The sequence below is a fragment of the Myotis daubentonii genome, chromosome 13 (assembly GCF_963259705.1).
Source record: "Myotis daubentonii chromosome 13, mMyoDau2.1, whole genome shotgun sequence".
Taxonomy (NCBI): domain Eukaryota; kingdom Metazoa; phylum Chordata; class Mammalia; order Chiroptera; family Vespertilionidae; genus Myotis; species Myotis daubentonii.
This window is the reverse complement of record NC_081852.1, coordinates 14,639,569-14,775,362: the sequence shown is the minus strand read 5'-3', so window position 1 is coordinate 14,775,362 and position 135,794 is coordinate 14,639,569. Positions and strand designations below refer to the sequence as shown.

At 52.9% G+C, this 135,794-nt stretch overlaps 2 protein-coding genes across 5 annotated transcripts; one reads left to right on the top strand and one right to left on the bottom strand.

The window, feature by feature from the left end:
• The first annotated feature begins 21,447 nt into the window (after window positions 1–21,447).
• PPIF (peptidylprolyl isomerase F) lies at window positions 21,448–28,320 on the top strand. The gene is made up of 6 exons (XM_059662228.1): window positions 21,448–21,745; window positions 23,094–23,124; window positions 23,621–23,709; window positions 25,287–25,383; window positions 26,100–26,175; window positions 27,325–28,320. The coding sequence occupies exons 1-6, from the start codon at window positions 21,554–21,556 to the stop codon at window positions 27,458–27,460; spliced, it is 621 nt and encodes a 206-aa protein (XP_059518211.1). The 5' UTR covers window positions 21,448–21,553; the 3' UTR covers window positions 27,461–28,320.
• A 4,993-nt stretch (window positions 28,321–33,313) lies between these two features.
• ZCCHC24 (zinc finger CCHC-type containing 24) lies at window positions 33,314–103,498 on the bottom strand. Of its 4 annotated transcripts, XM_059662224.1 has the most exons (5): window positions 103,056–103,495; window positions 91,622–91,822; window positions 53,801–53,965; window positions 51,093–51,133; window positions 43,433–47,314 (listed from the first exon to the last, which is right to left on the bottom strand). In XM_059662224.1, exons 1-5 carry the CDS (start codon window positions 103,296–103,298, stop codon window positions 47,047–47,049), a joined length of 918 nt encoding a protein of 305 aa, XP_059518207.1. In that variant the 5' UTR covers window positions 103,299–103,495; the 3' UTR covers window positions 43,433–47,046. The 4 variants fall into 4 exon arrangements, with proteins under 4 accessions (XP_059518209.1, XP_059518207.1, XP_059518208.1 ...); XM_059662226.1 differs by lacking the exons at window positions 43,433–47,314; window positions 51,093–51,133 and adding an exon at window positions 33,314–34,721 and having other exon boundaries at window positions 103,056–103,494; XM_059662225.1 differs by lacking the exon at window positions 51,093–51,133 and having other exon boundaries at window positions 47,065–47,314; window positions 103,056–103,493.
• Window positions 103,499–135,794: the final 32,296 nt, after the last annotated feature.

Here is a 135,794-nt window from a genome sequence, read left to right as displayed (position 1 = left end):
CGTGAGAGGATGATGGAAGGATTGTGGAAAGATGGAGAAAGTGGTGGGAGGTGTCTGCTGGCAGCTTTTCAGAGGCCTGGGGAGGGTCCCCCCAGGCAGGCAATCCCATCAGTCCCCAGGGGCCTGATATCAGGCAACCAAAGAGAAACAGGCTGGAGAGGCCGAGAACACAGGTCACAGGGAGGTCTCAGATGCCCCACACCACCTCCCAAATGCCCAGCCCTGCCCCTGCTGCTGCCAGAACAGACCAGAAGGAACACATACAACCAGGAGCCAAGTGTCTGTGGGGCCCTGGAGATATAACTGCAAACGGAGCTTTGAGCAACTGTCACCACCTGAGCATTAATCATACCTTCAAGTTGATCCAGGAAGCTGCTTGCAGGTGCCTCTGCAGCTTCCCTGGCAAACTGCACACCTGGGAGAGGAAGCCCCGGGGGGGACTGCACGCTCAGGTTTGTGCTCACCTGAGCCAGGCTGAGGGTGAGGAAGGAGGCTCAGGAGACACTGCTGCTCCCTGTCACCCCTGCCAGGAGCTGCCCCAGCCTGGGTGACCCACAGCACCAGCCCCTGGGCCATGGTCCCTCCCAGTTCTGGAATCACTTCCTCGTGTGGGGACACCAATTCTGAGCCTTCAGAGCTAGCCAGGCCATAAGGAACCTGGCCAGAGCAGAGAGAGAGAGAAGCCAGCTGAGTGACCTCATGTCTCTCAGGGTCTCAGTTTCCCCATCTGGGAAGTGGGCAGCCTTCCGTCTCATCTCCTCTTCACAGCTTCTCACCTCTGAAGGGAAGGTGAGCAGGCAGATGAGCCCAGGGCTGTGGAGGGTTCTACAGGCTGTGGAGGGATGTGGAGGTGGAGTAGGCATCATCCTTGATCCCATGCCCAGGAGGGCTAGTCCTAGGTCTGCACCCCATGGAGCCCCAACCTCATGGGGGAAGCACACTCACCATAAATTTGTAAAAGTTTAAAGGGGTTAGTATTGGAGCAGAGAATAGAGAGCCTGGCAGGGCCAGGCAGGGACATGGGCTTTACTCTCATTACGTGCTCAGTTAGATTTGTTCACACAGTCACAGAGGTGCCACAGCGGCCATGCTGGGTGTGGGGTTTGTTTTTGTTGTTTTTGCTGCTGTATCTTCAGTTACTGGAATAGAGCCTTGTGTAATAAACGCCCAATAAAGATTTGAACGAAGGAGGAAGGAAGGACGAAGGGAAGGAGGGTGGAAAGAAGGAAGGGAGGGAGGGAGGGGAGATGGGAGGGACGGAGGGAGGGAGGAAAGAAAGAAGGGAGGGAAGCAGGGTAACAGACGGCTGTCAAGTAAACCAGACCACAAAGAATGAGTCAGAATGTGGTAGAACAACAATTGGGAAGAGACACAGTACGTGCGCACACTCAGAGGCACGCCAGAAGACAGCACATCTGGAAAGGGCAGAATTTCCGCTGTGCCTGCAGAAGAGGGAGATGACGTGGATGAATCTGGGTCTGGGAATCTGGGTCTTTACCCTGAGGACTTCGAGGAGCTATGGGGCATCACTGGCTAATTAAACATGCGGGGTGGGGGGAGGGGCAGGCGTGTTAAACAGCTTTATGGAGATGCAACTCACAGGCCATGCAGTTCACCCTCTTAGTGTATTCACAGAGTTGTGAGTCACCACAATCAATTTTAGAACATGTGATTACCTCAAAAAGAAATCCAATGACCATTAACTATCACTTAACCTGCCCAGCCCGTCAGCCCTAGGTAGGCACTAATATACTTTCTGTCCCTATAAATTTGTCTATGCTGGACATTTTATAGAAATGGAATTATACAATACGTGGTCATTTGTTACTGGCCTCTTTTACTTAGCACACTGTGGTTAAGGTTCATCTCTGTTGTACCATGTCTTGATACTTATTTTTTTTTTTTTTTGTTGACGAATAATATCCCCTTGTATGGTTTTACTGCATTTTGTTTATCCATTCATCAGTTGATGGGCATTAGTTATTTAGATGTGTGTGTTCTTAATCCTCACCTGAGGATATGTTTTTATTGATTTCTAGAAAGAAACAGAGAGAGAGAGAGATATCTATCAGTTGCCTCCCGTATGCCCCCTGACCACGCATCAAACCCAAAACCTAGGTATGTGCCCTGACCAGGAGTCAAACCCACAACCTTTTGGTGTAAGGGATGACACTCTAACCAACTGAGCCACCCAACCAAGACTAGATGTGTTTTTTAAAAAGGTCCTTTCATGGCTAAAATAAACAAAACTGACAATATCAAATGTTGGCATGGATGTGGAGCAACCGGAACTCTCACACATTCCTGGTGGGAGTTTGTAATGGTACAACCACTTTGGGAAAGTTTGGCAATTTCTTAAAAATCTAACATATATCTATTACATATGCTAGCAAGACAGATAAAATTTGTGTAAAATATATTCACACAAACACTGGTGGTATGTTCTGTAATAGTAAACACTGGAAACAGCCTACCTGTCCATCAGGAGGAGAATAAACAAATTGAGTTAAGTTCATAACATGGAATCTTAATTGATAAATCACAAAATATGGATGAGAGTGAAAAACATGTTGGTGGAAGAAACCAGACATAATATATTATTGCTGTGAAATCCCATTTTGTGTAATTAAGACCCTACAGAACTCATGTAGGGATAGAAGACAGAACAGAGATGATTTTTGTGCAGAGTGGGTGACTGGAAGGGGCTACAAGGGAACTTTTCTGGGTCATGGGAATATTCTGGACCTTCACAGGGATGTACATTTGTCAAAACTCTTCAGACTCTACTCTTAAGATCTGTGCATTTTACTGAGTATAAATTATACTTGGAAGTCGGAGGGGGAACGGCGCCTGGAAGCACTGAGGAAGTTGGACTGAGGGGCCTCCTGCAATCTAGGCGAGGGGCTGTGGCCTGAACCAAGGGCAGGGGCCACAGAATGGGGAGGGAGTTTGGGTGAGAGGGATGCTCAGGAGGTGGCAGGCCAGGATGGAGAGGGCACTCCTCATTGGCAGGAATGGGGCAGTGGGGAGAAGGAGGAGGCAAGTGTGGTGCATGGGCTCCTTTCTCAGCACCTGTCATGGGTTAGCTCTCAGCCTGCTTCTGCTCCATCCTGTGAGCTTCCTGCCAAGGCTGTTCCACTTCCGGTTGTGGGAGTGCCCTGTCCTGACTGAAGGCTTCGCCAGCTGTCACCTGTGTCAGCTTCTTGTGATGTTCCCTGATTCCTGGAAGAAGGAGCACAGATGACCAGCTCTGTGAGGTAAGCAGGGCATAGCCCTCAGGCTTTCCAGATGTGCTTGCTGCACTGTGAGGAGGAGGGTGTGGCAAGCCACCTCAGCTCACGGGGCTGGGGGGCGGGGGGTGGTTGGGGCGTCCAGAGAACCAGCAGAACCTCCCATAAGAAGCACCTGGGAAGTGTAGCCCAACCTCCCAAGTCACAGAGGAAGGACAGGAGGGTAGCGAAGGCCCTTTTCCTTTCACCTCCTCCCATGCACCTCTGATTTTAGCTGGGTGGGCAGCTGCTGATACAGCGGCCAAGACAGAGCCTTTTCTCCTGGATACCAGTGGGCAGGGAGCTCATGAGGAGTGTCCCTGCCCCTCAAAGAACAGCTCAGTAGGGCCAGGAGGCACTGATAAGCCAGCTCCCTCTGTGTGCCTCCACAGGTGAGGTATGCAGTGGCCTGGGGCAGAGCTGGCAGGAAAGTCACAGTTGTATGTCACGTGTTGACATCCACCCCACTCTGTGACTTCTCTCAGGAGCATTCTCTCCTCTGACCCAGCCCCTCACCTCAGCACGGACTCAGCCTCTTCTCAAACAATTCCTCTTAGATGTTTTGTCCCAAGAACTGTGCCTCTTCGAGAGTGTTGGGGAGAAAAAATATTCCTCTAGCCTTCAAGGTTCTTCTTGGCTGGTCTAGCGATCTAATTGACATGGGACAGATTAATAGCATGTATCTCCTGTGTACATGGGAAAGACCCAGGAAACCTAAGTAATCGCCAAAATGGCAGAAGCCATCCTTGTAAATACCACCTTCAGCTAAAGACAAAAGATGTGTGCCGGGGGTGGCGAGCAGTTACAGGAAGTTACAAGGCTAGGATGTTAGGCAGACTTCAGTCCATGCCTTCTCCGTTGCTAGAAGGCAGGCCCGGGTGCAGTGAGGGAAACACCTTACAGGCGGAGATGTCCCTTACAAAGTAAATGTCCTTTACAAAGGCTAACGTCTGCTTGTTTTCAGCGCTTCTCCCATTTACGCTGTTTCTTAAAATTACTGAGCCTAAAATAACCAATGTCCCAAAGGGGCGTACTTTGGGGTGACAAACTCTGCCCCTCGTCAAGAGCCATGGCAGTGCTTCCCTTGGGCTCCTCCCTTGACCCCACTTCCATGCTGGGGTAAAGGAATTCTTCCAGAATAAACTAAACTTCGGTGTAGTTTTTAAGTGCTTTCTTGAGGTATACCATCTACACTAATAAAAGCATGATATGCTAATTAGACCAGTCATCCTTCCGGATGACCTTCCGGACAAAGCTGGGGCTGCAGCTGCGGGATCCAGGCAGCCGCTGCGGCTGCGATGGAGGGATAGAGGCAGCCGCTGCGGCTGCGATGGGGGGATCGAGGCAGCCGCCACGGCCGCGAAGGCCTACTCTTGCACGAATGTCGTGCATCGGGCCTCTAGTAAACATATAATGACCATACACATCTTCAAGGCAGAGGCTAATGAATTTTACCCATGTCCACTACTCAGATCAACATACAGAGTATTTCTAGAACTCCGGAAGGCTCCTTGTGTCCCCTTCTTACCAACCCCACCCCCAGATATAATCACTAGTCTGACTTCTCTCATCATAGATTAGTTTTATCTCCTCTTGCACTTCCTATAGATGGAACCATGCAGCACACGCCCTGACTTTGTTTGGTATAATGTCTGTGAGATTCACCCAAGTTGTGCCAGCAGTTTGTTCTTTCTTCATGGCTGAATGATATTCCATTGTGTGGATGTACCACAGTGTCTGTGTCTATTTCACTGTTATGGGCACTGGGTCGCCTTCAGTTTGGGGTTCTATGGACAGCCATATAATGTATTGATGCAGACAGACATGTTCATTTCTCTGGGTCACAAGTAAGCATATTTTTATCTCTACTGGGTAACTGATAAACAGGCTTGAAAGTACTTGTACCAATTTACACTCCTACTCACAACATATGAAAGCTACAGCTACTCCGCGTCCTCACCAGCCATGCTATTGGCTGTGTAACGGTATCTCACTGGGGCTTTACTTGGCCTTCCCAGGGTGACTGAGGATGCCGGGTGTCTTTTCATATGCCATGGGTCTTTGGATACCTGCCCCCTTTTTGTGAAATGCCTGTTCAAGTCGTTTGACCACGGATTACCGAGCTGTTTGCCTTTCTGTGTTACTTAGAGGTGTTCTTTACATGTACTGGGTATGAACTTTTGTCAGATGTGTGTACTGTGATATCTTCTCGTTTGTAGCTTCTTCTTTATTTCATAATGGTGTCTTTTGATGAACAGAAGCTACTATGTTTGTGAAGTCTAAGTTATCCATTTTTTCTGTTATATTTAGTGCCTTGTGCATGCTTTGTAAGAAATGTTTGAGAAGCAAGGTTTTGTGTGGGTAAGCGACATGCCGACTTCCACTCTGGCCGTTTTCCAGTGCAGAGTTCCGCCAGTACCTGCCAGTCCTGTCTGCGAGGCCAGCTGTTCATCAGACTGCTCACCCACCTACCCATCCACCCACCCACTCACCCCATTCATCCTCTGCCACCACAATCATTCATCCATCTACCCATGGCTCTACCAGTATCTATTGCCCTCACCATGAGCTGAGTGAGGACAGGGAGTAAGAAACTGAGATGGTGGCAAAATTCCTGAAACAAACATGACCCCCAAGGAGCTTAGGACTGGCGGGAAAAATACAACATACACAAAATCCTCAACAGATTTCTATCTATCCTCACACTGTCCTAAAACCTGCAGCTTTCATTCATTACTCTCTGAAACTTCCATTCATCTGTCCTGGTGCTGTGACACTCCCAGGTCGTCTCGTTGCCACAAGTCTGAGTTGCAAATAGCAAAGGTGATCCTCACCTCCCTCATTTTAGGTACTTGGCCTTTATTGATGAAGCCTGAGATGGTGAGCAGCCCTGGCCCAACATTGGCTTAAATTCTGCTTATAACCAGCCTGTGCTCAGAGAAGTATTTTCCAATGGAGGGGGAGGGGGAGGGAGGAAGGGGGCCCCCAGGGCTGATTGCCATCAGTAACGTCTGAAGGCTAGGCCTGTGGGGCCAGCAGATGGCCCAATCTTGAAACAGAGAGGTAGGCAGTGGGCCTGAGCAGGAGTTTCAACAGTCCGGTAACTAGAGCTGGGGGTGGGGGTGGGGACACAAGCTGCCGCGCGGAAGGGTGGTCTCCTTCCAGGCTAAAGGGGGGGATGCTAGCTCTCTGTTGCTGGTTTGGGGTCAAGCTGGGATCTAAGACTTGAGGTGAGGCCTGGGGCTAGCAGAAGGGAAGGTCCGAGCCTGCACCCCTTCGGAGGGCCCTCATCTAGCCTCCAGCCACTGACTTGGCAAACAAACCTCAGCTCCCAGGCTGAGCCTCTGCCTGTCCCTCCCCTGACCTCTTCCCGGGGACACTGGCTCAGAACCAACACAGGCCATTGGAGAGCCCATTGGCTGGGCCCACCTCCTTTCTGTGATCTGACCGCTGAGCCCCGGGCGGGCCTGGCTGCCACCTGCCTGCACAGCGCCTGCCCTCCCGAGGACACTGGCCCTTTGTTGGAAGACGGCTTGTGGGGACAGCCCCGAGGAGGGGCTCCCCTGAGCAGGCCAGGCTGGCGCCAGGCGGGACCAGAGGCCTCTGCAAACAAGGCCTCCTACTCAGAGGCCTCCAGGGTAGGGGCGGGCTGGACAGTGAGCAGCAGTCCCACCGCAGCGCCCGCTCCCCACCTCCCTGCCCGAGTTTCGCCCCTCACACGGTGACCCTGCCTGCTCTGGACCAGGGCACCACATCTCCTCCTGCCGGGGTGGCTGGACCTGCCTCTCTGATCCCTCCACAGGCAGAGACAGCCCCGGGGCCGCCCCTCTGCTGGTTCTTCTCCCAGAGCTTAGGGGTGACAGAGACCCCTGACCCGAAGCCAGCCCCTTAGGGCCCCGTGGCTGTGCCGACTGAGAGGCGGGTCTGGGCTGAGAACATTCCCACCCCTTCTGTGGCAGACACAGTATAAGTGCTCTACCTGCAGCATCTCGTGAGAGCCCAGCATAGCCTTCAGAGCGGGGAGGACAAGTGCAACGTAAAGTGGCCCCCAAGGCCGCCCAGGTAGTCAGCAGGCCCAGGTGTGAGTCCAACTATTGACTCAGAGCCCGTGTCCCCGTGTGGCGGGTGCAGTGGTGGAGGGTGACAGGTGGGAGGTGGAGGCCTTGATGGTCAACTCAGGAATCTGCTCCTCATCCCATAGGAGGCGGGAATTGTCAGTGGATGTCACAGGGGAGGGGTGCGCATTTTAGAATGATCATCCAGGTGCAGTTTGGGCAGAGGGACCAGAGAGGAGCAGGCTTGATAATCCAGGTGGCAGCATGGGGGCACCCCGGGCTCTTCGTTCAGGAAAGAATCTGTGTTTGGGGGGGAGTGAGCTGGAGGCCACCTCCTCTGACAGCCCCTGTGACTGTGTGCAGTGGGGATGGGGAGGCCTGGCCATATCAGCCCAGAGGGGCTGCTGGTTGGGCGCTCCCGCTGAGGGGGCCCAGGCCGGGGCAGATCTGTGTGGAAGTCTGGACTGTCCCTGTCCTGCTTCCCTCCTGTCTCTCACAGGCACACCTTCCCCAGGAAACCCTGGTCTCAGCCTCTGCTTCCCGAGCACCCTGGGACCGCAGCAGCGGTGGGAGGGAGGGCAGGGGTGGGCAGGGCGGAACTGCATCGCAGTGCTTCTGCTTACCGAGGCACAACCAGGGACTCCATCAGCCTGTGGGAGCCCCGGTTTCCTCATCCGAACATGGAGTTAATTATCTCGGGAGCTCACAATCTCTCTCTTGTTACGGGGATTCAATGGTTGAATGAAGGTGAAGCCCTCAGCACTGTGCTTAGGTTAGGTAATGCGCACAGCTATTAGGATCTTTGCATTTGATCTGCTTGGAGTGAGTAATTTGCTTTACTGTAAGCTCTGAAATTAGGGCCCAGGTTAATCTCGCTCTCCAGCAAATCTAGCGCGAAGCCTGACACAGAGTGGGTGGTCCACAGAGGTGTGTTAGCGAATGTGTGAATAGGAGCCAGTTAGATGAGACAGGTCAAGGATGGGAAAAATCAAAGGTGACACCCAGTTTGCAACTGGGGTGCCTGGGCGGACGATGGTGCTGGTATTTGACATCTGGGAGGAGGAGGAGGGGAGGGGCGAGAGAGGTGACCGTCCTCACTGGACCATGGTCTGAAAATCCTATAGACCCACCAGGGGGGAGCCCAATGAGGGCTCCTGTCAGCCCCTCAGGTGTCCACCACGTCCCCCCACAGGCATTCGGGTGACCTCTAGCTGCATAACTAACCACCCAAAGCTAGTGGTGTGCAACAATAGCTAGCACTTATTAGCATCATCACTGTGATTCTCAGGGCGGCCTCAGCTAGACGGTTCTTACTCGAGGTTCTGAGGTGGTTGCATGTGGGGCCGGAGTGAGTCCTCTCAGAGGCTTCCTCACGCACCGGCCTGGCAGTCAGGACCTCGCAGGGCTGTTAGCTGAAGCGCTTCCCTGTGGCCTCTCCATGTGGCCTGGGCTTCCTCACAACATGGCAGCTGGGCATCGCCAGCAAGAGTCAGGGGAACCTGCCAAAACCGGTTTGGCTCAGTGGATGGAGCGTCGGCCTGCGGACTGAAAGGTCCCAGGTTCGATTCCGGTCAGGGGCATGTACCTGGGTTGCGGGCACATCCCCAGTGGGAGATGTGCAGGAGGCAGCTGATCGATGTTTCTCTCTCATCGATGCTTCTAACTCTCTATCTCTCTCCCTTCTTCTCTGTAAAAAATCAATAAAATATATTTAAAAAAAAAAAAAGAGTCAGGGGAACCTGACTGATGTGTCACCTCTTGCACCAAAAGGTGGCCGGTTTGATTCCTGGTCAGGGCACATGCCTGGGTTGGGGGCTTACTCCCCAGTGGGGAGCGTGCAGAAAGCAGCTGAGAGATGTTTCTCCCTCTCCCTTCCCTTCCCTCTCTCTAAAATTAATAAAAGCATATTTTTAAAAAAGAGTCAGTGGAAGCCATGTTGCCTTTGTGGCCTAGCTGGGGAAGACACGTCTTCCTTCTGCCGCATGCACTTGGTTAGAAGTGAGTCGCTGAGGCCAGCCCAGATTCAAAAGGAGAGGAGTGAGACTCCGCCTCTTGATGTCTGGAATGACCATGTTTTAAAAACCACCACAGCCCGAATCACTGGCAGCTCAACCCATAGACTCCAGGATGAGTCTTGTTTCTAAGGAGGGCATTTTGGAAGCTCAAGTGACACTTGGCCTGGCCAAAGAGCTTAGCATCTGTGTCAGGTAGCTGAGTCGCAATAGTGGCTGCTTAATAAAGAAGAGTGAATGCAAGACTAAAGGGGAGAAGGAGGGAGAGTGACCCAGGGCTTACACAGCCGGAGACCCAGCCTGCTGACCTTGCACTCAGCTCTCACATCCAGACCATGCCAGACATGAGAGCTGAGTTGGGGACTAGGACCAGCTTGGACCAGTAAGAAACCTGTCATCAGAGAAGGACAACTCTGGATTCATTCAGGCACCTGTAAAGTCCCCCAGCCTTCGTGTGTCCTAACTCCGTGACCTAACTGTGCTGGGCCATTTTGGCTGCTCGGCTGGAGACTGGCCTCACTTTCCCTGGAATTTGGCCCTGGCCCCAGGCTTGGGATCCTGGACGCCCATCACCTGCCACTGGAGACTCCAACATGTCTTCTACCAGACCCTACCACAGGTCGGGCAGGACCTCCACCCCTGCAGGCCTTCTCAGAGGCCAGGGGATGGTTTAGATCAGTGATGGCGAACCTTTTGAGCTCGGCGTGTCAGCATTTTGAAAAACCCTAACTTAACTCTGGTGCCGTGTCACATATAGAAATTTTTGATATTTGCAACCATAGTAAAACAAAGACTTATATTTTTGATATTTATTTTATATATTTAAATGCCATTTAACAAAGAAAAATCAACCAAAAAAATGAGTTCGCGTGTCACCTCTGACACGCGTGTCATAGGTTCGCCATCACTGGTTTAGACTCTCACATATCTGCCCATCCAGGGATGTTCAGCCTCTCTGGATTTCCTCCATCGCAGCTCCATCCGAAGGCTGGTCCCTGACAACCCCTCATGTGCCTGGGAGAGTTGGGAGTTCCAAGTTTAAGAAGTTGAAAAGTTGAGAAATTGAGAGGAAGAGTTCAGAAGTCCTGCGAATGGGTGAGAGCACAGACAGAGAAGAGACAGGGCAAAAGCTAGAAGAGCCCTTGGAAATCCACACCAAAGGGTAGAGGACTGAGAAGACAGTGAGAAGGGGTGGTTGGAGCGGTCCGTAATAAGCTTGGGCAGCCCAGCATACAAGGGAGCAGCTCCGGAGAGGCTGTTTGGAAGTGGGCCAGTGGCTGCAAGGATGGCGTGAGGAGCATGTCAAGGAGAAAAGTGTGGGTGGGGAGGGTGAAAGCCAGAGGGCAGTGAGCTCAGGGATGATGAGTGGAGGTGAGGATGTGGAGGAGGTGTGTGCTAATAATGCAATTGCCATCTTAGAACCCTGCAGCCTGGAAACCTTCAACTTTCAAAGGCAAAGCCCCCAGAAAGTTTCACCAGTTGGTGAGATCATAGCCCAGAACTCTCTGTTGATCCCTCTAAGTCTGATGCCCCGGGTTCTCCAGGCAGAGAGAGGTGCGAGGGCTCCAAGCCCTGGGAGGCCCCTTCATGTGCCCCTCATCACTCGGTGGGGCCCTGGATGCTCTGTGAGCTTCGAGACTAGAAGTCTTTGATTTGTGCGGGTGAGCACCCACATGTGCCATGCACAACAGGGGCAGAGAAGCAAAGGAGACATGGAACCTATTCCTGAGGCACTCACCCAATAACAGTCCTGGAAACAGGATGTTGATAACTACTCTGCATTGAGTGTGTAGTGTGCCAAGCAAAGTGCCTTCAGATGACATCTCGTAACAGCTCCTGAGGTTGGAAGCAACGTCTACATGCATGCCACATCTGGGTCTACGTGTATAAAACGAGTCTATGAACTGGGTCCCCAACTGGAATCCACATGTGACTTGACCACTTCTAGGGCTGTCTGGTGAACTGGCAGCCCTGGCCTACCGAAGGGCTCCTTGCAGGAGACTGGGGAACCTCTTGGTTGCAGACTGGGACCAGCTTGGCCCAGTAAGAATCCTGTCATCAGAGAGAAGGACATCTCTGGATTCATTCTGGCACCTGTAGAGTCCCCTAGTCCTGCCTCTACCCGGCTCATGGCTGAGTTTTGGGAGCCAGCAAGCACAAGGGAATGAGAGGAAACAGCTATTTCACTAAAACCTTTATAAGACATTGACACACAAGTTACCCTGCCGTAGGGCTGTTATGGGTTGAATTGTATCCCCTCAGAATTCGTCCGTTGACATCAACTCCCAGTCCCTCAGAAGGTGGCTTTATTTTGAAATATGGTCATTGACATTGTAATTCGTTGAAATGAGGTCATTGGGGTGGACCTTAGTCCAATATGACTGGTGTCCTTATAAAGGGGGAATTTGGACACAGAGGCAGACAGCACAGAGGGAAGACAGCGCAGAGACTCAGAGAGAAGCCCGCCAGGTATTAGCGCCCAGATCGGCTCCTTCCCTCACGGCCTCAGGAGGAAGCGACCCTACGACACCCGGGCTCTTCTGGCCTCGGAGCTGTGGGACACATTTCTGTTGTCAAAGCCCCTCAGTGTGTGGCACTTATGGCAGCTCCAGCCAATGCATGCAGGACCCCAAACGAGTGAGAGGGAGGTCTTTCTGCCTGTCAATGGGCCACCTGTCAGAGCAGGACAGCCCTCCGCAGGAGTAGACGGGCTTGGGGGTCATTGAGACCTCCCGGGGGGCTGGGGCAGGAGAGCTCTTATTTTAATTGGAATAAAAGACAAACAATGATAGGCAATATCGACGGGAAGGTAGGCACTGTTGATCAGAGAGGGATTTGTCCTAATGGACAAGGGAGAGGTGTCAATGTTGGGAAGTAGAGGTTAAGAGAGTGAAGCCAGTAGGATATTACATAGGTCTATAGCAGAAACATCAGCAAAGGGAAAAGACTGCAGAACAGCAGGCCGTTTGCCTCCAGGCAACACAGGTGGAGAGCCCAGGCTCAGGCGAGGCCTAAAGCAGCACTGAGTCCTGGCAAAGGCTCAGCCCCACTCCTAGGCACCTGGCAGTGGGAGCCTCTCCTCAGGGTAAGGATGCCAGTCGGTTCTGGTAAACAGAGGAGGAGAGGGGGCATCTCAAGGGCTCCCTGGGGCTGTGCTTGAGCTCTTGGGTCCTGCCCACCAGACCCCTTTCCTGTTGACTCGGGGCAGGAACTGTGCAGATAAATTCAGTGTTTATGTATTGCTGACCTGTCCTGGTGGTGCCATCCCTGCAGGGCTGGGAGCCAATGGCAGGTTCTCTAGGGCAAGGAAGCCCAGCCAGGGGGACCGTGCAGACTTTAGTCAGCAGACCTGGGTTCAAATCCAGCTGAGCCACCTGGTGTCATGGAGCCCTGGGCAAGTCACAGGTTCCCCTGAGCTCCAGAGCTGTTGTCCGTCACATGGGGTCCCCAGCCTCTGCCTCAGAGTTGTCACAGGACTAGCAGGGATTGCAGATCTAAGTCACCACACATGTGTCAGGCGAGCGGGAAACATGGAGGGGGTGTGTCTGGCCTAATCCGCCTAAAGAGGCCCAGCTCGGAGCCCATCAGCTCCTGCAGGAAGACACAGCCAAGGGGGAACTGGGAAGAATTCAGTCTCCACTCCGCACGGGAGTGACCCTGCGCAAGTCGCTTACCCTCTCTGGGCCTCCCTTCCCTCATCTGTAAGGCAGGGTCCTCCTGAGGGCCTGGGCCATGTACACAAAGTGCTTAGTGCAGGGCTGGCACGGAGTCATAACCTGAGATGCTGTCCCCCCCAGAGGCCAGCGAGCTGCCACGGCCACCCCAGCTCAGGCTCCCTGGCTGAGCACTTCCTCCCGCTCCTTCTCTCTCTCTCTCTCTCTCTCTCTCTCTCTCTCTCTCTCTCGGGCTCCCTGCATTCACCTTCGGAGGAACAAGACAGGCGTCCCTGTGTCTCAGGGCCGGTTTTCCCTGACTGCCCGGGAGGCCTTTGCCACGAGCGCTGGTGACACCGCCAGTTGGGGGGCGGGTAGGGGAGGCTGCGTGTGCAGCAGTGTGCAGAGGTGGCCTTTGAAGGGCCTGGCTGAGGGCAGGGTGTGCATGTCGTAGGTATCTAGTGCTTCGGAGCAAGTGACCCCAACACTGAGGGGCTTTAAACGACAAAAATTTATCACCTCACAGTTCCCGGGGCCCAGGTGTCAAGTGTGGCTTAGCTGGTGCCTCTGGCTCAAAGTCTCTCTGCCCTGGCCGGTGTTGCTCGCTGGTTAGAGTGTCGGCCCATACACCAAAGGGTTAGGGGTTTGATTCCTGATCAAGGGCATGTACTTGGGTTGCAGGTTTGATCCCTAGCCGAGGTCAGGGCATAGGCAGGAGGCAACCAATCGATGTGTCTCTCTCACATAGATGTTTCTCTCTCTCTCTCTCTCTCTCTCTCTCTCTCTCTCTCTCTCTCTCTCTTCTACCTTCCCTCCCTTCTATTCTCTAAAAATAGAAAAAACATGCTTGGGTGAGGATTAACAACAACAAAAAAAGAAGTTGCAGTCGAGCTGTGGCCCGGGCAGCTGTGGCCCAAGGCTCCTGTGGACCTGCAGGCCCCACTTCCAAGCTCGTGCACATGCCGTGGGCATGCTGCAGAAGAGCCACATCCAAACCGCTCACAGGGCAGTGGCTGGACTTGGTGCCTCACCACGGGGCCTCCATTGGCTGCCTGGAGTCACTGTATGGCAGCCAGTGAGGAGAGAGAGAGAGAGAGAGAGAGAGAGAGAGAGAGAGAGAGGCCCAAGGCAGGGCCAGTCTCTGTAGCCTGCTCTTGGCAGTGGCACCATCACTTTTGCAGCAGTCTGTTCATGAGGAGGGATTAGGACAGGGTGGAGGACCTACATCATCAGTCCAGCCCATACCCAAGGCGAGGGACTGCACCAGGCCATGCCCATCAGGGCAGCATCGGGGGCATCTTGGAGACCGCCTGTCTCAAAGCGGGGAGTAGGAAAATGGTGCCATCATAACTTTGTTTATAGAGTGGAAAGAGCCCAAACCCAGTGTCCCCAGCTCTAATGCTGATGTCATGTGTAACCCGGGACTGCTGGTCACCTACCTGGTTAGAGCCCCAGCCTCTTCCTCTGTCAGAGGCGATAACAGGAGGGGGTGAGTCCTGCCCTGCTTTGCCCTGCTGCTGCCTCACCCAGGGGCCCACTCTGGGAGTTTCCCCAGACCTTCCCTTTTGGGGGCTCTGGTCACTGTGCCCGCCACCACCCCAGGCCTTGAGGGAAATCCCTCCTGCCTGCCTCTCTCTGCCTCCCCCTGTGCTCTATTCAGAGCATGCTCTGGCCCAGCCCCATGTGGTTCCTGGAAGCCAGCAGAGAGAGGCAGATGCATTCACATTGACTTTGTGAAGGCTGGGGTGCCATGGGGGACTCCCCAGAGAGTGCAGCGATCCAATGGCCTGTTAGCATCCTCTGGCTGGATTTCTGCATTCTCACCAAGAACCCCTCTTCTGGGATCCTTGTCAACTGCCCATGACAGATATTCTCCTGGACCCCCACACCCCTCAAATGGAACCAAGAGAGATGAAGTCCAAGGCTCCTCCCACCTAAGGCACACAGTCCCAGTGACTGACACTGGCAATGACATTAACGAAAACCCCATCCTGTGCCCACCCCCAACCCCTCGTGGAAGGATCTCCAGGACACCAGAACGTCACAGCCCATGACAACCGCAACATCTGCTCCTGCTGAGCACACGGGCACTTGGGAGAGGCTTGCTCAGCCACACCGATCATCACGCAGCACTGTAACTGCCCTTCCCTGCCTTTGTCCTTCTGTATCCCCAGGGCGAAGCTCAGCCTGGCGCACAGTAGGTGCTCTGAAAACATGTCTGCTGAGTGAATCTTGCAAGAGTGGAGAGGAATGTGACCTTAGTACCAGTACTTCTGGTCAAGTGACCGTGGGCAAGGCCCCGTCCCTCAGCGTTCTGGGATGCTGTGCACAGAGCAGATCACAGCTTGCAAACTACTGGCCCAGAGGCCCCACCCAAGTTGTAGATATGTTGTTTCTGGTTCATTCCGTGTTTAATTTCATGTAAAATTAGTTCCCAACATTTAAACATTGGCTCTGTGAGGTCTAAAGACTGGTGTTACAGGACCCATGGGTGATGAAAGCCCTGGATTGACACCCTGGCTAAGAAGTCACTTGGGCGGAGTAATGGAGAAACTGCTGTTTCCGAGGATGACACAGAGGCTATGCATAGCCTCAGAGCCAGGTGAGTGCTGATACCTGCCTGTCCACCTGTGCCACAGTCCCACTTTTCAGTTGATGGCTCAGCCCACGGACTGTGCCTCTTCCTGATGCCACTGAAGACAGTCAGGAAGAGATGACCACACCGCTGAGCCCTGGGGGAGGGAAGCTTCCCTCTTTGGAAGAAGGTAAGGATGATGCTTGGTTTTCTAAAGACGGTGGAAGGAGTGACATGCGTGAAGGAAGCTGGTACTTGGTCCAGGTCCTGGGGATGGTGGGGACGGTGGGGGGGCGGGGGGCGCATTGCACCATCAGTGGATCACCAGTTCGAGCTATCCAACAACTTCAGACTGTGCTGGGCTGCATATCTGGTGCTTCGGCCAGGCGGGGAGCGCTGTGCCCTCTGTTCCTAAAACACATAGATAGGAATGTGCTGGCGCTTCAGCCAGGCGGGGCGCGCTGTGCCCTCTGTTCCTAAAACATAGATAGGAAGGTAGTCACTGTACTGATGCTGTACTGTGTCGGGAACAAATTGTGTAAACAAGGCTTTGTAACTAACTTTGTGGTTTTTGCTAATAAAAACGCTGTAACTCCTGTAGTCGGCACTGCAGTTCAGCCTCTGCTTCGGTAGGGTGCTGTAACTATAGTCGCTGGCCAGCTTAATAAAGGCTCCTAAATCTTGATCTGAGTCCCTGGTGGTCGTTTCCATGGGTCGCCCCATTACAAGACCTCAGCCTGGCCTCCAGGGCCCCTGTGTTTCCCCCCACCTCACCTCTTTCAAAGCCTTTCAGCTCATGGTCAATGTCACAGCTTTTGCTTGAAAGTGCCCTGATCTGGATGCAAGGATGGTACAATATCTGCAAATCAATAAATGTGATACATCACATAAACAAATTGAAAGAAAAAAACCACATGGTCATATCAATTGATGCAGAAAAAGCATTTGACAAAATTCAACACCCATTTTTGATAAAAACTCTCAGCAAGGTGGGAGTAGAAGGATCATACCTCAATATAATAAAAGCCATATATGACAGGCCCACAGCCAACATCATACTCAATGGACAAAAACTAACACCATTTCCCCTAAGAACAGGAACAAGACAGGGATGCCCCCTCTCACCACTCCTGTTCAACATAGTACTGGAAGTGTTAGCCATTGCAATTCGGCAAGAAGAAGAAATAAAAGGCATCCAAATTGGAAAAGAGGAAGTAAAACTGTCCTTATTTGCAGACGACATGATATTATACATACAAAACCCTAGAGACTCCATCAAAAAGCTACTAGACTTAATACATGAATTTGGTAATGTAGCAGGATACAAAATTAACCCCAAGAAATCTGAGGCATTTCTATGCACCAATAGTGAACTTTCAGAAAGAGAGATTATAAAAACAATCCCGTTTACCATCGCACCAAAAAAATTAAGCTACCTAGGAATAAACTTAACTAAAGAGGTAAAAGACCTCTACTCAGAAAACTACAGGACGTTGAAAAAAGATATAGAGGAAGACATAAACAGATGGAAGAACATACCGTGTTCATGGATTGATAGAATCAACATCATTAAAATGTCCATACTACCCAAAGCAATCTATAAATTCAATGCACTTCCTATTAAAATACCAATGGCATACTTCAGAGATCTAGAACGAACCCTCCAAAAATTCATCTGGAATAAAAAAAGACCCCGAATAGCTGCAGCAATCCTGAAAAAGAACAAAGTAGGTGGGATCTCAATACCAGATATCAAGTTGTATTACAAAGCCACTGTTCTCAAAACTGCCTGGTACTGGAACAAGAATAGGCATATAGATCAATGGAATAGAATAGAGAGCCCAGAAATTGGCCCGAACCAATATGCTCAATTAATATTTGACAAAGGAGGCAAGAACATACAATGGAGCCAAGATAGTCTCTTCAATAAATGGTGTTGGGAAAATTGGATGGATATATGCAAGAAAATGAAACTAGACCACCAACTTACACCATACACAAAAATAAACTCAAAATGGATAAAGGACTTAAATGTACGACAGGAAACCATAAAAAATTCTAGAAGAATCCAAAGGCAACAAAATCTCAGACATATGCCGAAGCAATTTCTTCATTGATACAGCTCCTAGGGCACTTGAAACTAAAGAGAAAATGAACAAATGGGACTACATCAAAATAAAAAGCTTCTGCACAGCAAAAGAAACCATCAACAAAACAACGAGAAAACCCACTGTGTGGGAAAACATATTTGCCAATGACATATCTGATAAGGGCCTAATCTCCAAAATTTATAGGGAACTCATACAACTTAACAAAAGGAAGATAAACGATCCAATCAAAAAATGGGCAAAGGACCTAAATAGACACCTTTCAAAAGAGGACATTCAGAAAGCCAAGAGACATATGAAAACATGCTCAAAGTCACTAATCATCCGAGAGATGCAAATCAAAACAACAATGAGGTACCATCTCACACCTGTCAGACTGGCTATCATCAACAAATCAACAAACGACAAGTGCTGGAGAGGATGTGGAGAAAAGGAATACTTGTGCACTGCTGGTGGGAATGCAGACTGGTGCAGCCACTATGGAAGACAGTATGGAGTTTCCTTAAAAAACTGAAAATGGAACTCCCATTTGACCTTGTGATTCCACTTCTAGGAATATATCCCAAGAAACCAGAAACACCAATCAGAAAGGATATATGCACCCCTATGTTCATAGCAGCACAATTCACCATAGCTAAGATCTGGAAACAGCCTAAGTGCCCATCAGTAGATGAATGGATTAGAAAACTGTGGTACATCTACACGATGGAATACTATGCTGCTCTAAAAAGGAAGGAACTCTTACCATTTGCAACGGCATGGATGGAACTGGAGAGCATTATGCTAAGTGAAATAAGCCAGTCAATAAAGGAAAAATACCACATGATCTCACTCATTCATGGACAATAGAGACCATTATAAACTTTTGAACAATAATAGATACAGAGGCAGAGCTGCCTCAAACAGATTGTCAAACTGCAGCAGGAAGGCCGGGGAGGGTTGGGGGGCAGGAGGTAGGGGGGTAAGAGATCAACTAAAGGACTTGTATGCATGCATATAAGCATAACCAATGGACATAAGACACTGGGTGATAGGGGAGGCTAGGGGACTGTCTAGGGTGGGGGGATAAAATGGACACATATGTAATACCCTTTGTAATACTTTAAGCAATAAATAAAAAAAAAAAGAAAGTGCCCTGATCTCCCCCAGCTCTGGGCTGGTTTTGGCTCATTCCCCCTCCTCTCCACATCTTTGTGTCTCTGCACCTCAAATGTGATCCCCCAAGCAGATACCTCCCCAGTTCCTGTCTTCCACAATCCCCTGGCTAACTCCTCAGTTTCTGTCTTGCTGTGTTGCCTATTCAAGGCTTGTCTCCCTTGCCTTTCTCACCCTGTCCCAATAACCAGCTCCTCAATGACAAGTGAGAAGGCCTTCACATACCTGACCTTGGAGTCAGACAGATTCCAAGTGAATGAGGGCAGCTCTTGCCGAGTAGGGCTGCTCATGCTTCAGTGGGTGAGGATAAACTGAGGCCCTCCAGGAGCAGGCTTGAGGGACAAGCGGTACCATGAGGGCTGGGTGACCTGAGGGCCTGAAACTGATGAGTGGGGTGATTCCTCTCTTTCTCTTTCAAATTGACAGTGTGCACTGATACAGGGTAACCTGGGAGATGGGCCAGGGGGCCCAGGTGGGGCAGGGAGTCAGTGGGCTCCCCCTTCAGGTCACAATTGTGAGAAAGGGGGAGGCATTTCCCAGGGAAGAGTGAGGCCCCGTCCTGAGCTGACCTGGAGAGCCGCTGGGGCTCTGAGTGACCGAGTCCTCCTAGACCAGGAATACCGACAAGGGGACTGTGAACCTCCACGAAAGGCCCAAACTAGCATTCTCACGAGGCTAGGACACTCCGCTCTGACCTCCTGACGTAGCTCGGGTCAGCATTTTGCGGCCCACCCCCTTCCCAGGAGTTGGTTCAGTCTGGCAGGAAAGCCCAGAGCTGGTCCCAGCTCAAGTCCACCTGGCTCCAAGTCCGGCTGCCACCCTCTTCTCTGGCCCCTCAGACCTCTGAGCCCCTGCCACGGAGACCCATTGCTGTCTGAGCCCCAAACCCTAAGCAAAGACTGTCTAGACCAGCTGTGGGCAAACTACGGCCTGCGGGCCGGATCCGGCCCATTTGAAATGAATAAAACTAAAAAAAAAAAAAAAAAGACCGTACCATTTTATGTAATGATGTTTACTTTGAATTTGTATTAGTTCACACAAACACTCCACCCATGCTTTTGTTCCGGCCCTCCGGTCCAGTTTAAGAACCCATTGTGGCCCTCGAGTCAAAAAGTTTGCCCACCCCTGATTTAGACTCTGCCAATCGCTGGTGGCTTAGTACTTAACAGGTGACAGACTCCTCTCTCTCTGGTCATTTTATCCTCCGAACAGATCGGGAAAAGGCGGAGTAAGGATTATCCTCACACCCTTATTCTTACTCTTCAGAGAGGAACCTGAGGCCCAGAGAGGTCTGGGAGGACAGGCACAGGCTGGTGGCGGGGACTCCAGGGTTCTCCCACCCCTGGACTCTGCTTTCCTCTCCCTGGGCCTCAGTTGCCCATCTGGAGGGCACAGATGCTCTCCCAGGACCCCTGCCTGTTAACCCCTTGCTGTGGGCCTCCCATGCCTTGCGGGCCTCTGTGGAGTGCCCCTCAGCATGTGGGGTCAATCCCGCACCCGCAGGTCCTCCCACTCAGTTCCCCTTCTCTTCCTGTCTTGCTTTTTCCCTCTCTCTGCACTCCCTATGCAGTGACCCCTGTGCAGGCCGCGGGAGGTCTGTTTTGGGGCGAGTGGGGGTGGGAGGGGAGCCAGTAGCCTGGCGGAGGGGCAGAGGATAAGGAGGCAATGTACAAAGACCCTGCGACCTCAGACCCAGATGAAAAGTTATGAACTTGGGTGCTGCTGGGAGACAGAGGGGGATGGGAGGGCCTCAGGATGCGCAGAAAACGTATGTGTGGTTCATTTATTCCTCCAGTCCATTCACGTGTACGGCGGAGTCAGACCCAGTCCTGGCGCAGGGCTGGGCCTGTGGGAGCAGACAGGCCCAGGCAATTTCCAGTTCTGCAGGAAGATCTGACCTCCAGGAGCATCTGCGGGCAGGACAAGCCTCTGGTCACCGTGGGAGCTGTCTCCTCCTGCCACTCCTCACTCCAATCGGCCTCTCACTCCACCTTTCTTTTACTGGCTCTCAGTGCCACTATGTCCCTTGGTCTATGCTTGCAGGGCCTATGGGGGTGGAGGGGAGGGCGAGAAGGGGTAGCCCTGTAATCCAGTGGTCGGCAACAGAGCCAAATATCAACAGTACAATGATTGAAATTTCTTTTGAGAGCCAAATTTTTTAAACTTAAACTATATAGGTAGGTACATTGTTATTAACTTAATTAGTGTACTCCTAAGGCTTAGGAAGAGCCACACTCAAGGGGCCAAAGAGCCGCATGTGGCTCGCGAGCCGCAGTTTGCCGACCACGGCCCTATGCAAATCAAATGTAGGCATTCGTTACAGTCAAATAAAAACATATAGATGCTCATATTTTGGAGCTAACCACGTTTTAACATTTGTTCCCTTTTTGAAGTTAATCTATTGGGACCCTCACATAATGGAATTGGTCCCCTTTTTGCAACGTCGTACCTGTTCTCAGGTCTCTGGCCCTGGTGAAGTTCACAGGGCATCAGGCTCTGCCACCTCACCAGTCGGCTGCGTTACCCACCGAGGCCGGCAGGGGTCGCCCGCGGACAGGCCCGGAGGGGGCGTGGCGGGGGCGGGGCCACGAGCCTGTCGGGCCAATAAAGGCGGCGCGCGGCGGCGTGGACTTCACTCGTCCGGGTGCGCGTGACCTTCGCGGCCGTTTCCTCCGCTTGCACCGGGGATCTCCCGTCCCGACCCGACCCCACCGACCCCCGTCGCTATGCTGGCGCTGCGCTGCGGCTCCCGCCTGCTCGGCCTGCGCCCTGTCGCGCGCTCCTCGCCGCTGCGCCTCCCCGCGGCCCGCACCTGTAGCGGCGGCGGCGCCCGCGACCCCTCCGCTGCCGCCGGGAACCCGCTCGTGTACCTGGACGTGGGCGCCGACGGGCAGCCGCTCGGCCGAGTGGTGCTGGAGGTGAGCCACGGTCGGACCGCGCCGCACTGAGGTGGGGGGCGTCCTCGGGAGAGCCCTGGGCCCCGGGCCGGCGCTGTGCCCGGCGCTTCTGGGTGCCCTTGCCTCCCACTCCCGGGCTCCGGCCTCAGTTTCCCCATCTCTAGGAAGGGGCGTCGGACGGATCTCCGCTCTCCCCTCGGAACTTCGGAGAAGTGGAGGCGGGGGAAGGGTATGTGTGGGCGGGAGAGCTCAAGGTCAGGTCGTGGATGGTCAGGGCCCGGCCCACTAGCCCGCCCGGGTGAGGGGAGGGGTTCCCAGGCCGCTCGGTGTCGGAACTGAGACCAGAACCGCGAGGTGGGTACCAGGGGGTCCGGATCCTGATGGCGCGGTGGGCCGGCCTGGGCGCGCACGTGGCGGCCTTTGCTCCCGGCGAGCGGGGTCCGGCCCCGCCCCCGCCCCCACCCGGCCCGCCTTCGGGCTCCCGGCCTTCGGGCACCCCTGTGATCGGGCTTCTTGGACATGGGGCTCCCCTTCTTCGGGCTCCCCCTGCCAGGCTCTGGGGAAGAAGGGAGGTGGTTAGGACACCGCCCCCCCGCGGAGTGCGGGGCTGGGCAGGCGGCAGGCTCCTGCCACCAGGCGGACCCCCGGATGCCCAGTGGGCTGTGTGCCCGGAGCCCAGTTCCAACCCCAGCCACCCTTCCAGTCAGTTCCTGCTCCTGACTCTTTGGGCCGTTTTTTTTAAAAAACGAAAGCAAGAAGCAAAGAGTCCTGAAGGTAACGGCGGGAAGGCAGCAGAAGCTCCGTGTGACCTTCAAGTGTGGCCCAATTTTGAGCAAAGGGGGCTCAGTTAGGCCTCAGCTTCTCTGCTGGAACATGGAGATCGGCATTCCTGCTCCATGTATTTTCATGGTTTGGCGCCAGGGTGGTGTTTGAAGCTGGGAGACAGGGACCAGCGTGGCCGGGGCTCCGGCCTCTCCTATTCCCACCCCTCTTGCCTCTCTGAGCCTCGGTTTCCCATCTGTGCTTTGGGAAGCGTGGACTGGCTCCCCCCCGGGCCCTGAGGCTGGTGCTTTGGGCCCAGCTGTATGGGTCTCTCTTCCCCGGGGAAGCAAGCCAGGGCGGCCCTGTGATCTCTCCTGACACCTTAGGAAACCGAGGCAGCCTCCTCCCAGCCTTGGATTCAGGAAGCAGCTGGCAAAAATGATAGTTGCTTAGGCTGCCTCCTACACAGCGGGAGTAACAGGAATGGAATGGCCCAGGGTGATTTCTCCATCTCCCGGCCTCTGTGGAGGTTGGGTGGTGAGGAGGTTCCTTCCTTCACCGGCCTCCGGACTAACCATCTTCTCTCATCCCTCCTCTCTCCCTGCAGCTGAAGGCAGATGTTGTCCCAAAGACAGCAGGTAAGAGAGGGGCAAGGCCAGGTGGGTGGGCTGGCAGGAGGGGTCTGGGCAAGCAGACCCAGGATCACATGGGAGTTCCTTGTGTGGCTCAGCCACTGCGCACCCTGGGGCAACCTGCGGTCCCTCTTGGGGCTCAGTGTTGGCCCTGCCCACCTGTCTGGTAGCAGCCTCAGTATCATTAGAGGCCACATGTAAATTTCCCTGGGACAGCTTCCTCCCTCATGGTGTCCAGTGTGACCGGCTGGTGGCTCACGGCCTTGAACTCCCTACCCCGCTGGCCTGGTGCTGGAACAGCGAGGATTGTTTGCTCTGCCACTGAGGTCAGAGAAGGAGATGACATGTCCCAGGTCACAGCCAGAGCAGACTTGGGGCGTGCTAGGGTCTTCCAGGCCCTGCTCGCCTGAGGGGCTCGAGGGGATGCTGGGTGGAAGGAAGTACCACCCTTGGAGCTGCGTTGAGGGCTGGCCTGCTGACCTGCCTCTCCCTTGCACCCTAGAGAACTTCCGGGCCCTGTGTACCGGGGAGAAGGGCTTTGGCTACAAAGGCTCCACGTTTCACAGAGTGATTCCGTCCTTCATGTGCCAGGTACTGTGGCCTCGCTGCTCAGGGGCCTCTGTAAGGGGACAGTGGGGGCCACTTCACAGCAGTGTTCTGAGGGGTGATGGGTGAGCATGTGCCTGGTGCTTGGAAAGTTCCCAAAGGAGGGCACTGTAATTACTCTCCTGGCCTCTCACCCTGGGAGGCTGGAACCTGTCTGCGCTGCCACAGCCCTTCCTGCCCTAGAAGTTAAGCAACAGGGCAAGTGGCAGGGTGGCCCTGCCCAGCTGCGTTGGGAAAGTTGAGCCTGTGGAGGGAGCACTGGCATTGGGTATGGACGTGCGTGGAGGTGGATCTTAAGGCTTAGAGGACTCGTGTACAAAGTCTGAGGGTGCCCCTGTGTGTCACGGAGCCCGTGGCATGGGAGAAGAGGAAGAGGAGGAGGGAGAGCACGAACAGGAACCTGCAGGTCTGGGCTTGGAGCTTCCATTTCCAGAGAAGAGCATCTCTTGGTTGGATGAATGTGTTGTTTAGTCATGTGTCCTGCCCGTTTGCCAGAGGTATTAGCCCATTTGTCAGAGGCGTTAGTATTGCTGAGTCAGGTTTGAGGGTAACTGTCGGCAGCAAGAACTTCTAGGGGTCAGGACCTGTGCTTCCTTGGGGATTGTCCTCTGTTGGGTCAGACCCTTCTAGGGGAGGGGGCTGGGTCCTGAGCCAGCAAACCCAGAGGTAGGGTAATCCTATGGTAGCGAGTGGCAGTGGGTTGGAGCTGGGCTTGCTGATGTGGTAAATGCCACAGGAGGGGCAGAGGGGCTGTGGCGTGGGACAGGCTTGGCCAGGCCCTGTAGCTTTCTGCTTCAGAGGCTCCCAGGAGCTGCGGTGGGTGTCCCGAGCTGGGCTAGCGTCTTCCTCTGACCAGCGGCAGACAAGGCAGGGACTTACAAAGCTGGAGGCTCTCGGAGGCCTGAGGAGGCCTCACCGCAGGGCCCAGGCCAAGGTTTAGAATCATCCCTCCTTGGGGACACCTTATTGGCATTTGTGGGTGCTGCAGGTGGGCTGCCCAGGTTACCCCTGTGACCTGAGAAGATCCCTTTTCGGGAAAATGGCAGCAAGTCCTGAGGAGGGGACCCATCCCTGCAAAGGCAGAGGGGAGCCAGGGAAAGACTGGGACAGGGAGGGGCTCAGCATGGGGACCGACTCTGTGCCAGCTGCTGCTCCCCACATTCCAGACCTGGGATCAGGCCCCTGGACACCTCCCTGTTTATCCTCTAAGAGTTGTGGGTAGCAAAGTCTGGGTCAGTAAGAATCCTGTCCTCGGTTGTTAAATCCTTGGAGGGTCATTTAAAAACTTTCTCAGACAAAAAGTGAGTCATTCGGAGACCAGGATAGTTATTGTCAAAAACTATTGAAGCTTATTTTACTTTTGCTTATTTTCCTTATTATTTTATTAGTCCTTATATAATTGGATGTGTTTTGACCCCTTTGCCTAAAGGCTTCAGCGGGGTGGGCCTGGTGGGGGGTGGTTTCTGGCGGGGGGTGGTGGCTGGTGAGCGAGGGGCTCCCCCGCACTGCAGCAGTGTCCCCCTGCCGTCTGGCAGCCACTCAGAAGGTGCTCTGTGCTACAGGCTGGCGACTTCACCAACCACAACGGCACAGGGGGGAAGTCCATCTACGGAAGCCGCTTTCCCGACGAGAACTTCACACTGAAGCACGTGGGGCCAGGTGAGTGGGGGCCGCGTTCCCTGGTCCGAGTGCCCACGCTTTGACCCCGCCTCTGGCGTGCCGGGCAGGCCTGGAGGCTGCAGTGTGAGCCCTGACAGCTCTGTCCCATCATGCGCCTTCTTCCTTCAGTGCTCAGTTTGTTGGGTTTGCCTAGAGCAGTGATGGCGAGCCTATGACACGCGTGTCAGAGGTGACACGCGAACTCATTTTTTGGTTGATTTTTCTTTGTTAAATGGCATTTAAATATATAAAATAAATATCAAAAATATAAGTCTTTGTTTTACTATGGTTGCAGATATAAAAAAAATTTTCTATATGTGACATGGCACCAGAGTTAAGTTAGGGTTTTTCAAAATGCTGACACGCCGAGCTCAAAAGGTTCGCCATCACTGGCCTAGAGCTTTTTCCTTCTGAGCTCTCCATTTAAAAACCAGCTAGCCTTTGGGAACCTGGTAAGGGGGAGAGCCTTCTAGCCAGACCTCGGCATTGTGTCGGCTTTAAGGCCCACGGTGCAGGGTGAGAAGCCCAGAGTCGGTGGGTCCTGCCCTGGCTCTAGCTGGAGCTTCCCAGCCCTCCTTCCTCTGGAGGGCGGCCCGGAGCTGCTCGTCCTCGGGGCCTGGGCCTCTTCTGACTCAAGTGTCCTTGGTGTCGTTTGAGCCATCCGCTCTTTTGAGCGACACCCCAGGTGAGGTGGCTCACCCCTGCCTGTTTCTCAGGTGTCCTGTCCATGGCAAACGCAGGCCCCAACACCAACGGCTCCCAGTTCTTCATTTGCACCATCAAGACAGACTGGTGAGTTCCCGCTCCCGGCTCCAAGCGTGGGGGGCAGCCTTGCAGCTGGAGGAGGGGTTGTGCGCTTTGGGAGGAAGGTAGTTTGGGGCTGGACTGTCAGCTCTGGGCCAGCAGCCCTCCCGGGGCTGTGCCTCTGTATGAGAGAAAGAGGAAGTTCCTGAGAGGGTTGAGGGAGAATATGGGTAGTTCTTGCAACTCTTGCGGTGAGCTGGGATTTTCTCAGTGTGTTTTGCACACACATACAGAGTACATTTGGGAAGTGCTGCAGAACATATCAGACCTCGTGGCCTGTCCTAGAAGCCGTGTCCTGTTTGCCTGGTGTAAGCTGTTGTTTCCCAGGCTTATCTGGACCGTGGAGTGCACTTGGGAGCCGCTGGAGTAGGCTTGTGGGTGTCAGCCTGTTTTCATCAGGCATGAGCAGAGGCCTGCAGGCAGCCCAGCCCCTTTCCCACATGCCCATGGATTTTAGGGATGTCTTCGGGATGCATTTCTCTGCCAAAGACACTTGTGTCCCAGCCCTGGGGGCTAAGACTTACTAAAGCCCATTCCTGAGGACTCTGGGGAGACCTGGGTGAGGGTAGATACTAGTCTCCAGCCTTCAAGCCAGAAGGGCTGGTTGTCGGGCTGGGCAGGCAGTTGCTCACTCCGCCTGCTCTTGGCTCCTCTATGGAGCCCTTCCTGGGCCCTGCAGTTCTGCCCTTGGCTGGCTAGCCGGGGCCCTGCTGGTGCTGGACGAAGCTGCATTTTAGATTCTCGGAACTCTGTCAGGTTGAGGACTGCTCAGGACTCAGTCTCACACACTTGCTATCTGGGCTCTCACCTCATGACTTAAAATAGTTCCATTTACACAGACCTTTTAAACCTTTCGAGTGGTTCACTATCCCGAGCAGAGCAAGAATAACTCCCCTTTCCTGGGTGAGGTTACCAGGCCCGGGCACACAGTGGAGCCTGGGGGAGGCATCCTTCGCTGTACTCGGGGCTCAGCAAGGCTCGATGGATAGTGGGGGCGCTGGGGGCGGCTCCCACTTCTCGGTGTGCGTGCCTTTCCAAAGGGCTGTTCTGGTAGCTAGTGCCATGGGCAGCGACCGTGCTGTTGGCTGACATTGCACTCCCCTTGCTTCTGTCCACCTGGCTCACCTGTCCTCACAGGTTGGATGGCAAACATGTTGTGTTTGGCCACGTCAAAGAGGGCATGGATGTTGTGAAGAAAATAGAATCCTATGGCTCCAAGAGCGGGAAGACGTCCAAGAAGATTGTCATCACGGACTGCGGCCAGTTGAGCTAACCCGTGTGGCCAGGGTGCTAGGCCCGCAGCAGCTGCACCTGGGAGCCGACTCACCAGGTGGCTGCCTCGGGCTCCCGGTGGAGGCGCCCACAAAGGTGCCTGTCCTTGCTCCATCGCCAGGTGCTTGAGGGAGGCGTCTCGGACGTCAGAGCCCCCCGGGCCCCCCAGGCTGCTTCCTCAGTGCCCGCCCTTCTTCAGGACCCTGTCTGGGCCCCCGTTGTGGACATCGTGTCACTGCTCCTCATCAGGCATCGGTTGTGGCTGCCTAGCCCGAGTGCACACGTGCCTTGGACATTGGGGGGTGGTGATGGGTTCTGATATCTGCCTTTTCCTCGATCAAGGAGGAAAGTCAGATGCTGCAAAAAAAGGCTGTGAATGTCTGTAATGATATCTTCCTAGTAGGAATAATTTAGTTAACAAGACTACCTGGAGATGAAGCTGTGACACTGACGACTCCATGCTGTGAGGTGGCCCCGGCCACCGACCTCCCGTGTGTGGTCTCTGGGATGCAGCCAGGGCTTCCTGAAGGGTCTCACGGCCCAGGCCTGGCCCAGCCTCTGGGAATCCGGCGTCTTGCTGCTGTTTCTGAGGAGAGTCTGTGGGGCAGAAGCCGATGAACCTGGGAACCAGGCCATTGCGAGCTGAGCCTAGTCGATGTGAATCCCTGGGTGGAAACTGGAAACAGCCCACGAGTACCGTGGGCTCTGGGAGAAAGTGAATGTGTGTTTCCTGGCGGGCTTTGGTTTTTCTGTATTTAATAATTTAATCAGTAATGTGAATCTACTGATTATGTGTAGACTTCAGGGATATGTATTTGTGTTCTCCTTAAATGTGAAAATAAACCCTATTTTCTATAAAGACTGATGTGTGTGACCGCCTTTACTGAGTGACCTGTGTCTGCTGCTGTGCGGAGGGCGTTTCCATGGACTGTGAGTCACCCCAGCCACCATGAGGGTGTACTGCCCTCCTGTTTTACAGGTGAGGGAATGGGCTCAGACATCAGCACCCACAGCCTTTCCAGGAGCACTGCTTCCACCCAGCATGCCAGCTGCCCTTGGTGACAAACTCAGTTTTGCTCAGCTCACAGGGGAACAGTAGCGCTCACCTCACCGGGTGAGGGTCTGATGGATGCATGCAGAGCATGGCACAGTGCCTGGCACATCTTAGCAAGCACTTGGAGAGGCGAGGATGGTACTTCCGTGTGTCAGGATTTTAGAGGAGAAGGCTCCATCATCTAAGGTTAGGCATGGACTTCACTATCCGAGATGTGCCATTTACATTTGGAATAGTTTCTAGGTGTTTCTGAATCCACAGAGAAGGCAGACTAGGGCAGGGGTGGGCAAACTTTTTGACTCGAGGACCACAATGGGTTCTTCAACTGGACCGGAGGGCCGGAACAAAAGCATGGATGGAGTGTTTGTGTGAACTAATATAAATTCAGAGTAAACATCATTACATAAAAGGGTACGGCGTTTTTTTTCAATAGTTTTATTCATTTCAAATGGGCTGGATCCGGCCCGCGGGCCGTAGTTTGCCCACGGCTGGTCTAGGGTGTAAGAGGAAGACTAAGAGCGTCCCTCATCAGCCAGCTATGGCACAGTCCACACAATGGAATAATCACATTGTATTCACAGTGGGAATGGAATTGTTTCACACTGGGGTTCCCGGGTCAGATTATGTGTGGTCACGTGTCCTTACAATCATCTTGAGGTCAGTGGCTGGATTGAGTCACTGGGAGGAGGGGGCTGTGAGTCAGGTTTCGTGGCGTCACAGGTTGACATGGTCACTGGAGTCATGGCTGGATTGGGTCATGTGGTGTCATGGAGAGTTTCCATGAAGTCAGAGCTCAGCTGCATGGGTTGGGAGCTCAGCCCGCCCAGCAGTTTTTAAACAATGAGAGCCTTAGGGGTCTCAAAGTAGAACAGCGGGGAGAGAAGAGGAGGGGCTCCCGAACCCCATTTTCAACCAGGTTCCCCCCAATTTTTTCTTATTGGGGCTCTGCAAGGAATTTCATTTGAATAATGGAAATTTGAGCTGAATAATAATAATTGGCAATTTCTCACCCAGTCCCACATTTTACAGATGGGTAAACTGAGGACACGAGTCATGATTGCCCAAGGGGAGCCTGTGAATCCCCAGGCAGAGCAGGGGCTGGGAGGCCAGGTCCAGTCAGGGGCTTTTCAGAATGCACAGGCCTCTGTCCTCAGGTCACACACATCCGAGGTCACAGCTTCAGTTTCCCTTGACCCCCGGGGACTAGGGAGGCAGAGGTGCTGTTGACAAGTCTGAGGAGTGCCCGCCCCTTGAGGTGGGACCTGCTGGCCCGTGGCGATTTCTGAGGTGGTCTTGGTGTGTGGTGTGTCCATCCAGAGGGCTCTGAGGTATGGGGACAGGGCCAGTATGCAGGGATTTCCTAAAACAGTTTCCTGAAAATGGGGCCATTTACAGCAGCTCCCTTCCCAGCACCCTGCACAGGAGCCGGAGCCTGGTCTTATATGAGCAGAAGCCTAAGTGATAACACAGGCAAGACACTGACTTATTGCTGGCGTGAGTCCCTTCGGCATGAAGGGGCAGTGAGTCATGCACGTGCTATCAGAAATTAATCACGTGGTGCCATATAAACACGTGTGTAAATATCTGGAATCACATTTTTCTCAGACACTTCACAATGACTTCATAGAGGCATCATTTGCATACAGTGAACTTTACACATTTTAAGTGTATAGTCGATGACTTTTGAGGAATTCATACACGAAGGAACCACCACTCAAATTATAGGACATTTCCATTCTCCAGAAAGTAACCTTCCTGGCCCTCCGAGGCAGCTACTGAACTAGAGATTAATTTTGCCTGTCCTAGGACTTTTTTATCACTGGAACCATACAAGCTTTACTTTTCGTCTCTAACTTCCTAGTGTAGCAGGTGTGAGAACACGGAGAATTTCAGAGCCCCCGGGCTCTGTGGGATGCTGGGCTGGGATGAGCAATGTCCACCGATGTTTCTCGGGCTGGTAAGCCCTAAGCAAAGCTCCCAGCATCGCAGGGGCTGATGGAGAATGCAGATCCCCCGGCCGCCCCGACACCTGCTGAATACGGGTTTCTAGGGTGGCACCTAGGAATCTGAATTTTAAAATAATAATTCTGCTAAAGCGGGAATATGTGCGTGTAGGCCAGAGAGGCAAGATTGAAAGGGAGGTCATGGCTCGCCGCTCGAGTCCTTGTTTACTTCTGGGCACGTACTTGCTGGATGCTCTGCGGGTCTGAGTGAGACCCTCCACTTAGGAAGATGCCTCACCTGAGGAGTCACCTCTCGGGTGGAGGCAGCTGTGCTCTCCATAGACCAAGGGCGGCTGCCGCTGCCTCCCCGTGGCCGCCTGTGAGGGCGGACAGTCCCATGGTGGCGCTCAGCTGCTCCTTTGCCATCACGGAGGAGGGTCTGGCTTGGGTGGGCCCATGATGGAGGGAACTTCTCAGTGAGTGAGAAACAGGCACCAGAAGTCAGATCCATGTTCCAAGTCACTGGAACGGGGTAGGTAGAGAAAGTCTGGGTTCCACGCTGCACCCCAGATCCGCCTCAGCTACTAGAGTCACGATGCTAGTGTTATTATTTACTGTTACATTGTAATGGTTAACCTGGCTGGCCACGGGGTGCCCAGACACCTAGGCGGGTATTATTCTGGTTGTGTGTGAGGGTGTTTCTGGGGGAGATTAAAATCTGCAGAAAGCAGGCTGCCCTCCCTAATGTGGGCGGGCTTCACCCAGGCAGTCGGCCGTGAGGAGGAAAAAGGGAACTCCTCCTTCTGAGCTGGGACAGGAGCAGCTTTCTCTACTTCGGACTCGCACTGAAGCATCCGGTCTTCCCGGGTCCTGGGCCTGCTGACTTTTGGACCTGAAGTTACTCCACGGGCCCTCCTGGTTCTCAGTCCTCTGGACTTACCGACTGCAGGTCCTGGGACTTCTCCCCATAATTGCATGAGCCAATTTCTTACAGTAATTCATTCATATTCTCTCTCTCTCTCTCTCTCTCTCTCTCTCTCTCTCTCTTCTCTCTCTCTCTCTCTCTCTCTCTCTCTCTCTCTCTCTCTCTCTCTCTCTCTCTCTCCACTCTATTGGTTCTATTTCTCTGAAGAACCTTGGCTGATACACATATACTCATCTCTCCTACTCATAAACCAAAATGCACTTGTAAAAATTCAGATGTTACATAAATAAGTAATATAGACAATTAAATGACCTACAGTCCTATTATATTAGTAATTGGTATGGGTATCTGCATTTGCTTAGGAGGTAGAAAGCTGCAAAAACCATCATTCCTACCCCAACAAGAAGAGAAGGCTGAATAAGTTACAAAGTCATAACTTTTTGAGTTCATCAGAAAGGCAACCAGGTGACCTGAGTTCCAAGGAGGAACAAAGCCCTGGAAGGAGAGGTGGGACACGAGGAAGATGTGGCCACGGGACAAGCGGGTAAGATGAAGTCAGGTGGAATTTTAATGAATTGCTATGGGCTGGTGTGTCCGTCTGAAATAGCTGGGGCTCCCCACAGGTTCACTCACTGGCCAGGTCTCCCGCGGGCTCACGCGATGCTCAGGAGAAAGGCTGGGCATGGGAGGGCCCAGGAGGGCCTGCCTTGGAGCGCAGGCTGTGGCAGTTTCAGCTCTTGGAGCAAAACATGAGCCTTGCTCACTCCCCAGGTTCTCCTCTCCTATGAAGCAAAATCCCTAATCCCCTGGGGAGGACAGTGGTCCCTTCACCCCTGAAAGAAGTAGAAGCTCACCACGGCTGGGGACACGGTAGAATAAAGATTATAACCCTTGGGGAGGGGCAAGGGAACGTCCAGGGCCCAAGAGCCTATACTGATACCAACCAGCAATCAGCTGCCACTGGGGAAAGGGCAAACGCCCACTGAGGACATGCCTCAGACTGAGGCTGGACCAGGGCTGCACCCCAGCCTGTCCTACTGCTCGGGGGAAGGAAAGGCACAGAGTGATACCTTCTGTGCTGCAGAAAGCTGCAAGTGGAGGCCAAACACTGAGAAAAACCCTTCAGCACCCCAGTCCCACCCCAAGCACCAGCAGCAGTTGCCCACACTATAGGCATTTGCACCTGTGGGACTCCGAAGGTAAGGACACCAGCACCAAAACTCAAGCCCAGCTCAACTCCTGACAACTCAATGCCCCACAGGAAAGACCTGAAGCAAGTAACAGCACACCCACTTTCCAGTGTGCATACTATATCGCTGTCTCTTCTATTGCACAGCAATGTTTAATATTCAATAAAAAAGCTAAAAGTCACAAAAGAGAAAGGGAAAAAATAGTCAATAAGTAAGGCAATCAACATAATCAGACTCAGATATAACCCTGCCAGCTAGGGACATTAAAATAACTATGATTAATATCTTAAAGGATCTAGTGGGGAAGGTGGGCAACATGCATGAACAGATGGAGAATCATTTTAGCCAAGAAAAATGATAAGAAAGAGTCAAATGGAGATGCTACAAAAAAGGATACCAAAAATAAAGAATTCCTTGATGAACTCAACAGTAAAACTCAGCACTGCTGAGGGCTATGTCAGTGATTGGGCAACGGATTATAGATGTAACACCAAAGAGCAGTCAAGAAAAGAAAAATTAGATAAATTGGAATTCACCAACATCAAAATTTAAAATGTCTGTGCTTCAGAGGACACCATAAAGAAAGTGGAACACACCCCACACGATGGGAGAAGATAATTGCTGTGGTGGGACGTAAGGTGGCCCAGCCTGGCAGTTCTTCAAATGATTAGACATAAAGTTAACACGACCCAGCAATTCCACTCCTGGGTATGTACCCAAGAGAAATGAAAGCATGTCCACATGGAAACTTGTACACAAATGTTTATTGTAGCGTTCTTGATAATGGCCACAAAATGGAAACAACCCAAATGTTCATGGTGAAAAGGTGAACCCACAAAATGTGGCTTAGCCATCCAGTGGAATATTATCCTATATAATAAAAGGCTAATATGCAAATTGACCGAACAGCAGAACAACTGGTCGTTATGACGTGTACTGACCACTCGGGGGCAGATGCTCAATGCAGAAGCTGCCCCCTAGTGGTCAGTGCACTCCCACAGGGGGAGCGCTGCTCAGTCAGAAGCCCTGAGCTGGGCTCACGACTGGCGAGCGAGCGCAGCGGTGGTGGTGGTGGTGGTGGTGGGAGCCTCTCCCGCCTCCGCAGCAGCGCCTCCCCTAGGGCTGACGGGGAGATAAGTGGGTGACAGCTAAAGTGTATGTATGATTATGTATGATACGAGTTTTCTTCAATGGGATGATAAAAATGTTCTAAAAATCAAATGTTCTGATGGTTGTAGATACCTGTGATATACTGAAATCCATTGAATCTTAACACTTTAAGTGGGTGAGTTGTATGACATGTGAACTATATTTTAATAAGTCTGCTTAAAAATCTGTATTAGTAGTCTCACTTTTTTTTTTTTTGTACATGTAAGCTCTTTCCTTGGAGTCCCCTGCTGTTTCTTTGGGAAATGCTGAGATTTGACCTCGTTTTGGAAGTTGTGGTGGTGGGTCTTGGGCATCACCTTTGAAAGCATCTGTCCCAGGTGAAGTCAGCAGAGTGTCTTTAAGCAAAAAGCCTATTCTCAGACGCAGAAGGGAATCTGCTCTGGCAGGGGAGGAACAGAGTGCCTTGAGGGTTCAAGTTGCTTCCTTGGGATCCAACGAGATGTCCCCATCACAGATTTCAGGATCCCACTCTTTCCCATCAATGCCCTTGCACAAGACGAATTTATTGTGACTGTGAAGTCAGGTGATACTGTAATTAATCCACCTACACAATTAAGTTTCTGTCTGATTTTAAGCGATATAGTGAGAGAATCTTTTAGAGTTGTAATGGGAGCTTTGTGTCACACCACAATTTAAAGGACATTAGTTTGTCATTTTCTTTTGGTAAATAATCAAGCATGCTCAAAATGATTCATTCCACGCCACAGTCCTTACGGTCATCACTACTGACATTAACAGCCAAGTGCTGCAGCCACCTGGCCTCCCACGGCACACGCTTCTCTCATCACTTAATCACAGGTGATAGCATGATAAATTGTGGTGTCACTGCATGCCTTACGTGACCAGAATTCCATTTCTCGTTGTCAGGTAATTCAGCCTTGCCTTCAAGTCCAAGAGCACAGCCAAACAAATCTCTAAATCCCATCTTTGTGGGGTCATCTCCAGTGTCAATTCTTTATTGGATGGGTCCAAACAGGATCCTGGAACAACACAGTAATTTCATCAGGAGAAGCTCAATGTAAAAAAATGATTAACCATAGCATGTGTTTACCTTCTGAGGGAAAAAAGAGAATGCCGAAGAGTAAAGTGTCTCTCCAGTGCCCTCTACTGGTAAAGCTTAATATAATTTCAGGTGGCAATTACATTGTCACAAACGGGGCAGTGGAGGATGATTTACAACCAGAGAAATGGACTCATAGGGTACATTAAGCATTGCTTTCTTATCCAACCTGATGATCTCTGCCATTCAATTAAATATTTAGACCATTTATACTTAACTTGATTGTCAATATAGTTAGATTTAAATTGGCCACCTAGCCATTATTTTCTCTTTGCCCCATCTGCTTTTTGTTCCATTTTTTTTTACTTCCTTTTGGAATGTGCTTTTCCCCCTAAATGATTCTATTTTATCTTTATTATTGACTTAATAGATTTAACTCTTCATTTTATATTACTAGTGGTTTCTCTGGGGTTTACGATATGTAGTTTAACTTATTACAGATTACCTGCAAATGATACTATACCACTTTACATCTAGTATAAGAATTGGTGGGTCAAGTGGCAATTCAATATATAATGTTCTGAGGAAACTTCAAACTGTTTTCCAAAGTAGCTACAAATATCTACATTCCCACCAGCAATGCTTGAGGGTTTCAGTTTCTCCACAACTTCACTAACACTTGTCATCATCTGTCTTTTTCATCCTAGTCACTCTAGCAGATACGAATGGTGTCCTGTTGCAGTTTTGATTTGCATCCCCCAGTGACTAACGCTCTTGCGCACATTCTCCCGTGCTTATGAGCCATTTGTATATCTTCTTAGAAGAAAAGTCTATTCAGATCCTTTGCCTCTTTTAAATTGGGTTGTCTTTATTGTTGAGTTGTAAGAGCTCTTTCTATGTTCTAGATACAATGCCTTATCAAAGATGATTTGCAAGTATTTTTTCCATTGTGTGAGTTAACTTTTTACTTTCTTAATGGCGTCCTTGAAGCATAAAACTTGTACATATGAATGAAGTCCAATTTATGTATTGCTTTCAAAATGACCATAGGCTTGAATATTCCTCCTCTCTGTTTCAAAAAATAAAATAGAACCAGTTGCTCTGTGGAGAGCTTTGGAGCTCTTGTTTTATGGATTGCTCCCCTTCCTGGGCAAAATCTCTGAGCTGCTCCTCTGGAAGCCGGGCAGGTGGCAGCCCCTGACGCTCGGGGCTCGCTTCTCCTGGTGTGGACCCTGTGCCCCGGAGTGAGCTGGACAGGGAAGATTAGGGCCCCCATATTCTTGATGCTCTCCCTGGGGTACAGCCTCCATCGTACGGGTGAGGGCTGGGTGAGGAAGGAGCCCTCGTCCTCTCAGCCACACTCCTGCAGAATGTAGCTTCTTCGACGTGAAGGTGGAGGAGACTGGACATTCTTCTGGCCTACCACTCCTCCTCAGACAGAGCGGAGGTGAGGGAAAGCCTCATCTTCTTGGCAGCCCCATCCGCTAAGAAGCGTCCACCAGGCTGAGCTGGAAGTGGGGGAGAGGGAGTCGCTATGTGCCAAGGCCACAGGCTCTTGTTGCTCTTAAGTTTAGTGAATTTTCCTGAATAACTGTTTTTTCATTTGTTCTACACTCTTATGAAAATTTCCAGAGACTTTAAACAGTTTGGCTTTTTAAAATAGTTTTTACCAACTCTGCTTACTTCACAGGGGAGTAGATACATGGAGCTCTTCACACTGCCTCCCACAGGGGGAACTTCACCTTTTATTTGCATCTCTGTATTTAAAGTTGGTGTCTTGTAGACAGTATATGATTGGATCTTGTTTTTTTGTTTTTTTTATTCCAGTAGTCTTTGCCTTTTAATTGGTATGTTTAGACCACTTATACTTAATGTAATTATTGATATGGTTGTGTTTGTATTTACCATCTTGATATTTCTTTTCTATTCATCCCATAGTTATTTATTTCCTTTTTCCTCTTCTTTTGGCTCCTTTTGGATTGAGATTTTAATCATTCCATTTACCTTCTCTGTTGGATTATTAGCTATCATTCTTTTTGTTGCTTTAGGTTTATAGTTTACATCTTAAACTTAACACAGACTACCTTTAAGTGACACGGTACCACTTTACATATAGTGTAAGGACTTCACCACAATAGACTTTCATTTCTCCCTTACATGGCCTTTGCTCTGCTGTTGTCATACTATTGACATGCTATAAACATATATTGTGATTTTAAACAGTCACTTATATTTTGAATACATTTAAATAATAATTTTTAAAAGTCTCTTGTTTTTACCCACATTGTAACCATTTTCTAATGTCTTCATTCGTTTGTGAAGATGCAGATATCTATCTGGTATAATTTTTTTTTCTGGCCAAAAGACTTCCTTTATATTTCTCATAATACATGTCTTCTGATGATGAATTATCTTGTATTTGAATATCTGAAAAGTCTTTACTTTGCCTTCATATTTGAAAAATATTTTTGCTGAGTTAGAATTCTAGACTGACAGTTCCTCCTTCCAGTAATGTTGCTCCACTGTCTTCTGGCTTGGATTTCTTTGTTTCCTGGTGAGCAATGTGCTACCATTTTAATATTTATTCTCTTTATGTAATGTCTCCTTTTCCCCAATCTTCTTATCACTGATTTTAAGCAACTTGATTATGATGTGATATGAAGTGGTTTTCTTTCTTTACTTCTTGTATTTGGGTTGATTGAATTTACAGGTTTATCGTTTTCAGGAACTTTTATCAATTATTTCTTTGAATATCTTCCTCTTGTATTTTACTCTTCCCTGCCCTTTGGAGGCTCCTCTTACTGGTATTTATACTAATCAGACGAGTTGTCTCACAGCTCACTGATGCCCTGTTCTTTTGGGGGGTTCTTTTCAGTTTTTTTGTATTTGCATGTTTCATTTTGAATCGTTTCTAAAATGATGTTCAATTTCATTAATCTTTTCTTCTTTTCATTTGCTGTTAATGCCACCCAGTGTATGTTTTATATCAGAATTTTTTTTTACCACTAAAGGTCTAATATCGGTCTTTTTTTAAAAATATATTTTATTGATTTTTTACAGAGAGAAAGGGAGAGAGATAGAGAGTTTAGAAACATCAATGAGAGAGAAACATCGATCAGCTGCCACCTGCACATCTCCCACTGGAGAGATGCCCGCAACCCAGGTACATGCCCCTGACCGGAATCGAACCTGGGACCCTTCAGTCCGCAGGCCGACACTCTATCCACTGAGCCAAACCGGTTTCGGCTGATATCGGTCTTTAAAAGGATAATTTCCATGTTTCTTTTTGACCTACTCACGCTTCCCTCATTCTCTTGAACATATGGAATTCAGTTATAATAACTGGTTTTATATCCTTGTCTACCTGTCATCTGTGTCGTGTCTGTTTTAAATAATTTTTCCTCCTCGTTATGGGTTATACATTTCTGCTTCTCTAGATACCTAGCTTATTGGATGTCAGACATTTCAACTTAAGTACTGAATATGTTTGTATTCCTCTAAATACTCATAAGCTTTATCTGGAATGCAATAAGTTCTTTGGAAACAGTTCAGTTCTTTTGAGTCTGGTTAGAAGAGATCGGAACTCGTTAGTCAAGGACTGAGTTTGCCGACCACCAAGGTCAGACCCTTCTAAGTATTCTCCCTGTTTATTATTGGGTTTTGCAGTCTGGCTGATGGGAACTCAAACTATTTCTGGCCCCTGTGAGCTCTGGGGACTTAGTTCTGCTTGTTCCTTTTTGAGGTCTTTCAGCAGCTGAAGGTAATTTCCTCACACACGCGCTCATCAGTCTCCAGCTGGAGTTGAGGGAGTCACGCGCACGAGCCTGGAGTCCTCTCTCTGCAGCTTCCTCCTCTCCAGGGCATTCTCTATTCTTGCTTCAGCTCTCTTCTTCCCAGTACTCTGGTCTGAAAGTTCTACCCATCCCTTGCCATCCCAAATTCCCAACCCCGTCTCGGCAATGCCTGGCTCCGGCTCCCCTTCCCTGCACGGCGACCTGGAAACTTGGGCCAGGCAGTGCGCTCGGCACCTGTAGGGCTCACCTCATTTGCTTTCCTTTCTCAAGAACTCCTGCTCTGCACTGTCTGGCCCACTGTCTGAAAAACATTTCTTCATATATTTTGTCTTTTTATTTAGTTGTTTAGAGCAGCAGGGTAAATCCTGCTTTTACCCTATCTTGGCCAGAAGAAGTCATCTGCTGTATTGTCTGGAGTGCTTACAAGGAGAATACATCCTCTATTGCTTGAGTAACATACAATGTCAGCACAGAGCTGGGGGAGCCAGATATGGGCGCCCACATTCCCCTCCTGGAGAAAGCAGCCAGCCAGCGGCCCCGGGTGCACCAGAAGAGGACTGTGGGTCAGACCTCAGTCTTCCTCTCCGAGTCAGCCTCACTCTTGAGGGGCAGCAGGCCTCAGGTCTGAGCAGGCAGCATCCTAGACTGTTTCTCTGTCAAAGTGCTCAGTGGCCTTAGGCCTCAAATAGGTTTTGGGCTCACAGGACCCCTCACTGCACCAGCCCCCAAAACTGTATGGGTGACCGCAGAGCAGCCTGTAGGCTCTGCCAACCCAATGGGAACCAGCTCAGAGGGATTGCCAGGGTGAAGGTTCTACGTGGAGCCCAATGCCCTAGTGTGCGGATGGAGAAACTGAGGCCTAGGGGTGAGGGATCAGGATGTGATCAAAGACAGTGGTCTGAGACCTATCAAGTCAGACCTTAGCTTTCCTGACTCCAGATCCTCCTACTGCACCAAACAAAAAGGTAATTAAAAAGAGGACTGACTTTCGAAAACAACATGCCTCCACAGGGGATTGATAAGTATGTCACTCAACAGAGGCACGCAATCAGTTGTGAGACACAGAGGCAGACCTCTGTGCTAACAGGCAAAGGTGGTGAAGAGAGCAGGCTACAGAGCAGCAGGTCCAGTGTGATCCTGCTAACATATGTGTGCGTGTACATCACACACACACACTTATACAAACAAAAGATTATGGGAGGGTCTTGCCAGACGCTGGACATAGAGATCCCCGGGGGAAGTTGGGCTACTAGGAGTTTTCAAATCCTGCTTCCTGTTTTCCTGTGCTGTTGCCACTTCACATTGTGCGTGCATTTTTTTACAATTGAGTAGAAGATCCAGATATTACAACATGACACTCTTACCCAAGATAGGTATATGAGGCCTGGGTAGCCCTGCGCTGGAAGATCGGGACTCACCTGGGATTTGGGAGAGAAAAATAATTCTCTTTTGTCCACCTTACAGGCTTGCAGCCTACAGGAAAGTTGCAGTTCTCAGCTTCAGCCACCAGGGGGAAGCAGGGGATCAGGCGATCCCGCAGGAGGAAAGCCGGGAATTTCTGAGCTGGCCAGGATGTGGGGGGAGCGGGGCCACTGTGGGGCAGGGCTGGGGGCAGGTTCCGGGAGAGGAGGCCCAGTTACATGCCAGGGCAGGGCCCTTTGCCTCAGCACAGAGGGAAACGGAGACAGAAGCCAGAAATGAACTAACAGAGTGTGGGTGCCTGAGGAAGGAAGGGGAATGGCCCACAGGCCAGGGGCTGTCAGAGAAGGACACAGGCTCCTGGGGGAGCAGGGAGCCCTCGCTCCTGCCACCTGGTTCCTGGGGGTGACAGGTAGGAGGCAGAGCAGAGGGGAAATGGAGGGCCATTTCAGGGCAGCTCTGGCCAGAGCCCTGGGGAACAGCCAGAGAGAGGCCTGACTCCAGAGGCGGCGAGCCTCCCCCAGCTGGTGGCCCCTTGGTCTCAGCTCCTCCAGTCCCTTCTCCCCCTCTCCGGCCGGGGAGCTGGGTCAGGGCATCTAGGCGGAGGGGCTAATGCCACGCGCTGGGCTGGCCCCAGAAGCGCCATAATGTTTGCCCAAGGCCTGCACAGGCTCCTGGGAACCACTGGGCGTCTCGTCAGGATCAGGAACAGCTCCAAGCTGGGAGCTGGGGCGCAACAGGGGACCCCAGCTGTCAGTCTTCCGTATCAGGCCTCTCCCGGGCCTCAGTTTCTCCACCTGTCACGTTGGCATATTGTTCCCTGCCCTGGCTCCTGCCAGGACTGTTAGGAGGGCACAGGAGAGACTTGGGCCTGGGATGGGACTAAGCACAGAGCCGGAGGGCCACCCGGGCCCAGCCTGGGGCGTGAGGAACTGCAGGGTGTGTGGGAAGGGACGCAGCCACACGGAACATCTGGGTGCAGGCGCTGCCTGTGGTCACTGTAGCCGCAGGTGCGTCCCGATGGCCCGATGTCAGAGAAGGACACAGGCTCATCACACGTCAGGAAGGGGTGGTGGTGGTGGGAGCCTGGCCTGGGGCACGGGAGGGGCCCTGCTCCTGCTGCTCTGGTGCTGAGGAGCGGGGGTGGGTGAGCGCTGCGCCCTCTCCCGCAGGCCTGGGCCTGGCATGGTCGCCCTTCTCTGTGTCGGGAGCAGGCGCCAGGGGCTCCTTATACCAAGGCCCTTGTGGGTTGGAGCGGCCTGTCCCTCCAGAGCACCTCAGCCCCGGGCTTCATTCCTCCCCTCCCCTCAGCACCCCTGGGAGCAGGAGCTGCCTGGGCCCCCCCAGGTCCGCCTCAGACTGCACTGAGTGGGAACTGGGGTTCAGATCCGGGCTCGGTCCCTGCCTGCAGGGTGCCCTCCTCGCCCTTACTCACTGGGGCCTCGACTTCATTCCGACAGAAATATGGGGTGGGTGTCAGTTTCGAAGGAAGGCGGGTGTGGGCCCATCGCTGGGCCGTCCTCCCTGGGTCCCCTGACACCCCTTTCGGTGGCGGACTCTGCTCTCTCCCAGCCCTCAGCGCTGGCAGCCTCTGGACATGGACATTAAGTCCGACCGGAAACCCTTCCTGTCCAGGGGAATGACTGGTTTCCACGGCTCTGGGAGATGTCGAAATGCAGGCTGTGTTTGCCTTGGGTTTGGTTTTTTTTTCCACGGAAAACAAAACAAGCACAGGAGCCCCTGTACACTGACACGCAAGGGCAGATGAGCGAGTGTGAACCTGGGGCCTCAGCACACAGTGGGCACTCGGCAAACCTGGCACACAGTGGGTGCTCAGTGAGCCCGGGGGTCCCGGGTGGGAGGCCCACTCCCCCTCTGACTTCCTGTGTGATCTCTGGCAAGGCTTCTTCTGCCTGAGCCACAAGCGGTGAGAGCAGGAGATCCACTGCCCCTGGCTCCCGGGTGCCAAGCGTGCACCGCGCCTCGTGCTCCCTGAGCCATCTTGTCTGCACCCTCACCCCGCGGAAGCTGGGGCTCGGAGGCGAGGATCTGCCACCTGACACAGCCGGGGCAGGTCTTGGGGACAGGGTCCACTGAGACAGACCCTGCTCTGTCCTCAGCCTGTCCCTGGAGGGCAGCCCCTTCCTGGCCCCTGGCAGTGTCTGCGGAGCAGCAGGGCAGGTGATTATTCTCTCCGCCTCCCACTCGGTGTGGGCTGAGTCCCCTCACCGCTCACGGCCTGGCCAGCTGACGCCACCTGCCTTCAGACCTGGCCCAGCGCCTTGCACACGCCTGAGGGGAGGCCGCAGAGGCGTGTCCTCCCTTTGTGCCAATAAGCAGGAAAGGGCTGGTGGCTTCCAGACTCGCTGTGCACCCCAAGGGAGACAAGGGGTCCTGCTCCGGAGTGTGTGTGTGGGGGGGTCTCTGTTCCTGCCCCTGCCGCCTCCTCCATCCCAAGGCCTCCCATCTTGTTTCTCTGCGCCATCTCAGAGGCTGAACTCAGGAGCTGGCCCGCAGACATGGTGTGATCTGTACACTACGTAAATATTTAGCAAACTAGTTGCCAAAATTAAAACAGACAATTTCACACAAGAACCTGCATTTCCAGCCTCCCTCCCCCCACCACACACTCTGGGCAGTACACTTGCGGCACCACTGGCTGGAGCCCAGGGTGCGATGCCCCCCAGTGAGGCTGCCCGCCCACCTGCCTCCACACGATGTCGATGTCACCGTCACCCCCACGGGACCACGAGGAACCACGGCAAAGCCCGGTGCTCCTCAGCCGCGCCCGTCGGACTGGCCGGGGCTTTAAGAACCCGAGGACATGTCCAGGCCGGTATCGCAGGGTCTCCGGTGAGAACAAGGCCCCGTAGGTGCTTCTGTGAGCAGCAAGGCTGGGGATGCGCAGTGTCTGATCCTGGGCCGGAGACTCCGGGTGCAGGTCGCTTTGCGTGGCTCCCGAGCCGCTGAGCGTGGCTTCCTGTCTGTGGCCCCAGCAAAGCCCACCACGTGACAGCCCAGCCCCTCCGGGACTTGCTCAAAAGGACCCTCGTTCCTTTGCCTGACTCCCCAGGAGGCCGGGACACGGCGCTTTGCGGACTGGGATGCCCAGCGTCAGAGGCCCCAACCCCAGCCTTGGCACGAGGGCCAGTGTGAGCAGGGGCGCAGGGCCCAGGGCTCCCGCCAGCTCTGCTCCGGGAAGATTCGCTCCTATATATGGTCACCGGGAGTCCCATCGCCCAGCTAACGTGTGACCTAATGTGCCGACAATCTCGCCCGACTTGGGGAGGGCTCTCGCCCGGAGAGAGTGTCCCCATGGGGCAGAGGGGCTGGGAGGAGGCACATCAGTGGGTGGAGGCAGGGCACGGAGGGTGGACCCAGGCCCGCAAGTCCCTCCCTCCCCCTCGGCCCAGAATCTGCGAAAGCGCCCAGCTCCCCACTGACGTCTGTGTAAACAAGGAAAGCCAGGAGCCGCTCCGGCCTTTAAAGTCCTTTAATGCCGCAGGAAAAGACTATTTTCTATGGGCGAGCCGCATACAGAGTCTCCAGGAATAAGGCACACCGGAACGCCATCCTGAGGGCGACCCTCGGAGAGTCAGGAGCCTGGCCGAGCTCTCCGAGCCGGGCCCACGGGCCGTTTGTCTCTTTAGCTGGACACACGCGCATTAATGGATACGGACACGGACAGGTCACCCCGCGGGAGTGAGGAGGTGAGCGGTGAGGCCGGCCGCGGAGAGCCACCGGCCCCGGGACACCTCCCGCACGTCAGGGTTAGTTGTTGCGCTGGGCTACAATGTAGTGATGTTGGTTAAATACTCACGTAGAATAGGTTCAAGTCTATTAGACGTTGGAGGGCAAGTGAGGGCTCTGGTTGACAAATCCAAGTTCTAAGAGCCTGGGGCTCCGAGGCATGGCTCAGACGGCCACCCAGAGGGGTGTGAAGACTGCCTCCCTTCCTCTCGCCCGCCCTCCGGGCCCTGCTGGCCGGGCCTTCCCCAGGCCAAGGCCACAGGGGGCTTGTTAGTCACATGCCCCTTCCTCCCCTAGCCCACCTCCTTGCCCCCTACTAAACTAGTAACCATAATAACGAGAGAATAATAAGAAGGTGCAAGGGAACGGATTACAATGCTGTTTGTTATCCTCAGCCGAGGAGGCTCAAAGGGGTCACCATCCCCCTTTCACTACATACCTAAGAACAGCTTCCCTTAAAAAGGCAATACTTTCCAGATACACATATGTATAAATACAGGACAGACACATATCACTGAGTCCAAGCACTGGGGTAATATGCTGGCTACTTAATACTGATATTTTCATCCAAGGAAAACAACACAGATAGCAACAATATGGCTTAAAGAATTGCAAAGGTGTTTTTTTTCCTCGTCAGAATTATGTACCAACTTCATAAAATATTCTATGGAAACAATATTTCCTTCTTAATGTAGTTCAGCTGCATACTTTTTACAGACCAAAGTATAGTAAAAAAAAAAAAAAAAAAAAAAAAATCAAACTGAAAAAAACCCCAGGAGAGAAAAGTTCTCACCATAAATATTTTCTCGCACCTCAACAAGAAGGTTTGCAAAATACTTCCAGACATTTTGTTTTATTCTATTGCCCTCCCGAAAGCTCTGAAGTTTTGAAAATGCCTCTTTTTGTTTGTTTTTATGTCAAAAATCAAACAATTATTTTTTTCTTTTCTTTTCTTTTTTTTTAAAAAGGCCTTCAAATATATACAGACAAAAATCACTGTGAGGATTTTTCAGGAGAAGGTAACAAATTCAGTGTTGTGAGGATAATTGGTAACTCTGCAGAAATTTTAACATCTATGATTTTTTTTTCAAAATACACAAATAGTATTTTTTCTTTTAAAAAAGGAATTCTGTGTCAAGTATAACTCAAAATAAATACAAATTCACAAGTAGAACTACTGAATACTTCAAATGGGGTAAACACTGTTCTCTCCCAGCTACGTCACTAGACCTACTAACTGCAAGCGATTGTCCCTTTTGAACGTACTAAACCACACACTTGCTCGTCCCCTGGGCTCCCAGGCCTCTGAGCACTTCATTCCCACAGCAGCCAGCCTGGGATCAGGGGCTTTTGCTGACCAAGTTCTGCCAGAACCCTACAGGAGGGGGGCGGTGCAGAGGGCCCAGCCCCCCGTGGCCAGCTGGGCACAGATGGCAGAGGCAATGGCTGCCAGCTGGACAAGCCCAGGGGGAAGGTCACTTTGGGGTGATAGCCCATCTCCTGTGGCCCGTGGAAGGCCCTGGCCTCCGGCAGCCTGGAGTCCCGGCTCTTTTAGGGTACGGGCTCCCCCACTTCTGCAGCAGACTTGGCGGGTCCCACTGTGGGGCCAGGTCCCTGGGAGAGTTGGGGCCGGGTGCTGGCAGCGGACAAGCACACTGCCCACCGCTGGGAGCATTACCTGTGGCTGCGCACTAGGATGACTGGCAGTGACAGCGTCTCCTCGGGCACAGTGCCTCCTGCCAGGGCGACTCCGCTCACCTGGGCCGGGTGGGGACAGCCGGAAACAGCTGGGCAGGGACCCCACCGTGGCATTCCCAGTGGGTGGGAGGGTGGCCACAGCCAGCAGCCAGGCATGGCTGCTGTGGGTAGGAGGCAGGCAGCTTTGGGGCTCAGGTTGGAGCAAATACCCCCCTTTCAAGTGCTCAGAGGCCACGACCCCCTGGAATCTATTCTGCAGCCCCCCTGGCTTCAAACACACTCACTCCATCTTCTCCACTTGCTCCCTGGACTCCTGGTTCACTTGACTGTAACTCCTCAGCTGTACAAACATCTTCATTTGAAAACAAAGGCACTGGACCCCGGCTGGGTGTCCCTGAGCCGCGGTAAACACTGGATTTCAGGCCCATTTCGTGGTCTGACTTTTTCCCACAGAGGCATCATGTTGGGGCAAAATCAAGTGAGTCGGTCCTGCCAACCAGCTTTCTCCCTGTCCCTGGGAGAAAGGACGGACGCAGGACAATAGAAACAGGCTCCTCCCTGAAGAGGGTGGTCCTCCCGCTGCCCTGCCGGACAGTGTCTCCCTGCTCCCCCGGGGGGCGGGGTTCTGCAGCGTGGCTTGGGGCTGCCCCGTGCGAGGTGGAGGGGGGCCCTTCTCCTTCACTTTTGCAGGGGTGGGGACCACAGACAGGGGTGGGGACCACAGGCAGGGATGGGGCTGGCACCCTTGGCTTGACTGCAGTGATGGACTGATGGGGGGTGTGAGTGCGGGACCTGGTGACACTCTCCGAATTCAGTCCTGTGCCCAGAAGGCGCCCCCCCCCCTACCCCCCCGCTTACTAGTGTCACTCACTGATCTCATGGGGAAACTGAGGCCCAGAGACTCGAAGTCCTCCCCAGGTGCCATACTTTGTCAGCGGCAGGGCCAGCACTTGAACAGAGGTCTCCAGCCTGCCAGGCCCGTGCCCTTCCGGCCACAGTGGCTGCCGCATGGCCCTACCACCTCCATCGCGGATGGGCCGGGGGTGGGAGGTGAAGAAGGAAGGGAATGGGCTGGCCAATCCAAGCACATGGGGAAAGTGTGTGGTGGGGGAGGTGATGCCTGGTGTGCCCCAGGCCACACCTGGGGACTCTGTCCGACATTCACTGCCGCCCCGTCCCTGACCTCTGGGTCTTTGGGGAGGGGGGTGCAGAACCCGGGTGTAATACCAGTGACGTCAGAGGCAGTCAGGTTTGGGGCTCAAAGTGGGCAAGGGGCAGAGAGGCTCACTCCCAGCAGCCGCTAGACCAGGCCTCAGCTGGCCATGACTGCTGACCTGAACGGGACACAGAAACGGGGCTCTGTGAGGGTGCTGTGCGCACGGGGCAGCCTGGAAGCCCTGGGGAGGAGAAGGCGCGGCTGGTCTTGGGGAGACAACCCCCACAGGCTTTGGGATTCACAGTAAATTTAGTGCACTTGTGGCCAATGCAAGGCTGCTCACCAAAGAGGACAGAGGAGGAGAGCCTGCAGGGGACCCCGAGGGCTTTGTGGGTCCTGTGCATCCACCCCTGCTCGCCCCCAGTCCCCCCACAGACTCAGCCCACCTGGAGAGTCCCAGAGACTCCGGCTTCTGCGGGGCAGCTATGTCAGTAACACTGTTTGTCAACACACATGAGACAAGAACCTAAGACCCCCTGCCCAGACCCGCATGCCTGCGAGGACACCCCCACACACACGGGGACACGCAGCAACACGGACGAACACGGGCGGTCTTCTCTGGCTGGCGGAGGCGGCGGGCGGTCATTGCACTCGGCGGCAGTAGTAGCCCAGCACCTTGCACTTCTCGCACAGGTGCTGGGGGTGCTCCTTGCTCTGGTCGGACACGTCCAGGCCATCCGGCTTCTCCAGGGGCCTCTGCGGAGAGGAAGTGAGAAGAGGGCTCAAGGCGGGGAGACCCAGGGGCAGCAAGAGACAGAGAGTGAAGCCAGAGAGAGAGAGGGCGAGAGAGGGCGAGACAGGAGGAGCGAGACATACACAGAGCGAGCCCAGAGGGAGTGTGCTGTGGCCACAGAGGTTGCTTCCCGAGGCACCAGGGCCCTTCCTGCCTCTTGCTGTCCCCAGAGGCACAAGCTGGGGCCTTGGGCTGGGCCGGGGCTGGGGGAGAGGGTCCTATACCCAGAGCCCGGGTCTGGACACCCTTTGCCATTCCCCAGTACCCTCTGAGCAGCCACCGCCAGAAGCTCACAAAAACCTGGGATAGAGGCAAGACAGGTGCACAGACATTATGCAGATCAGGGAACCGAGGCCCCGAGCCAGGGAGACCCCAGCCCACACCTCCGGCCTCCCTGCACCCAGCGCTTCTGCCCCGGATGCTGTCATTCCCGTGCCTCCATGTGTGGCCTCGGGACTCCAGCAGAGTTTAACCTGGACACGGTCGCAACTCTTCAGGTCTGAGGGAATGAGCCCTCAGCTCTGTGAGGGGTCGGCAGCCGGTGCTCTGGATCCCCCACTTCCCAGGGCCAGGCACGCCATCTGCCATGTCTGTTGAGGGTCTACATGAGCGGAATCTCCTGGTTTCCTAACAGGGAAACTGAGGCCCAGAGCAGGGAGCTGACCTGTCGGGCATATAATGCTGCTCACTCACTGTGCGACCTCAAGGGGCCTCAGTTTCCATGTCTGTAAAGTGGGCCATCGTCACACCTCATTTGCAAGGCACCGGGAGGATTCGGAGGTCTTGGTGTTTGTAACTGAGCAGCGTAGGCACCTTTCTGTTACCAGGGGCACGTCCCTGCTCCCTCTCCCCGCCCTCCTCCCTGGCCTCACAGCCAGACAAGCCTGGTCTCCTTGGAAGGTTTATGGATGCTACTAGGCGCGTTCCGGAGCAGTTCCTTGGCACAGTCCTGACCCAGAGCCCTGCCTGCAGAAGGGTCCCCTGCAGGGACCTGGGGGGAAGCTGGCCAGGGCGGGGAGTCTTAGGGCCATTGACCATGACCCAGGATGATCCTGGGAGGACAGTGAAGGTGAGCGCTGCCCCTGGCTAGACCGCAAGCCACTCAAAGGTAAAATATTGCCTTTTCTGCCCAATGATGCAGCGCCTGGCCCCGAGGTGGCACTCGGAGCGAGCAGTCGGGGATGGAGAGGCAGAGGGCTCTGGGAGGTGCGCGTAGGGACCGTGGGTGGGCAGGGTTAGGATCCAGGGGCAGGAAGCCCATATCCCTGTGCTTCCAGGCCTGAAGCCACACAGGACGGACTGGAAAAAGGACGGGAGCATTGACCTCACCGCCAGGGGCTTACAGACGACGGGCTTTCCTGGCCAGAGAAGAGTTTGTCCCCAGGGCACCTGGGCTGGAGCACAAGCTCTGCTGCCTGGGAGCCGAGCGACCTTGAGCAGGCCACCCGACCTCCCTCCGACCCTCCATTTCCCATCTGTAAAAGGGGATGTTACAACAGGTTTCTCATGAGATGCTGCTCCAACTCAGTGAAGACCAGGAATAGAAAGAGACGGCGCAGAGACGCTATTCATGCCGCCGCCGCCGCCGATGATGGTGGTGATTAACGGAAGGGGGACAGCTGGTAGAGTCAATACAAGTTGAAGCCAGGATTCCAAGCTGAAGGCCCAGGCAGGTCACATCCGCCCCCCCCCCCCCCCCCCGACATCTCCACAAACACCTACTCCATCTCCATGGCCTACAAGCCCCGAGGGCTGGGAGTTCCCTGCTGGCCCGCTGAGCTCACTGCCTGAGCTGTAAGAAGGGCTTCCCCATCTTGCACTGGCACCCGGGTCCCTGTACCCCCATCCTGGTGATCCCGGCCACACAGGGGTCACACAGAAGTCTCCCATCCCCTGACCAAACTCAGCCTGGTTCCGCTCCCTGCCCCCTCTTCATGCTGGCCAGGGCCCCTTCCCTGAATGGGTCTTCCAGGTGGGCCAGAGAGGCAGAGGAGGCAGGCAGACACCCCCTTGCTCCCATGGTCTACACTTTGCAAAGTGCTGCCACATAAATCATGGCACCTGACCTCAGCCCTCCTGTGAGGGGCAGATCACCACCCGCCTCACAGATGAGGAAGCTGAGGACCAGGACATCACGGGTCTCATCCAGGGGCCCGCAGCTTCACCTATTCACCAAGGGCTGGTGGCCAAGATCTTTCTCCTCTAGAACCTCAACTTGCCCTTCTGTAACCGGGGGTGGGGAGGGGTGGGGGGGGCGGGGAGGTTAGTAACATCGGCTGTATGTGTGATGGAGACAGCACTAAATGAGATCACTTTATAACCATCAAGAGCTCTGCAAGACTTGTTGCTGTGTGACCTTTAGCAAGTCACTTAACCTCTCTGTGCCTCAATTTTCTCTTCTGTAAAACTGGGCTAATAAGAGGGCCCACTTGATAGGGTTGTTGGGAAGAATAAAAAGCTAATATATGCAAAATTGTTAAGACAGTGCCTGGTACATGAAAAGCAAAGTGCTGGCCAGTATTAATACCATATATTATTACCATTAGTGCTATATAGGGCTGGGGGCAGGCTGGGAGCAGGGGAGCCAGCTGAGTCCCGAACCACCCCTGCAACACCCTCTCGGTCCCCCTCCCATGGGTCCTGGCTCAGCCCCGTGTGGGTGAAGGAGCAGGGAAGCTGTCAAGACGACTCCCCTCCACCCTCCACCCTCCTCAGAGGGAAATAAGCAGCAGCTGGGACTAATCGCTCAGGGCCAACCCCACCCCTGCAGTGAGGCAAAGCCCCAAGTGTTTTCCTCTGTGGGGGGCAGGGCGGGAAGGGGGCTCAGCTGGAGCCTGACAGAAAGCAGATGTGGCAGGGGAGGGAGGAGCGGGGAGGAGGAGGGTTCTCAGGAGATGGCTGCCCCAGAGGTCAGAGCTCAGGGGGCAGGAGGAATAAAACAGCCCCTCTCCAACCACCCTCCACTGGGACCAGGGGCGGGATGCCAAACCCTCCTCTCAGCTCTTCAAAAGCTCCTGACACCACCCCTCACCCTCGGCCGGGTCTGCAGCCTCCCTGAGGGAGGAGACCCCTGTGGCAGGAGACGGGGGCTGGGTGGTGACTGACGGGAGCCCGGTCCTGGGCCCCTTGGTGCTCCGGTTCCGGTCCTGCCTGGGCCTCAGTCTCCCTGCGGCACACAGGGAGAGCTCCACAGACAAGGCTGATGACTGGGGAGGGCCTGGGGACGGGAAGCAGGCCACATGCTCTTGGAAGAGCCTTGCAGGTGGGGCCAGGACTCTGATCCTGGGCACGGAGAGGGGGAAGGGGTCAGAGAGGCCGTGCTCACTGAGCTTGGCAGGAGAGAAACGAGGAAGCGGATGAGGCACTGCCGGCCTGAGGAAGGTGGTGCCAGCCAGGATGGGCCTGGCATGGAGGGAGGGCTGCTGGGCAATGGAGGGGCAGGGCCTAGGAGGCTGGAGCCACTGCAGGAAGTGAGTCCCACCTGCCTGGGGGCATTGGTCATGCCTCTGCTTAGGTCACAGAGGGTGTGAAAGTCACAAAAACGAGCCTCCCAGACCCCCAGCACAGACCCCGGCCCCTGCCCACCTGCGCCCCTGTGCCCCTGCGCCCCTGCAGGAATGGGCGCATTCTGGCTCCCTGGCCTGCCGGCCACGTGACCTGTCCTCCCGGGTCCCCTCATCCCCACCCAGGCTACTCATCTGCCCCCTGCAGCCCCGAACTTTCTCCCTGTTTTCTACTAACCTTGGGTGAGTCACGTGCACCCCTTGCCTCATGTTGCTCCTCTGTAGTTTGGGGAAATAAGAGAGCTGACCTCAGGGGGTGGCTGAGGACGAACGTATAAAGTGCTCGGAGGAGTGCCCGCCACCGCTCGCTGCGGTCACACTCTTCCCAGTGCTGCCTCTCCCGTCACTGAAACCCACCTCCTCCCTCCTGACCGGGACCATGGCACTTTGGTCCAGCACGTGGGCCCAGCTCACGGGAGGCCGAGCTGGGGCACAAACTGGGCCTGTGTGCTTCAGGGCAGGGCTCCCGACAGCTCAACAGACAAGGGCAAGTTCAGCTCTGGGCCCCACTTCCACCTGGGGACCCCATGCGGCTTCTCGTGACCGTGCCTTCCCTGCCTGTGAAATCGGGATGAACAGAACCTGGGTGGAGGGCAGAGCACAGATCGAGGGCATGCGGGGGCTTGGCACACGGTACCAGGGTGACCACGCCCGCGATTCTGATGCCAGTGGCTAACCCTGTCCGACCTGTTCGCTTGGAGAGGAAGCTCCTGAGATGCCTAGCACCCCCGACCTTCAGCTTCTTTCAGCGCCTGCACAGGCCTGGCGAGAGCCCACGAGTCTGCCCCCCCGCCGCCCCCCCCACCCCGCCCCGAACAGCACGGCCATACCCAGGGCTGGGAGCGCGGAGCCCAGCCAGGCGAGCCTCTGACCATCAGAACGGTGCGTGTGTTTGTGGCCTGGGCCCAGGCCTTGTCAGGACTCACCAGGACAGCTCAGGACCGGACGGTCTCCTCCAGACTGCCCACCCCACCCCAGCCCCTGACATGCTCCCAAACACTGTGTGCCCTGTGCCCTGTGCCCGCCCTCCCCCTCGGTCACCGGGGCCTCTCCCGCAGCGCCCTTAGGATGTGGGCCTGCCCCTCGGCCACGGCCAGTGTCCAGTCTGTCCGCCTGCGTGTGACTGTGGGTGATGGGACCATGAAAACCTTTGGGGGTGGGGGATGGTGAGCCTGCAAACAGGAAATGGAGGCCAGCACGAGGGTCAGACAATCACAGAGCATTTGGACCACGAGCACCCTCTCTTCCTTCTAGTAGGACAGGGGCCAAGTTCTCTGCCTGGCCTCCAATGGCCCAGCAGCCCCCCCTCCTCCAGACTCTGCTCCTCCCAGCTCCTCCCACGCTCCGTGCCAGCCCTGCCCCCTACTTGCACATGCTGTCCCCTCACCAGCAGTGCCTGTCCCCTCCGCCACCCCCACCCAGCCCCCTGAGTCCATGACCCTCCACTCCCCATCCCAGCTCATCACCGCCTCAGGGGGCCTCCCCAAGTGCCCCCAATGCCCGCCTCCGCACCCCTCTGCCTCCCTTCCCCTCAGGCTTCTCCTCCTCCGGCTGCCGCCACTTCCCTTGGTGACGCAGCTGACACAGGCACAACTCACCAGCCCGGCTCCTCAGTGCCCCACTGCCTCAACAGTGACCTCTCTCCTACCACCCCCTGGGCGGTCCCCCGCAGCAACTCCTCTCTGTCCAGCTCCCTGGCTCCCTGGCCTCCCCCAGTCCTGGCCCCTCCTCTCCATCAGGGCCCCTGTGGCTTCCCTTCCTGCCTCCTAGTCTGACACCCAGGATCATGCATTCCCCCATTTGTCTAAATATGCCCAACTCATCAACCTTCTCCCCCCCGACACACTCTCTCCCCCTCCACCCCTGCAAACCCCTCGTTCACCCGCCCCCCAGCCAGGCTGCTCACCTGGCTGACAACCACTCACCCACTCAGGTGCCCAAACCCGAAGTGCGATTGTTCTGGGTCCCCGCGCCGCCCACGCCTTCCATATCCAACCCGGTGACACTTGTGTAGAGTCCAGATGGAACCACCCCCTCACCCAGACCTCGGCCAGCTCATGCGGGACTTCCCAACGGTTTCCCATGTTCAATCTCTCAGCGCCCTCCCCACCCCGAAACTAACCCTACACAACCAGAGTAACCGTCTCAAAGGGGAGCAGAGCCTTGCTGCTCAGGAGTCCCCTCTCGTGACCCCCAAGGTTCTGGTGGCCGCCATTCGGTGCCCCAGCCCTTCCTCTCACTCCGCTCTCCTGCTCCCCCACTGAGCTCTGGGCCTGGAGCACCCCAAGTCCTGTGGCCTCAGGGCATTTGCGCCTGCTACACCCCCTTTCTAGGATGGCTGCTCCCTGCTTGCGAAAGCTCTGGCTTCCTTTGCTCCCTCAGGCCCCGGAGTAAACGGCCCCTCCTCCTAGCAGCTGCACTGAGTGGGTCCTCCCTGGATCAGCTGCCCTTCCCCCCAGGGCAGGCCTCTGGGTGCCTTGGCCACTAGCCCTGAGCACAGCGCCTGGCGCCCTGCAGCTGCCCCGCATACGTGACTGGGCTGGAGGAATAAACGTACAACGCGCATGTTTCCTGTGCATCCTGCTGCCCTCCCGCCCCTGTCTCACAGCAGCATCCAGGTTCCTAACGTCCCAAATGCACCTGGGCTGCTGTCTCAGGGCCTCGCGCATTGCCCCTTATCCTCCTCCCCTCCCCCCTTCCCCGGGCAGCGGCGCTCTCTCACCCCATCTCAGATGAGACAGGAAAGAAAGCCAACTTGGAGAGATCTGGTCTCATCCTTGCCCTAAGAAGGCCTAATGAGAGACAAAGTCACCCTCCCTCAGCCCTTCAGAGCCCCCAGCCCCCTGCTTCCCGCCCCCACCCCCTCCGCCCGCCCCGCCCGCTCACCTGCTTGTGCGGGTACACGTTGATGTGGCACTTGATGCACTCCTGCCCCATGTTGGCCCAGGAGTTCCCGCTCATCCACTTTCTCTTGCACTTGGGACACTTGTACTCGCCGAAGCAGCGCTTCTTGCCCTGGTATGGGGTCAGACCCTCGCCTTTGGGGCGTGCCTGGAGGACAGGAAGCAAACACAGGGGGTTGGGGTCCACCAGGCCAAAATGCTGCCCCCTGGGGTCCCCCTCTTCAGCTCTTATACCCTGGGTCCCCATGTGCAAGCACTCTGTCCCCCGTCCAGAGAACACCAGGGTCACCCCAGAGCACACACGGGAATCCAAGGCGGGGGGCAGAGGACAGAGGAGGTGGGGGGGGCACATCTTTTTCAGTTAAGGGAGCGAAGCCCTCGGTGGTGCTAGGAGTCACTTCTTTAGCTCAGCTGTCACAGACAGGCGCGTGAACCCGCACACAGGTGCTCGTTGGCCCACAGTGTGTGGTTTAATGGTTACTGACGAGGCAACACGGGCACCGCAGCTTCGTACACATGCAGTGCCTCACCCCTGCTCCCCGACACCCTCTCCCCGACCTGGAGGCACACCACCCCGAAGACACAGTCCGCGTTTACAAACATCTGCAACATATGTGCACACACGCTTTCTTCCCCTCGCTCGCTTAGAGACGTTATACTGGCTCTGCCTCTTTCTTTTTTTTACTTAATAATGTATCTTGGACATATGATTGTGAGATATGCACAGGATGTCCCCAAAAAGGTATGGCACATTTAACAGCTGATAGCTCAATTGATTTTTCTTTCTTTTCATATTTAACCCATTGGAACTATTAATTGTTCAAAGTGTGTATACCTTTTTGGGGACACCCTATATCTAATCAAGTACCCTTTCCCCACAGGAGGACAAACAGAGCTACTGTTTTCTAACGGTTGCCCAGTATTCGCACACTTGCAGTTCCAGTACAGTCACAGAACATCTGGGCGGTTTCCACTCTTCCGCTGTGACAAACAACGCTCCAGTGAATAATGTGCATGCGTGTGCGTGTGCGTGTGCGCGTGCGTGTGCGTGTGTACAAAGAGAGAGAACATTTGCGGAATAAATTCCTAGAAATAGAAGTGGACGTGCACTTTTAAGTTTTAAAGGTAACGACAAATTGCCACTGCCTTCCCTGCGTGTCCCGACTTCACCTCCTCGCCAACAGTCTTCATCGTTGCTGACATGAGAGGCAACCTTCTCAGAGCAGCTTTGACTCGTATGTCTCCTATGAGGAGCAAGAGAGACGTTCCCCATGCATTTAAGAACCATCTGCACACTTTTAGTGCGAATCCTCTGTAAATCTTTTTCCCTGCTGGGGTTTGGTATTTTCCTTGGTGATCTGTAACTGCACTTTATATATTAAGGAAACTAGCTTTTTCCTACATGGCATTTTTAAAAATAGCTTTATTGAGACATGATTCTACATTTTACCTATTTATGGTGTCCAAGTCAATGTTTTGTGGTATAGTCACAGTTATACAACCATCACTACAATCTAATTTTAGAACATTTTTTCACCCCCAAAGGAAACCCTGTACCCATTAACAGTCACTCCCCATCCTACCCCCACCTCCTCACCACTCAGGCCTAGGCAACCCCTCATCTACTCTCTGACTCTAAAGAGTTCCCTATTCTAAATATTTCATGTAAGTGGGGTCATGCAATAATGGTTCTTTTGGGGCTGACTTCTTTTACTTAGTGTAATGATCTTAAGGCCCATCCATATTGTGGCATGTGTTAGTACGTCATTCATTTTGTTACTGAAAAATAGTCCATTGTATGGGCATGCCATGTTTTATGTGCACTCACTCATCAGATGATAGACACTGAGTTGCTTCCTGTCCTCGGCTGTTGTGAGCAATGTTGCTGTGAACACTCGTGTACAAGCTGCTTAGTGCTTTATAAAGTTGAATCCGTTGCCCCAATATTTAAAAATGAGAGACTGCACACAGAAATATGACCACACTGGTCCAGAATGCTTACGGCGTCTATCAGCTGAAGTTGCGAAGGGGCCACCCCATCAGACCGACGCCACCTGCACTGTGTCACCGTGGCACGTGCCGGCTCGGAGTCTGAGGCAGGCTTTCACACAGGCCCTGCACTGTGACCACACACCTGTCCCCGGTCCCTCCTGGAGCGGCCTGAGCAGCACCCCTAGGAGCGCCTTAGAAATGCAAAACCGCAGGCCCCACCTCAGGCCTACTGACTCAGAATCTGCATTTCAACACAAGGCCCAGGGGTTCCCATGCCATAGCGTCTAAGAAGCACTGAGCTACGAGATGATCTGCTTCCACGGTAACGTTTGCCTGGGTAACTGCCTGTTTATGAGGTGTGCACCAGGTTAAGAGCACAGACTCCGGATCCAGATCCAGCTCCGTGCTCCTGAGCAGGTTACTTCACAAGGACAAGGACAGGAGCTACCACCGAAGTGCGCTCTCAGGACTACGTGAGCTAATACACGTAAAACACTTAGAACTGCAGACCACTCGACCTCTGTGCGCCTCGGCGTCTTCATGTGGGAAGCCAGGTGATGACGGGCCTGCCCGGGGCTGTTGGAAGAATGGCTGCTTTCGTGCACATGAACGTCTTAGCTCGGTGGCTGTGCACTCCAAGTCCCTTCGGCGATTTAGTGTGATTCTCTCCTGGGCCTACCCAGGGAGAGGGGGCAGGCTCCGTCCAGGAGAAGGGAGGCTAGGGCTGAGACCAACGGGTGCGAAACGTAAGAGGAAAGTTCCCAGGGTGGGGGGAGGCCCGGGTAGAGGTGGGCTTGCTACCCCTGGGCTGTGGGGAAGCGAAAAAGGAGTAGCATTCGGTGCCTTCCCCTCTGGAATTCTCAGACTGGGACCCAGAGTGAGGAGGCTGCGGAGGGGAAGGCGAAGAGAACAGACATTTACGAAGCACTGTGTGTGCTGGCTTTGCGCTCGGGGCTCTGTATCCTGCAGGCTCCCATTCACCTCTCCTCATAACCCTGTGGGGCAGGGATATCACCAACCCATTTACCAGATGGCAAAACTGAGGCCGGGGGAAGGAACAGGACTTGCCAAAGAGTTTCCAGTGTGAGAAGCAGGAGGTGAGGCCCAGTCTTGGCTCACCTTTCCCAAGCGTGTCCCCATTATAAAGCTGGGGCCTGTGCTCAGGAGGAGAAAGCCGCCAGGCCCCGGGGCCCCCAGCTCAGCCGGCCAGCGGCTCTGCCCTCCTGCAGGTCAGAGGAGAGACACGGCCTGGCGAGCAGGGGTGATGCCTCCTGGAAGGGCTCAGTCCCAATGTGGTTTATGCCTACAGATGAGGGTAGGGCCAAAGGGAGCAGGACTTTTTGACAGAACAAAGGCTTCTCTACCCCCCACACGGTCCCTCGGCCTCTTCTCATGAACTTCGCATGAAACAGCCGGTTATGCAGACGGCTCTGCAGGGGCCGCCACCGCCTGAGCCGGGAAGGGTGCCAGGTCCAACCAGGCTCTCCTGACCCGGGCCCCTGCCACGTCCCCTCCGGGGAATCAGATCTGCCAGGAGCCTGGGCAAAGCTCTCTGGGGCTCAGAAACCACCGCGTCAGGCACAGACAGGCCCTCTGGAGACCAGAGAATCAAGGGTCTTGCTCAAGGACACACAGAAGACCGGGGACTGAGCTGGGACGAGGGACTGGGTCCCCCTGACCTCCGAAGCTGGGGTGGAATTGCCGTGGGGGGCAGCCTGGGAAGTGGGTGGCGGCGGCCGGCGTGGGAGGAGGAGGAGGCCCTGTGCCAGGAGCAGTGAAAGCGCGGCTGGGTGGGGGTGGGAGAGCCGTCCCGGCGGCCAGCGTCGTGGGAAGAGACGCAGATGATGCTGACACTATTTGGACGCTTCTTCGGTTTTCTTCCCACCAACTCATGAGATTTCTGGCCGCCGGCCATAAGATGGTGCACTCCCTGTCCCTGGGGATAGGTAAGCAGAAGCTGGGTGAACAGCTAGCTACCAGGAAAGTTGCCAAGGGGACTGAGGACCTGGTCAGGCAGTTGGGCCGAGTAACTCTGAGGGCATCTCCAGCTCTGCAGTCCTTCCGCCTCTTGTGAAGGTCCCCCGGGCAGGTGTGAGAGGGGCACGCGCAGACGCTGCTGGGCTGAGGGCTGAACAGGTATGTTTCCTACTGTATTTCCATCGTGCAAATTGGCAGTAAGCCTTCAAACGTGGGGAAAAAAAAAAAAAAAAGTCCATTCCTTCTCCTCAGCAAATCCAGGCCTGAGCGACCATCCTAACCGTGACCAGAGCCCTGTCCTGGGATGTTCATCATTGTTTATGACAGTGAACAACTGGAACAAGCTAAGCATCCAACACGATGTCACACCCATTGGATGAGTGACAACAGAGCCACTAAAATATTTATGAGGATTTTTTAAGGGTTTGGGAAAATGCTTATAAAGAAAGCAGGATAAATGATCACATATCGACTGCTTTCAGGGTGAAACTGTAAAAAGGAAAACAAGAGAAGAGCTGGCGGGAAATTAGCCTCCAGGAGTCAGCGTGCTCTACTCTGTCTTCAACGCGTAGGTATACCTTCGTAGGTATACCTTTGACAAAGATATTTCATCAGCGGACTCCCTGGCCTGCAGGCTCTGCCTGCCCACAAGGGGGCGTCCTGCACTTTCCCAACAGAGATGGTGGCTCTTTCCTGCTTTGCCCCTGCAGGTGTGGACACTGGGGCCTGGGTTCAGGGCACTGGTGACCTCTGGCTGCTGGTTCTGTTGGACTCTGCTCAGGTCCAAAGAGCTGCCCTCCTGCCATTCATGGAGTGGACTTCCTATTCCTGGATCCCATCTGCTCCCTGGATTTGAGGACAGCCAGAGAAGCATCCACACCTGTCACAGGACACAAGAGCCCAGCTGGTCACTCTGCCCATTAGCGTCCCTGCCCTGCTTCCCAAAGTCCCACCAGGAGTGAGGCAGCCTTTAGGGCGAAGCAAATTAGAGGGAGTCCCTTTTGCGGGGCGGTGACTCAGCTGTGGCAGTGTGAGGCCGAGCATCCCAGGGACCCTGGGCTCAGGAGGTGGCCGCACCGCGGGGTTGCTGAAGACTTGCGGCTACGCCCTGCACAGCACGACCCCAGGCTGGTTCCACCCCAGGACGCACAGGGTCTGCTCTCAGGGTACCGTCCCGGCTGTGGGCCCAGCGCAGGGCCCGTCCCAGCCCTGCCGCACCCCCTCCACCTGCTCAGGAGAGCAGGCTGTGCCTGGCCAAGCTCTGGGACAGACGAATAGCCACACAAGTTAGGTGTCTAGTCAGGGCCAGACCCTCTTTGAGTCACTTTATGAGCCCAGTAGGATTAGTCCCAGGTTTGGGATGAGAACCCCAAGGCGTGAAGAGCTTAAGGAACTTGCCCAAGGCTACACCATCAGCAAGTGGCAGAGTCTGGATCTGAACCCTGGCCGTCTGGCTCAAGCCCACTCTCTCAAGTGCCCTGCAACATGCCAGGAGGGACCCGCCCAGCCAGGATGGTGAGAAACAGGGAAGGGCTGACACTGTAGCAGATACTGGCACACTGGGTGGCCTGAGAGGCAGCCTTCCCCTCTCTGGGCCTCAGTTTCCCCATCTCCAGCATGAAGGTGGCCCTGACCGCTGGTCAAGGTCACTTTCCTCCTGAGGTCCAGGGGTCAAATGGTGCTCAGCAGCCCCCCGGCCGCTCCCGCTCAGCCATGGGGCTCCAGGCCGGCCCCACAGTGCGTCCAGCTGAGAGGCACTGGCTGGAGCCAGAGGAGCAGGGAGGAAATCAGGAACAGATGGGCTCCCGCTGGCTCGCTGTCCGCCCGTCTGCCGGCTCTCCTGCAGCTGGGCCACTGAGGTGGTCCTGGCCGAGAGGAGAGGCAGGAAGAGCCGGGTCTCAGGACTGCGCGACGCCCTTCCCGCAGCTGAGGACACCAGGCTGAGAGGCAGGGGGTCTGGCCCACAGGCCCAGGACTCTGCGCATCCTGTTGGCCCTTCCTGGACAGGCCCAAGGGTTCTGGGGACCCTTTCTGGAGGCTAGGGCGCCGCCATGGGGAACACTGTGCTCTTTTCTCTTTTGAGGGGTAATCGGGCCTTTTAAGCCCCGCCTCTCGGCCCACAGGCGCCCCTCTGCCCTCCGGTGTGAATCCTGGAGCCTGGGCCAGTGGGGAGGAAGCGGGCTGTGGCCAGAGGCCCCGACTTGGGCCGGGCTGCCTCAGACCGGGCTGAGAGCCTCCTTTCCTTCATTTGCCAAGTGAGGGGCTGCTCTGGAGGAGCTGGGACACTGACCTCTCGTGAGCAGTTACTCTGTGCCCTCCGCTTCCTGACCCCCTCCACCCGACGGGAGAATGCACTGAGGCCCGGGGAAGCCAAGCATCGCAGGCAGGGCCCCCAGCCCCGCAGCCAAGACCTGAGGCCTCGCCGCTGACTCCAAAGCGACACTTTGCACCGCACGCACGGCCTCTCACGAAAGGCTGTGAGAAAATTAGAGAGCAAGCCTGTTCCAGGAACACGACCCACCTCTGACCTCCGGCCCCGGGCCACCACCTCCATCAGTTCTTCCTTCAGCTAACGTTCAGTGAGCACCCGCTCTGCACAAGGCTTGTGGACCCTTCCAGGAACATGGACGTAAGCCAGACAGATGAGGAATCCTCTCAGACTCCGGCCCTTCCAAAGGGGCCGGCCCGCTGACCAACGGTGGCCCTGCCAGGTGCCAACACCACCCACCGGCCACACTTCCAGACCCAAGTCACTCGCACCCCCAGGAACACCTTTGGACCCACAGCCTTAGGCCGCCCTTCACCCAGCCTCCTGCGTGCAGGCCTGCGGCCACGAGGGGTCCATAAAGTGATCGCTCATCGATGCGACAGCCCCGCGCGATGAGCACCCTTCACCCTGATGGCCGGTGAGGAAACGGGCTCGGGATGGGGCAGGGACTGTTCTGTGGTCACCATCAGTAAGCGGCAGGGCCAGGTTCTGAGCTCAGGTCTGTTCCGTGCCAAAGCCCACGCTTTTCCTGCCCCCGTGCTCTGTGAGTGACGCTGTTTTAGGGACACTCAGGAGACTCCTACACCAGCGTCCGCAGACGTGGCCTCGGGAGGCGGCAGGAGGCCGGGTCCAGCAGCTGCAGCCTCCGTGGAGGCCCAGAGGAAGCGGGATCAGAGGACAGGTGGGCTGGGCCGCGAGGCCTGCCGGCTGCCGGGGACGGGAGAGGACGCTGCGAGCCCCCCTCCCCGCCTCCCCTCCCCCCCCCGCCCCCGCCCGGCTTTCCCGAGCCTCAAGGGCCCCCTTGTCTGAGCACAGGCATCCTCGCCGCCTGCCCCAGACCCCCCCCCCCTCCTCGGGTTCCTGCTGCGGCCCAGCATGGGCCCAGAAGGCCCAGCCTCCTCGGCACTCCTCCCACTGGGCTCCCAGGCCAAAGCCACCGCAGAAATGCCATCCTGACTCCACAACACTGGGGTTTGTCAGAGCGCAGGGAACAATGGGAGCTTTCACAGTGCCAGGAAAAGGGCTCAGGAAACCCTGGGGAGGGGGCACGGAGCGGGCGTGGAGGGAGGGAAGGGCCAGCGAGAGAGGAGAAACCAAGGGGAGACAGAGGCAGGGAAGAGAGGCAGCGGACAGCAGGAGTCAGGGGCAGGGGCTGGGTGGCGTGAGAGCCGAGGGCATGAGCAGGACAGGACAGAGTGGGAAGACGGGGCCACTGCTGTGAAGGGCGAGGTGAGAGAAGGTGGGAATGAACGGAAGGGGCAGAGGAAACGGCACAGGGTGAGACAGCAGCCCTTCCAGGACCCAGAGGGGTCCGAGGCCCCAGCACCCCACATGCCTCAGGGTGCATGGCCCCGAGGAAGCCCAGCCCCGAAGTGAGAAAAGAGAGCCCTCTCTCCAAACCCTGCCCCGGGCCAGGCGATTTGAAGTTCTCTCGGGCAAAACATTGTGGAAAGCGAAGACTTTTTAATCACATGATCCGCCACTCCCTGAGTTATCTGTTTCCTGCTTCTGGCTTTCCTCCACTAGCAAACCGCACAGAGCAGAGCTGGGGCGGGAGGGGAAGAGGGGCCGTCCACAGGGGTGGAAAACATCCGAATCCTGGGCCTCCCTCCCCTCGTGCGACTGCGGAGCCCCTGCGGCTGGGGGTGGGGTGAGCCCTGCAACCACCGGCGGTGAGCAGAAAGCTGGGTGCTGCTCAAACTCAACACCACTGTTGTCCCGAGTGGTTTCCAGGTCCCTGTCTGGGGGCCGTTCGCTCAGTTAGCCCTCTCCGCTGCCTGTGGCCCCTGCCCTGCTACAGCCACGACCCCGTTCGGCCAGGCGGAGCCCCCCGGGGACTTCAGTGGCCATTTCAGGCTTGAGGGCCCTTGCCATCCACAGGGCGGAGGCAAACACTCGAGGCTTTGGGGCCCCTTCCCCTCTGGCCCAGCTGATCTTCTAACGGTTGCTGCTACTCCCTCCTACAAAACTCATACATGAACAACAACAGTCAGTTCCTGCAAAAGATGCGTCCCACCCCCACCCCTTTCCCTCGCATTTGCTGCTCCCTGCACCCCACACACTTCTCCGCCTGGCGCATGCCCGTGTAGCAGTCAAGGCCCAGCTCAAAGGGCACCCCTCCTGCCCCCCACAGCTCAGACAGGCTTGGCTCTCCTCCGGCTGCTCACCCCACCTTCCGAGTCCCAGCCTCGTGCGTGTGCTGGCGAGAACCCTCCTGCCGCCTCCCCAGAGGAGGTCTTGGCTCCCCGAGCTCCCAGGGGACCCTGTGGTCTGCACCACTCACTTTGCTTCGGTCATGTCCTGCCCTGACCCGGCCTCCGCATACCAGGGATTTCATCCCAAATAGAAAGACTTCCACGAACTGCTGTTTCTGCAGTCTGGTTTCCCACTGGCCTCTGAGTGTGCTGCGGCCACACGAGGCCCTCCGTGTCTCCTGCTCCCTCAGAGCACCCTAGGGCCTCAGCACATGGGGAGCTGGAGGGGACACAGGTGCGGCAGTGTCCAGGATGGGTGAAGAGTGCCGGCCAGGGCCAGGGTCACCCACGCAGGAGGTGGTGATGCTGGTCCTCAGCCTGGCTCCATCCATGGCCAGGACGTCCTCCAGGGCTGTGCTGACCACTCTGGTGGGCCACCTCGGGCAGGATTTTCACAGACCGGCTGGTCCCTGGCTCTGCACCTGAGGCCGCCCCTGGTGAGGCCTGGGCAGAGATGACCTGGCTAGATGAGGCCCGACCAGCCCAGTCCTACCTGGGGGCGGGACCGGGGACAGGAAGGTGATGGGTTAAGAGGAAGAAAGGCTACAACCTGGAGTGCGGCTTTGGGTGTGAGGGCCACAGCTCCAGGAAAAGGGGACAGGGAACTCGGCTCAAAATAGCGATGGGGGCAGGGTGTGGAGTGGCTGAGTGCCAGGAGAGAAATCTGAGCTGCCCTGGCCAGGGAAACGCTGAAGTCAGCGGTTTGGGGCCACTCTGGCAGGAGCCGTGGGGGCTGGGAGGCTGCAGGCCTGACTCCAGCTTGGGCTCCGTGCTCCCATCAGTCCCTCCTTTCCCGGGTCCCACTCTCCTCCTCTGGCCACTGAGGGACAGGGAGAAGCAAGCTGTCTGTCTGGGAGAACTCCCAGCAGGTGCGCGTTGGAGACCACGACAGCCACGGCAGCGCCGTGCACCCGCCTTGCAGGTGGCTTCCTTGTGACCCCATTTCCAGATGAGGAAACAGAGGCCCAGAGAGGTTGTCACCTGTCCAAGGTCACAACGCAAGTAAGTGGCAGGGTTTGAACCCCGGGCTTCATGGCTGTTGTCTGATACCTTCATTGCAGAGTGAGGTCCAGAAGGCTGTGGACTGCTTTGAGGGTCACCTGAGGCAGCTGTCGTGGGGCAGGGGTTAAGAGATTCCCGGGGACCAGCCAGGCATCTGCCAGCTTCCACCGTCGCTGGTATTGGAAATCAGCAGGAGGGTGTGTGCGTGTGTGAGCATGCAGGTGTATTTGAGCGTGTGTGTGCCTCTCGTGGTCTTCCCCTTGGGGGTGGGGGCGTCCCTCAGTGTAAGAGCTGCTCTGATGTCACTTTCCAAGGGATCCCGGGGGGGGGGGGGAAGCAACCCTGACATTTCCCATGCCCACAGCCCAGGCTGCCGCTGGCCTCGCTTCTTCACCCTGGACGCGTCTGCAGAACTGTCCCTCCCATGGGCCCCAAGGGCAAGGTGCCTGCATGGCTCTGCAGGAGGCAGGATGAGGGCGCTGTGCTGGGTGCCCCAGATGCTCCATTCCTCTCCCTGGGCTCCGGGCCCCTCAGCTGTGAAGCCCGCACAGCTGCTGCCACGTGCAGCATCACGTCCACCCGCCAATCCATTCCCACCATAACTCCTACCGAGGGGCACGCCGGGCACAGAGAGGCCAGGAGCTCTGCCTGAGGTTGCACAGCCAGAAACTAGCAGACGTGAGATCCAGACCCAGGCCCGGCCGACTCCCGCAGCACCACATGCCTTCCACGTGGTCCGCAGCTCTGCCCTTTTGAGGTGCCCTCACCATTGTCTGTGGGCAGCCTCATGTGACCATAACCTTGCTGGTGCCCTGGGAATGGAGAAAGTTGTGTGACCAGTACAGGGGAGGGCCTCGCTGGTGGTGCTCACTCTCACACCCACCTCCACACGTGCTAACGTGCTAGTCCACCACCTGGCAGACCTCTCTCCCCAGGTGGAAGCCACACCTTCCAGGAAGCTCTCCTTGACTGCTCCTGTCTGCGGGGGCCCCTCTGGTCTCTGTCCCCCGGGGGGCTCCCTCTCTGTGCCACCGGCCCTCAGCATTCCCAGGACCCACGGCGCCGCAGCTGAGGGAAGGCGGTGTGCATGTGCCCATTACCGGTGCTCACAGCTCTCAGCCAGGGTTCCGAGGCGGCTCCTTTAACGTGCGGCGCTGTGGCCTGAGCCCGGCGGACGGGGACCTCCGCGGAGCGCGTGTCCCGAGGGCTCTGGTATGGGGGCTGGGCTGGCCGGCCTGGGTGCTAACCGTCTCGTGTACTCAGCAGTGACCCTACCACACACAGTGCTAAGAACGGTCCATTTTCCTTACCAGAAAACTAAGGCTCCTTTCCAAGCCACACAGATGCCAAGTCTGCATTCCATGTTTCTGACTCCAGATGCCCAGGCTCCTCGTTCCAGAGCCCAGGCTGGTTCTCGCCCTTGAGCAGGCATCCGAGGCACAGGGGCTCCCTGTCACACAGCCTGCTGGGCCCTGGCCCAGACTCTCTAACCCCCAGGTCTGGGTGGGCCTGAGAATCTGCATCCTAACAAGGTCCTGCGTGAGGCTGACTGCTGGTCCCACTCCGGGAAACACTGCTCTAGATGATTCTGTGAAAGCGGGAGTGCCGACCAGGGACCATCTTCCTCACGCTGCCCACAGGCTCACTCTACCCCGGGAACAGAGGCACAGAGGAGCAGGGGCCTGTCCACGCCATAGCTTAGGGTCGGGCCAGGAATGGAGCCCGGGCGCCTCACTGCAGAGCGGCTGATGCGGGACAGCGAGGCGGCTGCGCTCGCTCGGGTGGGGCGGCGGTGGAGGTGGTGGCAGGGTGCTGGGGGCGGGCCAGCCCGGCTCTCCTGGACCAGCCCCAAACCTGTGACTCCTCGGCATCTGGAAACTATCACGGGGAACAATGAAGGGAGTGGGGAGCCTGGCTGCTCAGGGCTCGAGCCTTGTCTGTGTGGGACAGCAAAGGACCCGAGGCCTGCAGGCACCCCCTGCCCCCACCTCCACCGCCACTGTTTGCCTTGGCCTGGACACACCGGTCCCCAGGGCCAGCTGTCAGGAAAAGCCAGCCCCTGCGCTGCAGTGGGGGCTGCTGGCCAGGCTGGATGCCCAGGAGCCTGGCCAGCAGTCAGGAGGTCCCAGCCGGCTCAGCTTCCTGCTCAGCCTGCAGGACTCCGAGCTGATTATTGTGCCTCCCTGGGCCTTGGTTTCCCCAAAGGAAGCTCAGGTACCACCCGCCTGGCTGGCTGCTCACCACGTGCCAGCGTGGATCTGGCCAGCTTGATGCCGGGGCCTATGATGCCACTGTCCCCTGTGGAGCAGGAGAGGGACTGAGGAATGGTCACCGTGAGCACTTGCCCTGCCCGCCACCCGGTCCTCCGCTCGTGCCCTCAGCACCCATGAATCGAGTGCCCACTATCCACAAGGCCCTGGAGCAGGTGGAGCAGGGTCATTAACAAGAACTTACAGTTGGGAGGAAAGAAAGAAACAAGTATTTCATGCAAATAGAGTTGTGATGAGGCTATGGCAGAACAGACACAATGGGAATCCGTTCTTCAGAGGGCGGCCACACTGCAGGTTCTGTCCCAGCCTCTGATGTTGCACAGCTTAAACTGCTTCGAGGTGGGCGTCTTTAACTGCCCCCTGCCCCGGCCCCAACACTGTGGCCTGGGACGAGTCCTCTCCCTGCCTGGATCTCAGATTCCCCAGGTGTCAACTTGGGGGGGAGGGGGGAGAGTCAAACCAGGAAAGGCAAATACTTCTTCCTGGGTGTCCCTGCCAACTACTTGCGACCAGAACACTTTGTTGAGAAGGATTCTGCAGCTGTATCCCAGCTCAATAGGCCAGAATGGTGTGATTTTGGTGATGTCCGCCTCACCATGCCCATGGGCGGGAGTAACATGACCTGTGTTAGCATTCCGGCCGAGGTGATTCCTAAAGAGCCACCTGGTGCACATGCTCCCCAAGTAGACAGCACGCAGGCTGGAGACGCGGAGTTCGAGCCTGGAATGAACCCTGACCTGTCGTGAGGAAGGGGCCATGGTTTCTCCCCTCTTGTCACAGATGCTAGTCTTACCCTGCCTGTGTCACGTGGCTGCTGTGCCCCAACACGTGATCTGGCTGCAGAAGCACTTTAGACCATGTAGGACTCCTCTCTGATCCCCGGGCCCAGATGGGTCTGGCACAGAGCACGGAGCCCCTGGGTAGGAGGTGAAGGACAAAGTGACCGTTTTAGACGTGATTATCACCTAAAATGAGTGGCCAGAGGAGAAAGTCGGGAAGAGCTGGGGTGGCCTGGGGAGGGGGCAGGCAGCAGCCTGGTGACTTCCTGGGCAAGCATGCCAGCCCATGTCCCTGGTCCTCAGTGTGGCTATTGTCCCTGCTGGCCCAGAGAGCGGGCTCAATGGGGCCTCTGTCCCTCCTCGGGCAAGCCAGTCCAGCTCGGTGGCGTCCCACCCAGGCAGCTGGGAAGCGAGGGCCGACACTTCCTGTCCCCACTGCGAGTGTTCGAGTGTTCGGAGAGGCAGGGGGAGGGCAGGGGGGCTCTTAAGACAAGCACCCATCTGTGTCCCCAGAGGAGGGCTGCCCAGCTGGGGGATGCGGTGGGAGAGGGACAGCAGAGCTGAGGCCGGGCTCACCCCTGGGCTCAGGCCCTCTCCTCTAACCCGTCTCCTCTGAGCTGGCGCTGTCAGGAGGCTAGCTGGCCCTCTGGCTCTTCCTCGCAGGCCAAGCACGCCCTTGCCTCCCCGAGGGCCTTTGCTCTTGCTGTTCCCTGCGCCAGGAATGCGTTTCCCCGGATCTCCACATCATCTGTTCCCTGCTTCAAGTCTCTATTCCAAATTGCACCTCCTCAAAGAAGCCTGCCCGGCAACCCTGTCTGAACATGACCTAACACCATAGCATCTGTTCTTATGTCTTTACTCTCTGTCACCCCACAGCAGGTGACCTGAATTCTCCCCTTCTCTTTCATGGTCCTAGAACAGTACCTGGCACATAGTAGGTGCTCAATAAATACATGCTGAGTGAGCAGACAAAGGAACACACATTAATCTACATGCCCCCCCCCACCCTCATCCTTCAGCCCGAGGTTCACACAGCAGGTGGCTGATTACCAGGGCTCTGGGGAGGGGACGCCAGCATCACAGCCTGTGCAGGGCAGGACAGAGCACGGACCGCCTGGATCCAAGTCCAGTGCTAGACGACAGTCTGAAGCAGAGGCAGAGAGGAAGGAAGGGTGGCCCACTTCCAGACAACTCTTCCCATCCCTTCTGGAGCCACTTGCTCAGCCAGGGACCCCCGCCATGCTGCCAGAGGGCTGCCAGGCCGCAGGAGAGGGCTGGTCAACCTGACACCTATCATCAGGGGCACATCTTCCTCCCAGGGGTGACACCAGGGCAGTACTCGGTACAGGGGCCCTAGACAGGCCCCTGGAAGCCTCCCACCCCCAGTCCCTGGAACCCATCTGTGGGTGCCCCTTACTGGTCCCTGACCATCTCTCGCATCCTTGCCTTGCTCCCAGCAGCCCCGAGGCCAGAACAGCAGGAGTGGAAGGAACCACCCGGGCGACCTGGGCTTGTGGAAGCCCCGGAGCAAAGCTTCCTCGCTCTGCCCACAAAGGGGCATTGAGCCTGCGCACTGAGCTGGGCCTGGGCGGGCACATGGCCGCAGACAGGCACCGGCTGGCAAGGCCCACAGGAACGACGCGCACAGCTGGTGTTCACGGGCACACACTTTGAGATGACCTGCCAGCTCTATTTTAAGTCAAACGACAGGGAAAGAAGAGGTCGAGGAGGCAGCAGCGGCTCCCTACGCCTGTCCCGGGACCTAAAGGAGGTGGGTTGGCTGAGCTTCCTGTCCCCCTCGGGGCTCCCTGGGCTTGGTGGCAGTGTGCAGCGGCACAGGCCTCTCTGAGTGCGGGCACCACCACATCGGGGAGGGGTGTGCACATGGCTGGGCAGAGCCCCCCACAACACACCCACCTCCACAGCCTCAGTAGGTTGGGGGTAGGTCAGGGCTGGTCAGCCACAGGCAGCTCTGGATTTATGGAAATGATTCAAGATAAATGCATGAGCCCCGCTGAGGGTCGTCCTGTACACGAAAGGCTGCAGGCTGAGCTCCTGGACAGGGCACACATCTAGGTTCCGGGTTCAATCCCTGGTTGGGGCGTGTTCGATAGGCAACTGATCGATGTTCACATTGATGTTTCTCTCTCTTTCACCTGTCACCACCCTCTCCGCCCCCCCCCCACCCCCACCCCGTGAGGATTAAAAACTAATCACTGTGTGAAAAATTAGGAGACTCATGCTGAAGGAAGGAAAAATGCAATCATACTAGTCTCTTCTGGAGAATGTCTTTCTAGTCCCTTGCTGCATGAGGACATAGGTGCCTGCTGTCCATCTCGTGACCTGCATCTTCTCCGCCAGCCGAGAGCAAAGGGAAAGAGAGCTGTGGCTACACACCTCTGGGACCTGGGTTCGAATCCTGACTCTGCCATTACTGGCAGCAAGAGTGTGGGGTGGTTCCCCACCCCAAGTGGGGATAACATTATCTACTGGGCGGGGAACTGAGAAGATGTAATGAGCTTATGAATGCAAAGTGCTCCGCCCGTGGTTGTCACTAATATAAACACACCTCAACCCTCCCTGTCACTAGATGGATACTTAACCTGAAATCTCAGATGTCCAAGGCCTTTACACTTTCTTCCCTATCGTGCTAACCCTCTGAAAACGCAAGTCTGAAATCCAAAATGTCACCCTCAGCAAATATAAATAAGTCCACTCAGTCTCCTCGTCAGAGCTGGGCTGAGTGCGAGGTGCTGGGGCGCAGGAGGCCGCCTCTGCCCCTCCCAGCTGGTCAGGTTTGCTGTAGAGGAGCTCGCTTAACCCTCACAGTCACGGTCACGACCCGCTGGTCCCAGCATGGGAAGGCCCAGCGCGGAGAGGGACTTTCTCAAGGTCTCACAGTGAGTACGTGGGGGGCTCACCCCACGCCTGTCTGCCCCAGCCCCCCTCTGCCTCCTGGCCTCCGAGCCTGATGTGCAGGGGTGCAGGAAATGGCCAGGGGAGGTCGCACGGGGCAGGGAGAGCCAGGCCTGGGGAGATCCACCGGCCCCGGGCATCCTGAGCCACAGGGCTGGTCCCTGTCACCTCCGAGAGACCCAAGAGTCAACGAGGTCTTGCAGAAGGTCAGCGAGGCCTGGGAAGGACGGACGGAGACACCCTGAGGTAGCTGGACACTTAGCTGGGAGTCCTGGGTTCGAGCACAGGCTCTCTCAGGCAAGTCACTGCCTCCCCTGGCCTCACTCTTCCCATCTGGAATCGGGGTGTGTGTGTTTAGGGAGCTGCTTTGGGTGCAACAGACTCATGTCTGAGCCAAAACTGACCCTGGGGGAACCGACGGCTCTGCTGTGAGACGGGCCAATGAACGGAAAGAATAAGAGATGCTGCTCGGAGAAGCCGTGGCCCTCCTGCGGCCGGGCAAACAGGGCCCACACTTGCTCCACCTTCCGCTCCACCTCCCACTCCTCTGTCCACAGCGACGGAGCCAGAGCCTGAGCAGAGAGCGCCCTGCGGGGTCTCCGCTCTCCCCTTCCCCGCTCTGTCCCCCAAGAGGCTGTCCAGGCCAAGCAGGGGAGGGGCACACGCCCAGGCTCACACAATCGCCACCTTGTCTCGGGGAGGCAAAGGCCAGGCTCCAGGCCGTGGCGGCCAGCTGCCCGGATGGAGCGGCAGCTCACAGAGCAGCCGCATTTGGAATTTTTTAAAACATTAGACCATAGTAGCTTAGAGTCTTAGAATCTCTAAAATCCATAATGACAACAGACGCGGAGAAGCTCCTTCTCAAAGAACTGCAGCAGCTGTTTCAGGAGGTTCCGAATCACACGGCTTCGATACGGAACCGCAGACTTGAAAAATGCAGAACCACCAACATCAGAATTGCCCAGTGTGGGGAGCCCAGTTTTTCAGAATAATACAACTTTGTCATCACACGGTCTAAGACACCTGGGAGTGAACATCAGATAGTGTCACAATTGGGACCCCCTGGAACATGGATTTGGGAATCTCACGGAACCGGCAGTCTAGCATTCCTGGGGCCTCAGAAGGACCTGCAGTCCCAATACCCGCCCCCCCACCCCCACCCCATCAGCCACACACACACCTGCCTGAGCACCACAGCACTTCAGACCTGGGCAAAGGTGTGTCCGAATCACCAGCAGAGCTAAGCAAATGCCCGTAGCCAGGCCCACGTTAGCTCTACTGAATCAGAATTCCTAGCACCAAGCTCAAAAAAGCTCCGTAGGTCCGTGGTCGGCAAACTGCGGCTCGCGAGCCACATGTGGCTCTTTGGCCCCTTGAGTGTGGCTCTTCCTAAGCCTTAGGAGTATCCTAGTTAATAACAATGTACCTACGTATATAGTTTAACTTTAAAAAATTTGGCTCTCAAAAGAAACTTCAATCGTTGTACTGTTGATATTTGGCTCTGTTGACTAATGAGTTTGCCGACCACTGCCCTAGGTGATTCTAATGTGAAGCCCCAGGTAAGAATCACTGATCTGGTAACCTCTCTTCCCTATTAAAAATGGGGAAACAGAGAATGCATGTAACCAGCCCAAGGACACACAGCCCCCAGACCAGCGGTTCTCAACCTGTGGGTCGCGACCCCTTTGCGGGTCGAACGGCCCTTTCACAGGGGTCGCCTAAGACCATCAGAAAACACATATATAATTACATATTGTTTCTGTGATTAATCACTATGCTTTAATTATGTTCAATCTGTAACAATGAAAATACATCCTGCATATCAGATATTTACATGACGATTCATAACAGGAGCAAAATTACAGTGATGAAGTAGCAACAAAAATAATTTCATGGTTGGGGGTCACCACAACATGAGGGACTGTATTAAAGGGTCGCGGCATTAGGAAGGTTGAGAACCACTGCTCTAGACCAAGGTCAGACCCCTCAGACCTCTGTCTCTACCCGTTTCCTCTGCCTGGCCCCCTCTGGCCCCAGGTGTCCTGTCCCCAACTCGTGGCACCTGCCTCCGAGCCCCCCCACCCCACCCCCGCTGCAGGGCTGCTCCTGTGTCTTGGGCACCAAGTGGGCCAGGACGGTGAGAGACCTGGAGGCCGCTCGGCTCCCAAAACCAGCCCCTCCCTCCTCCCACCCACACGCTCAAAGCGCTTCAGGTTGTTCCAAAGCCGGGGCTGCAGGGCCACTGTGAAGGTCACCTCCAGAGAGGCCTGGGCCATAAGCCGGCTGTCACTAGCTTCTGTGTGGCCTTAGACAAATCACTCGGCCTCTCTGGGTCCAAACTGCTCAAGGCAGAGGCTGGACAGGGAGCCCCTGGGAATCCCTTCAGCTCTGTCTCCCGACCTCACACCACATGGCCACACACTCAAGGCCACGGGAGCCCCGGCATCCTCTGGCTTATTCCCGACCAATCAGGAGGTTCCTTCTTACATCCAACTTGAAACCACCCGGCTATAGTTTCCGCCCTTTGCCTCCTGCTAAAGATGGAGATTATCTGGGCACACATGCCCTTTCCTTGCTCTGAGGAAATCCCGCCTTCTGCCCCTGGCTGAGCGGCCCTCTCCCTGCCCTGGTGCAGGTCTGGCTGGCCTGCTGACTCCCCACAAATGGGGGTGGGCCCTCAGGGGCTGCCAGAGTGAGAGGCTGTCAGAGCCAAGCCTGACCCCAGTTTTAATCGATATGCTCACAGCTCCTGAGCAGCTAGGAGGGCAGGGGTCCTGCTGGCCGGTGCGTTTCCTCCAGCCAAGAACCCGTGGGCTGTGGAGAGAGGAATGGAGAAGCCTTGGGATGGAGAAGCAGAGCCCAGACAGTCCTTAGGCCAGTGCTTCCCAGATTTTACCGTGGCCACGTGTCCCGGGCGCTTGTGAAAGTGCTGACTCTGGCTCAGCAGCTCTGGGGCGGGGCCCTCAGTTCTGCATTCTGATAAGCGCCTGCTGAAGCAGCTGCTGGCCCTCGGACCACACTGTGCGAGGCAAGCCTAGATGTTCACAAATAACCATCTATTCTTCCCCAGGAGCCCTACTCTTGTTCAGCTTGGCTTGCAGGTCATTTCCAGCTCTGTCAGGTCATGAGATCCACATGGCCGTGCCGAGGGGCAGACAGGCTGCATGCTGCTTGGGCCCATTGCACAGAAGGGGAAACAGGTGTAGCAAAGGCAGAGGGCTTGTTCAGGGTTACCCACCTGGCTATGCTCCCTCCTCCAGACTCCTCCTCCGTGACGGGTTACAGGGGTGGGCAAACTTTTTGACTTGAGGGCCACAATGGGTTCTTAAACTGGACCGGAGGGCCGGAACAAAAGCATGGGTGGAGTGTTTGTGTGAACTAATATAAATTCAAAGTAAACATCATTACATAAAAGGGTACGGTCTTTTTTTTTTTTTTTTTTTTTTTTTTTTTAGTTTTATTCATTTCAAATGGGCCGGATCCAGCCCGCGGGCCGTAGTTTGCCCACGGCTGGGTTAGAATCATAGGCCTGCAATGCCTTACCTCAGCCAGTGACTCCCTGTCCTGCCGCCCCACTCTGCAGGCCTGGAGGTAGCAGCCAGCTCCTCTGCCCGGAGGCCTCCCAGGGGTCTCCAGGGAACCTTCCCTGAACTGTGCTGGCTGCTGCTCTGGCTCCCAGTGAGCTGAGTGGGTGAATGGAGAGTTAGGAATTGGCTGGGTTCACTGGGCCTAAATCCCAGCTGTGCCCTTGGGTCCTATGTGACCCTGGGGGAATTCCTGGATGTCTCTGAGAACGTCTCTGGCCCCCAGCACATGGAGGGTACTCAGCCCACGTCAGCTCCCTGCCCTCCTTTCCTTCCCCGTATCTCAATTGAGTCTTGTTCATTTCCCTCCCTTATTTACATATTTATGACAGCATGGCCTCTGAAGCAAGACTGCCTGGAATGACATCTGAGCTGTGTGACCCTCGGCAAGTCACTTATCATCTCTGCCTCAGTTTCCTCCTCTGTGCAATGGGGATAATAAGAGGAGTAGCTGAGTCAATATGTGTACAGTGCTCAGAGCAGCGCCTGGGACACGGCCCACGCTCCCTGAAGCAAGAGCTACTCCACCGTTAGTACCTTCTCCATACGACGGCCCGGCTCTGCGGCAGGTGCCCTGGCAGACACTGGGGCTACAGTATCGAAGCAGCAGCCATGGCTCACGTTCGCTGGGCACTCAACATGGGCCAGGCACTGTGCTGGTGACTGTGTGGACTCCCTGGCCCCACCCCACCCCGCCCCCAGATCACAGTCAAAAGAGAAAACCAAGTACTAAGCTGGGCCCTGGGTGGGGTCAGACAGACTTGGCCTGATATTAACCAGCTGTGAGACCATAGGCAAGTTACTTACCCTCTCTGTGCTACTTCGTTACAAAATAAAAGTAAAAAGAAAGGAGAGAGCGACACAGAGAGAACAGGCTGCTAGACTGAGAATCCAATGAAACCGTGAGGTGCGCGTGAGGGAGGTCTCATTTCTCCAGCCTCCCCACCCCACCTCACCCCACCCTACCCTGCCCTACAGGAGCCCTTCGCTGTACCTGCGGCCTGATTTCTCTGCAGCCTCAACCTTGGGATGGGGGCAGGGGCTGAGGAAAAGGAAGCCTGGCTCTTTAAGGTCGGTGGTGCCAAGTCCTCAAACCCAGAGGCTGGGCCACCTCCAGCCCCAGACCAAGCCCCAGGGTGCAGAAGGGACTCAGCGCAGGCTCCATCCCCATCCGGGGAAGGGGCACCAGATGCTGTGAGTGATTTGCCATCATAGGTGTGCCTATGACCCCCTGGCAGGCAGGGCAGGGCCTTGGCAGCCCCCTGGCTCACACCCACCCCAGAGGCCCCTAAACCCTCACTTGCTCCCCTCCAGTCATGTCAGCAAACACCGAGCACCTGCTGAATGCAGGGCCTGAGCTTGGCTGCTCACCGGGCAGAGGGGCACACAGTGCAACTGTGCTGTTTTCAAAGCACGTTTGCTTGTCCCGTTACCTCTCGGTCTCACAGGGGCCCTGACGGAGGGGTCTCATCGATGACCCCACTTCACACACCACGGGGTGTGGGCCTCAAGGGCAGGGTCGACTTGGCCCAGGCTGAGCAGCTACTGAGGAGCAGGCCTTGGATAAGAGCTCGGGTCCTCTGACCCCGGAGCCCATGTGCCCCCTGCCTGCCAAGCGGACACACACCCTGCCTGGGATGGGCCCTCGGGAAGCAGGAGACACGGCTGTGCCAGGGTCAGCCCCAGGCGAGGCCGGGCTCAGCAAGACAGTGCGGGAGCACGAGGACACCCCACGGGAGGGGAGCATTTGGGACGGGCGTGGAGATGTGCCTGAATACTGGCGAGGGCACAGCGCGGCAAAGTCCCGGATGTGTGGAGGCTCAGCAGAGCTCAAATGGCAAACAGCTGGACCCGTTCCTGGCGACCAGGCTGGGGCCACACTGCAGCACCACGGCCGGGCAGAGTGGAGCTCACACAACGAGGGGGCAGCCCCTGTCCTCCAGGGACCAGATGGGGAGGCAGGAGAGGTGAGAGGCCTGAGAACCAGGCCCTGGGTGGAGGTGCTGGCCATGAACAGTGGGGTTCAGAGAGGAGAGCCCGAGGGCCTGGCGTCGCTGGGGAAGGTGTCCCGAAGATGAGGGTGGGGGCTCAAGCTGGGCTCTGAAGGAGGCGGTAAGGAGGGAGAAGGTTAGGGAAGGGCATGCAGGCTGCGCAACGGCATGAGCACTGGCACAGAGGCCGGGGAGCCCCAGGTGCGCGTGTGCGTGTGCGTGTGCGTGTGTGCAGGCAGGTGCGGTGCGCACCTGTGTGGGGTGAGCTGCCTGGCTGGGAGGGGCAGGGCAAGGAGGCTCAATGCCCTGGCATCCAGGCTGATGCTTACCTCCCTCACACCACCCCGCAAAGCCAAGCTCCTGACCCTCACTTTACAAACGAGGGCAGACGGGCTGGCAGCCCAGCAACCTGCCAGGCATACCAGCAGGAGAGCTGCCACTGAGTGCTGTTGGCCACCAAGCTCTGAGTCCGCTGCTTTGCCCACACATTTCCCAGGAACACCCACACGGTGGTAAGCCCCTTTCACAGATGCCGAGGTGAAACTGTGAGCGCACAGTGGGGACACAGTGGGACAGGGCACAGTGAGGCCACCTCAGGAGACTCGGCTGCCTGCGCGCTGAGGTTGAGGGGAGCAGAAAACGACCCAGTCAGAACCTTCCATTGCCCCGAACTACTCAAGAGGAAAGCAAGCCATGTGAGAGGCTCGGGTCAAGAGTGTGGCCTACAGCAGGCCATGGCAGGGGTTAATGAGCGGGTGAGTGAGTGAGTGAAGGGGGTCCTTCTGGTGTTCAGAGGAAGGAGAGCAATCCTTTTGAGCTTGAGGACAGGTGAAATCAGAGAAGGCTGCCAGGAGAAGGTGACACCAGGCAGCTATTCAGCCCAAGGATGCAACTGCTCCCCTCCAGGTCTTCATCCACTAAGCCTTGCAGGTGATTCAAGGACCAGGATGATTCCTAGCTCCCAGGCTCTGCCAACATCCCTGTCCCTTGGGGCTCAGGGGCAGAGGAATGAGAAGGTGAGGCCAATCGATATGGCAATATCCTGGGGGCTCCGATAAGTATGGGAACACGGGCTCTCCGAGTCACCATCTGTGGTCCATTTAAAAGAAGAGCTGCCTGGCCAGCATGGCTCAGTGGTTTAGCGTTGACCCATGAACCATGAGGTCACGCTTTGATTCCCGGTCAGGGCACATGCCCAGGTTTCGGGGCTCAATCCCCAGTAGGGGGTGTGCAGGCGGCAGCCGATCTATGATTCCCTCTCATCATTGATGTTTCCATTTCTCTTTCCCTCCCCTTTCCTCTCCCTGAAAATCAATAAAAACATTTTTTAAAAGAAAAAAAAAGGAGAACTGGCAGCTGAGGATGTGAAAGTGGCCCTGTGGGACTCTTCCCTGCTGGTCTGGAGCAGCAGGAAGGACGGACAACTGACTGCCTGTGAGCCCCACGCCCTGTGCCCCGCCTCGCCATCCCCCCTGCAGCTGCTCTCACTCGTCTGTGCCAGGGAGAGCACTTGGCAGGGTCATCCCCCTGCCTAGCCGGAGTGGAGCTGACAGGCCACAGGTGGCAGTGGGCACCTTCCAGCCATGCCCCACCACCCCTCCTCCTGGAGCACCCACCCTGTGCCAAGCAGAGCCTCCAGGACCCAGTCCCTCCCTCCTCGCCCTTCAAGCCAACCTGGGTGAACCAAAGTCGCCAGAGCCTGCCCTGCCCCCACCCCAAGGCTCCTGAGAAAGCAGGGCCTTGTTGCATGGTCTCCCTGCAGCCCATGCCCAAGGCAGCCCCCTCTGTGGGATGAGGGTGCGACGGAGGACCAGGGCCCCCTCTGATGGCCCCCACAGCCCTGAAGCACCTCTGGAATGCCGCGAACCATCTGAGGCGTAATAATAATGACAGTCATTCACACAGTCACAACAGAACACTCGGTACATATGGGGTGCCCGGCTCTCTGCGAAGCACTTTATGTGAAATAACTCTGCCCTGTCTGGTGCAGCTCAGTTGGTTGGAGCATCATCCTGTACACTAAAAATGGTTGTGGGTTCGAGTCCCAGTCAGGACATAACCAGGTTGCAGGTTCCATCCCCTGTCAGAGCACAAGCAGGAGACAACTGATTGATGTTTCCCACATCGATGTCTCTCTCTCTCTCCCTCCCCCCCCCCCGCTTCCTCTCTCTCTAATATCAATAAGCATGTCCTCAGATGATCATTTTAAAAGACAATGAGGTATCTTTTAAAGGTATCATGATCTTCATCTTACGGAGGAGAAAACTGAGACCTAAAGACATAGACTTTTCCCAAAGGCCGCCGTTAGTTTGAGGCAGAGTGGGGGGCTGGCTCCAGGTGGTGAGCACCTCCCCACATCGCAAGGAGAGGGCCGCGGAAAGGCCAACGCCAGCAGTCAGCACACTAGCCCCAGCAACACCCAGCCAGGCTAACATTCCCTGGGCACTCGCGACATTCCAGGTTCTGTGCCAAGCGCTGGAGCGTCAGCCGCAGCCGGGGACCCTTGGCCAGCGAGCCAGCCCCAGGCTCCTGAGGGGCCGCTGCAATGATGCCTGTGATGCTCACAGGCCCAGACCCAGCTCTTCCTCAATGGAAGCTACCATGACGCTGTGTCCTCTCTCCCTCCCTCCTTCTCCCCAGTATTCCTTCCTTCCTTCCCCACATCCTTCCTGTCCTCGCTCTATTCATCTTTCATAACACGCAGTCCTAGCCCTGTGCTGTGAGGAAACCTGTTTCCCCAGCAGCACATGGATGGGTCTGAACCAATCAGCGCCCTGGCCCCCGGTTCTGCAGGGGAAATCCCAACACCCTCATCCCCCTCAGCCTGTCACCTCCCCAGGACGATGAGACCCAGGCCTGCAGTGAGGTCAGCACCTGGATGCGAAATTGGAAACCCAGGCAGGGGTCAGACACGGGCTGATGGCCTAGGCCAGTGATGGCGAACCTATGACACGCGTGTCAGAGGTGACCCGCGAACTCATTTTTTTGGTTGATTTTTCTTTGTTAAATGGCATTTAAATATATAAAATAAATATCAAAAATATAAGTCTTTGCTTTACTATGGTTGCAAAGATCAAAAAATTTCTCTATGTGACACGGCACCAGAGTTAAGTTAGGGTTTTTCAAAATGCTGACACACCGAGCTCAAAAGGTTCGCCATCACTGGCCTAGGCCCTCCCGGCCTCCTGGGGACACCCACAGGGACCAGGCTACCCTGACCTGGGTCCAGAGCGCTACAGAGACGGGTCAGGCAACGGAGTCTGGACCAGTCTCTGCCTCCCGTCCCTCCCCCCAGCAGGACCCTGAAACGATTTACATCCCTCCTCTAAGGTTTCAGCTGTTCTAGGATTCGATTCTTTCCCCGTTCTATTTTTCTTCTTCTTTTGCGATCTCCAAGAAACCCGAGCCGCCAGATGGGTGGGGGTGACGATTGTTTTCTGTCTGACATCTGGATCCCATTAGCAGCGCTGGGCATGCTGACTCAGGACCAGCAGCTCCCTGAGCCCAGCCCTCCCCAGGCCCCTCACAGTGCCCATCCTCAGCTGATGTGGGAGCACAGGTGACAACACCCTCAGCCACCCCGCAAAGCAGTAACCGGGCCTCTAAGGATGCCTTGCGAGTGGTGGAGGCTGAGCTTAGAGAATTTCTGTTTTCAGCTCAGTGGACGGTTGCCAGGCCAGGTGTGGCTGGGCCTGACCACCATGAAGGGTAGACAGAGGGATTAGAGAACGGATGCCAGGACCTGGAGGTACTGCCCCCATCTGCACCCCAGTCTCCATTCCTACAGACGTGCCAGGTAGGCCATTGGGCAGGAAGCCCTGCACTGACCCCCAATCGCACATACATTTTGGAGGTGAGGAAAGGTGGCCCAGAGAGGTTAAATGGCTTGGTCGAGGTTGCACAGCAGGTAAACAGCAGAGCTGGAACTTGAACTCTGGTCATTGGGTTATAAAATTGAAGCCGTTTCCTTTGACCTCAACAAGCTGTCCCCTCCCTAAGATCAGGGTGCTTATGTGGGCATATGGACCCTGGCCCTGTCTGACCTTCAGATGGCAGGTGAGAGCTGGAGTTTCCACACCCTATCCCCAGAGAGGCCCACGGTGGCCCCCCATCTAAAGCAGCCACGGAGATTCTTCAGGGCCACAGTGTGACTCCTGTGGGCCAGTTCCTCCGTAAAAAAGTTGTTAAAAATGATATTTCATTACTGCATTGGTATAAAGACAACTTTATCCAGGCTGGTCCATGATTAGTTTATTTATTCTTTTCTTCCGACTTTAAAATAAGGAAACGCTAAAGCATTTCTGTGGGCCCGTAACATAGCCTGCCTGCTGTTTGTCTGCCAGAGCCTCGTGCCCTGCAGAGCGAGGCTCCTACCTGCTCTCTCCTCATCTTCTTAACCTCTGCTTGTCCAACTTCACCGACCAGAGGGTGAGCTCCATGAGACGGGACCTGTCCTGGGCCGTTCCTTATGGCACCCTCACATGTTGGCCCATAACAGGTGTTCAGTAAATACTTCTGAATTAACAGAGCAGCGGTTCTCAACCTGTGGGTCGCGACCCCTTTGGGGGTCGAACGACCCTTTCACAGGGGTTGCCTAAGACCATCAGAAAACACATATATAATGACATATTGTTTTTGTTATTAATCACTATGCTTTAATTATGTTCAATTTGTAACAATGAAAATACATCCTGCATATCAGATATTTACATTACGATTCATAACAGTAGCAACATTACAGTGATGAAGTAGCAACGAAAATAATTTCATGGTTGGGGGTCACCACAACATGAGGAACTGTATTAAAGGGTCGCGGCATTAGGAAGGTTGAGAACCACTGGAATAGAGGAAGGAGAGCCTATCTTTTCAGGCGGGTATATGTGAATCCCAGTTAGTAGCACCCACTTGCCCAGGTGGTCGCCTCAGAAAGCTGGCAGCCCTCCTGACCCCTTAGCCCTCTGCCCCTCCCCTCATGGTCACCTGCCCCACAGATGCTACAATCTCATCGTGTCCAGAATTTGTCCCTCACCTCCAATTTTTGCTCAGTCCTGCCCTGTATCTGGCTTTATCCTCTATCCATGTTCCTGGACTGGTTTTGTCTGTAGAATTGCCTCCTCCAACCCAGCCTCTAACCTGCCACCAGTGTGGTGACCTTCCTACCTTCCTTCCTTCCTTCCTTCCTTCCTTCCTTCCTTCCTTCCTTCCTTCCTTCCTTCTTTCCTTCTTTCCTTCTTTCCTTCCTTCCCTCCCCCATCCCTCCCTCCCTCCCTTCCTTCCTTCCTTCCTTCCTTCCTTCCTTCCTTCCTTCCTTCCTTCCTCCCTCCCTCCCTCCCTCCCTCCCTCCCTCCCTCCCTTCCTTCCTTCCTTCCTTCCTTCCTTCCTCCCTCCCTCCCTCCCTCCCTCCCTCCCTTCCTTCCTTCCTTCCTTCCTTCCTTCCTTCCTTCCTTCCTTTCTTCCTTCCTTCCTTCCTTCTTTCCTTCCTTCCTTCCTTCCTTCCTTTCTTCCTTCCTTCCTTCCTTCTTTCCTTCCTTCCTTCCTTCCTTCCTTCCTTCCTTCCTTCCTTCCTTCTTTCCTTCCTTCCCTCCCCCATCCCTCCCTCCCTTCCTCCCTCCCTTCCTTCCTTCCTTCCTTCCTTCCTTCCTTCCTTCCTTCTTTCCTTCTTTCCTTCCTTCCCTCCCCCATCCCTCCCTCCCTTCCTCCCTCCCTCCCTCCCTTCCTTCCTTCCTCCCTCCCTCCCTCCCTCCCTCCCTCCCTCCCTCCCTTCCTTCCTTCCTTCCTTCCTTCCTTCCTTCCTTCCTTCCTTCCTTCCTTCCCTCCTTTGTGATATTTCAACCTGCCAGTCTGGGATGTCACTTAAAACCCTTGGGTGGCTTTTCCCTTCCCTCCAGATAAAGTCCAAGTGTGGGCAGCCTGGCACACAGGCCTTCACCACAGCGATGGCCACGCCTCCTGCTCCTCCCCTCAGGCATCCAGGGGGCCAGCTGTCACCAAGGCCTGCAATTCTCCTGCTATACACATCATGGCTTGGAAGGCGTCCGCCACCCCCCTCCGCCCCCGCCCCCAAGCTCAGACTCCTCCCCTTGGAGGTCTCCCAGAAGCTCAGGCAGAACTGGTTTCTCACTGCAAACCTCAGATGTAGCCCTGATCACCCTGAAAGGCCAACAGTGTCTCTGTCTGTCCCACTGAGGACAGGGGTAGGGCCTTACCTAACCTAGGCCTGGCACACAGTAGGTGCTCAGGCAGGGCTGGGGGATGTAGTGAGTCCTGGGCCTGGCTCTGTCCTAAATAGACTGTCCTGGGCACAGATGTGGAACCGTGCCAAGTCCTCACCACAAACCCACATACGTATGCAGGCAAGTGCAGCGGGCTGAGCACATACTGTTGCTCGGGTCTTCACGGTCTTGCCACATGGGTGTCAGAGGCCAGCATGAGATGCCCAGGCAGACAGGCCCAACAGATAGCAACCAGGGCTCTCCTACAGCCACCTGGGATCTCTGTAGCCTCTACAGCGGGCAGCCCCCAACCAGCCCTGGCCTCTTTGACTGCCCTGGGGCAGTAGACACCCTGGAGCTGGACCAGTGGTGGAATTGACTGAACACATCGATATGGCCAGGCCAGGCCTAGTATGACCTCTGTCCATGTTGTCCTTGTCCCTCTTTATTTCCGGTAATCCATCTTTTTTTTTAAACCCTGACTTTCTGAGAATGACAGTGAAGAGCCAAGTTTGGATGCAAAGGTAGATAGTAGAACCTATTTTGAAAAGCATGGGCTCTGGAATTGGGAAGACACCAAGTTCCAATTCCACATTAGCTGTGTGACTTTAGGCAAGTCACTTAACCTCTCTGGGCCTCAGTTTTATCATCTGGTAATCAATTGATAGAGTTTTTAAATAATTAAATGAGCTAATGCATATTACGCATTAAACTTAATGCTTAGAAACTATTATTATTATTGTTAATGTTATTATTACCCTTGAACTAGAGGCCTGGCACACTGTCTGTGGACAGCAGTAGAAGCAGGCTTTTCAAGAACTGAATGGTAGACATTCTTGGCTCCCTAGACTTCTTGAGCCAGTCCTGACATTGGCTGGAGACGGACCCTGGTCCACGCAAGTCTCACCCCACCACAGGGGCTGCCCTTCAGTGAATTGGAAACTGGTCTCTAGCACCTTCCATCTCTGCTTTGGATTCTCCCAGTCTTCCTACAGAACCCAGTCCCCCGAGAATACCCCCGGGATCTATGAGAAACCCCATTGGTCTGATGAGCTGAGCTCTGGATACTTCTATCCTACCCTTAAGGTTGGACAAGAAGAGGTTTCCATCCCCTGCTTCCTCGTTGTGCCACCGGGGCACTGGCAGTGAGCGTTTTAGCAGCACTTTCACTGCTGCCTTCCTCAGAGCCCTGCATGAACAGCTTCAGGAGCTAGGCAGGGCCGGCTCGGGCTTCTGCACATCCCACTCCCAATTAGTCCATTTAAAAATCATTCCACAGGAGAGGAGAAAAGAGCGGGAAAAATATTCAAAGAAATAATGTCTGAAAACTTTCCAATCTGATGAAAAACTTTAATCAACACATCTAAGCAGCTCCAGAGGCTCCAAGTAGGAGAAATGTGAGGAGAGCCACAAATGAACACACCAGAGTAAAACTGCTGAAAGCTAAAACAAGGAGGATATCTTGAAAGCATCAAGAGAAAAATAACACACCATTTACAATGGAATGCCAATAATATTAACAACTGACTTCTCATAAGAAACAATGGAGGTCAAAGGGCAGTAAGATAACACAGTCAATGTACTCAAAGGAAAATAAAGCAAGTCAGCCAAGAATTCTATACCCAGCAAAGCTATCTTTAAAATGAAAGTGAGATAAAGACATTCCCAAATAAACAAAAACAGAGATTTCATTGCTAGCACAGCAATCTTTCAAGAAATGCTAAAGGAAATTCTTCAGGCTGAAAGCAGTACTGTAAATACACATGGAAAAAAAACAAAGAGCACTGATTAGGGGATTGTGTAATGTAAAAGACAGTGTAAATAAGTATTTCCTTTTGCTTCTTCTTTAGTGGTTCTCAACCTTCCTAATGCCATGACCCTTTAATACAGTTCCTCATGTTGTGGTGACCCCCAACCATAAAATTATTTTCGTTGCTACTTCATAACTGTAATTTTGCTACTGTTATGAATCGTAATGTAAATATCTGATATGCTATATGTGTTTCCCAATGGTCGTGACCCACAGGTTGAGAACCGCTGTAGCTGATGTAAAAAGCAATTGTAGCCTGGCCAACATGGCTCAATGGTTGAGCATGGACTTATGAACCAAGAGGTCAACAGTTCAATTCCTGGTCAAGGCACATACCCAGTTGCAGGCTCAATTCCCAGTGTAGGGCATGCAGGAGGCAACCGATCAGTGATTATCTCTCATCATTGATATGTCTATCTCTCTTTCCCTCCCCTTCCTCTCTGAAATCAATAAAAATATATTAAAAAGAAAAAAACCACAATTGTATAAAACAATATGGCTCTGGCCAGTATGGTTCAGTGGATAGAGTCAGCCAGTGCACTGGGTTCAATTCCTGGTCAAGGGCACATACCTGGGTTGCAGATTTGATCTCTACCCCAGTCAAAGCACATGGGGAGGCAACCAATCAATGTGTTTCTCTCACACTGATGTTTCTCTCTCACCCCTCATCCCTTCTCTCCCTTCTACTCTCTCTAAAAATCAATGGAAAAAATATCCTTGGCTGAAGATTAACAAAAAAATAAAACAATATGTATATAATTATACTATTTGTCCTATAATTATAGAAATGTAATATATTTGCCAACAATAGCACAAAGGACGCAGGTAAGCACAAATCTGTCTTGGGCTAAGAAATAAACTCCAAATGGATAGAAGACTTAAATGTAAGATGGGAAACCATGAAAATTTTAGAAGAATCCAAAGGCAGCCAAATATCAGACATATCTTGTAGCAATATCTTTACCAATACATCTCCTAGGACAATGGAAACTAAGGAGAAAATAAACAAATGGGACTATATCAAAATAAAAAGCTTCTGCACAGCAAAAGAAACCATCAACAAAACAACAAGAGAGCCCACTGCATGGGAGAACATATTTGCTAATGTTATCCCCGATAAGGGTTTAATCTCCAAAATTTAGAGGGAACTCATACAACTTAACAAAAGGAAGATAAACAATCCAATTAAAAAATGGGCAAAGGATCTACACTTTTCAAAAAAGGACATACAGAAAGCCAAGAGACCTATGAAAACATGCTCAAAGTTACTAATCATCTGAGAGATGCAAATCAAAACAACAATGAGGTACCATCTCACACCTGTCAGAATGGCTATCATCAACAAATCAACAAATGACAAGTGCTGGCGAGGATGCAGAGAAAAAGGAACACTCGTGCACTGCTGGTGGGAATGCAGACTGGTGCAGCCACCGTGGAAACAGTATGGAGTTTCCTCAAGAAATTAAAAATGGAACTCCCATTTGACCCAGTGATCCCACTTCTAGGAATATATCTCAAGAAATCAGAAATACCCATCAGAAAAAATATATGCACCCCTATGTTCATAGCAGCACAATTTACAATAGCTAAGATTGGAAACAGCCTAAGTGCCCATCAGCAGATGAGTGGATTAAAAAACTGTGGTACATCTACACAATGGAATACTACACTGCCATTAAAAAGAAAGAACTCTTACCATTTGCAACAGCATGGATGGACCTGGAGAGCATTATGCTAAGCGAAATAAGCCAGTTGGAGAAAGATAAATATCACATGATCTCACTCATTTGTGGAATATAATGAACAACATAAACTGATGAACAAAAATAGATCCAGAGACACAGAAGCATCAAACAGACTGGCCAACCTCAGAGGGAAGGCAGGTGAGGGTGGGGAGAGGTGTAAAAGATCAACCAAAGGACTTGTATGCGTGCATATGAGCATAATCAATGAACACAGACAGTAGGGGGGTGAGTGCTGGGGGGTGGGAGTGGCCGGGGAGAGGTCAATGGGGAGAAAAGAAGACTTATGTAATACTTTCAACAATAAAGAATTTAAATTTAAAAGAAGAAAATGACTCCAGGTGGTAACTTGAATCTACAACAACAAATGAAGAGAACCAGAAATAGGAAATAAGAAGGCTAATCTGACAAAAGCTCTAGCATATATATATATATATGTGTGTGTGTGTGTGTGTGTGTGTGTGTGTGTGTATTTGCTCTCTCATATATATATTTGCTTTCCTTTCTTCTTTCAGCCTTTAAAACACATAAAATTATATAAAGTAATAGTTATAACAAGTATTGTTGAATTTATAACATATATAGATGTAATATGTACAACCAAGAAGGTTGTATATATTATCACCACCAAGAAGGAAAGGAGACTAGAGCTATATAAGAGTGGCAGCCCTGTATCTCCTTGGCGTTAAATCGGTATACATCTGAAGCAGACTCTGGTAAGTTAAGATATATAAGATAAGTCCTGGAGCAACCACTAAGGAAATAGCTTTAAAAATAGTAAAAAATTTTCATTAAAGAAATTAAAATGTTACATTAAAAATATCATTTAATGCAAAAAGAAGGAGTAAAGGAAGAATAGAAGACAAGAAAAAACATGAGTAGTTTGGAAAACAGAAAGTAACATGGAGCCAAATCCAACTACATCAATAATAGCGTATCTCAAAAGAGCATTTACAATAGCATTATCAATCATGTGAATGGATTAAAAAAGCCAAACAAAAGGCAGAGACTGTCAGATTGGATAAAAAGTAAACTAAGATCTAACTGTAGGTTATCTATAGGAGACACACTCTAGGGTCAAAGATTTGAACAGATTGAAAGTTATAAAAATAAAGGAAAAGATCAATCATGTAAACGGCAACCATAAAAATAGCTGGCTACACTAATATCAAACAAAATAGGTTTTAAAACAGGAAATGTTATTAGAGATAAAGAGGGCATTTTTAATGATAAAAAGGATGAATCAGGGAAATGCAATTATAAACATAGATGTACCTAATAACAGAGCACCAAAATACATGCAGCAACAACTAGCAGAATTGAAGAAAAAATAGGCAATTAAACAATAATAGAGATTTCAGTAACCCTACTTACTATAATGACAGAGAAGTAGGCAGAATTTCAAGGATCCAGGAGACCTGAACAACACTATAAACCAAACAGACCTAGCAGACATCTATAGAGGATCCCACCCAACAACGCAGGCTACATTCTTCTCAAGTGCACACGAACCGTTCTCTAAGGTAGCCACACGCTGGGCTACGGAATAATCCACATCAAGTTAGAAGCATCGGAATAACAGAAAGTGTGTTCTGTGACCACATTAGAATAAAATTAGAAATCATTTTGAAAAGATAACTGGGAAACTCATAAATATGTGGATTTTAAACAACACACTTCTAAATCACCGGTGCGTCAAAAAAGGAAAAGCAATATCAGAAAATACCCTGGGATAGGCTAAAATGAAGACAGGACATTCCAAAGCCTATGGGACACAGCTCAGAGGAAAATGTGTAGTTGTAAACCTCAATGTCGTTGGTAGGATTATGTGACTTTAAGTGAAACACAAATAACGAAACCGATTTCATCATGGGCTAATTGATATAAACAGGAGTGAACTTTCGACAGCATCTCATCGATGTTACAATGAAGGCACACCGAATGATGATGGGCTGTACATATGAGAAGGAAGGAAGAATGTAAAGTCAGTAACCCAACCTTCCACTTCAAGAAACTAGAAAAAGAAGAGAAAATAAACTCAAAGCAAGCTGAAGGAAGGAAATACGATTAGAGTGAAGACTTAAAAGCAAGGACTCAGCCCTAACCGGTTTGGCTCAGTGGATAGAGCATCGGCCTGCGGACTCAAGGGTTCCAGGTTCGATTCCGGTCAAGGGCATGTACCTTGGTTGCAGGCACATCCCCAGTGGGGAGTGTGCAGGAGGCAGCTAATCTATGTTTCTCTCTCATCGATGTTTCTAACTCTCTATCCCTCTCCCTCCCTCTCTGTAAAAAAAAAATAAAAAAAAAAATCAATAAAATATATATTTTAAAAAAAAAGCAAAAACTCAGAAGAATATTTGTACACCCATGTTCATTACAACATTATTCACAATAGCCAAAAGGTGGAAGCATGCCAGTTGTTCATTGAAGAATAAATGGATAAATAGAATGTGGTAATCACACACACAGGAATATTATCGCCCTGGCCGGATGGCTCAGTCAGTTGGAGCGTAGTCCCATGCACCAAAGGTTGTGGTTCAATCCCTGATCAGGGTGTGTACGGGAGGCAACCCATTGATGTTTCTCTCTCACACATAAATGTCTGTCTCTGTCTCTCTCTGTCTCTCTGTCTCTCTCTGTCTCTCTCTCTCTCTCTCCTCTCCCTCTCCCTCTCCCTCTCCCTCTCCCTCTCCCTCTCCCTTTCTCTCTAAAATCAATAAAAACTTATCCTCGGGTAAGGATATAAAAATAAAGGAAGGAAGGAAATCTTGTCACATACTATATCGTGAATGAAACTTCCGGACATTATAAGTGAAATAAGTCAGTTACAAAAGAACAAATACTGTACGATTCCACTTATAAGAGGTTCCTAGAGTAGTCAAGTTCACAGAGACAGAAAGTAAAATGGTGCAGGGACTAGGGGGAGAGAAAGAGAGGGAGTTATTGTTTAATGGGGACAGTTTTGCAAGATGAAAAGAGGTCTGTAGTTGGGAGGCGTTGATGGTGGTACAACAATGTGAATGTACTTAATGCCACTGAGCTATACACTTAAAAATGGTTAAGGTGGTAAATTTTATTTATATGTATTTTGCCATAATTTTTAAAAGAATAAACTGGAAAGCAATGAAATAGAAAAATAATAACGGAAAGTAACTAAACCCAATGTTGGTTCTTTGAAAAGTTCAATGAAATTGACAAAACTTTACCTAGCTTGACCAAGGAAAAAAAGAGAAAAGACTCAAATTACCAGAATCAGAGATGAAAGAGGGGGACATTAATACCAAGCTTACAGAGATAAGAAGAATTATAATAGAATAGTATGAACAACTGTATGTGTAGTTTGTGTCCTAGAAAGACACACATATACTACAGAAACTGACTCCAGAAGAAAGAGAAAATCTGAGTAGACCTGTAACAAGAGAAGAGATTGAACTAATAATTTAAAAAAACTACCCACAAAAGAAAGCCCAAGCTCTGATGCTTTCATAGATGAATGTCACCAAACAATTAAGAAAAAATTAATATTAATTCTTACAAAATCTTCCAGAAAAGAGAATGGAACACTTCCCAAATCAGGAACTGATGAATGAAACTTGAAAACAATATGCTAAGTGAAAGAATCTAGGCACAAAAACCACATAGTATATGATTCTATTCATATGAAATGTCAAGAACTGGCAAATCTATACAGCCAGAAAGTAGATTAATGGTTTCCTAGGGGCTGGGGGACAGAGGGTGACAGCTAAAGAGTGTGAGGTATCTTTTTGAGGTGACGAAAGTGTTCTATAACTGAATCCTACACTTTAAATGGGTAAATTATATGGTAAGTAAATTATATCTCATTAGTTATTACCAAAATAAGCATTCCACTTTTAAATATGACATATTCTGAGATATTTATAATATTTTGCTTGAGCAAAGATTTCCAGGCCTTATAAAAGCCTTCTTCACACATCCCTCCATTCAGGAAGGTTTGCCCTCAGCACCTGCTATGGTGTGATCTCTTGGGGGTCAGACAGCGAGGGGTACAGAGCTGAATCTAGCCCAGCACTGCCCCTAAGCTTGTGGTCAGGTGAGGAGTGGGGAGCACCCAACCACATTCCAGCCTGCCAGACCACCTAGTACCTTGCCAGGGGGACGCAGTGACCCACAGCAGAAAAATAGTGCTAGCCAACACTTACTAAGTGCCCACTGTGTGCCAGGCACTGTGCCAAGCACTTTCCATGCATTGTTTCACTGGACCCTCACAATCCTATAAGTTAGTGTCCTCATTAGCTTCACTTTATGATGATGAAATTGACATTTTGAGTCTTTGCCCTCTACCTCTTGTGAAGGGTGGAGGGAGGTCGTTGGGCCTATAGGTGTCCCAGATAGAAGCAGGTTTGTGATGGGGCCAGAAGAGAGAAACTGAGGCTCCACAGGCCATGGGTGTCTCACCTGGTGGTCTGGGTGCTCAGGGGGCAAAGAGCACAGAGGTCCCAGGACTGGGTGCGCATATTCCCCGCCCTCTCCTCAGCACCTCACCTCCCTGGGACTCTGTTTCTTCAGCTGCAAAATGGGGCTATTACTCCTAATTCTGCCAGAGTGTTAAGAGCCCTGCACAAGGTAAGTGAACACATTGCCCAATCCACATAAAGGAAGAACCAGGTTAGCCCTGCGCTGGCAAGAGCGGCGCTGAGGGCAGGGACCCCCTGCCCACACTGAGAAGAGCTCTGGCCCTGTCTGGAGAGGGCAGTGCGATCACACACACACACACACACACACACACACACACACACACGCATGCACACGCATGCACACGCCCTTGTCCCAGCCCCCCACCTCTGGCTCACCACCCGTTGCCTTGGGATAATGGTCATGTTTTGGGAGGATCTGCCGCTCTTCTCCCATCAACCTGCCAGCCCCACTCGAGCCCTCCTTCTCCTGGAAGCCTTCCCAGGCTGTGCCCAGTGTGAGCACACCTCCTTGGCCCCGGTGTCTGACTGTCACCACCTTGGGGGAGGGGATAAATTCCTGGATCCGCTAGATCTGTGGTCGGCAAACTGCGGCTCGCGAGCCGAGTGTGGCTCTTCCTAAGCCTTAGGAGTACCCTAATTAAGTTCATAACAATGTACCTACCTATACAGTTTAAGTTTAAAAAATTTGGCTCTCAAAAGAAATTTCAATCGTTGTACTGTTGATACTTGGCTCTGTTGACTAATGAGTTTGCCGACCACTGGCCTAGATCAATGGTCCTGTGTAGTCCTCGACTGACACAAAGCATGAGGTAGCATGAGGCTAATACGAGCACTTGGCACGCTGGGTAGCTGTGAGCACTGAACGCAATGATGCTGGAGGACCACTCATCACAGCGCCTGTGTCCTGCTCTGCCCCCTCCCAGGCTGCAGGCAAGGAGGGGTGGAGGGAAGTTTTTGAGGTGTTGCTGTGCATGACTGAGAGCAGAGAACCCCTCTGCAGGGGGCTCAGCTGGGGAGGGTACTAGGGGTGCTGTCCATGGGTGGGGCACGGACACAACTCTGAAGACCAACAGGGTCCTCAGTTGCTCATTTGGCCCTGGTCCTACTCAGAGAGCCCCTGGAGGGTGGGGCCTCACCTTCTGCTGAGATCTCAGGCCAGAGCCCTGCTGACTCTACACTGAGGGGAAGACAGGCCCACGGGATGTGGATCTGGAGAGCGGCCACAGTGGGTCGGCCACAGTGGGTCGGCTGCCCCCAACCAGGGAGGGCCTCTCTTGCCCGGGGCAGAGGGAGGCCAAGGTCCCTGACGTGAATCACAGGGAGGGGGTCTCACTACAACGCAGCTCTGGGAGGCCTGCGCGTCTGTGCTTTTACACGCTCCCAGGCCACACTGATTGGCCGTGCCTGGCTGTGCTCGAAGCAGCGGGGACAGAAAACATGGCAGGGCCACTGTGAGGGGAGTGGTGAGCAAGAAGCACATCGCAGCCTCCCGGCCTTCGGGGACCGGCCCCACCCAGCCATGCCCTCGGCTTCCAACATCTGGAGGGTGAGACAGCATGGGTTTTCTGAGTTTACAGGATTCCATTTCCATTACATACACAAAATAAGTAGTACCACATCATAAAAACACTGGAAAATATGAAAAAATAATAGGGGAAAATCGCTGATAATCTCGCACCACATTTAAAGCAACCGTTGAACTCTCTCCCCAGGATTCCGGCTCACCTCGTGGTTGGGAGCTGCCCCAGCGCCCCAGCCAGTCTCGGCAAAGCATTCGGTGAGAGACCCCCAATCTCCTACTCCCCTTTCCTCCCCCCACAGTGCCTTCACCAGCCCCATGGTGGGGCAGCCCCTCCGCGCTGCAGGCAGCAGGCTGAGGAGGAAGCCTGGTGCAGAGCAGGCAGAGGTGGGTCTGGGGGAGGGGCGCACATCTGGATTCCTGGCCCAGAGCCCGCATTCCTTCCCTATGAGTGCGAGGAGATGGGGTCTCAGGGGAGAGCTGTGAGGAGGCTGCTGGCCCCTGTCCCACCTCACGCCTCACAGTAACAGGACCCGCCCTGGCAGGAAGACGGGTAGGGACTGAAGGTCCAATACCTCATTTTGGGGTCCCCCACCCAGCCTGCTGCCTAACTGTACAGGTCTGCGCTGGGCCCCTGCCTGCTCACACCAGCCAGGCTTCCTCAGGAATACCAGCGGCGACAAGAAGGTAAAGACCAGAGAGGGCCCAGGGCCCCCTGCTCCGGGAAGGGGGCAGAGCGGGGCTGCCGGTCCACAGAAGCTGCCCACAGGGCAGCCGGGGTCCAGAGCCACAGCGGGCCGGGCTCCTTACCTGGGGGCAGTCCTTGATGTAGTGTCCTTTGTTGAAACACAGGTGGCACAGGTAGTTGGGCGGGGGCCTCTTGCCGGGCTTCCGGGTCTCAGAGGTCAGGGTCAGGTCGGAGAAGTGCTCGGTGAGGGAGCTGAGGCCGTCGGCGATGTTGTTGAGGGAGCCGTAGGGCGAGGTGCTCTTGTACACGCTGCTGCTCAGGGCCTGTGGGGACAGGGGCTGTGAGGGCCCAGAAGGCCTGACACACTCAGCCACAGCCGTGACTTCAGGGACATTTCCTGTTGGTCGCGCGCGTGTGTGCACACGCACACGCACGCACGCGCACACACGCACGCGCACCCATGCACACGCATGTGCGTGCACACACAAACTCGAATTCACAATGACCCCGATGCCCACGGGCTCTGGCCTGCTGGAGCTTGGGTTCACATCCAAATCTAGTCGTGGGTCCATGGGCAAGCCAGTCAGCCCCTCCGGGCCACAGTGGCCCGTCTGGAAAACGGGAAGAATGGTGTCTGTCTCCTAGGGTTTCTGTAAGATAACGGAAGTCACAAACGTATAGCACGGGTCTCCCGCCCGGCTCTCGGAACCGCTCGGTTGGTAGAGGGCGGTGATGCCAATGACAGTGCCAGTTATTATTCCCATTAGTCCTTCTCCACGCACTGCCAGGAGCCCCGGCTGGGTTAGGGGCTCTGCCACTCGCTGGTGGAGGGGCTGGGGACACGTCCCTTATGTCAGAGCTGACTCGGTTTCCACCACTTGTAAGGAAGCAGAACGCCAGGGCAGCATGGTTTCCACTGAGCCGAGAGCAGCCTGAGAGCCAGCGCTTTGCCGGGTCTCCGGCAGCACAAGGCCTGTGCAGACTGTGTCCGGGGAGCCCTGGGAGGAAGTGGCCACCTCTCCCACCTCTCACCTCTCCCACCTCTCTCACCTCCAGCTGACAGGAACCAGATGTCTCGCCTGGCTTCAAAGCAGACGAGGCCCAGGCCCCCTCCTGCTGTATACACCCTCTATTTATAGGAGTCCCCGGCTCCGCGGCCAGGCACACTGGAATTTGGGGAAGGTGGGGCCTGCGGTGAGGCCATGGCTCCCTTTCCTGGGTCAAAGCCAAGGCTGGGAAGAGGCAGCTTCCTCAGGAGGGTCAGTGACAGGCCTGGACATGGGCGTGGGCACCCGACCCCAGATCAGGTGCCCGAGAACTCCGGGCGTGAACAGTGGCCTTGGGGGGCCGTGGGTCTAATGGAGAGACATGGCCTTGTTCTCAGGAGACCCCAGGCTGATGGTCGAGGAGAGGCCCTGAGAGGAAGTTGCCTCCGGCTCCCTTACAAAGATGGGGCAGACAGCGGCCCAGGTGGCGACGGTCCTTTCTGTGTTCCCTCAGTGTGAGAAGGGGAAGGAGGTGAGCTGAGAGCCTGCCCCAAGGGAGCAGGCACCCCCACAACCAGGACAGACCCCACCGCTCACACATGTCCGCCTCAGTCTCCGTACTTGTTCTGTCTCTGGGGTCTGGACTCCCCTTCTAGAGGACACAGCCCTCACCATCTGGGTGCTACACTCTTCTGGGGCCCCCGCACTCCCTGCCATGTGACTGCAGCCTGCCCTCCCCACTCAGCCTCTGTTCCCTCGGGCAGGTGTGCCCTGGAGTCTAGTCCTGGAAGGGAGACACAGACTATGTCCAGGGCAACCCAGGCCAAACACAGTCACCTCCAGCCACTGGGCACAGAACTCGAAGGCTCCCAATGGCCATCTCTGCTCTGCCACTGCCCAGTGCTACCATGCAACCCTGGACCAGAGGCAGATACCACACAAACCCGCAGGTCTGAGGGCAACTCTCCAGCCCTCAGATGGCCCAAGATCGGGTGGTCCACCCTGAGAAACGGAAGGACCCCATCCCTGGATGGGTGGGAGCCAGGACTGAACAGCCTTGGGGGTGTGGGAGGGCTCCAGTGGGAATGAGATGAGATGATAACTGAGCATCTACTTTGTACCAAGCCCTGCAAACTTGACACATGTTAAGACAGCTGAGGCTCACAACCCGATGAGTCATTGTCTCCCTTTGTACAGATTAGATGAGTATGTTCCAACGTGTATTGAATGGCCTGGGAAACTTAAATACAGTTTTCTGGGCCCTGCTTCAAACCTAGCAACACAGCCACACCTGGGGACCTGGACTCTGCTGTTGTTATTGCGTTAAACGATACATACATAACGTCTATCATTTTGGCAATTCTTTTTTAAAAATATTTTTTTATTTATTTCAGAGAGAGAAAGGGAGAGGGAGAGAGAGGTAGATGGGAGAGAATCATTGATTGGCTGCCTCCTACACGCCCCCTACTGGGGATTGAGCCTGCAACCCAGGCATGTGCCCTGACAGGGAATCGAACCGCGACCTCCTTGTTCACAGGTCAATGCTCAGCCACTGAGCTATGCTGCCTGGGCTTGAATCTGCATTGTTAAAGCTCCCCCAGGTAGTTCAGTACAACCAGCCCCGCATCACCTGGGGGAGCACCTGAACTTTCCAACTGTCGGGTCTCTCCTGAGATGGACTCTAGGCCTCTCCTCACCCACTGGCAGCTCGGCCCAGCCTCCCAGAGAAAAGTTCATCCAAACAGAAACTCGAAGCTCCAAATGCGTGAGTCACCCTCACGGCTGGGAAATGCAATTTCACAAATAACAACCCTCTTTCCCCCCTTTGCTTTTCCTTTTCTTTTCTGGAAGAGATTTAAGCAAGTCCACAGGCATCAGGACTGTTTTGGCAGCAAGGCGTCGAGAGGAAGGGGAAGCGTGGTGGGTGCCAGAGCGTGCATGAAGTCCCCCCTGCAAACCTTTCCCTTGTCTTGTGGGCACGCGCCCCTGCCCATGGCCCTGCTGGTATCCCCGGGCAGCCTGAGGCCTCTGAGCAGCCTGCCCTCTCGCTGGCAGCTCGACACCAAGAGGGTCACACTTTGTCCGTCACAAAAGCAGCTCCTGGTCAGAGGGCGAGCCAGAGTCCTCTCCTCACTGCTCCTCCCGCCCCAGCTCCGGGCTCCAGCCTGTCCCTCACGGTGCTCCAGCCAAAGTCAAAATGGTACCACCTTGGAGCTGGAAGGAGAGGTGAGCTGACACAGCCTCACCCTCACAGATGGAGAAACTGAGACCCAGACCCGGGCACACGGCCAGCCCAAGGGCCAGGAGGCCTGCCTGTCAATGTCGCAAGGGTGGGTGGGGCAGCAAGCTGTTTCCTCTCCGAAGTCCCAGGAGGAGCTCGGGCCATGGAGGTGAAAGGTGAGTCGGCCTGGCGGCCTGTGGCGACTGGATGGAGAGGAGGCCAGGACACCGCTTCCTCCCTTCTGGGTGCGGAGCTGGGCCTGGCCTCCCGGGTTTCCCATGTGCAAGACGTGAAACGGAGCAGCGGAGGTGGGCAGGCCTGACAGTCCCTGCAGCCTCACTCCCGACACCAGGAGCTGACAGATACCCGCGGGGCCCAGCGTGCAGACAGCACTCAGCCTGGCCTAGGTCCTGCCACCTGAGGCTGAGGGCAAGGCTGGGCCGCCCTCCCTGCATCCGTCAGCCCCTCACTCGGCAACAGCCGGGCTGCTCCTCTGCGTCCCACAGAGCATCTGCTTTCCCACCCCCGGTTCTGCACTTTCCCACCCCCGGAGGCCCCTCTGTGCCCATCCAAACCTCCTCCAGGACCCGGCTCCTGACCAGGCTCTAACCCAGTGGTGGGGCCTGGAAGCCACCCCTGCCTCTCACTCAGGCCTCGGGACAGTGTGAAAAGCCCAGATTCAGGTGCCCCCGAGGCACCACTAGGCCCAGAGGCCCAGCCTCCTCCTGGGGCTCCTGGGCCCCCCTGCCATAGCCCTGCCCCTCCATGCTACAGGTGAGGGTAGGAGCACCCATGACCCCCCTGCCCTTGCTGGAGGAGCTCTGAGTCTCTCTGATCTCTTTGCAAGGTGATGCCTCCTCCTGTCTCCACAAGGCCGGGCAGCCCTGAAGGCAGAGATCCTGCCGCCCTTGTCCCTCCAGAGCCCAGACGGTTGGGCTGCTCCCTACTCGGGACGGTCCCGGGCCGACCACCACAGGCAGGGAGGCCTGGGAGGCCCACTTGACAGGAGAGGGAATGGATGCCTTAACACCTTGAAGGGTTTAGGTTGAGGGCTCTGAGTTCCTGCGGACTAAGTCGCAGGGTGGTCTCACCCCAGATTCAGCTGCTCTGGGCACTGGTTGGGAGCAGCCCCTAGTGCAGTGATGGCGAACCTTTTGCGCTCGGCGTGTCGGCATTTTGAAAACCCTAACTTAACTCTGGTGCCGTGTCACATATAGAAATCTCTTGATCTTTGCGACCATAGTAAAACAAAGACTTATATGTTTGATATTTATTTTATATATTTAAATGCCATTTAACAAAGAAAAATCAACCAAAAAAATGAGTTCGCGTGTCACCTCTGACACGCGTGTCATAGGTTCGCCATCACTGCCCTAGTGCGATGGGCGGAAGCCTCTGGGCCATCAAGGCCCTAATCGCCAGCCTGAGAGGGGGGAGCCATTGTCCTTCCTCCCTGGTCAGCGGCCCAAGCAGCCAGCAGGACGAGAGGGGCCCTCACACCACCCTGGGGGACAGTCAGGCTCCTGCCTGTTGCTGGAACTTCTCCGAGGTCTGGCTTGGCTGCTGGGGAACGTTAGGTGGGAAGACATCCTACTTGTGTCACATACTAGACTAGAAGCTCTCCCGTTCTCAGTCCTCAGCATTTATTTTACTGAACTGGAAACGGAGGCTCAGCAACTTGCCCAAGCACATGGATGGCTGGGAGGAGATTCACACACACGCAGGTCTGGTGGCCTGTCCTACGTCAGCCACCACTCGGCCTCCACGGCTTGGCTTCCCCGCCGGGAAGGGGAGCCAGAGGGAAGTGCCAGGTGTGAACCGCTCTTCTTGGCACAGAGGCCTCCTGACATCATATTGCCGAGCCCCTGGGCACTGGCAAGATGAGGCACCAGCTTTTTTGGGCTATGTGAGGGATCTGGGCCCTGGGGTTGGGGTTCTGCTGAGGGATTTGGGGTACAGAGGCAGAGATTTCCAGGGCTGACTCAGCCTGTCAAGCTGTGCTCCCTCTCTCCTCCCATCCCCCACTCCTCCCCACACCAGGACAGCAAGAGGGTGAAGTAGGTGGGAGACAGGCCAGGTGGGCAGAAACTTCTGAGACCAGCCGAGAGGGAGAAGAGCTCAGTGCAGGGCAGAAAGGTAGGACTGCTGGTGGACACGGAGCAGCACCTGCAGGGAAGGGCATGGAGGGGCCAGGCAAGGGCAGCATCCCAGGGGTCTGCCCCAAGCAAATAATGAGCCCTGGCCTGCAGGCCTGAGACGGATCCGGAGGGGGAACCTCTGATGCTAATCTCCAGCTTTGTGGGGGTTCTTTCATCAGTTGAACAACCGCTTTCTTACCCCAAAGTCTCCCTTGTATGCTCAACACAGACGCGAGCGCACGCCCATGCTTCTCTCTTTGAGACAAGAAACCATTCATCTCACAAATGACCCCACCCCTTCTCCAAGGGATCTGCACATCTACCCCTCGCGTCTATCTGGGGCTCCAGGCCCGGAGTCAAGTGCACGCATGCAGGCACGCACCCTGTACACACAAGCAGAGGCGGATGTGGGCTGGGCTTGGGGAGAGGTTGTCAAGGCAAGGAGTTGGCCAATAGGAAAATGAAGCCCCATCTGATGGGAGGCTTCCCTGGCCGAGGTCAGACCCCAGCCCTGCTCCTCTTTGTTTCCATGGTTCAAGCTGACCTGTAGGTCAGGAGCTGGCAGCCTCACCCAGGCAACCCTTCACCCAGGACCCCCAAGGGCACCATTGCCTCCTGAGGTCCATTCACCCAGGACGTGCAAAACACAGTTCCCCAAACACAGCCAGCGCTCAGTGAGACATGCTAATTTTAAAAAAGCAATCCATGTTCTTTTTGGTAGGGGAGGAGCAGGGAGAGAGAAATGGGAAAAGGACCAGGAGGTGGAGGAGCAGTGGCAGCAGGACAAGGCACAGAGGCCACAGGGAGACCCCCTCCCCACCCAGTCCTTCCTACTCCGGCCAAGTCACCAATCATGTGACAGGTGCTCACATTTCACAGCCATATGCCCTCTGCCCAGCTAGCTCATCAGCACTGGGGACCAGGCTGCCTCTCACTGCTAGAATGCATTCGCTGAATGAAAGCAGAGAGTGTGAATCTGAATCTGAGAACTAGAAGGGACCCTAAGATTTACTCAATCTGGGCTACCACTGAGGTTTGCAGCTCCAATAGCAGGGGTTCTTGATTAGGGCTCCATTGTTGACATAAGGTGCCATGATCCTTTTGAAATCATACACAGCCATGTGTGTCTGTGTGTGCATGTATGCTGGGCTCTGTGCACTGTGGTAAGGAGAGAGACTCTAGCCATCTTCAGACTCTCAAAGAGGTCGATAACCAAGTTAAGAACCATCAGCATATCTAGGCATCTACTGGGACTGTTCTAGGGACAAGATTTCACCATCTCCCAAGTCACCTCTTTCCAATTAATCAAGATCCATAAACAATTCTTCTGTGAGATAAAACAAGAGGCTAAGGGACTAAGGAGAGCTTTCACATAGTCACATGTCTGGAGGGAGAATAGAGGAGAAGGTTCAATTCAAGTCATCTTCCCACATACCCACCCAGTAAACGTTAACTGAGCACCGAGTATGGCCCGGGCATTGATTAAGCATCGGATGCTAGGACTTGTAAGGATTCCTGCTCTCAGAGTGCTGACAACAGTGCTATTGAGACAGACACATCCAGCGTGCATTTCATGGCAAGACCAACTGTTAAGACATGCTTTACAGAAGCACATACGATTCTTCTGTCATGGACAGAGAAGCTGGAGGAGATGTGCTCCCCGTGACAGCCAGGTAAAGCCTCTCAGAGGAGGGGCTTGCGCCATAAAGAAGTAATTTGGAGTCTGTCGGTTGTGCAAGGGCAGGAATAGCATTTTAGGTGGAAGCAAGAGCAAGTGCAGAAGCTTTGAGAAGTGGGACTGCCTGGTGTTTTCAGAAACCTCGACGAGCAGACTAGTATGGCCAGAGGACAAAATAAAGGATTATACACCACACACACACACACACACACACACACACACACACACACACACACACCAGCGTCCTGAGACCTGGGCTGGAGCCCTGCGTCTGCCACCGATTTCCTGTTGCATTCTCCTTTTGAAGAGCCTTAGTTTCCCCATCTGGACAAGGGGGATGCTGCTGCTGATTAGGAATTACTAATGCTGCTTGCTTTCCTCACTCCCAGCTGACCCAAAAGGTCCCTGAGGTGAGGTCTTCTCTCTGAGGCTAGGCCCATTCCGTTAACCTAATTTGATGGGAGGGTCAGGCCAGCTCAGCCAACAGGGCCTCCAATGACGGTCCTCCTTGCTTGAGTCAGAGCTCAGATTCCCAGGGGGAGGCCGAAGGGAGCCAGGCATCCTCTCAAGCTCCTGGGTCTGCACCCCCACCCCACCCACACAGACTGCAAGGGCTGCTGGGAACAAATTCAGCTCCTGAAACCCCACTCTTAGGCCCAGTGAGGCAAACTCTCATCCTCAGACAGGACTTTGGCTTTGTCCTACACATCCACACTGGTCAGGTGACCTCGTGGCTCATCGATACCTTGGAGGGCACAGGTAACAAGTCAAAGCCTTCAGAAGACTGTCAAGACCTGGGGCCCTTTTAAAACAGGAGCCCACAGTCGCTCCTCCTGCGGTTCTTAGAGCCCTGTCTATGCAGTAGTGCTGTTAAGCCTGTGACACCCTTGCTGCTGTTCTCAAATCTCCCACGGGCGGGCCAGAGCGGTAAAGAGGAGGGACCTCAGGGCTGCAGAAGAAGTGCTGGGCCCTGGTTCACAGCTCCAGGAGGAGCCTCCCGTGGATGGGAACAAGGGAGAGGTCTGCCCGATGGGGCGTCTCCTGGGCTTGGAGATGTTCTGACGAACACTGGTAGGTGTTCCGTGCCAAAAATGTGCTCCAATCAAATAGGTATGGAGAATGTGGGGTTGAGGAAAGGCTAACAGGTTTTGTGCTACAGGACTTCTCAGAGCCTTGATTTACTGTGCGAGAGGGCACTGTGTGTCTCCGAAGGAGGGGCAGTATGCTCTGCTTTCCAAATGCATTTGAGCCCAAAGTCTTCCCCTGACCCCCACAAAGCATCACTTGACCTTAAGGCCACATCTTCAAGCCATACCTGTCCCTGGAGGAAGAGGAAAAGAAAATGGCTGCCCTCATCGAACCTGGACTGGCACAGCCATATCTGCGGGTACAGGAACTACCCAGGAAGGTCCCTGGGCATCCCTCTGAGGAGCACAGAGCTAATGCTCAGCAGGTGGTAAGCACTTCTCTGGAAGGAGTCCCACAGGACGCACACTGTTGTGAATTTTAATTCCAAACAAAACTTGGCAGGGAAGCCCCCATGCCCAGCCCTGACTCCCTCTGAGAGCTGCCTTCCTTGGGTACCTGGAGAGAGAGATGTGCTACGCCAAGGCACTCAGGAGTCTCTCTCCAGTGACATATAGTTGTCACAGGGGTTCATAAGACCAAGTTACTAGACCCGGTGACCTTAAAAAAAAAAAAAAAAAAGCTGCACGAAGGGCCTGTGCCTGCTTTGGCCTGGCACCCTCACCACGAGCTGAGACGCTGAGGAGCAACCCCAGGCATCCAAGTCACCTGCCGATGCTCCTGCACTTGCCCATGAACTCTGCCATCTCTCTCCCTCGCTCTGCTTCCAGGGCCAGTGCTCCACTCAGAGCCCTTGGCTTATCTTCAGCTTCCAGAGCTGAGGTTCCAGGGGCACAATGGGCTTCTGTGCCCCCATGTCCCCACCCCACCCCCAAATCCCAGCTGCATTCATGGTGTTTTGCTATTGTGGTGGGAGCAGCCTGGGGGTGGTGCAGGGGGTGGGCTCTTGGCACAGAGACTGGCGCAGACAGGCCGTGGTCAGCGGTCAGCATGCAAGTCACATTCGCAGGCACTGCCACCGGGCCTGCCAGCCTCGCACAGAATGGCGACGCTCCTGGGCCCCTGGGTCCCTTCGGAGGGTCCCCTCCGGGCCACACACGACCTGCTTCCTCTCCGGCCAGCCCCTTGGTAGCATGCAGGTGGGCAGGATTTTCTCCTGCCTTCTCAGCCAGTTGCTATTTTGGAGCCACATTAGGTCCCCGGCCCAGTCCTAGATGCAGGAAAGGCCCATCCGCAGCAGCACAGCTGGGGCTCCACGAGGGGGCAAGTGGCTGGGAGGTGAGCGTGGGTGAGCCCAAAGCCAGGAGGGCCTTCGGAGAGTCAGCAGGCACAGCCTTCAGCCTCTCCGAGGAAGCCACCGGCCTCTGAGCACAGGGGGGCCTCTGCTGCCCCCCCAATGCAGCCTGTCTGTGGGCACATCCTCCCCTGTTTGTACAGCTCTCAGACCCCATGCACCCCTCCCTGAGAACAGCAGAGATGGCATGTAACAGATGGGTGAACTGAGGCTCCCCCAAAGTCAGGTCATGAGAGACTTTTTGGGCCCCAGGGAAGGAATGTGCCTCCTCATGGGGAAACTGAGGTAAGCAGCAGTGCAGGGACAGGAAGCCAGGGCTCACTGAGAGCCCGTCAGGATCCTGGGCGACAGAAATTTCCGAGAGGAGGCACACCAAACTCCTCCCGTAGGGGACTCCTGATGGCCCCAAACCCCTTGTTCTCAGTGGGGAACAAGGCCACACCATAGGGTGGGGGCAGTGGAAAGCTAGCAGGGGCTGATTAGGGACCCCACTTGTCCTGCGGGTCAGTCACCCTCCTCCCTTAGAGCTTCCACAGGACCCCCATGAAATCACGCAACCATTCACCCTGTATCTTCCTATCGTCTAACCTGGGCCCCGTGAGCCTGTGAGTGAATCCCCAGGGGCCCACACGGAGCTCAACGAATGTTTGGTAAGAGAAGACCCCACACTGAAAAAAGACCCCACACACTGTCCCTCCAAATCACTGATCCCTGCAGCCAGTTCCCTGAAGAGGCAGCAAACCTCTTACAAGAAAGAAAGATTCCCAGCCAAGAATAATTCCTCGTGTGGAGAGTGCTTTACAATTTACAAAGAGCTTTGGCATACAAATTCTTTCTCCTGGCACCAAAGGCTGCCACTCCACGCTCCTCTCCTTCAGCTGTGCCCAGCCAGCCCAGCGCAGGTCCCCTCTCCGCTCCCGGGCACCAGCCCACCTCTAGCCCTGAGGCCAGCATGCTATATGTCCAGTCTCCCCTAGCCAATAAAGGCAGTGGTGAACACGTGATGGGGCCAGAAAGGGTGACCCTCTGTTTCATCCTTCATCCCCAGTGCACCGGTCTACACAGGCCTTCTGCCCCAAATGTTCAGGCCTCTGTCTCTCCTAAAACTAACTGGTGTGTTCAAGTCTTGAAGGAAAATTACCCTCATGTGTGTCCTCTCCCTCACCCCTTCCCCCTGAACTTTTACAGGGGAAGCTGCCAGAGGGGAGTGAGTGAAGGCCACAGAAGGGTGTCTGCAGTTCACAAATGAAGCAGGAGCGAGTGGGAGTGGGGGAGGAGGAGGAGTCCAGCGGGAGAGAAAGGAGAGTGGGATATGGGAAGACTCTGAAGACCCTCACAAGGGCTGGGAGTTCCTGGCACTCTGTGTGTTTATGTAGCTGGGAAGATGCCCTGCCCCTCCGACTCCGTGTAACTGAATCCACCCAGGAGCAGACTTTGCAAGCAGCCGGCCCAGGTTTCTGGGGAAGGCACTGGCAGCTGGAACCTCTCCCGCTACCAGCCCCCCTCCCAAGAGCTCAAGAGGATTTCCCTTTCATTTCCTTCCAGGCTGGGAGGGCGGGGGACAGCGCAGTCGGTGGGGTCAAGCCCTCAAAAACCACTTCCTATGTGGCTGGGGGAGGGCGAGCAGCTGGAGGACGTATCTGGGGGTCCCAGCGTGCGAACAGCAGGTAAAGGCCTCTGGGCGAGTCACTGCTCTCCAGGGTGCCCCTTGGGTCGGAAACCGCCGAGGTCGATGGAGAACGGATTTGAGGTCCCCTTGTCCGTCCCAGCTAGCGGTGGCCAAGAAGGGGATGGGGTTGGGTGTGGGAAGGGCACTTGGAAGGGGCTCCCCGCCCGGCTGTCTGGAGAGAATCCGGAGCCCCCCGCCCCGTCGCCTCCCTGCCCGCCCCCACCCCTTCAAGCAGGGCGCGCGGGGCTGGGAGAGGAGACGGGAGGGCCCCGCCCGCGCCCGAGCTGCTCCCGGCTGGGCTCAGCCGGGAGGTGACGCGCTCCCGGCGCCCCGGGGACTTCGGGCAGCGAGTTTGGCAGAGCTGAGCAAAGCCAAGCCAAGGAGGGCCGGGCAGTACGGAGCCGGGCCCCGCCAGGAAGCGCGGGGCAGATAGGAAAAGGCCCCGCGCTGTCGACGGAGAGCGGGGGCGCGCAGGGGCACCCACCTCTCCGCGCTGCAGCTGGAAGAAGCTGTTGAGATAGCTGGAGTGCAGGGGCGAGCCCAGCTGCTCCGGGCGGCCCTTGCCGAAAGCCAGCTCTGGAGGCGCAGCGCCGGCGGGAGGCTCGGGCCGGAAGGCATCGAAGGCGCTCGCCTGGTGCGTGTCCTGCAGCGACAGGTAGACCCAGTTGAGCAGCTGGGCCGGCTGGTACACCGAGGCGCTGGTGTCGATGGCCGACAGCAGGCTCATTTTGCGGCGGCGGTGCCGGCCCCTCCCCGGCAGCCCGCTCGCGCCCTCCACCTCCAGCGGAGGGGCGGGCACCGGGGAGCCTGAGCCCACTGCCCGCCGCCCGAGCCCCGACGGCGATCGCCCCGCGCCCTGCGCCCCGCGCGCTGCCCGCAGCCGCCGCCGCCGCCGCCGCCTCCCCAGACTGCGGCCGCCGCGCGCGGGCGGAGGAAGGAGGCAGCGAAAGTTGGGCAGGAAACTTTTGGGCCCGCCCCCTCGGCGCCGCCCGCCCGCCCCGCCCCGCGCGGCCAGCCGCTATCTGCCTCCACGCTGACCCTTTCGGCGACCGCTCCCGGGGTGGGGCTCACGGGGGCCACGCCCCCACTGGCTCTGTCCTCGCCCTCCATTGGCTGTCTCATTGAATATAAAGTAGCCGGGCGGGGCGAGTAGGGAAAAGAGGCGAAGCTGATCTAAATGTTCGGCGGGTGCTGGCCCGCCCCTGGGCGGCCCCTCCCAGGCCCCCCGCCCCCGCGCCCCCCCGCAGCCCTCCCGAGCCCGCGGGAGCTCAGCACGGCCCCGTCCAGATCCAGTTCCTCTCGTGCTGCCCTCAGCTCTCCTCTGTTTCGCGTTCTTGCCAAATCCTCGCCAATTATTTCATTTTCACTCGTTTTTTTCTTTTCTATTTTCCCACTTTTCTCACACTGTCTTCTCCCTTAGACGAGTATCTCCTGTGCCCCTTGTCCCTGCCTGTCTTCTCCCTGGCTGTGTCTCTCTCTGTGTTTCTCCTTCGTCTTTTCCATTTCCGTCTAGTCTGATGTGTCTGTCTCTCCCCCCCCTCCCAGATCCAGACACACACACACTCCTCCCTCCTTCCTCCCTATCACCGTAGGACCCTCCCCCGCCCCGTTAATTCCTTCCATCTGCAGAATCGCTTTGCCAGCCGGCTCTGCCAAGGGGGGCCCGGGTTCCTGCCCCAGGAAGGACTCCCCGCCCCTTCCCTCGCCTTCTCCCACCCCCTCTTTCTCTCCTGTTTCTCCTCTGGACCAACCTTGCTACCCCCCACCCCCACCCCCACTTCGAGGTGCCCTGCGAGTCGCCAAAACACCAGATGGGTCTGAGGGAGCTCAGAAGACGACTGCCACCACCACCCCAGACAATCCAGCTAGTCCAAGTTTGCCTCCCCCCCCCCCCCCCGCCCCCCAGCTCCGACTGACTCACCTAAAAGCCCTGCGGCCCGCTCACTCCGGGTAACCAGCTGCATCAGCGCGGATTCTGGCTTAGAAGCTCCTGGAGGGGACCCGAGTCACCTCTCCCACCTGAAACCCGGTGCCATTCTGCCAGCGTCCAAGTGCCCGCTCTGCCATCTTCCAGCTAAGTAACCTAGGCCTGGCACCTAACCTCCGAGAGTGAACCTGGGGACAGTCACCGTCCTGCCTCGAGATGTTCGTGAGTTTACCAGTTTGAGCTTGGTAATCAGAAGGTATGCCATAAAGGTCAGCTCCCTGCCGCCCCTTCACGGGGATTTCTCCCACAACCTGCATCCATCCACCCCGGTGGGTGCTTGGGCCCAAAAGAACTTCAGTGATGGCCAATGAAGCTCGTTCCCACCATGTCACTAACCAAGAACCCCTTTGGTTTTTTTCTGTCTTATTTTTAAGATTTTGTGTATCAAGTGATTTGCAATTACTGATAGAAACCATGATACTCATAAGTAATTTTATTTATCAGAGAAACACCTAAACAGTAACCTTTATTTTTAAAAGCAGTATCAAACCTATTTGTTTAAAGAGAAGGTACACATTTGTTAGGAATGTGTGTGATAACCATTTTACTCCTGACAATATTGGGGCTCATCTCTGGAACTCTGCTGCTATATTTGAGGTTTGGTGGTAGAATTTGGAACCACTGATCTAGGCTTTCCCTGGATTTTATAGAGAAAACCACTGTTCAGAGAGGGGACATCTTCCAATTGTACGAGCAAGTAGTTGGGGAGCCCAGAGGAGCCCCTGAGGCACCCATATCCAGCTAGAGCAGCGGTTCTCAACTTGTGGGTCGCTGCCCCTTTGGGGGTCGAACAACCCTTTCACAGGGGTCGCCTAAGACCATTGGAAAACACATATATAATTACATATTTTTTTGTGATTAATCACTATGCTTTAATTATGTTCAATTTGTAACAATGAAAATACATCCTGCATATCAGATATTTACATGACGATTCATAACAGTAGCAAAATTACAGTTATGAAGTAGCAACGAAAATAATTTTATGGCTGGGGGTCACCACAACATGAGGAACTGTATGAAAGAGTGGCGGCATTAGGAAGGTTGAGAACCACTGAGCTAGAACTTTCTGTTTCTGCCTCCCACTCTCTGGGCCAGGGTAGTCTTGTTAGTTTGAAGGTAGTTCTATTCAAATTCAAATTGCTTTAGAGGTCAGGCAGATACCACCAGGTATAAGGCAATAAATAGGTAGGGATGGAGCTTGTGAACTAAAGAGCTAGCCACACAAAACCCTCTGTCATAGTGCTCAGCCTGGGTCTGGCACCTGCTTAGAGAGACACGTGTCCTGGGTTCCCTGTCCTTCAGAGTGACTTGATGCTGTGAGGTTGCTTGTCATGCCTGGTGACCAGACTGGTGCCCTCTGTCCCTTTTGCACACACCCCACAACCCCCACCTCCACACAAGGCCTGGTGCATACATAGTAAATAATCCAAAACTGTTTGCTGGGTCTGTGGTTAAAGAGCCCATGGAGAGACGGTCAGATTGTGCTCCCCTTTGAAGACTGAATGGCTCCTTTGGTTTTGTACTTTTCTCCCTCCCCTTGCCCACGGCACACCTGCTTAGCACGTGGGCTCTGTACTCAGTGGGCGATCAATAAATCTGAGCAACTGACAGGCAGTTCGCCCGGATAGCAGCTGATTGACCTGAGGTCAGCTCCTCAGCTGGCCTCTCAGGATCCCCTGAGACAGCACCTCCTGTAGGGTGGGGGCAGGGTGATGGGTGAGGGTGGCCCAATGGGCATCAGAGGTCTGGATACTAGGCCCAGAAGAGTGGGCTATAGCCACGCCTTCACTGGCAGAGGTGGAGGCACCATGGCCAGAGAAGGAAAGGGACTTGAGGCTCACCCAGGACGCCTGGTGGCTAAGCCACCTGCTGTCACCCACTCCACACCCTAACTCCCGTCTGGTCCTGGTCTGGCTGTCTCCTGTGTGGCAGCACTGTCCTCAGAACTGCAGGTGGGAGGGAACTCCCAGGTGAGGCTTGAGTCCCTGCCCCTTTCCTGATGACTCTGCCCAGCCCTTGGGCTCCAGAATGGGACAGTGGAGAGAAGACGGGATTTGGAGAAAAGAAATCTGGCTGAGTGGCCTTAGACAAGTGCCTGCCCTCTCTGGAAACCTCAGCTCTCTCAGTGACTGATGGGGTCAGCGGAGGATGTGAACAGGAAGGCAGTTTGCTAGCTGTGAATAAGCAATCACATGGCAGTAAATAATCACATGGCAGCATTAATAATTTCAATAAGAGTAACATTCCATTTATCTAGAGCAGGGGTCCTCAAACTATGGCCCGCGGGCCACATGCAAATACAAATATTGTATTTGTTCCCGTTTTGTTTTTTTACTTCAAAATAAGATATGTGCAGTGTGCATAGGAATTTGTTCATAGTTTGTTTTTTTTTAGACTATAGTCCGGCCCTCCAATGGTCTGAGGGACAGTGAACTGGCCCCCGGTTTAAAAAGTTTGAGGACCCCTGATCTAGAGTGGTGGTTGGGAGGAGGAGGGTGCATGTAAGGAAGTGTCTGCCCCTGAAGTGGCCCAGGTAACAGGTCTGACAGGTGTTGGGTGGAGTTTCAAACCAAGAGCTTTGAATTTAGAGAAGCAGGAAGAACTTTAGAATGAAGAGCAAGCGGGTCTTCGTGGGGGAGTCAGCTTTCCGTTTGGGCTTGAAAGGCAGGCAGAGATGAGCAGAAGAGGGGGCTTCTCTAAAACACGTCTCACAGTGATTCATAACACAAAGCAACCCCTAACCCTCTTGAACTTGCCCGCACTCCATGCCTCAGGAATAAACAGCGAACAACACACTGGGAGGCAGAGGTTCCCGCTCCTCTGGCCAGAACTGGGCACTGGGCCCCTTTGGGCTGTGTGTCGACACAGAAGGTGTCAGTTTACAGCAGTGATAGCAAAATGGCAAATCCTCTCCCTGCAGGAGCCACTGCCCATCTCCGACCCAGGACACAAATCACCGGGCGCAGAGCCCCTTCCCAGGCGACTTCAGATTCCTTCCCAGCACAGCCATCTGTGTTGCTGCTAAGGGTGGAATGACCCAGTGGATGGAAACGATTTACCGTCCTTGACTTACATCCGCCTCCCAGGTCCCTTTCTAACCTATACGGTGACTTTGTGCAGATTAGAAAAGAGATTGCCTTCAACTGCAGGGGGCTCAAATCTTGTACAGATGGCACCTTTGTGGCCCCATTGTTGCCTGGGCATATGATTTCAGCCTGATTGCAGTACCACTAACCCCAGATACCTTTGTGCGGTGCTATGATGGTAAAACCTTAGGGACAACCTGATCGCTCCAGCCCCACCCCCAGACTCTTGACCATAAGAGAACCACAAAAGGTGAAACTTAAACTCCATACAGGCGCTGAGTTGTGGAAAGTGCCTGGGCTCTTGGAGACGTCCCCTTCCTAGCTGTGTGACACTGGCACGTTGAGTATCCTCTACCGGACAGTTTGCTCATGTGTAAAATGTTCCCACGGTTGCTTGCATCCCAGGACACAGGAAGGCATGGACACTCAGAAGGCCCCGGCATCTGGAGGGCCCTTGCAGAGTGCTTGCTTGTTTTCAAGGCTGGACACTGTGAGGTGGGCATGAGGGGTGTCAGCTTGGATGTCAGAAGCCCAGAGTCCTTCGCCCAGCTCTTTAGGCATGGCCCAGGGCAAGCTGGCAGGAGCCCCTGGACCTCAGGTTCCTAGAAGTCACAGAAATAGGCCTAGCAGCTTTCCCTCCCACACCCTGTGCTCCCCAAGGAACAGCCCTCAGAAAAGTGATGGGGCGGCAATGGGCCCTTTCTCACGTAGGAGCTGTGGGCAGAAATGACTTTCCTCCTCTCCTTCCAATTTCATACCCGCTTTTCTTTAAAAATAAAAATAAAACCAAAAGAAGCAACAACAAACCATATACTAGATTTTATCAACAGCTTCAGTCTGTGGAGAGATCCCAGGCCTTCAGGGCTGGAGAGGTGTAAACACTCAGGACCAGTGGTTGAGTGTGAACATGTCCTGTGGGGGACGAGGGGGAGTGACTTTGGAATATGAATGTTTTTAGGCTTAATGGGCATCTGTTTGGAAGATGGGGTTAAGACACTCACCCTAAAGTTGAGTGTGCAGAGCTTGCTACGTTGGGAAAAGTCTTACCCAAATCAAATAATGGCAGGGAAGTGGCTAATGGACATTTTGGGAGGAGTGGAAACTGCCCCTTGGTCACCCCTTGGTCTTCCTTGCCTACTTAGAATCTTTCCCTGGCTGCCCATTGGATAAAGTCCAAACACCTACTGGGCATGACATTCAGCCCTTTGTCCCCTGACTTCTGACTACCTTTCTACCCTAATTGCAGGTACAACCTACCCTCCAACCCCAATACCACATGGGCACCCACCCCTACCCTCTAATGAAACGAAACAACTGGCCTTTCCCCACTCAAGCAAGGCCTTCCTTGCCTCCATGCCTTTGCACATGCTGTTCCCTGCCAGGAGGAGTCTCCTTTTTCAGTTTTCCTGGCAGTCTTCTCTCACCCTTCACGACCCCCCTGAAAAAAATTATTTTCTCAAAGAAGCCTTTTGTCATCACAACACTGACATCTACTCTCACACATCCCCATTAGATATCCTCTTTTATTCTCAACCATAGGGTGTTCATAAGGCCAGGTGCACAAATTTGTGCACAGATGGGGTCCCTTGGCCTGGCCAGTGATCAAGGCTTATTGGGGGGCCAGCCGGCCAGGGGAAGGGGCCACAGGAGGTTGGCTGTGGGAGTGCACTGACCACCAGGGGGCAGCTCCTATGTTGAGCATCTGCCTCCCGGTGGTCAGTGCACGTCTGAGTGGTCAACCGGTCATTCTGGTCATTCCAGTTGTTCGGTCTTAACAGTCGCTTAAGCTTTTATTTATATAGATGATGTTTGTAAAATGGTCAGTCCTCCCTTCTCACACCCCCAACCCCCAGCACCACCCCTGGACTGTGAGCTTCTGTGCCTGGCCCAGTGCTGGATTAGAGCAGGCCCTCTGTTTACCTAATGAATAAATAAATGAATTAAACTCAGGCAGGAGACTGTCAAATCTGGTCTCAGGGACTCCATGGATTGTAGAACTGCAGGGGCCTTGGTAGCGAGAGCTACTATTCACTCCATTGCGCAGCCTCCCTTGCAGTTGGGCTGGGAATATGGGACTCATTCTCCATCAGAGGAAGATGTGTAGAAACAGTGTGTCTCCAATGAGGCAGCAAGAGTAGGTGTGGGTTCTCCACATTTTAAATCTCCCATTCTGGTGGGGGAGGGCTGTATGTGAAAGACACCAAGACAGCAGAGGCCAGACCTCTAAGTCAGCATTGCAGGAGAGCTGGCAGAAGGACCTCTCAGACTGCAGGGTGAGCTAGAAACAGACCTTCTCGAGGTCAAACACTGAGATTGGGCTTATCTGTCACAGCCGCAGGGCCTGCTCTAACTCAGCTAATAAAAGCGCTCAAAGACGATCTGGTCCCAAAACCTTGTTTTACCTGCATGAAAACTGATGCTCAGAAGAGGACAATGACATGGCTTCTGGTTCTGTGATTTTGAGTTGTCCCTCTGAAAACTGCTTTGTGGCAGCAGCCAAGTCTTCTGATTTCCAATGCCAACCTTCCCCCTCTCCCTCAGCCTGGGCTCAGAGAAGGCCATTAGCCATAAACCCTGGTTGACAATATTTTTATTAATTTGTTTGTTTGTTTATTAATATAATAAGTCCCTCTGAATAAACCAGCCAACATAAAAATAGACCTTGACAAGAGCACATTTACCTCTGAGGTCTGTCCCCAGCCAAGTCCCCAGGCTCCCCCAGCCAGAGAGACTCACCTGGTGGAATCATTCTCTTGCTTTCCTGTTTGTATAGCTTTGTCATATTTATTTATTTGTTTGTTTGTTTGTTTGTTTGTTTGTTTAAAAGTATATATCTTTGATTTGTTGTTTAACTTTCTTAAAAGAGTATCATGATGTTGGATATCTTTGTGACTCGCTTATTTCACTTCATATAGCACTGCTAAATTTTAATCCCATGAAGGCATGCCATTCTCATTCATTCATGCAGATAGCTGTGCTCTCTTCCGTGTGAGACTATGGCACAGTTTCCTTACCCCCTCTCCTCTTGGTGGTTCTGCACCAGTGCCACTGGGACTCTTCCTGACATGCACCCGCTGCACTGCCGGGTAGTAATTGTGCGCCTTTACAACATACACCTAACGGATTTCTACCAGGAGAGTCCTGTGGGCCCGCACCCCCCCCCCACCATTTGATTTCAGGCCTTTTTTGGGGGGCCAAATGTGTGTGCTGTTACTTCTGTTGACAATATGGCAGGCTCCCTGACCTCCCTGGACCTCAGTTTCCAAATCTGCGACAGGGAGATGATGTGCTCAGCGCCCGCACAGCTCCTGACGTGAAGATGGCGTGGAGAACAGGTGGCACCCATGAGGGACACCTGAAGCATGGAACCAGAGGCTGGCCTTGCCTCTGCTGTGGTCCTCACGGTGAAGGGCCGGCAGCTACTGCCTCCGATGTCTCCGGGACCTGGCACATGAGGCCAATTCAGAGCCGGGGAGCTGAGACTCGGCTGTGTGGTCAGCATGCTGGGAGGCGGGAAGCAGAGGCAGGCCACGTGAGGGCTCGGGGCTGGGGAAGGACTCCAGGCCCACCCGGTTGGCCAACTCATCACAGACCCCGACTCGGAGGGTTTCCTGTCGGCCCCTGAAGTGATGTTCAGTCAGAGGTATTGTTTTCCCGGCCTCTGCCATTGATAAGACGGAGAAAAACAGCTCCCACGACGACATTGAGGCCGCCAGCCCTTCCTGCCGCGTGTCTTCCTGGTTGGAGTCCTTGTCTCCTGTGCCCTTTCCTTTCTCTCCTTCCGGAGACAGTGATTCAGGCCAAGATGTCTGTGGGGCCAAGGACTCAGCGGGCTCCTCGCTCCTCCAAACCTTGGACCTTCAGCCTGTCTGACCCACAGACTCCTAGGCGGTGGTGTGGGTGTGCTGGATTCCTAAGAGCCAATTGCTAACTGTTCAGGGATTTTGTCAGCCACTTGTTAAACACAGTCATTGTTAGAAATCAAATTATATAAGATTACAATGAAATAAATTATATTAAAAACAAAGGTAATAAATACTCAAAATTCATCGCACCCTAATGATTTGATTATGTTTTGCTCTTACCTACGCTGGTGAGGTGGTCCACGCATTGCATTCATCGTGGAAGGCTCTGTGGTGAGCTGCCGGCATCCCTCCCCAGTCTGCTTGTCACCTAAGTACAAACTTGGAACAGGTGGGAGTATCCGTAGCACAAAAATCAGCGGAGGCTACAAATCAAGAACTGTTTTTTGAGAGCCGGTTGCTAAACATTAACCAGGACACCACTGCTCCCAGGCACTGTCCCTAGGATCCTCCTCCGAGGACCTGGGGTCCAGAGGGGGCTCGAGGTTTGACCAAGGCCACACGGTGAGCCACGAGCAGTCCCGAGGTGAGAGCCCAGGTCTTCTGAGGATTCCACCACAACACACTCCTCCCTGTCCCACGTGTCCGCATCGCATACCCTAGATCAGTGATGGCGAACCTTCTGAGCTCGGCGTGTCAGCATTTTGAAAAACCCTAACTGAACTCTGGTGCCGTATCACATACAGAAATTTTTTGATATTTGCAACCATAGTAAAACAAAGACTTATATTTTTGATATCTATTTTATATATTTAAATGCCATTTAACAAAGAAAAATCAACCAAAAAAATGAATTTGTGTGTCACCTCCGACACGCGTGTCATAGGTTCGCCATCACTGCCCTAGATGCACAGAACACTGTCACAATTTGTTTCCTATCTTTAAAAGAAATTCTTTTACGATGGCTGTCTATTATCATTGTCGTAAATGTAACCCGCCTGGAATCCCGCCAGCCAGTGATAACCAGTGTTCGCCCTGTTACCTGCATCATTCTCGTCTTTTCTCTGTGCAGATATACAAACATATTTTTACCCCAGAAGCAGATAAAAAATTGCATGCACTGCTTATGGCCTGAATCCTGCTTTTGTTTTTCGACTCTGCGATATAATGTGGCCATTTTCCGATTCGCGATTCATCCCTCTCCAGAGATGGAGTACTTCTTCCCTTGGCAGAGCTATATTTTGCCGTCAAGCTGGCCCAGTTCAACTCTCAGCTCTGGCACATATATGCTGTGTGACTAAGGACAAGTAAAATAACCTCTCTGTTCTCTTCTGTAAAATGAAGACAATGAATGATAGCACCTGTTTTATAGCATTACCTTGAGAATGGAATGAATATGTGTAATACTCTTAACACTGCCTGACACGGAGTAAGCCCTGAGTAGGTATTAACTAAGTTTTTTGTTTTTCTTTAACAATGCACTGTGGAGTTGCTTTCTACCTATTGTGTACTTTCTCTGCAGCTGAATTTAAGTCTAGAACAGAAACAATTAAGAGGAATGAAATTGACATGGCCCAGCCCCTGCTGGCATGGCTCAGGGGTTGAGCACTGACTTTTGAACCAAGAGGTCACAGTTTGATTCCCAGTCAGGGCACGTGTACCATTGCAAGCTCGATCCCGAGGTGTGGGGCATGCAGAAGGCAGCCAATCAATGATTCTCTCTCATCATTGATGTTTCTGTCTCTCTCTCTTCCTCTCTGAAATAAATTAAAAAATATTTTTTAAAAGAAGAAATTGACATGGCCCAAACAGAAGTCTTGGTTATCTGCAATCTACTCCTTCCCTGGGTAACCCATGTCACTAGTCATCACTACTGTTTCCTGGAAACCCAAGCCTAAAACCAAGTCATTATTAATTCTTCCTTCTCTCTCCCTTTGCATCTAATTCATTAACAAGTCCCATCCATGCTGCTTCCTATATATATAGCCCGTGTCTATCCACCTGCTTCAGTCCTTCAGTCCTCACCTCCCACATGCCAGTCCAGTCCTCTCTCCTCTTGTGCTTGGATTTGTGCAACTCCCTCCTTGCTGCCCTTCCTGCTGCTTCTCCTGCCTCCCTCCACTCTCCCACAACATATTTTACACCCAGGGGCCAGTGATATTCTGAAAGCAGCGCAACATGTAAGTCACAACCAATGAGTGGGCTGTGAAATCAACTTAATGGTTCTTGACCGGATTTTTATTTTATTGAAATAGAAGAATCGAGACTATCAGAATACATTGTGAAAAATATCTATTGTTTTGTGAAACTTTTATTTTATTTATAAAAAACATACACTTATATACATCCTTGTGTACCTGGTCATGATACAACATTTCTTTCTTTTCCCTTTCTTTTGTCGTGTGTGTGTGTCTGTGTGTGTGTGTGTGTGTGTGTGTGTGTGTGTGTGTGAGAGAGAGAGAGAGAGAGAGAGAGACAGAGGGAGAACACAACCTAAGATCTACCCTCTTAGCATATTTTTAAGTACACAATACAATATTGCTAACGATAGGCACTTTGAGGTACAGTAGGTCTTCAATCATCTTGTATACCTGAAAATTTTTACCCTTCAACTAATAGCTCCCTATCTCCCCCTCCTCCCAGCTCAGGCGATCATTGTTCCATCTCTGAGTTAGTGGTATCAAGTAGTATTTGTCCTTCTGAGACTGGCTTATTTCACTTAGCACAGTGTCTTCAACATGTACTTCCTTAAGCCACCTTTTGAAACATCTACCAGATGCTATTACAATGCCGCTCAAAACCCCTCAATAGCTTCCATGCTCAGAAAAAGCCCGGAGTCCTTACCTGTGCATGGTCCTCCCCTCCCTCTCACCTCACCCGCTTTCTTTCTAGTCACTGGCCTTCTTTCCATTCTCCTAACACCCTCAGCAGGGTTGCCCCTGAGGACCTTTGTACTGGCCAGCTCCACGGCCTGGCCTCTCGGCCCAAATATTTGCGTGCACAGATCATTCAGGCTTCGGCTCAAACGTCCCTCCCTGCCTGCTTGTTTGTTCATTTATTTATTGTCTGTCTTCCCCCACTCCACCAGGCACACCCAAGGGTGTAGGTCTCATGAAGGCAGAGACCTTGCCCAGCATCTGCAAGCTGCCTGGCACACAGTAGGGCATCAGTTCATGCTGGTGAATGAATGAACTGACCCCAGCATCTGGGGCAACACTCATCATCTCCTGACAATTGGAAGGTAGCTTGAAGGTCTCTGAGCTCCTCTGAAGAACCCTCGCTATTCAGCTCACCCCTGTGCTTTATGGCAGAGGAATATGAGGCCCAAAGAGATAAGAGATGCCATAAGGTCACTGCCTGCCAGCACTGTCCCTTGCTGTCTCTGGCTTCCCAGTCTGTAGCCAAAGGCTTTACACTGAGGCCCCCTCAGGCTCTCCTGAACCTTCATCGAGGGTTTGACACCTTAGTCTTTTTAGTTTTGCTATTTTATTTTTGCTGCACTTTATTTCATTTCATTCGTTTATAAAACAGTCCACAGCTTCTGTGTTCCGGGGAAGGCTAATCATTTACTAGCGGATCCTGAGCTTTGGTCATTTTTCTCCTCCCCGCCTCTCCCTCTCTCTCCAAGCTGGCTCTCTCAGGCTCGGTCTCCTCTCCCCACCCCCTCCCTGCCCCCTTAGTGGCACCATGCTTCCCAGGGCTTGGTGCAGGGCTTGCCAGGGCTCCTGCTTGAGCTGATACCCTTTCCTAAGAATCCAACTACAGAACCTCCACAAAACCTCCTTGAACCTGAGCGCCCTCACCAGCGTTCCGGGCATTGGGATCTGTGCTGTGCCCACTTCCCAGAGCTAAAGGATCCAATTAGAGTAACAGCTCTGAGCACCTTCTGTGGACTCCAGGGCTCTACCTGATGTGAGTCAGTGTCAGAAAGCCGTTAGCATTCACCCGCCTGGCCTTCGTGTCCACAGGCTGACTCTGCCCATTCAGAGTCCTTTTCCCTCGCTAACCGCCTCCTTTGGCTGACACTCTTCTCAGCCATACTCAGATCTGGCCCTGCTCTCCCAGCCTCCTGGTCCACTAACAAGGCTCCCTGATTCACACCACCACTCTGGCCTTCTCGATTGCCAGATTTAGCAAAACAAACAAAAACAAGGTTGCCCAGATAATTTTGAGTTTCAGATAAACAATATGTTTTTAGTATTAGTATGTCTCAGTGAAATATTTAGCAGCATACTTATACTAAAAATGATTCGTGACACAGACATGCTCCCAGGACCAAGCTGGAATTACAACTAAAATACAAAAAACGAAAAGCAAAAAAACCCATCCTGAATAATCAACTGAAGACTAGCTAGAGATCTGATAATCAAGGACAGAAAGTGGAGACCACATAGAGACTGGTGGGAAGTGCAAGGCACGAGAGGGCTGGCTGGGCTCCCACAGACAGCAGCTGGAATTCTGGAGAGAGATCTCAGCAGTCGGGGGTTGCCACTGAGAACTCTGGGGTTTAATCCCCAAGCTGGGCCCCCCAATAGAGACCACCAGAACTGAGAAAGGTATCCACATAACATCTGATTGTGAAAAGCAGTAGGGTTGCTATCTGCCAGGGAGAAATGGCTGGAAATGCAGGCACCCTCTTAAAGGGCCAACACACAAGATCCCTGTGTAGCCACTCACCTTGTGCTCCAGCAAAGGGAGGTCAGAGTGGACTGGAGCAGTGTGAGCAGAAGCCAGGATTGGGGGCTTTGGGGTCAGAGCTCAGAAGGCAGACACCCAGGTTTCTTGTGCTGAGTCATTCCCTCATGCTGTGGAGAATATCTTTCTCAGGCAGACAATTGCTATCCAGGTGGTTTTGCCTGGGGGTGGAGTAGGGGGAGGCGGGAAGACAGTCGACCACCATATTGGAAAACTTTCCCAACTGTGTGGAATTTCTGAGGCCCATGAAGAGATTGAGAATTCACTTCTAGGCAGAAGCAATTGTCCCACTCTGTTGGAAATCTCTTGTCACACCTGTGGATGATTGCCTGAGGGCTACTCAAGCCAGAATCCTATCAGTCTGTAAGTAGAGGAGGGTTTCTGGAGGCTTTGAGTCTGCCTGATATAATTAGTCAGAAACAGCATTTGACACTGTCTTGCACTGGAAATTGAGAGGTGTAGCAGATCTACCCAAAATGAGGAGACAAAGAAACAACCCTCAAATGAAAAAACAAGAGAATTCTCCAGAAGAAGTGAAAAATTAAATGGAAATAACATATAGATATAAAGTTCAGAATAATGATGGTAAAGATGCTCAACTATATGAGAAAAGGTATACTAACTATGAAAACGGAAATTAAGAATGACATAGCACAAATAAAGAACACATTAGAAGGAATACACAGCAGATTAGGGGAAGCCGAGGATCAGATCAGTGAATTAGAAGACAGGGTAGAAAAAAATCACTCAATCAGAGAACCAAAAAGAAAAAAAAAACAATTAAAAAATGGGAGGACAGCTCAAGGGAGCTGTGGGACAACATGAAACCTAATATTCGCATAGTAGGTGTGCCAGGAGAGGCAGAAAGGAGAAAGGAAGAGAATGTTTGAAGAAATAATGGCAGAAAACTCCCCTAACCTGGTGAAGGAAAAAGTCACTCAAGTTCAGGAGGCACAGAGAGTCCCAAGCAAAAAGAACCCAAACAGGCCCATGCCCAGACACATCATAATTAAAATGCCAAAAGTTAAAGACAAAGAGAGAATCTTAAAAGCAGCAAGAGAAAAGCAAACTCTTACCTACAAAGGAGCTCCCATAAGGCTATTAGCTGATTTCTCATCAGAAACTCTATGCCAGAAGGGAATGGCATGAAATACTCAAAGTAATGGAAAGCAAGGATTTGAAACCAAGATTACTATATCCAGCAAGGCTATCATTCAAAATAGATGGGAAATAAAGAGCTTCCCAGACTAAAAAGGCTAAAGGAGTTCATCACCACCAGGCCAGATGCTAAAGGGACTGCTGTAATGAGAAGAAGAAATAGAGAAACCTAGGCATACAGAATTAAAATGGTAATAAATAAATACCTATAAATAATAACCTTAAATGTAAGTGGATTAAATGCTCTAATCCAACGGTTCTCAACCTGTGGGTCGTGACCCCTTTGGTGGTCGAACAGCCCTTTCACAGGGGTTGCCTAAGACCATCCTGCATATCAGATATTTACATTACGATTCATAACAGTAGCAACATTACAGTTATGAAGTAGCAAAGAAAATAATTTTATGGTTGGGTCACAACATGAGGAACTGTATTTAAAGGGCCAGAAGGTTGAGAACCACTGCTAATCAAAGACACTGGATAGCTGAATGGATACAAAAACATCTCCCAACTATATGCTATCTATAAGAGACCCACCTCTGAACAAAAGACCCATACAGGATGAGAGTGAAGGGATGGAAAAAATTTTCCATGCAATTGGAAAAGAAAAAAAGAAAGGTGGGTTAGCAATACTCATATTTGACAAAATAGACTTCAAAATGAAGGCCATCACAAGAGACAAGAATGGTCACTACATAATACTAAAGGGATCGATCCAACAAGAGGATGTAACCCTGGGAATCATATATGCATCCAACTAGAAGCACCTAAATATATTTTAAAAACTTCTAGAGGACTTGAAGGAAGAGATCGACAACACAGTCATAGTAGGGGACTTTAACACCCCACTGACTTCACTGGATAGTTCTTCCAGACAAAAAAAAAAATAACAAAAAACAGTGACTCTAAAGGATACACTGGATCAGATGGACTTAATTGACATTTATAGAACATTTCACCCCAAAACTGCAGAATATACATTCTTCTCAAGTGCACATGGGTCATTTACAAAGATAGACCACACGTTAGGACACAAAACAATTCACCACAAGTTCAAGAAGATTGAAATCATATCAAGCATCTTCTCAGAACATAGTGGAATGAAATTAGAAATCAACTACAGTGAAAACACCCAAAAAACATTCAAGCACATGGAGGCTAAATAGCATGTTATTAAATAATGAATGGATTACCAATGAGAACAAGAAATAAATTAAAAAAACTTCCTGGAAACAAATGAAAATAAACACACAACAAAGAACCCAAAAACTCTGGGACACCGCAAAAGCAATCCTGAGAGGGAAGTTCATTGCACTACAGACCTACCTCAAGAAACAAGAAAAATTAATAATAAGCTATTTAACACTACAACTTAAAGAATTAGAAAGAGAACAAGAAAAGCCCAGAGTAAATAGAAGGAAGGAAATAATAAACATTAGAGAAGAAATAAATGACATAGAACTATATATATATATATATATATATATATATATATATATATATATATAAAAATTAATAAAACAAAGAGCTGATTCTTTAAAAGGATAAACAAGATTGACAAGCCATTAGCCATACTCATCAAGAAACAAAGAGAGCCGAAGCCGGTTTGGCTCAGTGGATAGAGCGTCGGCCTGCGGACTAAAAGGTCCCAGGTTCAATACCAGTCAAGGGCATGTACCTGGGTTGCGGGCACTTCCCCAGTGGGGGATGTGCAGGAGGCAGCTGATCGATGTTTCTCTCTCATCGATGTTTCTAACTCTCTATCTCTCTCTCTTCCTCTCTGTAAAAAATCAATAAAATATATTTTTTAAAAAAAGGAACAAAGAGAGAGGACCCAAATAAATAAAATCAGAAACAAAAGCTGAGAAGTAACCACTGACACCACTGAAATACAAAGGATTGTAAGAAAATATCATGAACAACTAACTATATGCCAACAAGCTGGACAATGTGGATGAAATGGAAAAATTCCTAGAAAAATACAACCTCCAAAACTTAATCAGGAAGATTCAGAAAACCTGAATAGGCAAATAACAACTGATGAAATAGAAGCAGTACTAGAAAAACAAACAAACAAAAAAACTCCCATCAAACAAAAGCCTGGGTCTGGATGGCTTCATAGGGGAGTTTTACCAAACATTAAAAGAAGAACTAACATCTATCCTGCTCAAGCTATTCCAAATAGCCAAGAGGAAGGAACACTTCCCATCTCTTTCTATGAGGCCAGCATTATCCTAATTCAAAACCAGATAAAGACACTACAAAGAAAAAGAACTAAGGCCAGTATCCCTGATGAGCATAGATGCTAAAATCCTCAACAAAATATTAGCAAATCACATCCAGCAATATATTTAAAAGATCACACCCCAAGACCAAGTGGGATTTATTCCAGGGATGCAAAGATAGTACAATGTTCGCAAATCAAGAAATGGGCTATGTCACATAAACAAATGGAAAGACAAAAATCACATGATCATGATCATATCAATAGATGCAGAAGAAGCATTTGACAAAATCCAACACCCATTTTTATAAAAAACTCTCAGCAAAGTGGGAATAGAGGGAGCATATCTCAACATGATGAAGGCCATATATGACAAACCTATAGCCAACATCATACTCAATGGGGAAAAGCTAAAACCATTTCCCCTAAGAACAGGAGCAATAAGGTATCACCTCACACCTGTCAGAATGGCTACCATCAACAAATCAGCAAATGACAAGTGCTAGTAAGGATGTGGGGAAAAGAAAATCCTAATATACTGCTGGTGGGAGTGCAGACTGGTGCAGCCATTACGGAAAACAGTATGGAGTTTCTCAAAAAATTAGATATGGAACTGCCATTTGACCCAGTGATCCCACTTCTAGGACTATATCTTCTAGGGAACACCCCCCCCCCCAAAAAAAGAACACTGTGCTAAGTGTGATGTGTGTGTGTGTGTGTGTGTGTGTGTGTGTGTGTGTGTGTGTGTGTGTGTGTGTAAGGTTGAAAAATCTCACTGTCTAGCTTCATAACCCCACCAGGTCTGCAGGTGGGGTCTGTGCCCTCCACCTCTGCAGCAAAGCTTCCCACCCAGGCTTCTGCCTCTGGGTGAGCTCCTAGGCCTGCAGCCCCTCCGTCCCTGTGACAGCACGCCGGGGCACTGCCTTTTTCTGTCCCAAGGCCTGCCGTCAGCCCCAGTGCCTAAGTATTGGGATGGCTGTGTCTCAGTTTGCTCAGGACAGTCATCCCTGTGCAGACTGTAAATTAATGACACCTCCTTTCACTGCCCAAGGTGGGTTGGAAACGATGTGATGGCTCATCACCATGCTGCCCTCTCAGTCCTTGAGGATCTCATCTCCAGGGACCATCACTCTCTGCACTCCAGTCCTCACACTGCTCCGGCCACATTCTGGCCACGTCACTCAGAATCACCCGCCTCTGCCAGTGCAAATGCAAACATCTCTCTTTGACCATAACTCTGCTCCTTCCAACTCCATCACCCACCTTCTCTCACCCCCATTTTTCTTCTTTCCTCATATCCCTTACTTGTCTTGGTATATCTTGTCTATCATTCTTGTCAGCATCCCACTGGTCCCATTGGCCTGCCATCTCACCTTTCTAGAAAATGTCCAGTGTAGATTTGTCCGTCATCAGCCTTCTCTGGATTTGCCTGGACCATCACAGGATGCTGGACAACTTCAGGCAATGAATCACACAGTCTGAGGCCACTCCGTTCTTGGTTGAAGGTATCCCATGATTGGCAGATGCTTGGCCACAATGTTGACGGCACCCTGTGGGGAGGGCCTAACAAGCAGGGCCCAGAGAGGAGGTGTTCAGTCACCAAAACTTTACCGAGTACCAGCTTTGTGCAGGCCCTGTTCTAGGTACTGGAGACAAAATAGTCCACAAAACACACAAAACCTTTGCTCTCAACAAGCTTACATTTTTGTGAAGGAATTTAGACAATAGACAAGTGCATTAGTCCAGGTTCTCCAGAGAAACGGAACCAATAGGAGATACCTAAACCCCGATATCTGCATCTCTATCTCTCCATCTGTACCTACATCTAGTCCAAGTCTGAGTCTAAAAGCAGGAGAAGACCAGTGTCCCAGCAGAGAGAGAATCATTACTTAGCCTGTTATTCTCTTAGGCCTCCCATGGATTGGATGAGGCCCGTCTGATAGGGGAGGGCAATCTGCTTTCCCTGGTCCACTGCGAATTTCCTCCAGAAACACCCCACAGACACACCCAGCGTATTCTTTTACAAGTATCAGGGCACCCACTCAAATTGATCCCCAAAATTAGCCATCACAACAAGTAAATAAGTAAAATAAATAACATGTTAGGAATTATAAGTGCTAAGGAGAAATAAATAAAGCAGGAAAAGAGGCTAAGAAAAGCCAGCAGTTGATGCTCTAAATGGGGCAGTCAGGGTAGGCCTCTCTGAGGAGGTGACAAGTGAGGACCTGAATGAAATGAGGGAATAACGCCCTGGGGATATCAGGAGGAAAAGCATTCCAGGGAGAGGAAACAGCAAGTTTAAAAGCTCTGAGGTGGGACTAGGCTGGCCATATTCAAGGGACATGGAGTAGGACCCAGGACAGCAAGAGGGAAAGTAAAAGACGATAGGTTCAGAGGGGAAAGGGGTCCCACGCAGAGCCTTGAGGGTGATTGTGAGGAGCATGGCTTTTATGGGTGTGATATGGAGGGGCACTGGAGGGTTATGAGCAGAGTGACATGATCTGAATTATACTTAGATGCAAGGTGAGGCAGAAGCATGGACACCGGTTTGAAGCCACTGTGGTAATCCAGGCAAGAGATGAAGTGGCTGGGACCAGCTTCTTAGCTGGGAAGGTGGTGGGAACTGGATATATCCTGAAAGTAGAGCTGGCAGAACTTCCTGACAGATTTCTTGTAGAGTGTGAGAGATAACACCAAGCATTTTTTACCCAAGCAGCTGGAAAAACAGAGTTGCCATTAACTGAGGCGGGAAGGACAGACTGCAGGAGAGTGGGCTTGTGGGAAAGATTAGGAGCTCAGTGTGGGGCATGGTTCATTCAGGATGTCTGCTTCACATTCTAATGGAGCTGTCAGGTAGGCAGGTAGAGATACAGATTAAAGGGACTGGTCTGGACTAGAGCTGGAACCACCAACATAGAGATGGTATTGTGATCCACGGGACAGGAGAGAGCACCGTGGAGTACGCATAGGTAGAAAATAGCAGTTAAGAAATGAGCTCCTGCCCTGACCGGTTTGGCTCAGTGGATAGAGTGTCAGCCTGCAGACTGAAGGGTCCCAGGTTTGATTCTGGTTAAGAGCACATGCCCAGGTTACAGGATCGATCCCCAGTAGGAGGCGTGCAGGAGGCAGCCAGTCAATGATTCTCTGTCATCATTGATCTTTTTATCTCCTTCTCCCTTCCTTTCTGAAATCAGTAAAAATATATTTAAAAAAAGAAAGAGAAAGAAATGAGCTCCCGGGAACAACAGCGTTTAGAAGTTAGTGAGATGAGGGTGAACCAGCCAGGCAGACTGCGGGGATGCAGCCTGAGGGTTAGGAGAGCAATTGGGAAAAAGAGATTCGCGCTGACGGTATCTCAGGACAGGGAGAGGCCACTGTGTCAGATACAGGCCGTGGGCGAGGGAGGGTGAGCACTGGGAATTGCTGGCTTCGGCTTGGTAGAGGCACTGGAGATCTTCGCGAGGGCAGTCTGGGGCAGTGTGGGAGTAAAGGCCTGCTGGAGTTGGTAGGAGAGACACTAGGAAGACACGGAGAGAGTGGACGATGTCTCAGCGTCCTAGGAAACCGATGTCCCCCACTGCACATGGGCCCTGGGACAGGAAGGATGCAATCAGGTGCCCAGAGGGGATATGGAAGAGCAAAGCTCTAGGACGCCGCCCAGCTTTCTGGCTTGGGGCGCTGACTGGATGGTCAGGTCTTTCTGAGATGGCAGCATGGGAAGAGCAGCAAGTTTTCAGGGAAAGGCGCGGAGTTCAGGGAGAGGCGTGGAGTTCAGGACAGACATGCCGAGCTGGGGGGCCCTGAGACTCCAGGTGGACAGGCCTGGGATGGGTTGGCTATTCAAGAGTTCAGGAGAGAGAGCTAGGATGAGGTGCCCATTTAGGGGACGACGGAAGAGATTAAAGCCAGACCAGGGCTGCGAGCTGGCTCTGCGGTACCTGATACAGGACCTTCCATGTATCAAGCCCCTCCAGCCAGACATTAGGCCAGCGGTTCTCAACCTGTGGGTCGCGACCCCTTTGGGGGTCGAACGACCCTTTCACAGGGGTCGCCTAAGACCATCGGAAAACACATACATAATTACATATTGTTTTTGTGATGAATCACTATGCTTTAATTATGTTCAATTTGTAACAATGAAATTGGGGGTCACCACAACATGAGGAGCTGTAGTAAAGGGTCGCGGCGTTAGGAAGGTTGAGAACCACTGCATTGGACCCTGGTATGCTTCACCTCATTTGCTCTCACCTCCCCGTGACATCATTTTCCTGGATGGGGGACAAACATTTGAAAGCGTTAAGTGACTTGCCCAAATCACATTTGAACTAAATGGTAATTCAGCATACAAACTGTTTTGACACCAAAATCCAGGCTCTTTCCAGGGCCTGTGAGTTTAGCAGGGACATTGGACTCCCACCCAAACCCCACAGTGTGCAAGGCTCGGTGCTGAGGTCCTGGGTGAGGGCCCTGTGGTGGCACGGGCACACAGTAGGAGCTTTCCAAGTGATGCTGGATCGGAATGTGCTATTGAGTTCTGCCAAGTCCATGAGTGTGGGCAGCCTGGGGCTGGAGCGGATCAGTTGTGGTTCCTGTCCATTGGCAACTGTGCCTGGTCAGGCCGGCTTGCCTGGCAGAACCTAGAAGATCCCCAGAGACAAGCTTCCCACAGGGAAGAGATGACCAACAGCAGCTGCATGGAGACCAGGAGCTGAGCGGCACTTTCTCGCTTCCCTGCACCTGCCTGCCTTGCCCATGTTCCCAACCTTAGCCAGCGCTGCCAGTGCTAGAGACTGGATCTTGCCCAGGCATCACCGTCTTTCTCTCTTGGAGTGGGGGTGGCGGTGCCAAGTCCCAGCCCCCACCACTGTCCCCACAAACTGCTGCCCTCGGCTTGGCGGGAATCCAGGCTCAGTGGAAATTCTTGCTGTTGGTGGACAAGCTCCAAGCAGGTCAGCCACTGCCGACCCCCTCCATTGTGTTTACGTGTCTCCCCTTTTTGCGGGGCCTTCACATCAGAGTCCCCCTCAGAACCCGTGAAAGGGAAGTGGATTTGTTCTGCAATACATGGTTAGACCCAGAGAAGGGCCTTCTGATCACTGGTCATTATCGCAGCCACCATTAAAACTTTAATTATTTCACAGCATGGACTTGTTTTGCAGGATTGGTCACAGCCCCTGAGAATCTATAATTTGAAACAGGTAGACCTGCTGAAGATACAAGTAATAGAAAAGACATTTGCAAACATCAGGCAAAATTCGGAACTCCAGAGAAGGAAAGAATTTGACCTTAAGGTAAAAGACTGAATATTCTTAGATAGGCCACCAAAAGCAGAAGTAATAAGTGAAAAAATACATAAATTGGACTTTATCAAAATTTACATTGGGGGTGCTTTAAAGAAAGTGAAAGGGAAACCAATAGAAGAAAAATCTTGCAATTCTGATAAGGAATTTGTATTTGGACTATGTAAAGAACTATTATAACTCATTTATAAAGAGACAAATAACCAATTTTTTTAAATAGACAAGGACCTGAATAGATATTTCTCCAAATAAGACATACAAATGGCCAATAAGCACATGAGAAGATGCTCAACATCATTAGTCATTAGGGAAATGCAAATCAAAGTCCCAGCGATACTACTGCACAGCCACGAAGATGGCTTAAAAAAAGAAAGAAAATAATAAGCATCGATGAGGATGTGGAGAAATCGGTGGTGGAAATGTAAAATGTAACAGCTTTGGCGGTTCCTCAGAAGGTTAAACATAGAATTATCATATGACCCAGCAATTCCACACCTAGGTATATACCCAAAAGAATTGAAAACAGGTACTCAAATAAATACTGTATACATGTTTGTAGCAGCACTATTCACAGTGGAAACAACCAAAATATCCATCAACTGATGAATGGATAAACAAAATGTGAATATTATTCAGCCATAAAAAGAAATGAAGTAATGATACATGCTATAGCATAAACCTTAAAAACATTCCACTAAGAGGAAAAAGCCATACACAAAAAGGCCTCATTTTGTATGATTCCATTTATACGAAATGTCCAGAATAGGCAAGTCTGTATATATAGAGAGAAAGCAGTTTAGGGGTTCCCAGGGGCTGTGGAGAGTAGTAAAAAATTGGTGTGAGGGTCCGGCCAACATAGTTCAATGGTTGAGTGTTGACCTATGAACCAGGAGGTTTCTGGTTGGATTCCTGGTCAGGGCACATGCCCGGGTTGCGGCTTGATCTCCTGTGTGGGGTGTGTAGGAGGCAGGCAATCAATGATTCTCTCTCATCATTGATGTTTCTATCTCTGCCTCTAGTCCCTTCCTCTCTGAAATCAAAATATTTATTTATTAATTAATTAATTTAAAAAGCCGAGTGTAAATGCCTAGGATCCATGGTTGGCAAACTGCAGCTCGTGAGCCACCTGCAGCTCTTTGGCCCCTTGAGTGTGGCTCGTCCTAAGCCTTGGGAGTACCTTAATTAAGTTAATAACAACGTACCTACCTATATAGTTTAAGTTTAAAAAATTTGGCTCTCAAAAGAAATTTCAGTCGTTGTACTGTTGATATTTGGCTCTGTTGACTAATGAGTTTGCCGATCACTGGCCTAGGTCATGTAGACTCCCATTCTCCAGCGCCCGCTATGGGTGAGCGCAGACTCTGTTGCCTCTATCCTGGGCTGTGCTGAGGAAACAGGAAGTGTGGGGACAGGAAAAGGAGCCTCTCAAAGCAGCTTGAGCAGAAGGGAAGAGTTATCAGGTGCAGAAATAGTTCATGATGCCTGTGGGCAGGCAGGGCAGGGCAGGACTGGGGGCGGGGAGGGGGGTGAAAACAGGAAGGGAGAGCTGGGAACCAAGGCAGGCCCTCTCCCTGCCTCCCTCTTGTCTCTCCTCCGAGCTCTGCCTCTGCTTATGTAAGAATCCACATGACTGCCCCCAAAGGCTCTGCCTGTTTCCCTCCAGAGCGCGGCACTGGCTGCCATCTGACCCTGACACTCTGTGCTCCAGTTCCTGGACACGTACAATCTGACCGGACCAATCCTGCTTCTGGATAGACTCCCTTTCCACTCGGCTGGACCTCAGAGAGGCTGGGGAATAGTCCATGCCTTTGGTACCCTAAGGGTGGCCTGTGCCACCAAGCAGCGGGACAGCAGGCTGAAGAACACCTGACCCACGGACTCAAACACGCCTGTCATCTGCCCCTGCTCCTGCCTGGGTGGGTCAGCCTGTTCCCTCGCTGCTTCTGGTGTTTGCCACATGGCTTCCAGCAGCTGCAGGTCTCTGCAGCTTGGAGAAGGAAGGATTCTTTCTGCCACATCCCACATGAAGGATCTCAGAGAGCTGTTTAGCCCAGCTTAGGTCATAGCGAAGAACAGGAGGCCAACGGAGACCCGGGGACGGGTAGTCACCCAGCAAGGCGCTCCCTCTACAGCCGTGTGAATGGGGTAAGCACCTCCCAAGAAGCAGCAGGTGAAACAGAACCACGATGTCTTCTATAGGGTCTACCCTGTAAAAGTTGGAGAGGGACAGTGCAGGGACACTGCCTGTCTGATCAGTCTGTGAGGGCATCTTGGGGGGCGGCAGGAGTTCGGATGTGTTTCCATGACAGAAGAGTTGCCATCTGGTGCCTGCAAAGGTGCAAGGTTAATGCAGCAGAAGATCGGTAGCCATCTCAGCAGATTCTGACAACCAGGGGAGCGTCAGGGAGGCCCGCGCCAGCACGCACCGCAATCACACCCGTTAGGAACCCAGTGTGTGCTCGCATTCGCAGGCCCAGGGCACCTTTGCAAATGAGTTTCCCCCCTGCTGTTCAGATAAGGGAAACTGAGGCTCTGAGAGGCAACGTCGCCCATCCCAGAGGAGCAACGTTCCCTGAAGGACTCCTGACGCCAGCTCGGACCCCTTCCATTGTTGTGTACACCTCGCCCTGTGCAGCCCTCTGAGTGGTGGGGGGTCAGGGCTGGGGCTGGGTTGGAGCCTTGATTGTGTGGCCAGATGGGAGCAGCGTGGACCTCAGGAACTACAGCTACAGGGCACGTGGCCGTGGCCAGGCACTTCAGAGCTCCTGCGGGAGCTGCAGGGGAGGGGGCAGGCGGTGCGCTGCGTGTCTGGGAGATCACATTCTCCAAACAAGCACGCCCACCAGGGAACCGGGGCTCCTCCCTGGGACCCAGGCATTTGTTTTGAGCAGTACACTGGCGACCCGGAGACTGGACGAAGCTCACCTGTGGCTCCTGGAGGAAGCTCACCTGTGGCTCCACCAGCTCCCAGGTGCCTGTCCTGAGGGCCCCCCCACCCCCACTCCGGGCCCTTCTGTGGCCTCACCTCTGAGGAGACGGGCCTGGGAGGGGTCGGTTTGTCCAGAGGCGTCTTGGAAATGCAGTCACTGTTTACACTTCCCTGGGAGGCTGAGATGTAGGGCGGAAGAAGCAGATGTGGGCTAGAAACCCAGGGAAGACACAGACTCCAACCCGCTATGGGAGAGGCTTCTATCAGAGACGTCGCTAGGACAAATGTGGGCTGCTCTGAGGATGGGCCCCTGTCACTGGAGGTGTAAGAGCTGAGACGGCTGCCTTTGGAGGACAGACAGGAGGGCACTGCAGCAGCCCCGCTGGGTCAGGCTGTGTGGCCTCCAGAGTCCTCTCCCGGCTCCGGGCTTCTGGGCCTCTGCACGCCTCTCCCAGGCTTCGCTCCCGTTCCATTCCCTTTGTTCTAGGGCAGTGGTTCTCAACCTTCCTCACGCCGCGACCCTTTAATACAGTTCCTCATGTTGTGGTGACCCCCAATTTCATGGTTACAAATTGAACATAATTAAAGCATAGTGATTAATCACAAAAACAACATGTAATTATATATGTGTTTTCCGACAGTCTTAGGCGACCCCTATGAAAGGGTCGTTTGACCCCCAAAGGGGTCGCGACCCACAGGTTGAGAACCGCTGCTCTAATGTTTCGTTTTTATGAACAGCAAATGCCCTCTCTGGTTTAAGCCAGCTTGAGTTGGGCTTTCTATTGCAACCAAAATCATCGTGAGTGACTTAATTCACCACATGGAGAACCCCAAGCGTGGCCTTACAGGGTGGGTGGCAGACAGCAGATGCTTGAGAATAAGGAGAGACAGCCCGAGAGGAGGACAGAGCCGGATGGGCAAGTTCAACTCTCAGCCCTGCCCCTGATCAGAGCCACTTACTTCTCCTTCTCAGGCTTAGTTTCCTTATCGATCAAACAGGAGTGGCGTTACCAGCCTTTCAGGGTTATTGGGAGTTTTAAAAAAATAACACTTCAAACGTAACTAGCACGTGGCAAATGTTCAATAAACGGAAGTTATCCTTGATAACAGAAGGAGAAAGGGGGAGGAAGAGGAGGATTTAATCTGCCCTGGGAGAAGCTATGGAACGGACGTTCAGAGCTGGGGAGGAGCAGGGACTGGCCCAGTCTGAGTGGGATGCAGAGAGGCAATGTAGGCGCTGGCAGCTACAGAGCACCTTCTGAACACCAGGCACTGTGCTGAGCGCTTCCCATTTACCCATTCATTCAATCTTCACCAGAACTCTCGGAGGCATATACTATTATTACTTTCACGTACCAGGAAGGAAACTGAGGCATGAAGAGGAGGAGTAACTTGCCCAAGGTCTCCCAGCACGGACGTGGCAGAGTCAGATGGGAACCCAGGTGGTCTGCGGCAGAGTCCACATCCCTGACCTTGCTCTACTGCCTCTTTGCAGCCTGCAGAGAAGAGCACTAATGCTGCGGGGTCGAGTGGCTTTCGCCACAGGACAAGGCATTCGGGCTCTGTCCCGCAGGCAGCAAATGTTTACTGGGACAGGCCTGGGGACAGTGAGAACATTGCACAAATCCCATTAAATAGCTGTGGGGTCATCCTGGGAGCAGATTTTCATCCCATCCTTCCCAGGGGAGCAAGACCTCCAGTGCATTTTCCAAAGGGAAGCCAGGGATCTGGGAAGCTGTTCTTATCCCAGTGGGAGCGGAGCTAATGGGGGAGGAGAGAATGGCAGTCAGAATAAGCTTGACAAAACACTGCCAAGTGCCTGTGAGACCCGAATCTGTGCAAGAGGTTGGGAACATCATTCTCCGAGGAAGGCAGGCTCTTGCTCATCGCGAGATGGCCTGGGCTGAAGGAATACTATAAGGCCCTTCACAGATGAGCCCCAGGAAAAGGACACACATGTTCGTCCAAGCTTCAAGCCACACAGCGGTTTTGCTCCCCCCCCCCCCCCATCCAAAGACATAAAATATTGCAGCAAAGATATTTAAAAGCCACCAAATAAACACATAACAGTTTTAGAAGCAAGAAGACGATATATAAGTGAACCGGGAACATGGAGAACCTTTAAGAAACGCCAAACAGTTGATGGGCTTGGATCGAAAGAGGACAGTGTGATGCAGAGTACACCGCTGTGATCACCACAGGACATCCAGGGAGAGCAGCTCTGCTCGGCTGGAGGTAAGGAAGGGGAGGGTGTCTGTAGATACAGCCTGGGGAGTCCTTAGGATCCGGGCTGCAAGTGAGGGCAGCGAGTGGAGGACTCGCCGGGAGAAGGCACTCTGTGAGAGATAAAGGCAAAGGATGTCAGGGGGTGGTCAGAGGGAGGTGATTCTGCTCCGGGACCCATCATTCCGGTTCTTGACTCTAACCCTGAAGTCACCACCCCTATCGCTCCCGGCAGAAGGTTTGCTGCCAGACATCATCAGGGAGATGAGGATGGATGTGCTAGACACAGGTTTATTGCTGGGATTCTTGCTCTCTTTGCCCCTCACCCCACCCCACTGTTTGTGTCATTTCCCCAGCTGAGCAGTAGACCTTGCTCTGAGGCCTTCAGCTCAGAACGGTGAGCCAATGCCCCTCCCTTCCCAGCAGGTTTGGGCCTTCCAAGCCCGAAGGAAGGACCATCGAGGGCAGGGGTTGGGACTGAGACCCTGTCTGGGACAGATTTGAAGCAGAGGGTCCTCTCACATGACTGGCGTTGCAGGATCCCAACTTCACAAACACTCCCTCCTCCATCCCCAGGGAGACCAAGTCCCAGCCTCTGAGAAAGGAAGGGGAGGCACTTCTGGTTGCACGTGGTGGATTGAACACTGACATTAGCTTTCACTCCATCATTTTCTAAAATGACAGTAAAAAGTCATGAAAAGGTCAACCCACAAAATAATGGGACTAGAAGAGGAATGATGCAACATACTTTTCCAGGCTGGAAAGCAGATGTAAGAGTGTCACTTCACTTAGAACAGAGAAAGCGGAATCATAAAACCACAGGTAGAAAGCCACGAAGCAAGTTCATTTACAGCCAAACCCCAAAAGGCCTGGGAACAGGCGACATTCCTTCCTCTGGAAGTGGGTGTGAAGGTGGAGCTAAAAAGCCTGTTTAATTACCCAACTGATTTGAAAACTTCTGCCCACACAAAAGCCTGCATGCAAATGCTTATAGCAACTTTATTCATAATTGCCTCAAACTGGAAACAGCCAAGGTGCCCCTTACCATGGACAAACAAACAAACAAAATTGGATACGCATAGAATTGAATAATATCCAGTAACTTTAAAAATGAGCTTGGGCCCTGGCCGGGTGGCTCTGTTGGTTAGAGGGTTGTTCAGATACACCAAGGTTGCAGGTTGATCCCCAGTCAGTGGATACATAAATAAGTGGAACAACAATCTGTTTCTCTCTCTCTCTCTCTCTCTCAAAAAATCAATAAATAAAAAAATGAAGAAAATAAATAAAATAAATGAGCTATGAAGCTGTGAAAAGACATGGATGAATCTTTATTGCTAAGCAAAAGAAGCCAATTTGAAAAGGCTACATACTGTATGAGTCCAAATATATGACACTCTGGAAAAGGCAAAACTATAGAGAAAGTTAAAAAAAAACACACACACACACACACCAGGAAGTGGGGTAGTGTTAAGTAGGTAACGCACAGGGAATTTTTGTAGGGCTATAAAACTATTTTGTATGATACTGTAAAGGCGCATTTCTAAAAACCATAGAAGCTTGTAGAACAAAGAATTAACTTTAACATATGCAACAATTTTTAAAATATATTTTTTTATTGATTTCAGAGAGGAAGAGAGAGGAAGAGAAAGATAGAAACATCAATGATGAGAAGGAATCATTGATTGGCTACCTCCCGCACACCCCTTACTAGGGATTGAGCCCGAAACCTGAGCATGTGCCCTTGACCAGAATCAAACCAGGGACCCTTCAGTCCACAGGCTGTCGCTCTATCCACTAAGCCAAATTGGCCAGGGCTATGCAACAATTTTTTAAAAATCATTTAGGAGGTCATCAGATCCCAGGATGGGATGCATAACATGACAAAACAATCTAACTGTATTACAGCTGTATGAACAACCTGACTAAAGGGGTTGTGGGGGTGGGGGGGAGATATTGACCTAAGCAACTTCGGAAATGAGTGGAGTTTGTAGGCTAAAGGCAAAGGAAACTGTGCATAATCACTGTACTCTAGTTTTATTTTGTACTCTAGTCTAATTTATAGGAGTAAATTAATTAACAATTTGGATACTGCTATACACATATCTTGGAATTGAACAGTTAGGTAAATGATGGAGCTTGGTTTCTCACTGTTGCAGTGGGAAGTTACAAATAAGTAAGGAGAAGAGGCTAGAATGATCTATTTGTTAATGGATTAGAGTGGGAGGCAACAATATATAACATATTTAGCTTGATATAGATACCGTATAGACAGTTGCATCTGGGAGTATTTATGGACATGAGTATATACATGACTTAGTGTACACACATACATTTTTTGCTCTATCAGCTGAGCAAGCCTACAGGCAACGCCATCCCAATGTCAACGAGCACACTTAGCACTTGGATTTTGGTTGCTAATAGCCCTGTCCAATAAGAGGAATCAGAACTCCTTGGAGAAATTGCTGATCTAGAACTGGTGCAGAAAAATGTCCAAATGAGTCCGGAGCATCTTGTGGTTCCAGAAAGTAAGGAAGTATGTCATTCACACACACACACACACACACACACACACACACACACACCCCGCACACACAATGATGGGGGCATGTCAAAGGACACTGAAAGAGGTCCTCATCGTCAAAGTTGGAACAATTTGAGCAACTACATGAAATAATATTAGTTTATAACTCAAAGAAGAAAACAAATATCAATGTGTCCATACTGATATAAATAAATAATGATTAAATAAAGTAATAAAGAATAGCTCAAGCTCCCATGCAGAAGAATTCCAAATAATGTATCTAAATACTCTCCCTCAAGGAGGTGGAACATAACTCTCCAGTCCTTAAATATGGGCTGTAAATAGAGACCCCGTTCCAAAGAGAACAGAATGGGAGGGAGGGGGAGGGGAGACAGTCACTTTACATACCTCGGTCAGGGGATCGAAGTTAGCACATCGGTGATAAGCCACGTTGATGCGATGTATTCTGGACGATGTGACGAGAATGACCCTGTGCCTCTGTGGCCTTTCTCTCAAGGACACATCGCCCCGGTCTAAGCATGAGAGAAACATCAGGCAAATTCCAACTGAGGGCCATTTTACAAAATGCCTGACCAACACTCCTCAATATTGTCAGGTCATCAAAACACCAGGAGCGTCTCAGAAATTCATAGTTAAGAGGAGCCCAAGGAGACATGATACCAAATAGAAAGTTTATTTTTAATAAATACTTGGAAACTATAAATAGATAATGCTAGCCTGAATACCGTGAATAATCTACCCAACTAGAATATATAGAAATATCTCCTAATAGGAATGTTTTTTCCAAGTTCTGTCATTATAAATACAGATCTTTGGATGAACAAAGGACCCAAACGCATTCATTTTAGTAAAAATCTTATCATAGAGTGACAGAAAAATAACTTCATCATATTATTATTAAAAGAGATCATTCGGAATTAGTGTAAATACACAGAAATCAACATTTCTGATTTTAAAATGTAAGTCCGGAGAACCAAGATGGCGGCATAGGTTAACGCCGGAGTTTGCTGCTTTGAACAACTACTTCAAAAGTGAAACTAAAACACGGAACGGACATCACCCAGAACCACAGGAACGCTGGCTGAGTGGAAGTCCTACAACTAGGAGGAAAGAGAAACGCACACGGACACTCAGAGGAGGCGCAGTGGTGAAGTCAAATTCTGAGGTGCGGAGTGCATGGAGCGGGCTGGCGGCGGAGTGCGCGGTTGGCGCTTTCAATCGGGAGGGAGTCGCAGACTCTGAGCTCCAGATACAGGCGAGTCTTTAGGGACCCAGGCTCAAACGGGAGAAGCGGACTGTCTGGCTTCGGTCAGAGCGAGTGCAGCTTTCTCTCCGAGCTTTGCAGCGGGTGCTGGGACTCAGAGAGGCAGAGCCCCTGGGGACAGGACTGAGAGCCGCCATAACTGCTCTCTCCGGCCCACCCTGTTGATCCTGTGCGACCCGCCCCGCCCAAGCCCTGCACAGAGACATTTGCCGGATAGCCTCAGGCAAAGGCTAGATTAGCACCTCCCTAGAGGACAGAAGTTCTCTCACTGCTGACACAGCTGATTCTCATAGCCACTTGGCCTGGAGGTCAAACCCTCCCTGGAATTAGCTACAACAATCAAGATTTATCTATAAGACTGTGAACAAAGACCACTAGGGGGTGCACCAAAGAAGCATAACAAAATGCGGAGACAAAGAAACAGGACAAAATTGTCAATGGAAGAAATAGAGTTCAGAACCACACTTTTAAGGTCTCTCAAGAACTGTTTAGAAGCTGCCGATAAACTTAATGAGATCTACACGAAAACTAATAAGACCCTCGATCTTATATTGGGGAACCAACTAGAAATTAAGCACACACGGACTGAAATAACGAATATTATACAGACTCCCGACAGCAGACCAGAGGAGCGCAAGAATCAAGTCAATGATTTGAAATGTGAGGAAGCAAAAAACATCCAACCGGAAAAGCAAAATGAAAAAAGAATCCAAAAATGCGAGGATAGTGTAAGGAGCCTCTGGGACAGCTTCAAGCGTACCAACATCAGAATTATAGGGGTGCCAGAAGATGAGAGAGAGCAAGATATTGAAAACCTATTTGAAGAAATAATGACAGAAAAATTCCCCCACCTGGTGAAAGAAATGGACTTACAGATCCAAGAAGCGTGGAGAACCCCAAACAAAAGGAATCCAAAGAGGACCACACCAAGACACATCATTATTAAAATGCCAAGAGCAAAAGATAAAGAGAGAATCTTAAAAACGGCAAGAGAAAGAAACTCAGTTACCTACAAGGGAATACCCATACGACTGTCAGCTGATTTCTCAACAGAAACTTTGCAGGCCAGAAGGGAGTGGCAAGAAATATTCAAAGTGATGAATACCAAGAACCTACAACCAAGATTACTTTATCCAGCAAAGCTATCATTCAGAATTGAAGGTCAGATAAAGAGCTTCACAGATAAGGAAAAGCTAAAGGAGTTCATCACCACCAAACCAGGATTATATGAAATGCTGAAAGGTATCCTTTAAGAAGAGGAAGAGGAAGAAAAAGGTAAAGATACAAATTATGAACAACAAATATGCATCTATCAACAAGTGAATCTAAGAATCAAGTGAATAAATAATCTGATGAACAGAATGAACTGTTGATTATAATAGAATCAGGGACATAGAAAGGAAATGGACTGAGTATTCTTGGGGGGGAAAGGGGTGTGGGAGATGTGGGAAGAGACTGGACAAAAATCGTGCACCTATGGATGAGGACAGTGGGTGGGGAGTGAGGGTGGAGGGTGGGGCGGGAACTGGGAGGAGGGGAGTTATGGGGGGGGGGGGGGAAAAAAAGAGGAACAAATGTAATAATCTGAACAATAAAGATTTAATTAAAAAAAATAAATAAAATAAAATGTAAGTCCACACATAACATAAAAAGACGTTAATGCTCTCCCTGTAGAATACTAAAACGCTGGGGGAAATGAGATTTTCCCTTTGGAATCAACGCAATACATTACGCCAAAAACGTCTAAGAAGTTTAACCCCCAGATCCATTCCCTCCCTCAGGACACAGGTGGGGGACTGTGTGTTCTCGACCTCAGCAGGAGCCCGAAGAGTCGTTATCTAGAGAGGATAAAATGAGGCTATCCAGACAGGAAGACACCAGGCGCAGATGTGTGGAGGATTAAAATGGAGATTTAATGGGAGTGTATGTACTGGATGTTCAAGCTTCCAGTCTTCCTCCCCCATTCAAATCCTAAACCACTAGCAGCCAGGCTTAGCACGTCCAGGCAG

Coding starts and splice junctions, on each gene's coding strand:
- ZCCHC24 (XM_059662224.1), bottom strand. CDS start 103,298: ATGAGCCTGCTGTCGGCCATCGACACCAGCGCCTCGGTGTACCAGCCG. Junction 53,966..91,621: donor ACATCAAGGACTGCCCCCAG/GTAAGGAGCCCG, acceptor CCTGTCCTCCAG/GCACGCCCCAAAGGCGAGGG. Junction 51,134..53,800: donor ACGTGTACCCGCACAAGCAG/GTGAGCGGGCGG, acceptor CCCAAACTACAG/AGGAGCAACATGAGGCAAGG.
- PPIF (XM_059662228.1), top strand. CDS start 21,554: ATGCTGGCGCTGCGCTGCGGCTCCCGCCTGCTCGGCCTGCGCCCTGTC. Junction 21,746..23,093: donor TCGGCCGAGTGGTGCTGGAG/GTGAGCCACGGT, acceptor CTCTCCCTGCAG/CTGAAGGCAGATGTTGTCCC. Junction 23,710..25,286: donor TTCCGTCCTTCATGTGCCAG/GTACTGTGGCCT, acceptor TCTGTGCTACAG/GCTGGCGACTTCACCAACCA.